At 43.3% G+C, this 112,396-nt stretch overlaps 4 protein-coding genes across 5 annotated transcripts; 3 read left to right on the top strand and 1 right to left on the bottom strand.

Annotated features, from left to right (window-relative positions):
• The first annotated feature begins 2,176 nt into the window (after positions 1-2,176).
• LOC124042732 lies at positions 2,177-8,097 on the top strand. 2 transcript variants are annotated; one of them, XR_006840194.1, is made up of 8 exons: positions 2,177-2,346; positions 2,427-2,555; positions 2,855-2,995; positions 3,108-3,275; positions 6,143-6,250; positions 6,386-6,535; positions 6,647-7,096; positions 7,305-8,097. XR_006840194.1 is itself a non-coding variant. In XM_046360836.1 (7 exons), exons 1-7 carry the CDS (start codon positions 2,328-2,330, stop codon positions 6,853-6,855), a joined length of 924 nt encoding a protein of 307 aa, XP_046216792.1. In that variant the 5' UTR covers positions 2,177-2,327; the 3' UTR covers positions 6,856-8,097. The 2 variants fall into 2 exon arrangements, 1 of the variants encoding a protein (XP_046216792.1); XM_046360836.1 differs by having other exon boundaries at positions 6,647-8,097.
• A 4,414-nt stretch (positions 8,098-12,511) lies between these two features.
• On the bottom strand, positions 12,512-14,727 carry ccdc127b (coiled-coil domain containing 127b). Its single transcript, XM_046361731.1, has 3 exons — positions 14,461-14,727; positions 13,883-14,014; positions 12,512-13,528 (listed from the first exon to the last, which is right to left on the bottom strand). The coding sequence occupies exons 2-3, from the start codon at positions 14,007-14,009 to the stop codon at positions 12,843-12,845; spliced, it is 813 nt and encodes a 270-aa protein (XP_046217687.1). The 5' UTR covers positions 14,010-14,014; positions 14,461-14,727; the 3' UTR covers positions 12,512-12,842.
• Position 14,728: 1 nt separating this feature from the next.
• LOC124043290 (succinate dehydrogenase [ubiquinone] flavoprotein subunit, mitochondrial-like) lies at positions 14,729-27,636 on the top strand. Its single transcript, XM_046361730.1, is given in 16 exon segments — positions 14,729-14,833; positions 18,302-18,379; positions 18,564-18,725; positions 20,352-20,495; positions 21,589-21,753; positions 21,899-22,029; positions 22,031-22,045; positions 22,246-22,370; positions 22,727-22,895; positions 23,440-23,635; positions 23,830-24,004; positions 24,155-24,273; positions 26,095-26,206; positions 26,366-26,496; positions 26,778-26,891; positions 27,090-27,636. Coding segments are annotated over 16 exon segments (1,983 nt in total). The 5' UTR covers positions 14,729-14,773; the 3' UTR covers positions 27,177-27,636.
• Positions 27,637-30,109: 2,473 nt separating this feature from the next.
• LOC124043289 (proteasome subunit alpha type-2-like) lies at positions 30,110-42,051 on the top strand. Its single transcript, XM_046361729.1, has 8 exons — positions 30,110-30,284; positions 36,529-36,605; positions 36,888-37,020; positions 37,253-37,375; positions 41,205-41,286; positions 41,384-41,457; positions 41,575-41,632; positions 41,781-42,051. Exons 1-8 carry the CDS (start codon positions 30,184-30,186, stop codon positions 41,895-41,897), a joined length of 765 nt encoding a protein of 254 aa, XP_046217685.1. The 5' UTR covers positions 30,110-30,183; the 3' UTR covers positions 41,898-42,051.
• Positions 42,052-112,396: the final 70,345 nt, after the last annotated feature.

Here is a 112,396-nt window from a genome sequence, read left to right as displayed (position 1 = left end):
CCTTACATCCTTACTCCATTCGCACACATTGTATATAGATTTTTCTATTGTTGTCACAATCGTCGCAAGGAGCGGACCAAAATGCAGCATGGTATGTGTTAATGATGATATTTTAATTAAAGCTATCACTGAATACAGACTATGACGCTATAATGAGAACTATGCTGCCACAAGCAACTAACATAGACAATCACCCACAACCCACAATTACAAAACAGGCTACCTAAATATGGCTCCCAATCAGAGACAATGACTAACACCTGCCTCTGATTGAGAACCATATCAGGCCAAACACAGAAACAGACAAACTAGACATTCAACATAGAATGCCCACTCAGATCACACCCTGACCAAACAAAACATAGAAACATACAAAGCAAACTATGGTCAGGGTGTGACATTTGTGTAATTGACTGTACTTTTGTTTATCCCATGTGTAACTCTGTGTTGTTGTTTATTGTCACACTGCTTTGCTTTATCTTGGCCAGGTCGCAGTTGTAAATGAGAACTTGTTCTCAACAGGCCTACCTGGTTAAATAAAGGTGAAATAAAAAATAAATGTAATTTTTTTAAAAATAAGGATGGTCCATTTGGCTTTAATTATTGACTGGTTCTTGAAAAGAAAGTTGTGTATTGGTTGTACTTGCATTGTTTTAGCAAGTAACTTGGACTAATGTCTCTGTATGAAAGGGATATAATATCATTTTCATACACAGACCAGATTCCCACAAATTTACCATGGCTGCTTTTTTATGTCTGTTTTTTTGTGTATCTGATACCAGTACCCATTTCAGACAAAATAAGTGGTATATTACCTTTCAAACAGACCCTTATTTACCACTTTCTTGCAGGTATATCCCTTTTAGGGTTGTTAAACCATGGGGCTGTTTACATTTCAAAGTAGGGAGATGTTTTTTAGCAACAAAACCGAAAAGGTTCTCTCAGATTGTTGACAACATATAAAGTATATTTTGTATCCAATGTTTATTGAAAACATTCCTACATTTGCACAATGAGCACTTGTCTCTCAAATACATCGTTACAGTTGTTGGTTTGCTAGCTAGAGAATTTTTTTGCCATATTAGCAAAGACGTCAAAACAAGACATGGTATCAAGAACAAGATAAAACTAGCTGAAACGCGAGCCACCTACGATTCCCCACATTGCAGCTCTTTGTCACTAGATTGAGTTGTGCCGGTAACCCGAAAGGTTGGTGGAACGAATCCCTGAGTTGACTAGGTAAAATCTGCCGTTCTGTCCCTGAACAACACAGTTCCCTGGTAGGCCGTCATTGTAAATAAGAATTTGTTCAAAACTGACTTGCCTAGTAAAATATGAGAACGTTTACATGCACCGTAATAATTCGATATTAAACTGATTATGGAAGTAGGGAGATTATGCAATAGTAATGTAGACACTTTACGCTGCTGATCTTAATCGAAGTAAACATACACTTATTAAAACACCGGGTTTTCTGAGCAATCTTTCAAATTATTAGAACATGTAAATCTCTTAATTGGCAGTGTATTTGTATTTGATCTGTGCGAGTGAAGTGATTTGGGAACAACTGACTGTATGCGCTCTAGTAGTTCTATATGTCCGAACTCGGAATCAAATACGTTTAACAGTATAACTTCTGTCCCCTCGCCCCTACCCGGGCTCGAACCAGATACCCTCTGCACATACAGACAACTGAAACCCACGAATCATCGTTACCCATCGCTCCACAAAAGCTGCGGCCCTTGCAAAGCAAGGAAACGCTATTAGCTCACACCACCGCTAACTAGCTAGCCATTTCATAGACATATGTTTACATATGCTTCACAAAAATAACATGCTTGCTGTAGTATAACGTTTATTTTGATTGTCTGCATTTATTAGAGAAGCCAGATTTCAGATGTGTCCATGTAAACTGGATTATTAGCGACATAGTTTTTCCTAAAACGTGCAATACCTGTTAACATTTTAATCTAACTAGTCGTTGTGTACACGTCTCCTCGCCCCTACCTGGGCTCGAACCAGGGACCCTCTGCACACATAGCCACCCTCGAAGCATAGGTACCCATCGCTCCACAAAAGCCATCCCTCCCCGTTTCGTTCTGTTTGCTTCCGTTTAAGAAACGTTTTTGCAACAACATCGGCGTAATGAATACGTCCCACCAAACGCTGGACCATGACGTCATCAAAAAAGGACAGCGGGCTATCTCGCAATCGTAAACAAAAGGACATTTTAACCTTGCAGTTTTTCTACTCCTGGAAAGTCTCTCCGCACATAGACCTTTGCGTAAACAGCTGTCGACATTGTCATAATATTACAGGGCGAAAACATGGTGGATATACGCACAGGTGCATATGCCTTTTTGAATCTACCCAATGACCGATATTGGTTTTATTCTTTGTGTTCACATCTAACATGTTTTTTTTAGCTGTACCATCAGAGTCCTTAAATAAAAGCTCCTCCGATTATGAACCTGTGATTACATTAATAAACAAGAAGCACCAGCCCAATGAGACCCAGTGTAAAAATAGCCGGAATATCACTAGACACGATTCAGGTGAGAGAACATGTGAAATGAAAACCTTTATAAACACCTATTAAATAAAGTAACCCGTACAAAAAAAAGATCGCAGTTTTCAAACTGCAGTAAAAGTGCAGTAATTGCAGTTAACTGTGGTATTTTGGACGCAATAACTGTAGAATATACTGCAGTTATGCTGCAAAACTACTGCAGTAATTTTTGGGGGATGCAGTATTTGCAGCATACTGCAGTTATACTGCATTCTTTTTTCGTAAGGGAATTTACCTTATTTCGAGTAATATGTTGATATTTGCTGCTTGTGTGATTGGGGTTAGATGACACTTCAGATGATGAACCCTTGACAAAGTTGGAGAGACTTCCCAGACCTAAAAAAGCCACTGTACAAGCAAAGGGGCAAGGGACTACTTATATCAAAAGAGGTAATGGCATCCAAAAGACAAAGAAAAAGATCGCAGGTGAGAACCTTTCTCAAGCCTCTCTGTCCCGAATACTGTAAAATACACACACACTACTACTATTCTGAATGGAAGGCGGCATCAATTTGTTTGGTCTTTGTTGTAATTCTAGGTTCAACCCAGGATGAGGACTCTTATGACAGCTCAGACAATGAACCCTTGATAAAGATGGTTAAACAGACATCGTTGCCATTCAAAAAGAGACCCTTCAACACAGCCAGAGAGGTTAACGATGTGAAGGGCAGAAATAACGTCCAGAACACTCATAACATATGCACAGGTGAGACTAGTTCCTCAAATCTTGTATCAAGGCCATATAATAATAATAATAAATAATAATATATGCCATTTAGCAGACGCTTTTATCCAAAGCGACTTACAGTCATGTGTGCATACATTCTACGTATGGGTGGTCCCGGGGATCGAACCCACTACCCTGGCGTTACAAGCGCCATGCTCTACCAACTGAGCTACAGAAGGACCATATTGCTAAGCTACATGACAGTTTCGCTAGCACAGACTGGAATATGTTCTGAGATTCATTCGATGGTATTGAGGAGTTTACCACATCAGTCACCGGTTTCATTAATAAGTGCATCGACGACATTGTTGCCATAGTGACCTTACGTACATATCCCAACCACAAGCCATGGATTACAGGCAACTTCCGCCCTGAGCTAAAGGCTAGAGCTGCCGCTTTCAACGAGCAGGACACTAATCCAGACACTTATAAGAAATCTTGCTATGCCCTCTGACGAACAATCAAACAGAAAAGCGTCAATACAGGACTAAGCTTGAATCCTACTACACCGGCTCTGATGCTTGTCGGATGTGGCAGTGCTTGCAAACTGTCATAAATTACAAAAGGAAAACCCAGCTGAGACCTGCCCAGTGACGCAATCCTACCAGACGAGCTGCCGAGGAAGGACGGCTCATAATAATGGCTGGAACGGAGCGAATGGAATGGCATCAAACACATGTTTGATGTACGGTGCCTCCGGAAAGTATTCAGACCCCTTGTCTTTTTCCACATTTTGTTACAGCCTTAGTCTACAATTGATTAAATTGTTTTGTCTTCAATCTACACACAATACCCCATAATGACAAATAAAAACCGGGAATATGACATTTACATAATTATTCAGACCCTTTACTCAGTGCTTTGTTGAAGGGCCTTTGGCAGCGATTACAGCATCGAGTCTCTTGGGTGTGACGCTACAAGCTTGGCACACCTGTATTTGGGAAGTTTTGCCCATTCTCTGCAGATCCTCTGAGCTCTGTAAGGTTGGATGGGGAGGGTCGTGACACAGCTATTTTCAAGTCTGGCACTGACTGGGCCACTCAAGGACATTCAGCTACTTGTCCCAAAGCCACTCCAGCATTGTCTTGGCTGTGTGCTTCGAGTCGTTGTCCTGTTGGAAGGTGAACTTTCGCCCCCAGTCTGAGGTCCTGAGCACTCTGGAGCAGGTTTTTATCAAGAATAACTGTGTACTTTGCTCCCTTCATCTTTGCCTTGATCCTGACTAGTCTCCCTGCCCCTGCCACTGAAAAACATCCCCACAACATGATGCTGCCACCAGCATGCTTCACTGTAGGGATGGTGCCAGGTTTCCTCCAGATGTGACATTTGGCATTCAGGCCAAATAGTTAAATCTTAATTTCATCAGACCAGATTTAACATTTAAGATTTCTCATGATCTGAGAATCTTTAGATGTCTTTTGGCACGTACTCCAAGCGGCGTGCCATGTGTGTTTTACTGAGGAGTGGCTTCCGTCTGGCCACTCTCAACCATAAAAGCATGATTGGGGAAGTGAGGCAGAGATGGTTGTCCTTCTGGAAGGTTCTCCCATCTTCACAGAGGAACTCTGGAGCTCTGTCAGAGTGACCATCGGGTTCTTGGTCACCTCCCTGACCAAAGCCCTTCTCCCCCGATTGCTCGGTTGGGCCGGGCAGTCCAGCTCTAGAAAGTCTTGGTGGTTCCAAACTTATTCCATTTAAGAATGATGGAGGCCACTGTGTTCTTGGACCTTCAATGCTGTAGACGGTTTTTGGTACCCTTCACCAGATCTGTTTCTCGACAGAGTCCTGTCTCTGAGCTCTACGGACAATTCCTTCGACCTTATGGCTTGGTTTTTTGATCTGACATGCAGTCAACTGTGGGATCTTATATAGACAGGTGTGGGCCTTTCCAAATGATGTCCAATCAATTGAATTTACCACAGGTGGACTACAATAAAGTTGCAGAAACATCAAGGATGATCAATGGAATCAGGATGCACCTGAGCTCAATGTCGAGTCTGAAAAATAAATGGAAATAAGGTGTATATATATTTTAATACAATTGGAAACATTCTAAAAACCTGTTTCGCTGGGTATTGTGTGTAGATTGCTGAGGATTTTTTATTTATTTAATCCATAACAATCCATAACATAACAAATTGTGGAAAAAGTCAAAGGGTCTGAATACTTTCTGAAGGCACTGTATTTGATACCATTCCAATCATTCTGCTCCCTTGGTGTCCATATCACTAAGAACCATAGACGATCTTAAAGGATTTGTCATGGGCCTTCAATCCTCAAAAAGTTATACAGCTGCACCATTGAGAGCATTTTGACTGGCTGCATCACTGCTTGGTGTGGCAACTGCTTGGCATCCGACTGCAAGGCGCTATTGACAGTAGTGGGTATGGGCCAGTACATCACTGGGACTGAACTCCCTGCCTTCCAGGACTTCTATACCAGGGGGTGTCAGAGGAAGGCTCTAACTATTGTCAGACTCCAGCCATAGACTGTTCTCTCTGCTACCGCACAGCAATTAGTATTGAAGCGCCAAGTCTTGGACCAACAGGCACCTGAACAGCTTCTACCCCATGCCATAAGACTGTTAAAAGGTTAATAAAATGGCCAACCGGAGTATTCACATTGACACCCTTTATTTATTTATCTTTTATTTAGTAAATAATTGTCTTACATGTTTAACTCTGCATTGTTGGGAATGGGCTCGTAAGTAAGCATTGTACTGTGAAGTCAACACCTGTTGTTTGCAACGCATTATACCAATAAAATTGGATTTGATTCATGTACTAAATGGCTTTAGCGGGGAATAAAATTGCTTTTCCTGTTCTTCTTATTGTCTATTTAACCAGACTCATCAGGTGACAGCTCCGATAATGTGCCACTGATCAAGATGGTAGAAAAGCTGAAGACACAAACCCGAACAAAGTCACTCCCTACAACAGCCAGAGAAACACCCAGTAAAGTTCTTAAAAACCACAACAGGAGTATAGTTGAGAACACACAGCATCTCTTGTCTCTGTACTTTCATAATATGTCTGACAGTTGTATCATTGATTCTAATCCAATAGTCTTGTTTTTGATTACATGGCCAGAATCCTCCGATGACAGCACAGAGGATGAACCATTGATTAATCTAACCAGGTCTCCATCTAAAGACACTGTGAGGACAATACTGGAGAGCTGTGTTGCTAAAGGATCCAACAGCAACAACTGTAGTCAAAGAAAAGGCAAAACCAGCAGAGGTAATTTATCCTACAGAGCACATTTTTACAAATATTGCTGAGTATGTATGCTGACAGATCATTTTTTGATGGGTCTCTAATGTTTTTCCTTTATCCTGTTTGAATTGTCAGAGGAAGAGGTGAATTCTGATTCTGATGACGAGCCCTTAATAAGCCTAGTTAAAAAGCCTCTTAAAACTGTAAAGAAGACCACGGCACCAGCGAAGAAGAGTGTGCCAGGAAAGACAAACAAAGCAGTCAACAGATGGAGCACCAACATTGTTCAAAGCATAAGTGAAGGGGACAATAATTTTTCAGCACATGTCGAAGCATGGATTTAAAACCATCCAAAATACACCCTAGAAGATTAGGTTAGGTTGAGTCTTGTTATGCAACGGTTGATTTGTATTGCTTTATCAGGGTCTTTGGATAATAGATTAGATGATGAGCTGTTGATCAAGAAGATGGTGAGGAATCCATCAATGAAGACCCTGATGGTTATTCTGGAGAGGTGTGAAACTAAAGAAGCCTTGGAAGATTACTATAGAGCCAATGTGGGAAACGTTGGCGAAAGAAGTGCAGGTAAGAATTCCACTTATTGTATATTTCCCTTCCCATTTGGATTATCTTTGACATAGTCGAGAGCTGCACTGTGATAAATCACATTGGAATCTGTCAGTGTCTACCTATTATGCAGTACTCATAGGCTTTTAGTGTATTTATTTGGAAGAGGAGAACTCTGATGATTAACTCTTGTTGAAGATGGTCACAAATCCCCCTCATTCTTCAGCAGAAGCTATGGCAGAGAAGAGAAATCAGTCACAAGACTGCTCTGACGGTGAACCTTTGATAAAGATGGTTGGAAACCCAGAGTCATGATTATGGACTTGTATAGATACTGGAATAGTACTTCATTTTAGGATTTTTTTTATTTTTACCTTTATTTAACTAGGCAAGTCAAATTCTTATTTTCAATGACGGCCTAGGAACAGTAGGTTAACTGCCTGTTCAGGGGCAGAACGGCATATGTGTACCTTGTCATCTCAGGGGTTTGAACTTGCAACCTTCTGGTTACTAGTCCAACACTAACCACAATGCATTACAGCATTCAGTAACAAACTTGTCGGAGTTACTGACACAACCACTTTTTTTCTTGCTTGAGTTTTCTGTGTTATGGTGAAAATGAATGTGTGTTGTCGAACTATTAGGTGATTTAGGATAACTATTTTCATTTTTTAACCTGTGTTTTTCAAACGTATTTATTTTTGTATCATGTTTACCACATGGACGCTCGTGGTAGCATGTTTTATAGTATATTTATGGCCTGATTATTTTTAATTGTTGCCAATTATGGGTCTCCAGCTTAATGAATTAGAGTACATTTGTGATTAATAGGGAGGAGTCAGGTACTCAATTTCTTTTGACTGGAATGTACCATCAAATAGGGAGCAGTACTATTCATTTTCAAACACTGAAACTGTAATGTGCTTGTCACAGTCCACACGTAATTTTGTGAAATTGCGTTATAAAAAAATATTAATGAATTGTTTTCACAATTTTAATTAAAGAACAGAAGTTTCCCATTTGTCTTAGTCATCAACAAAAAACACACCTTCACTTCTATGGGAGATATTAAATTGGCAAAGGATTTCAGCTTCTAAACTGAGACATCTGTAAAATTAGGCTTTTTTTGCAACTCTACCTAGAAGGCCAGCATTCCAGGGGTCGCCTCTTCACTGTTGATGTTGAGACTGGTGTTTTGCGGGTACTATTTAATGAAGCTGTCAGTTGAGGACTTGTGAGGCGTCTGTTTCTCAAACGAGACACTAATGTACTTGTCCTCTTGCTCAGTTGTGCACCGGGGCCTCCCACTCCTCTTTCTATTCTGGTTGGAGACAGTTTGCGCTGTTCTGTGAACGGAGTAGTACACAGCGTTGAACGAGATCTTCAGTTTCTTGGCAATTTCTCACATGGAACAACCTTAATTTCTCAGAACAAGAATAGACTGACAAGTTTCATTTTGAGCCTGTAATCAAACCCACAAATGCTTATGCTCCAGATACTCAACTAGTTTAATGAAGGCCAGTTGCATAGCTTTAATCAGAACAACAGTTTTCAGCTGTGCTAACATAATTGCCAAAGGGTTCTCTAACATTAACTCCTGAACAGCTAATCAAATGGCTACCCAGACTATTTGCATTGCCCCCCCGCCCCCTTCCACGCTGCTTCTACTCTCTGTTATTATCTATGCATAGTCACTTTAATAACCCTACCTGCATGTACATAATTACCTCAACACCAGTGCCCACGCACACGTGCATTCGGAAGTATTCAGACCCCTTGACCATTTCCACATTTTGTTAGCCTTATTCTAAAATGGATTTTTAATAAAGTCCCTCAATCTACTCAGAATACCCCAAAATGCAAAGTGAAAAGTATTGTTTACATACACTTAGGTTGGAGTCATTCAAATCAGTTTTTCAAACACTCCACAAATTTCTTGTTAACTATAGTTTTGGCAAGTCAGTTATGACTTCTACTTTGAATGACAAGTAATTTTTCCAACAATTGTTTACAGATAGATAATTTAACTTGTAATTCACTGTTTCACAATTCCAGTGGGTCAGAAGTTTACATACATTAAGTTGACTTGACCTGTGCCATTAAACCCCTACAACTCATCCAGAACGCCGCAGCCCGTCTAGTGTTCAACCTTCCCAAGTTCTCTCACGTCACCCCGCTCCTCCGCTCTCTCCACTGGCTTCCAGTTGAAGCTCGCATCCGCTACAAGACCATGGTGCTTGCCTACGGAGCTGTGAGGGGAACGGCACCTCAGTACCTCCAGGCTCTGATCAGGCCCTACACCCAAATAAGGGCACTGCGTTCATCCACCTCTGGCCTGCTCGCCTCCCTACCACTGAGGAAGTACAGTTCCCGCTCAGCTCAGTCAAAACTGTTCGCTGCTCTGGCTCCCCAATGGTGGAACAAACTCCCTCACGACGCCAGGACAGCGGAGTCAATCACCACCTTCCGGAGACACCTGAAACCCCACCTCTTTAAGGAATACCTAGGATAGGATAAAGTAATCCTTCTCACCCCCCTCCCCCCTTAAAATATTTAGATGCACTATTGTAAAGTGGTTGTTCCACTGGATGTCATAAGGTGAATGCACCAATTTGTAAGTCGCTCTGGATAAGAGCGTCTGCTAAATGACTTAAATGTAAATGTAAATTGACTGTGCCTTTTAACAGCTTGGAAAATTCCAGAAAATAATGCCATGGTTTTAGAAGCTTCTGATAGGCTAATTGACATAATTTGAGTCAATTGGAGGTGTACCTGTGGATGTAATTCAAGGCCTACCTTCAAACTCAGCGCCTCTTTGCTTGACATCATGGGGAAATCTGCCAAGACCTCAGAAACAAAATTGTTGACCTCCACAAGTCTGGTTCATCCTTGGGAGCAATTTCCAAATGCCTGAAGGTACCATGTTCATCTGTACCAACAATAGTTTTTCTTAATAGCTTCTACCTCCAAGCCGTAAGACTGCTAAACAGCTAATCAAATGGCTACACTATTTTTTTTCATGCTGCTGCTACTTGCTGTTTATCTATTGTCCATGCATAATTACTTTACCCCCACCCCCACCTACATGTACATATTACCTCAGTTACCTTGACTAACCTGTGCCCCCGCACATCGACTCGGTATCGGTAGCCATGTATATAGCCTCGTTATTGTCTATTTAGTAAATATTTTTCATAACTGCATTGTTGATTAAAGGGCTTGTAAGTATTTCACGGTAAGGTCTACACTTGTTGTATTCTGCACATGTGACAAATAAAATTGGATTTGATGTCAAGGCTTAATTCTTGTGACATCAATAAAGGATCTTAGCTTTCACCTGGTCAGTTTTTCCATGGAAAGAGACCTAATATTTTGTACATTTAGCATAGGAGGTTGGTGGCACCTTAATTGGAGAGAATGGACTTGTGGTAATGGCTGGGCGGAATTGGTGGAATGGTATCAAATACAGCAAACACATGACAGTCCATCACTTCGTTTCATCCCTTATTATGAGCCATCCTCCCCTCAGCAGCCTCCACTGACACTGATTGTATGTCAGGTGTGGATGTGCCATGCCAGAATGGTTTTCCCCAGGTGAATGAACAATGAGGATATTTACTGCAATTTTTTTGTGAGAACCTATCTCCAAATAGTCCAGACAGGCTTGATGCAAACTAGTGCCTGCTAAATGTGGTTTCTTTCATTTAATTACATCGTGAAAGATGTCTTCAATGATCACACATGGGATAGAAATGTAATGCTAAGTCAATTTTAATGGGTTGTGCAAGTTTGTGAAATCAGTGTAATGTACTATAATTTACAGCACTGTAGCATACTATATTCAAAGGCAATTTTGAAACATGTATCTTACATTTTATATTGGAGTAACTGGTTGTTAAAATAACTAAATTGAGAATATAATTGTGTTTGTGATTAAACTCATTTCACAGACCAATTGTTCTGTGGTGAAAGATGTCTACAAACAAAATGAATGCCCAATGAAAGCTTTTGAATGTAAGACTGGCTGTGTTAAGTATTACCAGTTTAGAGTTTTGTACTAAGAGTTTTGCAAATTCATCAAACTTGTGAAAATAGGATCAAAACGATATAAAAACATGTAATGAAACATGTCCAAATAGTTTGTATTCTCCTCAACGTAGCTCCCCAGCAACTGTTCAATCCACACACTGTGTCGTGTCTCTGACTTCTTTAATGTGATGGCAAGCTATTTTGTTTGATTACGTGATTGAATTAAACCATGCAACAATTAACTCGTTAATAACCTGGAGCACCACGGAAGAGTTCGTTTATATAGAGCGGTTACTTAAAGACCCTAGATCTTATGTCAATAGCAGTCAGTCATGAATTATTCTTTACCTAATATCAGTCTCATCTGAACGTCGTAAAATGATTGGTTATCTGCACGAACCCAGCCTTTACTATGCATCATCCATACACAAGTTGGCTCAATTGTTTAACTAATTAAACAATTACAGAATATACAATACATTATAGAGTAAATACCGTCCCCAATGGACTAAACAAAACAATTTGGTTATAACACGACAGATTCAGAGAGGAAGGGGGGGGGGGTGTTCGAAGGAAGACTAAGAAATGGGTCTCTATCGGACATGGGAAGCTATTCTCATATAAATACATATGCCACTCGGAGCAAGGTAATGCACTGCATTTACGTGAAACTGGCTTCGATAGTTGAGCTGGTGGTGTGAGGCTCTGGTTTGCCCAGTCGAGGTCGCCATTGTCCTTTGTAGATTCTACCGGGTCGTCTTAGAGTGAGATGTGATTTTCTGCTTCGGTCAATGTTCTTACAAGATTTGCTACCTTTGCAGCTGCGACTGTAATCTTGGACACACTTGTTCTTGAGTGATCTATAGTTCAGAGTTCATACCATTTCACGTGTGGCGCAAGGTCTCACTTTTTCTGGCCTGTAGAGTTGAAATTAGAATTAGCCCTTTTTAAACAAGTGACTTTTCGTCACGGGGCCTATTATTCTAGAGTGGAATAGGGGTTGGTTCATTATTTCCAACCAATTTCTACTCACTTGGGCGGGGCCACTGACTGGGCACACATTACCATAAAACAAACACTTGCCATTTTATAAGACTAAATCACATTATCTTTTCAAACGTATTCTTCTACTTCGTCAAACATTTTATCCGTCATTCACATGCAAGCCTCATAACTGAGGAACCTGTATAAACAGAGTTAGGGTAACGTGCCTGTATTGTCTTTCATTAGGTCACAAACATGAAACAAAACGGACCTGGTCGTAGCTGGCTTCTCCACCAACCGTTTCCACGTTCTCTAAATTAGGAACAATGTTTAATTAGGAGTATTTGGCGGGAGAGTTAATTTGTTCACATCTCTGCTAACTGATTCATTGAAAGGGCTAGCGTCATTACAACTGATATACACGGTGCAAGTGCGGTACTTTATTTGCATACCCCACAAACACAGGTTTGAGATGAGATGTACTGTATGATGGAAACATTTAGTTTAATAAAAAATAAAACTATAGGATTCTATGATTAGGATATTGGTCTTGCAAATAACATTTTAGGTTCAATAAGTGCTTTACAGGGTTAACCATATTGTTTACAGTTTTTATTTTTACTTTCTCTTTCAGATACACATTTTTAGATTATCAACAATAATTTTCTGTACTCATTTTAAATGCTTGTCCTTCCTCATAGGACATATTACACATCAATAAATATCACTTTGGTTCATAATCCCAGCGACATCATAGATTGCTAGACTGTGTTCCCAACAACGTGGCCTCTGCTCTCCTGTGTTTCTGTAGTGTGACCTGCAGCTGCCAGTATCTGAGGTAGATCCACATCAGACTACCGTTCTTGCGCTTGTCAGTGTTCAGGTACTGTGCACAGTTGCGGTCATTTTTAAAGATGTCCTTGAGGCCGGCCTCCATATCCAGCTGGGCGAGAGCCCGTTCTCTGCCAGCTCTGACCAGCAAGTCCTTCTCCATTTCCAGCCTCTTCTCCCGGGGCACCAGGATGCTGCAGAAGGCCCCCTGCCTCTCCGCCAGACCCTCCTCCACCTCCCTCAGAGCAGCTATGGCTCCCCGGTGCCACTCACTCTCCCTCTCCAGAGCCGTGTGGAGGAGGACCCCAGCTCCGCCAGCCTGCAGCAGTCGGCTCTTCTCGTCAGTCAGGGCCTCCCGCTCCTGGCTAAGCCTCCTGCGTTCCTCCATCAGCTGTTGGCCCTGGGAGGCTATGGCCTGGCGGTAGCCCTGCACGCGGTTCTTCTCCTTCTCCAGTTCCAGCTCCAGGTGGACCGTCTCCCGTCGGTTCTCTCTCAGCGTGTCCTTGTACTTCAGCTCCATGTCATCACAGATGGCCTGCATGCTCTTGTCAAACTTTTCTTTCACCTCCAACACTTCCCTCTGTGACTCTCTGGACCATATCCACCCTGAAAGATGTTTGCATTTAGCTTGCTGTCTACCTGTGCCTTACAAGTTGTGGATGCACAATGTTGCCACTTACTTAGACCTTATCTTACCAAATGAAAGTAAGAAAAGTTTGTCATCAGACATGCCAATCTTGGATTTCAGGATGAGCATTGAGAGTTAATGCATATGGTAAGACATCAACAGTATAGTACATTTTCATTGGCTTAAAATGTATGTATGTAAACTGAGCATAGTGGCCCTCTGATTGCCCAGTAATGCAGTCAGTAACATTGTTATTATGTCTAGTCATAACAAGCAACATGCTCTGTGCTTCTGAAGTCTTGAGCAGGCAACTTGTGTAATACAGTACTTACGAAAGGCAGCGAGACCGATCATGGGCACCAGTAGGGCATAGTTCCACTTGTTCCCATCGCTGCCACCACCACCCCCCCTCTGCTCTGGCCTGATGTTCCATTCCTGGGGGTCATTCAGGTTGTTCATCTGGCCTGCAGAGGTAGCACAAATTGAATGAGTGACATCATATCTGCATATTAATAATGTGCATGAACTGCTCACAATCTGGGCTAAACTGCACTGGTGAAAACACAACCAATAAATTATTTATTGACGCAAAATCATTTAAATATGGGGTATTACAAATGACCATATTCGTCATGATTCTGAAGGGTGCGTTTCTACTGTTCCTACTTACTATCTACATTAACTACAAGTTGACAGAAAGGGCTCGATGGTTGACTGTCAAACTGGAGTTTTTTATAAGCTTGGATCAGAGCTAGTTTGTTAGCTAACTAGCTTTATTTACTGATCTTGGATCGATGCATTCTGAATTCAGTTCCGTTCAAACCAACTTAGTTAATAGGACCTGATACATAACCTGCAGAAAGTGTTCCTTAACAAAAGGAAAGCATGGTTTAAGTAATATTGCAGATACCTTCTGTTAAAGAATGATAACGTCTCTTCAATCGAACTGCATTCGTCTCTCTTCCGGGTTAAAAATAGCGTAATTTCCCAAACTAGACTTTGCAGAGGTGAGTTACATTTGAGTCAATTTAGATATTGTCAATATAATGACGTAAACCGAATTATGAGTTGTGAAATATCAAAACAGCAATAAAGAAAGTTATTTGATGATTTAATAAATATATAAATGAGGACTATTTATTTTCCATTTGAGATGGTTTGCTCCGGCACGTGTCAGAGCAGTTTGGTGACGTAGATTTCCCCAGACGAAGCGAGCACCCATCATGGCCGCGGTGTGTACTGCCTCCCGTGTCCTCACCAAAAAGATCCTGTCTGCTAAGGCGGTAAGTATTTGGAGATAAACTGTTGCTATAGAATATCACCATGAACTAATTGATCGTTTGGACTCATAAATGTCTTCATATGAGCTGGTATTCGCAGAGAATTTAACCCACCATGTTTTGTAACATCAGCTGGTTAATGACGTCTCACCATTGACGGAGTTTCGTAGCTAGTTACCTAACTATACTTTGCTATGCAATACTGGGAACTAGTTTAATTTGTCACAGTTGAAATAGTTTTCATAATAAATATCCATGGCAATTCGATTCTGACGAATAGCTTAATAAATATAATTTGTGTTGCTCGTGTATGACGAGTGAATTAAACCTTGCAGTAGCCATTACCATCAGTGTATTGAAGGTCAATCAAGGCATGTTAGCTAAGAAGCTGTTAACGATGTGGCTGACCAAGCAGTAGGCTAGTTCCCAGTGTTGGCTGAATCTGTGATGAGTTGGTTTGTGTTGTCTGTCAAACATTGATTTATGTTTGATGACAAATGTCTCTCGGCTACCTTTTTTGAATGCGTGCTGTGTTTTAAGTTGAGACTGGCAAATATTGGTAACTTAGAATGCTAACGTTAGCTAGCTAGAGTTGGCCAGCTCTTAATTGTAAGTGTGCAACTGCAGCCCGGAATTTGGGGCGTTTATTTCACATTTATTTAACCAAGTAGGCTAGTTGAGAACAAGTTCTCATTTGCAACTGCAACCTGGCCAAGATAAAGCGTAGCAATTCGACACATACAACAGAGTTACACATGGAATAAACAAAACACGGTCAATAATAATAATACAATAGTACAGTAGAACAAAAGAGAACAAAAAGTCTATATACAGTGAGTGCAAATGAGGTAAGTTAAGGACAATAAATATGCCATGGTGGCGAAGTATTTACATAGCAATTAAACACTGGAATGGTAGATTGGCAGAAGATGATTGTGCAGGTAGAGATACTGGGGTGCAAAGGAGCAAAATAAATAAATACCAGTATGGGGATGAGGTAGGTAGATAGCTGGGCCGTTTACATATAGGCTAAGTACAGGTGCAGTGATCTGTAAACTGCTCTGACAGCTGGTGCTTAAAGCTAGTGAGGGAGATATAATTCTCCAGATTCAGAGATTTTTGCAATTCGTTCCAGTCATGGGCAGCAGAGAACTGGAAGGAAAGACGACCAAAGGAGGAATTGGCTTTGGGGGTGACCAGTGAGATATTCCTGCTGGAGCGTGTGCTACGAGTGGGTGCTGCTATGGTGACCAGTGAGCTGAGATAAGGCGGGGCTTTACCTAGCAGAGACTTGTAGATAACCTGTAGCAGGTGGGATTGGCGACAAGTATGAAGCGAGAGCCAACCAACGAGAGAGTACAGGTCGCAATGGTGGGTAGTGTATGGGGCTTTGGTGACAAAACAGATGGCACTGTGATAGACTGCATCCAGTTAGTTGAGTAGAGTGTTGGAGGTTATTTCACCGAAGTCGAGGATCGGTAGGATGGACAGTTTTACGAGGGTCTGTTTGGCAGCATGAGTAAAGGATGCTTTGTTGCGATATAGGAAGCCAATTCTAGATTTAATTTTGGATTGGAGATGCTTAATGTGAGTCTGGAAGGAGAGTTTACAGTCTAACCAGACACCCAGATATTTGTAGTTGTCCACATATTCTAAGTCAGAGCCGTCCGGAGTAGTGATGCTGGACGGGCGAGCAGGTGCGGGCAGCGATCAATTGAAAAGCATGCATTTAGGTGCGTTTAAGAGCAGTTGGAGGCCACGGAAGGAGAGTTGTATGGCATTGAAGCTCATCTGGAGGTTAGTTAACACAGTGTCCAAGGAGGGGCCAGAAGTATACAGAATGGTGTCATCTGCGTAGAGGTGGGTCAGAGAATCACCAGCAGCAAGAGCAACATCATTGATGTATACAGAAAAAGAGTCGGCCTGAGAATTGAACCCTGTGGCACACCCATAGAGATGGTCAGAGGTCCAGACAACAGGCCCTCCGATTTGACACACTGAACTCTATCAGAGAAGTAGTTGGTAAACCAGGCGAGGCATTCATTTGAGAAACTAAGGCTGTCGAGTGCCAATAAGAATGTTGTGATTGACAGAGTCGAAAGCCTTGGCCAGGTCTATGAATACGGCTGCACAGTTATGATGTCGTTTAGAACCTTGAGCGTGGGGCAGCAGGGTAGCCTAGTAGTTAGAGCGTTGGACTAGTAACCGGAAGGTTGCATCCCTTTGAAGAGGGGGATGACCGCGGCAGCTTTCCAATCTTTGGGAATCTCAGATGGGTAGGGGTTGCAACAATTTCGGCAGATCATTTTTTAGAAAGAGAGGGTCCAGATTGTCTAGCCCGGCTTATTTGTAGGGGTCCAGATTTTGCAGCTCTTTCAGAACATTGGCTATCTGGATTTGGGTAAAGGAGAAATGGTGGGGGCTTTGGTGGGTTGCTGTAGAGTGTGCCGGGCAGTTGACCGGGGTAGGGGTAGCCATGTGGAAAGCATGGCCAGCCGTAGAGCAATGCTTATTGAAATTCTCAATTATAGTGAATTTATCAGTGGTGGCAATGTTTCCTAGCCTCAGAAGTGAGCAGCTGGGAGGAGGTGCTCTTATTCTCCATGGACTTTAGTGTCACAGAACTTTTGAGTTAGTTATAAAGAATAGCCAGGCATCATCTACTGACAGGATGAGGTCAATGTCATTCCAGGATACCCCGGCCAGGTTGATTAGAAAGGCCTGCTTGCAGAAGTGTTTCAGGGAGCGTTTGAAAGTGATGAGGGGTGGTTGTTTGGTCGCAGACTCATTACGGCTGCAGGCAATGAGGCAGTGATGGCTGAGATCTTGATTGAAAACAGCAGAGGTGTATTTGGAGGGTGAATTAGTTAGGATGACATCTATGAGGGTGCTCATGTTTACTGATTTGGGGTTGTACCTGGTAGGTTGGAAGGAGGAGAGATGACTAGAAACTAGTCGGTTGACCATTTTATGTGTGGATTAATTGTCGGAGTAAGAGGATCTTGTGCATTTCATGTAAAATAACGACCTATTGTTTATATCCCAGGACAAATTAGCTAGCAACAGCAAGCTAGCTAAATTGCCATACATGTATTAATGCTTTTCAACCTGTCCCCAAATTAATGTAATTGGTTCAGAGTTTGTTTTGATATTTTAACCTGTGTGTTGTGATTGCTTTTGGTGTAGGGGGACAAAATATATGTATGCACGATGGCGCACGCACGCAGCCGGTTTTGGTTCCGTGTTAGGGTACATGTTGCTGCAGCAGTCTCACCTTAATTAATTATGTAACCATCAGCTGGCTGTGTTTTCACTGCATTTTAAAACATTGAGCAAACTACACTAATGTTAGAGGCCTATAGACGAGTCATAAATTGACTTGACATTTTGTGGATAAGTCTAGTTCTTGCAATTGAATACATTCATCAATAGCCTTGCATAGCCTATGTTCTCTATTCTTTCTCCATTTAGCTTCCGACAGTATCCCAGAGCTCCAGGAAGCTCCACTTCTCCATCTACGGGAAGAATGAGGCTAAAGTGTCAGATGGCGTAAGTCTGCGTACTCCATGTTCATCTTTGACATTACTGTATGAATGGATTCAATATGTTTGCACAAAATATATTGTCTTTTAGATGTATTTCATTTGTGTCAGTGCTTGTAGAGACAATTTGTATTATACAACTCTAGCTAGAGAAAATACTAAAATGTTAATGTTTTTACTGGTTTCTACAGATCTCCACACAGTACCCTGTGGTAGGCCATGAGTTTGATGCCGTGGTTGTGGGTGCCGGTGGGGCAGGACTACGTGCTGCTTTTGGCCTGTCTGAGGCTGGCTTCAACACAGCTTGTGTCACAAAGCTGTTCCCCACCAGGTCACACACAGTGGCTGCACAGGTATATATCAAGTTATATATTCTACAAGATTCAATGGGAAATGACCTTGTAACAGTAGGAAATATCCCAGATTGTCCCCTTGAACTTCTTTGGGATAGCCCCCTTTTTAATTTTTCTTTGCCTAAAATGTCATGCCTAAAACGTACTGCCTGTAGCTCAGGCCCTTAAACAACAATATGCATATTCGTGGTACCATTTGAAAGGAAGCACTTTGAAGTTTGTAGAAATGTGAATTGAATGTAGGAGAATATAACACAGATATGGTTGAAGAAAATACAAATATATATATATTTTTCTACCACCGTCTTTGAAATGCAACAAAGGTCCCACATCTAGCCATCACTGTAATTCCGATGGTGTCCATAAGATGGCAGCAGTTTGTGCAAAGTTTCAGACGATTAACTTGAAGTATGAGCAAACTACATGACATTTAGTGTGAAGTCATCCAGGTACATTTGGGAAAATCGTGATGGAGACATTTACATTTTTCTGCAAGAATATTGTCAAATCTGTATACTTGGACTTTGATTTAGCTTTCCCAGTATTAGTAGCCATATTGTAAGTTCAACATTTGCAAAACACCCAGTTTTCATAACTTCATAACTCTCCATATTCTTATAATTCTTGTCCAAAAGGAAAAGGCTTACTGTCGCACAAGGTTAGCAGCTACATTTTGCGACATACGGTGTTTCCCGATACTCCTGTAAAGCCCAGCTCATTGGCTCTCTAGCTAGCTTTGTTTGACCCCGATTAATGCTTATTTGTCAAAGTTACAGTCGATCAAGTGAAGGCATTATAGGTGCGCCATGAAGGCGTCGCTCTCTGACCAAATTTGGTGTTCTATAGGATATACTACACCCCTAATGATATAGTGAAGTCTGGTTATGTTCTAGGATCTCTAAGGAATTAATATGAATGTGATTTGACTGGTTGAAACAAAGTTTAGGGTTAGATTTTCAGAATCCTTTCTTTGCAAATTGAATGAGTGGAAATACAAAATCGATCATGCATGCTATATGGACCTTTTTTAGGACATAAAATGATTTTTATCTAACAACGACACTTCATGTTATCTCTGGGACCCTTTGGATGATAAATCAGAGCAAGATTTCAGAATGTAATAACACATTTCACCTTCAGAGGTGAATTTATAGAACCTATTGCGGTGGGAAAATAGTGTTTTGTTAGGAGCTCTCCTCTCTCAGTAGCATGGCATTTTTCCCCCTGCAGTATTAGCTACTGTAAATTGGACAGTGCAGTTATATTAACAAGAATTTAAGCTTTCTGCCGATATAAGACACTTGTCTGTACCGACATTTATTGTTTCTCTAAAATGTGCGATTGTGACAAGGTACTGCATGATTTACAACTGTCCCGTTGGCGGGACGCCTATCCCCAAGAAGTTTTTAAATTCCTGTGTTGCATGATAACAAGTCTCATCAACTCTGTTTGCATTATACACAGAAGACAGCAATGCCATTTTAAATTCACAATGAATTAACCATATCCCACTGCAGTGGCTTTATCAGCCAACTTAATGTTTTACACTTGTATTAGGCATACCTCCATGCAATATCTACAAAAAAAAACATAGATCAAGTCCTGAACAGTTGTTTTTGCATTTAGGGTGGGATCAATGCAGCCCTTGGAAACATGGAGGGAGATGATTGGAGGTGGCATTTCTACGACACAGTGAAGGGATCTGATTGGCTGGGAGACCAGGACGCCATACACTACATGACAGAGCAGGCCCCACATGCCGTTGTGGAGGTGAAACACACACACACAGCTCTTTAGATATGGCAAAGAAAACAAAATGGTAAAGCAGGATATTCACTAATGTAAATGAAACTATGCTGCTGATGGTTCTTTGTGGAAAAACGAATTTATTGAAAGGTAACCAGCCTCTTGAAAGCGGAGTTGGTAGAAGGGTCCAGTAGGGGAATGTGGCAAGCGTGGGGCAGCAGGTAGCCTAGTGATATAAGAGCGTTGGGCCAGTAACCAAAATTATGCTGGTTTGAATCCCTGAGCCAACTAGGTGAAAAATGTGTGTGTCCTTGAGTAAGGTACATTACCCTAATTGCTCCTGTCAGTCGCTCTGGACAAGAGCGTCTGCTAAAATGTACTGTAAAAATACATGCTAGTGGTGGTGTAAGCAAAAGTCCCATGCTTAAAGATGCAAAAATTCTAATTCTAGTTGGCCTTTCAGTTTGGGAAAAAAATCATTGTACCATCAAAACCGCTGGGAAATGTATTTTCAATATCCAAAAATATTGTATTTTCAGCTATTCGAAGCTGGTATAGAGAACCGGATGTAAAAGATTCAAAATGAAAGTTAAGAATAGGAAGCATAGACTTAGAAATAGAGTACATAGAACAGATCTACTGCTTATTACGCTTGCATTCAATTAGTGACAGATCTATAACTCACATTTCTATTTGAATTTGGTTGGGTTGCCCTACATATTGCAGCTTTAAAAGCGCTGCAGCAGAATTCAACGGCCCTTCCTACTAATGAATTAATGCTGTGTCCTGTCCTTTCAGCCCTTCTGATGTACCAAAACGAGTGAAAATGCCCTTATTCTTCTCTGCAATGTTGTGTAGGTGCCTTTACATAGACTCAAACAATTTGATTTAATACATTCTGTGTATTTTAATAATTGGCTAAAGTGCAAGCGTATGAACCCCCCCCCCTCCCAATCAGAAAGGATTGGCACAACATCAAAACAAGCACTGATAAAATGGTAAAATGAAAACATTCATGTATTATTTATTGGCTACCTTACTATTTCTAACTTTCTGTTGTGAAAATAACTGAAAGCTGGTGTGCCAGTGATTTAATAGGTCTTCTTGATGTCCCCAGCTAGAGAACTTTGGCATGCCCTTCAGCCGAACCGAGGATGGCAAGATCTACCAGAGGGCTTTTGGTGGCCAGAGTCTGAAGTTTGGCAAGGGAGGCCAGGCCCACCGGTGCTGCTGCGTAGCTGATAGAACTGGCCACTCCCTTCTGCACACACTCTACGGACGGGTACGTCAATGTCTTGACTCAAAATTCCATAATCCACCACTTGCAGTCGTGCTAAATTCTGAATTTCATTTTACTGACGAACTCTGCTTTTAGAATCTCATGTTCTGTCCTGTTTTTGCTGGATTCACCCTTCTCACCTTTTTAGTCTCTGAGGTATGACACCAGCTACTTTGTGGAGTATTTTGCCCTGGACCTGCTGATGGAGGAAGGAGAGTGTAGAGGAGTGATTGCTCTGTGTATGGAGGATGGATCCATCCACCGCTTCAGGTCCAAGAACAGTCATTGCCACAGGGTATGTAGATGTTTCTGTAGTGAATAAGTTTAGTTAGAAGGCTTGTTTCTAGTTATCTGGGAGCTTTGTCTTACCTATTATACCAGTAATGTTAACTTTTTAACATCCTCACCCTGGGCAGAAGGTGCCTCCTTGATGACAATGTAAAGTTCTAATATTTTGCCCTGATTCTTACTCCTGCCACTCTGCTCAATCTGCAGTGGTTACGGCCGTACCTACTTCAGCTGCACATCAGCCCACACCAGTACAGGAGACGGTAATGCCATGGTGACCCGTGCAGGCCTGCCCTGCCAAGACCTGGAGTTCGTCCAGTTCCACCCCACAGGTCAGTGTCAGATTGGCAATAGAGGCCTGTCTGCTAGGGAGTGAAATTAAGAACATGAAATAAACATTTGTTTGAGAAGAGTTGATAAACACTCAGAATAGGCCTATCTGTTAGACATGTAATCTTGAAAGTGTTTCTGTCCTTAGTCTGAAGGTAACTGAATTATCATGTGTGTTTCATGACATCGTTGATGACAATGGCTAGCATCGTTGGTGACAATTAAATCATATGGCTGGCAGACATGTCTGTTTACATACTGTGGATATATACTCATACTATAAATATCATTGGGAGTTAAGTGGAGTCCATCGGTGCCCTCAGTGCTGGTTTCATATGACGTAACGTAATCCCTCTAGGTATCTATGGAGCCGGCTGTCTGATCACAGAGGGGTGCCGTGGTGAGGGAGGAATCCTCATCAACAGTGAGGGTGAGCGCTTCATGGAACGATACGCCCCCAACGCCAAGGACCTGGCCTCCAGAGACGTTGTGTCCCGCTCCATTACCATCGAGATCCGAGAGGGCAGGTAAGATCACCACCAAGGCTCTGTCTTCCCTGAGCACCCATAGAAGTATTGTGCTGATGCTGGATAACTGATGTGTGACTGCATGCTCTATTGATGTCAGATCATTGATTTAATATTGGCATGCAAATTTTTAAAACAAAGTGTCAAATAGATGGTCAATCTAGAATCCATCTATTCATGCTTTGGTAAACTAAAATCGACCTCAAGAATGTTACATTTTAGACCTCAAGAATGTTACATTTTTGTAATTTAGCAGATGTTCTTATCCAGAGCGACTTACAGGAGCAATTAGGGTTGAGTGCCTTTCTCAAGGGCACATTGATAGATTTGTCACCTAGTCTGCTCAATGATTCGAACCAGCAAACTTTTGGTTACTGGTCCAACACTCTTCCTCTTAACCGCTAGGCTACCTGCTGAATGACAGGAAATGGAATTCACATGGAATCTACCCACAAATTCCAATTGAGATGTTTCCACCTTGCCATGAGTTTCAGGTGTGAAAGACAACGGTCATGCTAACAGACTTTTATCTGTGTGTTCCTAGGGGATGTGGCCCAGAGAAGGACCATGCGTACCTGCAGCTGCACCATCTCCCACCACAGCAGCTGGCCACCCGTCTGCCAGGCATCTCTGAGACTGCCATGGTCTTCGCCGGTGTGGATGTCACCAAAGAGCCCATCCCCGTCCTGCCCACCGTCCACTACAACATGGGAGGAATCCCCACCAACTACAAGGGACAGGTAACTAGCAGCATCAGTTGAAAAGAAATGTCATATTTGTATATTTTCTTATTAAAAGTCCTATGAAATAAACCTAATATAGGTAAGCAAATCTAATGAGACAGATGTAGTGAGTCTACACTGGACCTCTCTTAGGTTTAATGTATTCAAACGATCTTAGATCATTTTATGATTTACTGTCCTGTTCTCCACAGGTCCTCACCTACACACCTGAGGAGGGGGACATGGTGGTGCCAGGGTTGTTTGCCTGTGGTGAGGCTGCCTGTGCCAGTGTCCATGGTGCCAACCGCCTGGGAGCCAACTCCCTGCTGGATCTGGTGGTGTTTGGACGTGCCTGCGCCCACACAATTGCTGACATCTGCAATCCAGGTACCAAGTCTCTTCTTTAACTCTTACCTGTATGTCAAGACAAAAGCACATGCAATAATGCATTGTCCCACAACTTCTTAATGTAATGGCCAGGCCAAGGCTCCCTTGGAAAAATAGTTAGACAATCCTGGCAATGTGGTGTTTCTGCAGGAGAGAAGCTCTCCCCCCTGAAGCCCAACGCAGGAGAGGGGTCTGTGGCCAACCTGGACAAGTTGAGGTTTGCTGACGGCAGCATGAGGACCTCCGAGATCAGACTGAACATGCAGAAGGTATGGATTAAAAACAATTTTATGGGGGGAATGGAACTGATATGCCTTGGATGGTCATCAAATCTACTGGTAACGAGTTAAATACACTGCTCAAAAGGAACACTAAAATAACACATCCTAGATCTGAATTAATGAAATATTCTTATTAAAATACTTTTTTCTTTACATAGTTGAATGTGCTGACAACAAAATCACGCAAATTATCAATGGAAATCAAATTTATCAACCCATGGAGGTCTGGATTTGGAGTCACACTCAAAATTAAAGTGGAAAACCACGCTACAGGCTGATCCAACTTTGATGTAATGTCTTTAAAACAAGTCAAAATGAGGCTCAGTAGTGTGTGTGTGGCCTCCACGTTGCCTGTATGACCTCCCTACAACGCCTGGACATGCTCCTGATGAGGTGGCGGATGGTCTCCTCCCAGACCTGGACTAAAGCATCCGCCAACTCCTGGACAGTCTGTGGTGCAACGTGGCGTTGGTGGATGGAGCAAGACATGATGTCCCAGATATGCTCAATTGGATTCAGGTCTGGGGAACAGACGGGCCAGTCCATAGCATCAATGCCTTCCTCTTGCAGGAACTGCTGACACACTCCAGCCACATCCGGAGACACCTGAAACCCCACCTCTTTGAATACCTAGGATAGGATAAAGTAATCCTTCTCACCCCCCTTAAAATATTTAGATGCACTATTGTAAAGTGGTTGTTCCACTGGATGTCATAAGGTGAATGCACACAATTGATAAGAGGTCTAGCATTGTCTTGCATTAGGAAGAACCCAGGGCCAACCGCACCAGCATATGGTCTCACAAGGGGTCTGAGGATTTCATCTCGGTACCTAATGGCAGTCAGGCTACCTCTGGCGAGCACATGGAGGGCTGTGCGGCCCCCCCAAAGAAATGCCACCCCACACCATGACTGACCCACCGCCAAACCGGTCATGCTGGAGGATGTTGCAGGCAGCAGAATGTCCTCCACGCAGTCTCCATACTCTGTCAATTGACAGACGTGTGCTCAGTGTGAACAGGGTGCCAGTGGCGAATTTGCCAATCTTGGGGTTCTCTGGCAAATGCCAAACGTCCTGCACGGTGTTGGGCTTGTAAGCACAATCCCCACCTGTGGATGTCGGGCCCTCATACCACCCTCGTGGAGTCTGTTTCTGACCGTTTGAGCAGACACATGCACATTTGTGGCCTGTTGGAGGTCATTTTGCAGGGCTCTGGCAGTGCTCCTCCTGCTCCTATGTGCACAAAGGCGGAGGTAGCAGTCCTGCTGCTGGGTTGTTGCCCTCCTACGGCCTCCTCCACTTCTCCTGATGTCCTGGCCTGTCTCCTGGTAGCGCCTCAATGCTCTGGACACTACGCTGACAGACACAGCAAACCTTCTTGCCACAGCTCTCATTGATGTCCCATCCTGGATGAGCTGCACTACCTGAGCCACTTGTGTGGGTTGTAGACTCTGTCTCATGCTACCACAAGAGTGAAAGCACCGCCAGCATTCAAAAGTGACCAAAACATCAGCCAGGAAGCATAGGAACTGAGAAGTGTTCTGTGTTCACCACCTGCAGAACCACTCCTTTATTGGGGGTGTCTTGCTAATTGCCTATAATTTCCACCTGTTTTCTATTGCATTTTGCACAACAGCATGTGAAATTTATTGTCAATCAGTGTTGCTTCCTAAGTGGACACTTTGATTTCACAGAAGTTTGATTGACTTTGAGTTACATTGTTGTTTAAGTGTTCCCTTTATTTTTTTGAGCAGTGTACTTGTACAGTACCATCACTTCTTTGCTAAACGTTTGTTCCTCTGTCATCAGACCATGCAGAACCACGCCGCTGTGTTCCGTACCGGCAAGGTCCTGAAGGAGGGATGTGACAAGATGGATGCTGTCTACCAGACCCTGGACGACATCAAGACCTTCGACAGAGGTCAGCATCTCATTCCCTCTGCTGATGTGATGTGAATTGTCTTTCAATTGCCCCATCTTGCAAGTTCAGAAGGTCTTTGTTGTCCCATTGTTGGGCTTGATTGCAACAGGGATTATGTTCTGAAGCAGTGTTAAAGTTCTCTCTGTCTCCTCCCCTTAGGTATTGTGTGGAACACTGACCTGGTGGAGACCCTGGAGCTGCAGAACCTCATGCTGAACGCTGTGCAGACCATCAACTCTGCCGAGCAGCGCCAGGAGAGCAGGGGAGCCCACTCCAGAGAGGACTTCAAGGTAAGAACTGAAGAGACAGAAACCACTGCTATACTAGCCTGGCCTGCACTGACAATTTGTTGTCTGGCAAAGTGATATTGCTCGTATGCATACGGTTCCATTTTGTTTCATGGTAGGGGCCTCGATGTGGACATGTTTTGTTTGGAGCTGAAAGTAATGCATATGAACAGACACTGCTATTGTCATCACACACTATAAGCTATAGGAGCTCTCTCCAGTAGTAGTTGGACCAGTCTGTAGACTGATGTTTCATTCTGAAAGATTCCTTTGTACCATTGCAGGACCGTATGGATGAGCTTGACTATGCCAAGCCTCTGGCGGGACAGGTGAGGAAGCCCATTGAAGAGCACTGGAGGAAACATACCATGTCCACTGTGGATCCGAAGACTGGAAAGGTAAATATGCTCACAAAACACACAAAGTCCAGTGCCTAATGATTGTGTTTAACCACAGATTTTTATTTTTATAAATATAAATGACAGGTTTAATTGTAACCTTTAATTCTTAACAACACAATAATAGCAGAGTCTGTGCTTGCCAATTTTAATTTGCTATCACTAACCCATCTCTCCCTTTTTGTGCTTCTGTTATAGGTAACTCTGAAATACAGACCGGTTATTGATAACTCGCTTGATGCAGAGGACTGTGCTGCTATCCCTCCCGCCATCCGTTCCTACTAAGCTCATAACTATCTGATGCTGACTCAACTCTTTTATATATGATCAAGACTTATGCTTTTGCAGTTATCCTTTATGAAGTTAACATGATTCTCATATTACTGCTAATAAATACTATAAGTGGAATATTTGATATTTTCGATAATAAACCTTACTTGTGCAAATGTGAGTTTTGTGTGTATTTTAAACTTCTAACACATTTTGCTATTGTTCTTTTTGGAAAATACATATATTTCATTTTTAAATATTGAATAATTGTAGAAATCTGTCAGTCGCGGTTTGATTTTTTTTTTAACCCCAATTCTTAAGATATCTACACAATGCCAATACAATACTCAATTTCTTCACTCAGTGTCTATGCTTGGTTAAGGAAAAACACATGTCTAATCTGTATGTCAAGTTCTGTTTATCTTGCGTGCTTCCTGTTTTGTAGGATTTATCTTGAATAAAGATGCTGAAATAACTCAATCCCTCCTGTCTTGTGTAGTGTGTCAGTTCTTCCAAATACCATGTCAATGTTCCATCTGAAATACAATAATCAAAGTCGCTGGAGGAAGCACCAGCAAGCACCCTGTAATTGGAAGATGTCTTTGATTACAGAAAATAATGATGGTTTAGAAACTCTGACTGTTGTGTGTTTTAAAATGTAGGCGTGATGAACTTTTTTTGGAAGGGGGAATGGTATGCAACCGGCTACATACTGGTGTGGACCGGTTCATAAAACATCCTCCATTGAGGCTGCTAAGGTGTCAATTTCGTCAACACAATTTAATGGCACGAAGGTGGGTAAAAAAAACTATGTACTTTATGAAATACCATTTTCCACTACCATGCTACAGTGGCTAGTCCTGGTCCACATTAGTGTTTTAAAACTATATGACCAGAAAAAAATGACTGCAACAAATACAGGGTCCTTGCTATCTGGGTTCCTTGGGACATTACAACTCTGACATTACCCTGTTGAAATTTTAAAAAGTTTAGGGTAGAAAGCTATAGGCAACATCCGGGACTAGCATTAGCCACTGTAGCACAGAGTTGTAAAAATCTATGACTGTAGCATGTTGGTGGAAAATAGTGTTTCATGAAGAAAGTAGCAATCCATTTTTCCCGCCATTTGCTTTTGACTGTAAGATTAAACAACTCTATATCGCCATCTGCAGGCCTTGGGCTTTGTTGGAAACATCCACAGACAGACAAAACCCCAGTACCACAAGACAATATAAAGGGTATTAATACTTGTAAACAAAAATAAAGTATATTTTATTAATTCAGAGGCTCATCTGAAAGTTATGTGCATGTTTCACAGAGAAATTAGTAGGTTGATAAAATGCTGTCTCTGGAGAGGGCAAGAACAATATGTATGTCAGAATAAGTGCAGTATTATAAGGAGACGTATACTTGGAAAACGGAGGAATGTAGAGAAAATGCGAGGCAGAGGAAGTTCGAGATAAGGAGGAAGAGGGTGAGCTTGAAACGGTTACAAATGGTGGGGAAAAGTGAGATGGTTTGTTAAAGAAGAATGGTATAAAGTGTAAGCAGGGTGAGCTGTACACCGGATCGAAGACAGGAGGCGAAATGTGAGTGAGGGCGAAGTATCGGAGGGGTTAGGTGTGGGTGGTGAAGTTCTCGGGAGCCCGAGGCTTGCACGGATGGTGAGGATAAAGATGAGTCTGGCAGTGGGAGTGACATTTTTGGAAAAAGTAAATCCTTGCCTTTTTGCTGATCCATTTGTGGTTTCATGTTGGGTGAAAAGAAAATTGGGGACTTTGGAACCGGTGAAGGTAACCAGAAATGGTCTTGTGATAATTGTTTGTGTTTCTGCTGGTCAGAGGAAGCAGGCGCTCCACGTTAAACGAATGGGGACAAGAGGTGTGAATGGTTTTGCTCTCAAGACAAGGGCGCCATTGAAAGGAGTGATTACTGGGGTAGCGGTAAATGTGAAAGTTGACCAACTGAAGGGAATGATTCCCGGTGTTTGGGATGCTTGTCGTTTGGTCCTACGCAGACAGTGGCGTGAGTGGTCGTTGCCTGTTCTTTTGAGTTTTAATATTGAGTCTTTGAGCGCAAAAGTGGTGTTAGGATATATAGAGCAAGAGTCAAAGGAATGTGTAGCTTTGGGGGAAGCAGTGGTATGTGTTAATTGTAGGGATGCCCATGGGGCTGAGGATCAGAAATCTCCGGTGCGAGAGAGGCAGGTTGAGGTTTCCAGGCGTAGAGTAGTGCAGAAGTTGTCGTATGCTGAGGCAGTGAAGAAAGTAGCGGAAGATGGGTCGAGGGCGAGGGACCCTGAGAGGAGTGGTGTGAGTAGTAGATCTGTACCAGTAGGCCAACAAGTGATATATGCTTCAGTAAGATTTAATTTGTAGCGTTTATTGCCGTGGTTATCAACTGTACTGCAGGGATGGAACGCAAGTCGCAGAAAATTGGGGTTGTGGTGGCAGCTGCAGAGGTATTTGAGTGTACGAGACTTGAAGTCAGAAGTGTCCGGTCCTTTCAGGCTGTTGGCTTGAGGGATGACTAGATATATTTAAATGGTGGAGTAGGGTGGTGTGTTTTTGGTGAATGTAGGGCATTTCCAGTGGTGGAAAAAGTACCCAATTGTCATACTTGTGTAAAAGTAAAGATACTGTAACGACCCTGGGTTTATAAGCGCGGATATCGATATTGAATTGGACCATTTTCCATTCAAAATGTAACGAGTACTATTGGGTGTCAGGGAAAATGTATGGAGTAAAACGTACATTATTTTCTTTAGGAATGTAGTTAAGTAAAAGTTGTAAAAAATATAAATAGTAATGTACAGATACCACAGAAAACTACATAAGTAGTACTTTAAAGTATTTATTTTACCTTACACCACTGGGTATTTGTTTATTTTATTTTTTATTTTCAAGGAAAGTTTAAGGGAGTTATACTTCAGTCTAGTAGGTGGCGGTAATACAATTATTTATTGGATGCCAATCGCGGTTAAACCTCATCGAAGAACAAACAGCGCAATGAGCGGAACTTCATGAAGCTCATTTCCGCCATCTGGTCCGTCCAGCAAAGCTTTCCCCAAGACAGATCAACAATGGCTGAACGAGGATACAGCTTCTCCCTCACTACTTTCAGGTAACTTAAAATAACAATATATTTCTGCGTAGCAACACAAGACGTAATCAATTAACACCTTACCATGAAGCCATTTTCCGCGATAGTTGTGATCTTTCTCTTACTATATGGCCATTTAAATGCACTTGAGGCAACACAAGAGATGCAGTGTCACGCCGATATAGCTAACGTTAATGCTTAGCTAACTAACGTTATCTTCCTACCGCTAACTGTTGTTGAAGCCACTGATGTATAGCTTGAAGCGTGTTAGTTAGCGTAAGCTAATTAATCTCAAAGATGGTTAACATGTCTAATGTAGGCTATCTAATGTCAGAATATGTGTACTGCAGTTCCTATTTCCGGTGTTAGCAAGTTAGATACAATCCCCATAGCTTCTGTGTAACTTTTAACTGGCTGACGTTAGCTTGCTAACGTAAACTCACCCCATTCCGTACAAATGTGCGCAACCGCAACATTCAAACGAGGCTACAAAGAATACTAATGGGACTGTAGCGACTGTGTTGACTTCAAAATCGGGGGTGTGAACTAGGTTTCTATTCCAGCGTTGATCGACATGGTAATGTCTCTATAGTATTGGAGAAAAGTTGAAAAAACGGACTCTCCGTTACACCGGGACGTGTTTTTTATTATTCATGTCGTAACGTACAGCAAGCATAAAGCAACTATTTCTGTTTTACAATCTCCCCACCTGGTGTGGCACTACTCTCTACTCCTTTAAAAACAAGAGATGGACAGTGACAGGGGTAAGGGGGGATACCTAGTCATTTTTTGCGTCATCATTTCATGCGATCATCATTCTCAAAGCCGCTGTTTATTCACGGCCCTAAAAACCCGATTCAAATTCGACACAAACCTTCAAATAGGTATGTAATGACACATTATATAAAATCTTTATAGTGTTTTATTTACATTTTAGAGGCGTTAAGTTGGACAGATCGAGTGGGGGGAAAAAAGCTTTTTCCCACATCTTGTAATAGTCATGTGTAAACATACTGAATTGTAATTGGATGCATTTTACCGCCATATCATAATGTGCTATGATTGGTTAAGACCACCCAAATGTTTAGGTCATCGGCAGGTTGATGCTGGTTGGCGATACGTGAACATGCCAGTTATAGCTAGCTAATAAAGAGCTACGTTAAGAAATATCCTGTAGTACTGCATTTTATTATTTTGTACAAAGTGTGCAAAACAAGACATGGTGTCAGAGTAAAATATGCATTTTTCTGGAGTTCCTTCACCTCGAATGGACTGGGAGTCTGCACATTTACTTTGCAAAAGTGTGCAGAGCTTACCGTGGAAAAACAGTACACACAGTGAGTGAAGATGAAATGTCAGTCAGTCAAATGCTGATGAACTCTATTGATTCAGTGACACAGAAAAGTAAAATATCAAAGACAGAGCAAGCCTTTGCTGACATTGAGATAGGAACACCAGGCACAAACCTAAAGTTCAAACTAGACACTGGTGCACAAGTAAACATTATTCCTCTGAATAAGTGCCACAGCTTGACATCTGAATGCAAGCTACAGCCCACCACGCGCAGACTGACTGGTTATGATGGTGAACAGCACCCAGTAAAAAGGCACATGCACTTTCAAATGCAAATACAAGGAAAGTGACATGATGTTGGACTTTTATGTTGTTGACACTAGAGCACCTGCAGTGCTAGGTCTTAAAACATGTTTTTAATCGACCTGGCCAGGGTATCCTGGAAGGATATTGATCTCGTCCCGTCAGTAGAGGATGCCTGGATATTATTTTTAAATGCCTTCCTAACCATCTTAAATAAACATGCCCCATTCAAGACATTTAGAACCAGGAAAATATATAGCCCTTGGTTCTCCCCAGACCTGACTGCCCTTAACCAACACAAAACATCCTATTGTGTTCTGCATTAGCATCGAACAGCCCCCGTGATATGCAGCTGTTCAGGGAAGCTAGAAACCATTATACACAGGCAGTTAGAAACGCCAAGGCTAGCTTTTTCAAGCAGAAATTTGCATCCTGCAACACTAACTCAAAAAAGTTCTGGGACACTGTAAAGTCCATGGAGAATAAGAACACCTCCTCCCAGCTGCCCACTGCACTGAAGATAGGAAACACTGTCACCACTGATAAATCCACCATAATTGAGAATTTCAATAAGCATTTTTCTACGGCTGGCCATGCTTTCCACCTGGCTACTCCTACCCCGGTCAACAGCACTGCACCCCCAACAGCAACTTGCCCAAGCCTTCCCCATTTCTCCTTCTCCCAAATCTGTTCACCTGATGTTCTGAAAGAGCTGCAAAATATGGACCCCTACAAATCAGCCGGGCTAGATAATCTGGACCCTTTCTTTCTAAAATGATCTGCCGAAATTGTTGCCACCCCTATTACTAGCCCGTTCAACCTCTCTTTCGTGTCGTCTGAGATTCCCAAAGATTGGAAAGCAGCTGCGGTCATCCCCCTCTTCAAAGGGGGGGACACTCTAGACCTAAACTGCTACAAACCTATATCTATCCTACCATGCCTTTCTAAGGTCTTCGAAAGCCAAGTCAACAAACAGATTACCGACCATTTCGAATCTCACCATACCTTATCTGCTATGCAATCTGGTTTCAGAGCTGGTCATGGGTGCACCTCAGCCACGCTCAAGGTCCTAAACGATATCTTAACCGCCATCGATAAGAAACATTACTGTGCAGCCGTATTCATTGATCTGGCCAAGGCTTTCGACTCTGTCAATCACATCCTCATCGGCAAACTCTACAGCCTTAGTTTCTCAAATGATTGCCTCGCCTGGTTCACCAACTACTTCTCTGATAGAGTTCAGTGTGTCAAATCGGAGGGTCTGCTGTCCGGACCTCTGGCAGTCTCTATGGGGGTGCCACAGGGTTCAATTCTTGGACAGACTCTCTTCTCTGTATACATCAATGAGGTCGCTCTTGCTGCTGGTGAGTCTGATCCACCTCTACGCAGACGACACCATTCTGTATACTTCTGGCCCTTCTTTGGACACTGTGTTAACAACCCTCCAGGCAAGCTTCAATGCCATACAACTCTCCTTCCGTGGCCTCCAATTGCTCTTAAATACAAGTAAAACTAAATGCATGCTCTTCAACCGATCGCTACCTGCACCTACCCGCCTGTCCAACATCACTACTCTGGACGGCTCTGACTTAGAATACGTGGACAACTACAAATACTTAGGTGTCTGGTTAGACTGTAAACTCTCCTTCCAGACCCATATCAAACATCTCCAATCCAAAGTTAAATCTAGAATTTGCTTCCTATTTCCCAACAAAGCATCCCTCACTCATGCTGCCAAACATACCCTTGTAAAACTGACCATCCTACCAATCCTCGACTTTGGCGATGTCATTTACAAAATAGCCTCCAATACCCTACTCAACAAATTGGATGCAGTCTATCACAGTGCAATCCGTTTTGTCACCAAAGCCCCATATACTACCCACCATTGCGACCTGTACGCTCTCGTTGGCTGGCCCTCGCTTCATACTCGTCGCCAAACCCACTGGCTCCATGTCATCTACAAGACCCTGCTAGGTAAAGTCCCCCCTTATCTCAGCTCGCTGGTCACCATAGCATCTCCCACCTGTAGCACACGCTCCAGCAGGTATATCTCTCTAGTCACCCCCAAAACCAATTCTTTCTTTGGCCGCCTCTCCTTCCAGTTCTCTGCTGCCAATGACTGGAACGAACTACAAAAATCGCTGAAACTGGAAACGCTTATCTCCCTTACCAGCTTTAAGCACCAACTGTCAGAACAGCTCACAGATTACTGCACCTGTACATAGCCCACCTATAATTTAGCCCAAACAACTACCTCTTTCCCAACTGTATTTAATTAATTAATTTATTTTGCTCCTTTGCACCTCATTATTTTTATTTCTACTTTGCACATTCTTCCATTGCAAAACTACCATTCCAGTGTTTTACTTGCTATATTGTATTTACTTTGCCACCATGGCCTTTTTTGCCTTTACCTCCCTTCTCACCTCATTTGCACACATTGTATATAGACTTGTTTATACTGTATTATTGACTGTATGTTTGTTTTACTCCATGTGTAACTCTGTCTGACTGGGTAAATGCGTTAGTGGAGGTAGAGAAACCACGCACAGGCAAGCTCAAGAGTATGTCTCGACCCAAGAGACTTGAACAAGGCTATCAAACCCCCATTACCCTTTACCGACGCGAGATGGCATCACACACAAGCTAGCGGGAGCACACTACTTCAGTGTCATGGACGCTAGATCAGGCTACTGGGCTATCAAGCTCACAGAAGAGTCATCTAAGCTCACAACTTCAACACACCGCTTGGACGCTACAGGTTCCGTTGCCTGCCTTTTGGGATTATCTTAGCCCAAGTCGAGTTTCAGCGAATGATTGACGAAGTGTACGAAGGCCTCGAAGGAGTTGTGGCCATTGTGGACGACATCCTTGTCTATAGTCGAACCAAAGAGGCGCACGACCAAAACCTCCACACGATGCTGCAAAGGTCCCGTGAGAGAGGAGTCCGGCTCAACCCCCACATGGGCATGGAAAAGTGCAAACCTAGAGCACGGGACATTTTGTTTCGGCCCGGAATGTGCAAACAAATATAAGACATTGTTGGTAAATGCGCCATATGTCTTGAACGACGCCCCTCAAACACCAAAGAGCCAATGTTACCTCACTGTATCCCAGACCGACCCTGGCAGGTCGTGGCAACCGATCTGTTCAGCTGGAACAACGAGGAGTACATCGTAACAGTGGACTACTACAGTAGATACTTTGAACTCGACAAGCTTCACAGCACCACATCTGTAGCTGTGATACACAAGCTGAAAGCAGCTTTTGCCAGGCATGGCATTGTAGAGACTTTAATATCTGACAATGGGCCCTGTTACAAATAAAATTACTTTGATTCCTTCACAAAAGCATGGGAGTTCACACGTGTCACCACAAGCCCACATTACCCTCAAAGTAATGGCCTTGCTGAAAAATCGGTGCAGATTGCTAAATCACTCATGGATAAAGCAAAAGCAGACTAGAGACCCCTACCTCAGTCTCCTTGAATACCGCAACACTCCAGTTGACAACTTCAAATCCCCAGCCCAGCTATTGATGAGCCGCAGACTTCACTCAATCCTTCCCAGCACCAACCAGCAGCTGGAACCTGAGGTCGCCAGCCACAAGGAAATGCATGCAAAACGTGCACAGAGACAACAACAAAAGTGATACTACGACAGGTCAGCTAGACCACTGCCACCACTGATCGACGGAGAGTCAGTTAGAATCCAGGAGCATGGCCTCTGGAAGCCAGCAGTCGTCATCCAGCCAGCTGACACTGAACGTTCATATCACATCTGCACCGCAGAAGGAGCGGTGTACTGCCGCAATCGTCGTCTCCTACTGAACACAAAAGAACACACTGATGAGATGAACTGTTCCCCTGAAAGAGAACGTGATGGACTAAACACACCCACAGCACAACATACACCATACTTACCTGCAACACCACAAGAACTGTTGACTGACACAGAAGCATGCTCAGCATCATATCGCACAAGGTCAGGAAGAGAGGTCAAGCCCAGAGCTCTCCTAGACCTGTGAAATGTCAAAGGGTGTAGGTGGATCGCTGCCCTAAGAGTTCCAGACTTTAAATGTTATTGAAAGTTCACTTGAAATGCTTTGGTATTGTATTTGTTTGAAATGTTAAGATGTTATTTCTACAGTGAAAGCTGAGTTGCTGAGAATTCCTTGTTTGAAAAGTAACAGTATGTTGGATTATTGTTTCAGTCTGTTGATTCAGTTGGTGTAGAATGCAATATAAATGGTTACTTACCTAGAGTTCAAACTACAGAGCATGTATTCAAAAGAATCCCGTAGAATTCCAAAACTAGACATCTCTGTCTCACTATCACGCATTAGTTTCGCTTCCCCACTCTACATTTTTAAAAAGACCTGACGGGACTCATTGTGTGCTTGAATAATGCAGAAACGGGCAGTGTTTAGGTCATGTAAATGATTGTTGGAAAGGGGAGAAATTGTGCTTTACAATGGTATTGACATTACAGTTGATCTGGAAGTATTACGTTTTGGGGGCGCTAAAATAAGGGCAATAGTACAGACGTTACATAGACACAACTATTCGAGTTTTGATTACACAGCTAACTAGTTAGTGAGATATTTAGCTAGTTAAGTTAGCTAAATGGTTGTAACTAAGATTGAATACCTTCCCTTTTTCCAACAGCCCCTCTGGGAAACTGGTTCAAATTGAATATGCCCTGGCAGCTGTAGCCGCAGGTGCTCCCGCTGTGGGAATCAAAGGTAAGTACCTAGCTAGTAAAAACAGCAGTTTGATGCAGGTAGTTTGCATCCACCCTGTCTATTAATTCGTGTAACACTTTTAAAGCCACTTTGATACCGAAGTGACTTTTTCGTAGCAGTTTAGTGAAAGTGTCCCCTGTTTTTCCGTTTTTCATTCATCACTACCCACCCAATTAAACACATCAACATGGTTGTACAAGTCACTACTCAACATCACCTTAAGTAGCCTAATGAGAGCTGATTCCAAGCATTGAATTTCATGTATTTTTGTTTCCCTTCCAGCCTCAAATGGAGTTGTCTTGGCAACAGAAAAGAAACAGAAATCCATCCTGTACGACGAGACTAGTGTTCACAAAGTGGAGCCCATAACCAAACACATCGGCATGGTGTACAGTGGCATGGGACCTGACTACAGGTAATGAGACCTCCTGCTTAATGGAATTTAACTTCAACACAGCATGTACTATTCATGACACTCCCTAGGCACTCGAGTATACTGGCCACTTAATAGGCACATTGTTGTTTTTCATAGAATAGGCCTATTTGTAAAATGTATGATCAAATAAGGTAAATAAACAAAGTGAACTAAAGCTACAGTCCTTGACTGTATTGAGTACTTGGAGAGATGCTTTTTGTTGTGTTGACAGGGTGCTGCTCCGGAGAGCCAGGAAGTTGGCCCAGCAGTACTTCCTGGTGTACCAGGAGCCCATCCCCACAGCTCAGCTTGTTCAGAGGGTGGCCTCTGTCATGCAGGAATACACACAATCAGGGTATGGAGTAGGTTGAAAGTCAACTGTTTATTCAATGTTTGTTTTCAGACTGTTGAATAAGAATTGTAGAAAAACTCTATTAAAACCCAATTATGATAAGCGTACCATATTAGATAGTTAAACTACAAAAAATGTACATGTACATTTGTAGTTTACCAATAAAATGGGCTGGTGGTGACAGACATACTTGGTATTCATATTCCTAAAGATATAAATGAACTTACCCCAACCAATTTCAATAGAAAGTTAGCAAAAATAGATAAGATTCTATAACCATTTATGAAAAAATCACCTTTATTTACTCTAGTGCTATCAGTTTACTTGTTTTTTAAATTCATATGAGCAAAGAATATTTACATTAATATACTTTATTTGGCACTTTAAGCTAGAAAATGTAAACGTACCTATTTATATAATGAATATGTGTATGGGGGGCTGAACGTTTTCAATTTTAAAGCATTAAACCTGTAACTAAAAGCTTCACTGATACGCTTAAACCTGAACTGGTTCTCCAGTAGATTACTAAGAAAGGCTCTTCCTTTGTTAAAAAATGATTTATTTTGCCTTTAGGTAACTTCTCTGTTTTTAAACAAGCCATACAAATTTAATTTCAATTTTATTCTCCAGAAAGACAGAACAAATATTATTGTTAAACTGAAATATACCGATAAGCTTCAAGCTATCAAAGACAAATTGGCTGAAAAAGATAGTCATACAGTGGCTTGTGAAAGTCTTCACCCCCCCCCCCTTGGCATTCTTACTATTTTGTTGCCTTACAACCTGGAATTAAAATAGATTTTTGGGGGGTTTATATCATTTGATTTACACAACATGCTAATTTTTTTAAATTGTGTAACAAACAAGAAATAAGACAAAAAACAACAACTTGAGTGTGCATAACTCTTCCCCCCCAAGTCGATACTTTGTAGAGCTAACTTTTGCAGCAATTACATCTGCAAGTCTCTTTTGGGTATGTCTCTATAAAAAACTGCCCCAGCTCCTTCAAGTTGGATGGGTTCTGCTGGTGTACAGCAATTTTTAAGTCATACCACAGATTCTCAATTGGATTGAGGTCTGGGCTTTGACTAGGCAATTCCAAGACATTTAAATGTTTCCCTTAAACCACTCGAGTGTTGCTTTAGCAGTATGCTTAGGATCATTGTCCTGCTGGAAGGTGAACCTCCGTCCCAGTCTCAAATCTCTGGAAGACTGAAACAGGTTTCCCTAAAGAATTTCACTGTATTTAGTGCCATCCATCATTCCTTCAATTCTGACCAGTTTCCCAGTCATTGCTGATGGAAAAACATTCCCACAGCATGATGCTGCCACCACCATGCTTCACTGTGGGGATGGTGTTCTCAAGGTGATGCGAGGTGTTGTGTTTGTGCCAGACATAGTGTTGTTCTTGATGGCCAAAAAGCTACATTTTAGTCTCATCTAACCAGAGTACCTCCTTCCATATGTTTGGGGAGTCTCCCACAAAGCAATTGCTTTTTCTGGCCACTCTTCCGTAAAGCCCAGCTCTGTGTACGGCTTAAAGTTGTCATATGGACAGATACTCCGATCTCTACTGTGGAGCTTTGCAGCTCCTTCAGGGTTATCTTTGGTCTCATTGTTGCCTCTCTGATTAATGTTCTCCTTGCCTGGTCTGTGAGTTTTGGTGGGTGGCCCTCTCTTGGCAGGTTTGTTGTACTGCCATATTCTTTACCTTTTTTAAATAATGGATGTAATAGGATGTTCAAAGTTTTGGATATTTTTTTAAATAAACCAACCCTAATCTGTATGTCTCAACAACTTTGTCCCTGACCTGTTTGGAGAGCTCCTTGCTCTTCATGATTCACCTTACTTAGTGGTTTTGCAGACTCTAGGGCCTTTCAGAACAGGTGTGTGTATACAGTTGAAGTCGGAAGTTTACATACACTTAGGTTGGAGTCATTAACACTCGTTTTTCAACCACTCCACAAATTTCTTGTTAAAAAAACTACAGTTTTGGAAAGTCGTCTTTGTGGATAACACAAGTAATTTTTCCAACAATTGTTTACAGACAGATGATTACACTTATAATTCACTGTATCACATTTAAACAGCTTGGGAAATTCCAGAAAATGATGTCATGGCTTAAGAAGCTTCTGATAGGCTAATTGACATAATTTGAGTCAATTGGAGGTGTACCTGTGGATGTATTTCAAGGCCCACCTTCAAACTCAGTGCCTCTTTGCTTGACACCATGGAAAAATCAGAAGAAATCAGCCAAGACCTCAGAAAATAAATAGTTGACCTCCACAAGTCTGGTTCGTCCTTGGGAACAATTTCCAAATGCCTGAAGGAACCACGTTCATCTGTACAAACAATAGTACGCAAGTATAAACACCATTGGACCACGCAGCCGTCATACCGCTCAGGAAGGTGACGCGTTCTGTCTCCTAGAGATGAGCTTACTTTGGTGCGAAAAGTACACATCAATCCCAGAGCAACAGCAAAGGACCTTAAGCTGCTGGAGGAAACAGGTACAGGTACAAAAATATCTATATCCACAGTAAAACGAGTCGTATATCGACATAACCTGAAAGGCTGCTCAGCAAGGAAGAAGCCACTGCTCCAACACCGCCATAAAAAAGCCAGACTACATTTTGCAACTGCACATGGGGACAAAGATTGTACTTTTTGGAGAAACATCCTCTGGTCTGATGGAACAAAAATAGAACTGTTTGGCCATAATGACCATTGTTGTGTTTGGAGGATAAAGGCAGAAGCTTGCAAGCCAAAGAACACCATCCCAACCGTGAAGCACGTTGTGGGGGTGCCCTACTGCAGGAGGGACTGGTGCACTTCGCAAAAAAGATGGCATCATGAGGTAGGAAAATTATGTGGATATATTGAAGCAACATCTCAAGACATCAGTCAGGAAGGAAGTTAAAGCTTGGTCGCAAATGGGTATTCCAAATGGACAATTTTCCCAAGCATACTTCCAAAGTTGTGGCAAAATGGCTTAAGGACAACAAAGTCAAGTTATTGGAGTGGCCATCACAAAGCCCTGACCTCAATCCTATAGAAATTTTGTGGGCAGAACTGAAAAAGTGTGTATGAGCAAGGAGGCCTACAAACCTGACTCAGTTACACCAGCTCTGTCAGGAGGAATGGCCCACAATTCACCCAACTTATTGTAGGAAGCTTGTGGAAGGCTACCCAAAACGTTTGACCCAAGTTAAATAATTTAGTGGCAATGTTACCAAATACTAATTGAGTGTATGTAAACTTCTGACCCACTGGGAATGTGATGAAAGAAATAAAAGCTGAAATACATAATTCTCTACTATTATTCTGACATTTCACATTCTTAAAATAAAGTAGTGATCCTGACCTAAGACTGAATTTTTACTCAGATTAAATATCAGAAATTGTGAAACTGAGTTGAAATGTATTTGGCTAAGGTGCATGTAAACTTCTGACTTCAACTACAGTACCATTCAAGTTTGGACACACCTACTCATTCCAGGGTTTTTCTTAAATTTTTTACTCATTTCTACATTGTAGAATAATAGTGAAGACATCAAAACTATGAAATAACATGTATGAATTCATGTTGTAACCAAAAAAAGTGTTAAACAAATCAAATATATTTTAGATTTTTCAAAGTAGCGCCCCTTGCCTTGACAGCTTTGCACACTCTTGGAATTCTCTCAACCAGTCTAATGATGAATGCTTTTCCAACAGCTATTCTAATCTGATATCGTTCAAATAATGTAAAATATATATATTCCCAATGAAGGCATTCGCGAGGGAGTCAATTTGTTTCATATAGGCTTAAATGTTTTGTCTATTGCTGCAGGGGTGTCCGTCCTTTCGGAGTATCCTTGCTGATCGCTGGTTGGGATGAGGACAGACCATACCTTTTCCAGTCTGATCCATCTGTAAGGGCTCGTTATCACATTTTGCTATCTGAACATGTTTACCTTCTGTATTTCTTGTGAGATTATGATGACATCATGGTTTGATTTCTCTACACAGGGAGCATATTTCGCCTGGAAAGCAACTGCTATGGGGAAGAACTACGTCAATGGTAAAACATTCCTTGAGAAAAGGTATTTCAATCTATTTCTCCCCCACTCCAATTGGCACCATACTCAACAGTTGGGGTTAAACTGCAGCTGTTAGTAACCCTTTGTATACATTTGAGGTAAATTGAATGTCTTGCTCAGATACAATGAAGACCTCGAACTGGAGGATGCCATTCACACAGCTATCTTGACTTTGAAGGTGAGTTACTCTCTTGAAAGCCTCTCCTGCTGGGCTTCTATGCATTGATGTCTGATGTCAGACACATGTTTATTAAGAGACCAGCCTCTTGTGATTTTCTTGCATTTGGGTCATGAGCAGAATCCTGAATGCTATATTTTATTCACAGGAAAGCTTTGAGGGTCAGATGACTGAAGACAATATTGAAGTGGGGATCTGCAATGAAGCCGGCTTCAGGCGACTGTCACCCGCAGAAGTGAAAGACTACTTGGCGGCTATCGCTTAAAACAAATGTGACTTGTGTTTGATTGTTTATCTTTGGTTATTGCAAAAATAAATTGACTCTTCTGTATTTTCAACATAACAACATTTATTTGTTTGTATTCCAGTCCCCCCCTTCTGACAAGCTCAGTAACTTTCAATAAATTCCAGAAAGTAAAGAAGCTATCATGTCTTTATTTTACATCTATAACTTGAGCTTCTCACAAAATAAAAATAAAAATGTCACACAATAGACAAAATACACTACATGGCCTTGTTAAAAATCTCATTACAAAATTATAGGCATTCATATTTTTGGTATTTTATTAGGATCCCCATTAGCGGTTGCAAAAGCCCTTCCTGGGGTCCACATGAAACATAATACAGAACATCATTAGACAAGAACAGTTCAATGACAACTTATCTCAGCAAAAAAAGAAATGTCCTCCCGCTGTCAACTGTTTATTTTCAGCAATTAACATGTGTAAATATTTGTATGAACATATCAAGATTCAACAACTGAGACACAAACTAAACAGTTCCACATACATGACTAACATAACTGGAATAATGTGTCCCTGAACAAAGGGGTCAAAAGTAACAGTATCTGGTGTGGCCACCAGCTGCATTAATTACTGCAGTGCATCTCCTCATGGACTGCACCAGATTTGCCAGTTCTTGCTGTGAGATGTTACCCCACTCTTACACCAAAGCACCTGCAAGTTCCCGGACATTTCTGGAGGTAATGGCCCTAGCCCTCACCCTCTGATCCAACAGGTCTTAGACGTGTTCAATGTGATTGAGATCCGGGATCTTCGCTGGCCATTGCAGAACACTGACATTCCTGTCTTGCAGGAAATCACGCACAGAACGAGCAGTATGGCTGGTGGCATTGTCATGCTGGAGGGTCATGTCAGGATGGGGGTGGAGGATGTCTTCCCTGTAATGCACAGCGTTGAGATTGCCTGCAATGACAAGCTCAGTCCGATGATGCTGTGAAACACCGCCCTAGACCATGACGGACCCTCCACCTCCAAATCGATCCCGCTCCAGAGTACAGGCCTCGGTGTAACGCTCATTCCTTCGACGAAAGCATTAAACATTTATGGCAATTTAGCTAGCTAGCTTGCACTTGCTAGTTAATTTGTCCTGGGATATAAACATTGAGTTGTTTTACCTGAAGTGCACAAGGTCCTCTACACTGACAATTAATCCACACACAAAACGGTCAACCGAATCATTTCTAGTCATCTCTCCTCCTTCCAGGCTTTTTCATCTTTTAATTTATATGGTGATTGGCATCTAAATGTTCATATTATTACCACGATGACCGGCAACACTGTTCGTCTTTCAATCACCCACGTGGGTATAACCAATTAGGAGATTGCACGTGGGTACCTGCTGCTATAAACTAATGAGGAGATGGGAGAGGCAGGACTTGCAGCGCGATCTGCATCAGAAATAGCAAGGACTTCTATTTTAGCCCTTGGCAACGAAGACGCTTGTTGACGCGCGCGAGCAGTGGGTGCAAAAATTGAATAACAGATTTCTAAATTTATTTTGCAAAGTGTAGTCAGGGTATAACACGGAACACAAACCGGCTGCGCGTGTGCACTATCGTGCATACATTTATTTTGTCCCCCCACACAAAACGTGATCACGACAAGCAGGTTAAAATATCAAAACAAAATCTGAACCAACTATATTAATTTGGGGACCGGTCGAAAAGCATTAAACATTTATGGCATTTAGCTAGTTAGCTTGCACTTGCTAGCTAATTTGTCCTGGGATATAAACAATGAGGTGTTTTACCTGAAATGCACAAGGTCCTCTACTCCGCCAATTAATCCACACATAAAACGGTCAACCGAATCGTCTCTAGTCATCTTTCTTCCAGGCTTTTTCTTCTCTTGACTTTATATTGCGATTGGCAACTTTCATAAATTAGGTGCATTACCGCCACTAACCTTGTTCGTCTTTCAGTCACCCACGTGGGTATAATCAATGAGGAGATGGGAGAGGCAGGAGTTGCAGCGCAATCTGCGTCAGAAATAGAACTGATTTATATTTTAGCCCTTGGCAATGCAGACGCTTGTTGGCACGCGTGAGCAGTGTGGGTGCAATTATTGAATAACAGATTTCTACATTTATTTTGCGATGCAAGCAGTGTACTCAGCCTGTAAGGCACGTTCATGCAGATGAGCAGGGACCCTGGGCAGCTTTCTTTTGGTGTTTTTCAGAGTCAGTAGAAAGGCCTCTTTAGTGTCCTAAGTTTTCATAACTGTGACCTTAATTGCCTACCTTCTGTAAGCTGTTAGTGTCTCAATGACCGTTCCACAGGTGCATGTTCATTAATTGTTTATGGTTCATTGAACAAGCATGGGAAACAGTGTTTAAAGCCTTTACAATGAAGATCTGTTAAGTTATTTTGATTTTTACGAATTATCTTTGAAAGACAGGGTCCTGAAAAAGGGACTTTTATTTTTTTGATGAGTTTACATACATCATGGAATTGGTCACCCATTTGCTGCTATAACATCCACTCTCTGGGATTGCATTCCACTAGATGTTGGAACATTGCTGCGGGGACTTGCTTCCATTAGTGAGTTTGGGCACTGATGTTGGGCGATTAGGCCTGGCTCGCAGTCTGGGATGAATTGGAATGCAAAGGCGTATCTTGGTTGAGGTCAGGGAACTGTGCAGGCCAGTCAAGTTCTTCCACACCGATCTCGACAAACCATTTCTGTATGGACCTCACTTTTGCACCCTAAACTGTTGCCACAAAGTTGAAAGCAGAATCGTCAACACTCCAGAAAACACATTTCCAGAGTAGAGTCTTTACACCACTCCAGCCGACGCTTGGCATTGTGCATGGTGATCTTCGGCTTGTGTGTGGCTGCTGGCCATGGAAAACAATTTCATGAAGGTTACGATGAACAGTTCTTGTGCTGACGTTGCTTCCAGGGGCAGTTTGGAAGTCGGGAGTGAGTCTTACAATTGAGGACACAATTGTTATGCCTTTTCAGCTCTCGGTGGGCTCGTTCCGTGAGCTTGTGTGGCCTACTACTTCACGGCTGAGCTGTTGTTGCTCCTAGACGTTTCCACTTCACAATAACAGCACTTAGTTGACCAGGGCAGAATTTTGACCAACTGACTTGTTGAAAACGTGGCATCCTAAGATGGTGCCATGTTGAAAGTCACTGAGCCCTTCAGTACAGGCCATTCTACTGCCGAGGTTTGTCTGTTGATTGCATGGCTGTGAGCTAACTTTTATACACCAGTAAGCAACTAAATGGCTGAATCCACTACTTTGAAGGCATGTCCACATACTTTTGACCATGTAGTGCATATTAATTGCTTGAAATGACATTAGGATGGATACATTGTAAAACTGTCGTCTCCGAACACAGTTTTTGTTGCTTCATTAAAATGGATTGTTTAAGACCCTGATCAGTCTGAAAGGCTTCTTTAGTGTAAACATGAAAATAACAGGACAAAGGTAGGACAATATCCAGGTCAAAAATAAAGCTTTATTCCTGCTGATTCTGATGTAGTAGAATAACGTGATTTTCCTGCAGAGAAGGATGAATCTTATATAGCGACCATTGTAATAGTTGACAGTTAACACACATTGCCATTTGGCCGTTTGATAAATCTAAAATGTCTATTTCACAATGCTAAAAGGGCAAAGGTGGCTTCATCCGGTTTTCTAATTCTGGACTTCTATATATATCTGTGTGATAATGAAAGCCAAGGGACTTGATGACAGTGCCTACCCAAACAACAGGTTAATCTCCATGACTGGACTTCTGTTTCCACATAGGGATCTGAGAGGAATGGAAATTCACAAGAGTGAATGGTTATAGATTCACATTTCACAATCACTAGGCAATTTGATAACCTAGCAACAACTCACCATTCTTTCATTTGATATAAAGACTTCATACACATCGTCCAAAGGTCTTTTGAGTCTTGATGTGTACACATAGTTTCCAAACATTTTCCTCACTGAAAAAGCAATATTTTTTAAATGTAATTAATGCACCCATTGTGTGTATTTTGCTTAATTTTGATCATGCATGCATTGCTGACATTTATTAGTAGCAGCTTGTGTAAACGCATTCAGCCCCGGATGGAGTTATGTTGGCATACTTTAATGAAACGTGTTCTGTATGCATATCTTCCCAGCAATTATAACAGACTGACGCTACAAAACAATTGCATTTAAAAACCTCAGACAACGAGCAGTCGATTTTGCGCCAGTCGAAATATTTTGGTGTTACATTAAGTGTCCTGCAGAGGACGACAGTCATCTGTACATTTCGCCCGAATTTGACGTCGCCACATCGTTCATGCTATACATGTTTTTTGTCGGTAGGGGGAGACATCGCATTGCAAAATGTGAATTTGTCACTTCCCCATTTCCAGAATTGGTTTAAATGGGCTTCTTGGCGTTCATAGCCATGGTTATCCACTGTACCGCGGAAGTGGAACGTAAATCACAGAAAAAAAACATGTTATTGTGGCAGCTGCAGATGTAAATGTTTTGAACAATAGTGTCTTAGCCCCTTAGGACAAGTAGTGGAATAGTGGTGATAAATCCTTTTTTTTTTTTTAGAAATTAAAGTAATTTCTATGATAAAATGAATGACCGTTTATGGTGATGTGTAGCAATATTGATGTTACTCATATTGATGTTACACAGGAAACGGAAACCAATTGTTACTTACAGTCTTCATGTACTTGATGTGGTGGTTAACAACATGCATAGTAAAGTTTGCTTAACTATATATCTTTCGTGACTACAACACAAAGCACATTGAAACATGGTGAGAGCGGCACTCAAACAAACCTGGATCTCATTTATGTAAAGGAAGAATACATTCCAGGCAGCAGCTTGGAAAAGTGTCACATTTACGAGCTAGTCATCGTGCCGAACATCAACGCTAGCTGGCTATCGCGAGTGACTGCTAAAAGCTAACTGGCTATAGGACACAAGCAGATTTGTGAGTAGCTAACATTCCATTTTACAACTAAATATCAATGGAAAATGCATTGGAATCTCTGGGAAAAATAGACTTTGATGATTGGAATTTAGCACTTACCTGGAAAGGAGGGAAAGAGGAATTCAATTTGTGCACAGCTCTTACAATGGGAGAAAAACCTGATGACCACAAAGTGAATCTAGTGTGTTATCTCATTGGAGAAAAAGGCAGAAATGTGTGAGACACTGTGTGGGCATTACAAAAGACAGTCTCTTTGTGGAGGGAAGTAAATTGCAGCAATGGATGCATTTTGTGTTTCCAAGAAAAATTAAACAGTTGAGAGACAATTTTTTCATGCACAGTCAGGGCCAAGATGAGCGTAGTGGCCACCTGCAACTTTGGAGTAATCACAGACTCTTATCAGGGACAGGATTGTGTCACACTTAAGAGAGAGCTTACTCAGAGACTGATCTCAGTTTGGAGAAATGCATACAGATTGGAAGAGCTGCAGAACTGTCCAGACAGAGCTAAAGTCATACATGTGCAGGGCCCTGTAGCATTGCATGCAGTAGCACAGACAGAGGGAGAGGAGACCCAGAGGGACAGGGCATTATACCATGCAGATACTGTGGATGGACACATGAGAGAGAAAAAATAAATCATGCCTATGGACAAAAATGTAAATCCCGTGGAAAAAAACTATCACTACTTGACAGTTTGCAAAAGTGTAGGGACCAGCAATGGATGCGTCAGCTTTCTCCGAGCGGTGAGGATGCATCACACGAGGGCCAAAGTCAGAGAGCATCAAAATAATAAAGGAGAAAGCCACAGACCCCAATGCAGCTATCTTTGCAACCATGCTGGTCAACAAAACAGTCAGATTTCAGCTGGATTGTGGTGCTAGTTGTAATGTTATCCCTGCAAACATTCCAAAAGACAGCCACCTAGAGCCCTGCAGTCAGGTATTGGTGATCTATAGCAAGAGTACTCTGACGCCACTGGGGAAGTGCACACTTAAAGTGATCAATCCACGCAATAAGCACCTACAGAGTTGAGTTCATCATTGTCAACAAAGTGCACAGGCCCATTCTAGGCATTAAGGCCATCCAGGCAATGAAGTTGATTACTGTGCAGCATCACAATATCTGGCCATTGCGAAAATAACAGGATCCTGGACTAAAGAGCAAATAAAGTACGCTGATGTATTCCAGGGAGACTGATGCTTACCCGGCAAACTAAAGTTGGAAGTGGATGAGCAAGTGGAGCCTGTCCAGCTGCCAAAGAGAAGAGTGCCAGAGTACTATATAAAAAAATCAAATAGGAGCTTGTGGAGAAAAGAAGGATGATAAAAGCAGTAGAAAAAAAGCACAGATTGGATTAGCAGCCTGATCGTAGTGCAGAAACCGTCCGGAAAACTAAGAGTGCGTATTGATCCAAAACCTCTCAAGGCGCTCAAGAGGAGCCATTACCCACTTCCCACTATTGAAGACGTGCTGCCAGACCTGAACAGAGCACGTGTGTTCTCAGTTTGTGATGTAAAAACGGATTTTGGCATGTGGACCTGGACGAGGAATCGAGCCACGTTCTCTGCTCCGATGGGATGCTAAAGGTGGCTGCGCATACCGATGGGAATCAGTCAAACCCAGAGATCTTTCAGAGGTTGAACCAGGCAATGGAAGGTCTTCCAGGAGTTAAAATCATTACATATGACATCCTGATTGTGGGAAAAGGATAAAACAATGAAGCAGCGACTCTGGACCATGACAAGAACCGTAATGTTCCTGGACAGATGAATGAAGGTCAATATCAAGCTGAATCTGGAGAAGCTGCAGCTCAGGCCGAAGGAAGCGCCCTACATTGGCCACCTGCTAACAGAGGGTTTGAAAGCAGACCCAGGAAAAGTGACAGCCATTAGACAGATGCATAGGCCTACAGATGTGCAGGGGGTGCAGCGCTTCCTGGGCAAGGTAAACTACCTAGCCAAGTTCTGCAGCCTACGCCACGGAGCTCTGCGAGCCACTACGACAGCTAACACAAAAGGACTCACTATGGAAGTGGTCAGAGAGACATAACCTGGCTTTCAAGAAAATAAGGGATACTATTGCACAGACCCCTGTGGTGAAATACAACCCAACAGAGCAGATTGTACTACAGTGTAATGCTTCAAAATGTGGGTGAGGGTGCAGCCATGATGCAGGGTGACAAATTATCACGGTTATCAGTATTATCGTGGTATTGTTAAAATGTGCGGGACATGTCTAAAAAGTACTGATAAACACACTGAAATCATTTAACCAAGTTTTGTATTGAAAAACAACAAGTAAAATTAGCAGCACTATGCACTTTTTGTGTGCATAAACATTAAAATAATAACATTAACATTAAAGATAGCACCATGTGGCCATGAGAGTTAAAAGTTCCCCTAATGCAGGTTTAAATGTGCATATATAAAAGCAACACAAGTAAAGCAATGTGCAATTAAGAACAATTATAACCATATGTAAACACATCCAATGTGCAGGTGTTGACATAAAAAATAACAACACAAAATATGTAAACAAATCAAATGAACAGCACTGATTGTATGTCCGTTCTCTCCTTCATAAGGAAATAAGGTGCTGCTGGCCTAACATCCTGTATGTATGCATCTTTGTTCACATGAGATTGAAATGTGAAAATGCATGGCCCCTCCACCACACCAGTGAATCCTCTTCTGCTGGAATGGGTGGCAGAGACAGGTAGACCTTGATCTCTTCTTTCACTCTGTCTTCTGGGGTGGTCGGAATCTGACCCTCTTCGCCTCTCTGCTGACTTGTTGAGGTAATGTTTCTCAGCAACCCAGCGAGGCCTTTCCCCTCCGATGCCGCTGTGGTGGTGGTGGAGGTGCTGCTGGTGCTTTGTGGTTCATCCCTGACTTGTGCAGCTGCCAGCTTCAAGGCTTCCTGGACACAGCTGTCAGTGTCAACTTTTGCAGCCTCAGGCTCATCTAAAAAGCTAATTTTGAAGCGGGGGTCAATGAAACAAGCCATGTACGTGACTCTCTTTGCCTTCTCTGTGTATCTGTTAAGGTCTTCTCTCATTACACGTTTGATCTCCTTGGTCAGGGATGGCTCTGTATCCTTTTCCACCAGTACATCACGGTGATGTGGTCCAGGACAGGCTTGATGGCTGCCCTCGTGTCTCTGAGGCAAGTGCATCTGTAAATTTTGCTCAGAGGTTCAAGGAGTTGGCACAGTTACTCCATGACACTTATGTCAGCGCCCTTGTGCATCAGATGCCATGTTCCTCTTTCTCCAGCCAGTGTCTCACAGACTGGCTGCTGTTGGCTGAGGAAACGCTCAAGCATCTTGTGTGTAGATCCCCATCGAGTCACCACATCATGGATCAGAGCCTTCTGTGGCATGTTGAGGGCAGCTTGCTTTTCTCTCAGTTTTCTCCTTCTCTTCCAGCTCCGTGAGAAGCCTTGGACCAGATGACAGCAGGCCTTGACTGCTGTGTCAACTCTGTGAATTTTCAGAGCCTTTGAGATGGCCAAGTTCAAATTATGGCCAAAGCACCCAAGCCACAGATCTGGGAACTCTTCAAAAGCCTTGATCGTGTCTGTTGCGTTGTCTGTGGTTATGCAGACCAGGTCTTTCGGGTTGATCCCCCACTCTTCCAGCATATTCTCAAAAACTCTGATGTTGTGAGCTGAGTGATCTTCTGGGAAGAACTGTGTTTCCAGGCAGTTTGATTCCAGTTGCCAGTCTGGGGTGAGGTAATGGATAGTGAAGCTGATGTAGGGTTGAACACCCCTGCTTTCACTGGTCCAGAGGTCAGTAGTTGCAGCAAACCATGTGCCTTTAAGCCAAACTTTTCCAACATCAGCTTTAACCTGGTTGTACAGGTTTGGGATTTCAGTCTTGTAAAATTATGTTGGTGATGGAACTTTGTAGTGAGGCACGGCAACCTTCATCAGCCTCAGAAAGTCTGGCCTCTCAACAATTTGAAATGGCATCATGTCCTTTGCAATGTATTATGAAAGGGCTGCAGTGAGGTCTTGAGCATGTTTTGATGTGGGCGCATAAGCAGCCTTTAAATGCTTGCTTGAGTGTCTGTGTCACAACTGTAGATGAGGAGGGACCAGTGGCATCACTGGGTTTGTCTGCTGCACGCCCACTCTGTAAACAAGAGAACAGGAAATGTATTATTATTATTAGTGTTACATCATAATTATTCACACACAAATACACACATGGTCTTCTGTGTTGCATGAGTATATGCAATGACCCCATGCACAATTTGCATGAATACAAATGAGTCTTAAGAAGACTGATAGTAATTGCAATACAGGAGCCTTGTATAGGACTCTAGTGTTTCTCCTGTTGCAACACTTTTACAACCACTTCGGCGACTGCTGGATTTTAAATGAACAAAATATGTTGATTGGGTGACTAAACTAGATAGAGTGTTATCGTGTGCAATGGGCGAATGGAGTCTGCAGACACACGACGCATACAGCAGTAGAACAAGTGTAGTGTTTTTACAAGAGTAGGTAACACTGAAAGCTTCAGTTTACATTATTGACAAGCTATTAGCAAGTTAGACAGACAAACCATGACATTTTCCCCCATTCCGAAGTCCCCACATCATGCATTAGGCTAAAAGTTAACTTACCTTGCATTCGCTATAAAGTTATGGGTGGTGGTCACGAAGATGACTCAAGAGATTTGAAGTGTTGCCCCCTTTGGTCCTCTTAGAAGGCTAAAAAATCTCCCGAGCGCTGTCGCTGCCTTCCCCTATGTTTTCACACAAAACACAACCCACATTGCATGCTGCGCCTGCGTCAGGCTATTGCTAACTTTGGTTGATGCTGGACAGTATTTACCATGAGTTTTTCAATCCGTGGTAATCAAACACGGTTTTAATGATAATAAACATTTGAAATGGTAATACTAACTGTTGGGAATTTTACAGCGGTTTATCATGAAACCGGTAACCGTTTCATCCCTACTCCAAAACTACGAGGTCAGTCTCCGACACGTTCCTGGAAAACATTTGGTGCTGGCCGACACCCTTAGCAGGGCGTACCTCACAGAACAAGAAAACAGAGGCCCTGTGGAGGTCGAAGTGGAATCAATCAACATGATACACTACCTGCCTGTGTCAAGCGAGAGACTAAAGGCCATCCAGAGAGCCAATGAGCTGAACCGGGAGCCCCAGACACTGAAAAATGTGATCCTGCAGTGGTGGCCTAAAGTGAAAGAACATGTACCCTTGGAAGTAGCCATGTATTTTCACAACAGAGATGAGCTGAGTGTGCAAAATAGAGTTATCATTGTGCCTGCTGTCCTCGGGTGAGAGATAATTGTAACGGCTGTTGGAAGGAGGGGAGGAGCAAGGTGCAGCGTGGTCCGTGTTCATCTTTATTATTTGAACTGAACACTGATTAACCTCTTCAGTCGACCCTCTACTTTTTTGAACATTCTGTTAAAAATCGCGCAACATTTCAGCGCCCTGCTACTCAGGCCAGGAATATAGTATATGCATATGATTAGTATGTGTGGATAGAAAACACTCAGCGTTTATAAAACTGGTTAAATCACGGCTGTGACTATAACAGAACGTGCGTTTCATCGAAAAGTGCAAGAAAATCTGATTACTGAAAATGGAAATAAATCTCCATGCGCCACTTCCAGGAATTGTTCAAAGTGAACCGAATTACATGAGGCTGAGGTTTCAGTGCCTACAGCTTCCACACGATGTCTAGAGTCTTGTCATTTGATTCAGCTTTGATTCTTGGTCAAACCGAATCAAGGGAACCGATTCCCTCCGGTCTCCGACCGGATGTTTTGGTCGAGCTCTCTCCAGACATCTTTTCGAGACGGAAAGCTATAGAATTTACATCGCCTCCTGATGAATTTTATCGCTTATTAACGTGTACTAATACCTAAAGTTGCATTACAAAAGTATTTCGAAGTAGTTTGTGAAAGTTTATTGTCGACTTTTTGAATTTAAAAAAATGACGTTACGTTATGAAACGCTATTTCTTTCCGTTTATCACACAGTCTTCATAGATCGATATCTAGGCTATATATGGACCGATTTAATCGAAAAAAAGACCCAATAGTGATTATGGGACATCTAGGAGTGCCAACAAAGAAGATGGTCAAAGGTAATGAATGTTTTATATTTTATTTGTGCGGTTTGTGTAGCGACGACTATGCTAATTATTTGGTTTACGTCCCCTGCGGGTCTTTTGGGGTGTTACATGCTATCAGATAATAGCTTCTCATGCTTTCGCCGAAAAGCATTTTAAAAATCTGACTTGTTGCCTGGATTCACAACGAGTGTAGCTTTAATTCAATACCCTGCATGTGTATTTTAATGAACGTTTGAGTTTTAACTAATACTATTAGCATTTAGCGTAGCGCATTTGCATTTCCAGAGCTCTAGATGGGACGCCTGCGTGCCAGGTAGGAGCAAGAGGTTAACAAAAAACCAACGAAGAGAACGAACGAAACAGTTCTGTCTGGTGCAGAAAGACACAAAACAGAAAACAACTACCCACAAAACCCATGTGGGAAAAAAGCTACCTAAGTATGGTTCCCAATCAGAGACAACGATAGACAGCTGCCTCTGATTGAGAACCACACCCGCCAAACAACAAAGAAATACAAAACATAGAAAATGAACATAGAATGCCCACCCTAGTCACACCCTGGCCTAACCAAAATAGAGAATAAAAGCCTTTCTATGGCCAGGGCATGACAATAATGCAAAGAATCCAATCCTCACACATAGGAATCGAGAAATGTCTGAGGAGAGTTTGTGAGTGTGTCTACTGGCCAGGCATGAATGCACAGCTGAGAACATACATGGAACAATGTAGCACCTGCACTGCATGTGGTGTGAAACAGCAGATAGAGATGCTGAGGCCACACGAAGCACCAAAGCGTCTCAGGGGGGGAAAAAAAGGGATTGACCTGTTTCAGTTCAACGACAGAGACTACATAGTCACAGTTGATTACATTTCAAACTTCTGGGAAGTGGAGAACACACCATTTGTAGAACACACAGTCGAAAATGTTCATTTGAAAACTAAAGACACACTTTGCACGCTATGGGATACCTGACATCCTGTACTCAGACAATGGTCCCCAGTACTCTTCAGATGAGTTCCGAAGTTTTAGCAAGGCTTTAAATGCAAAACATTGTCTCTAGGATACCCGTTTAGTAATGGGAAAGTAGAATCGGCAGGGAAAACAGCCAAAAGACTAATGGCAAAAGCAAAGATAGCAGGTCCTGACCCATACCTGGCCATGCTGAATTACAGAAATACCCTTCACAAGGAACATACAGCAGCCCTGCAATGGTGCTCATGTTAAGATGTACGAAGACACTACTGCTAATGAGTGAAAATCTACTGAGACTGGTGATGACAAACTGTCAGCAGGAGAAGTTCAACAAAAGACAGTAGAGACAGGCAAAGTAATATGATACCTCCGATATGGATCTCACAGAGCTGCAACGAGATGACAGGGTGAGAGTTCAGCCACTCACAGGACAGAAACAGAGGTGGCAGAGGGCCACAGTAGTCAGACCCATGTAGCAAAGGTCCTACGAGGTGAAGAGAGAACAGGGACAAGTCTTCAGGAGGTACAGGAGACACCTGAGGAAGAGCAGAGAAATAGACAAGGATTTCCCCACTGTTGAGGAGCCTGGCACAGAGCCAATAAAGAGAGCACAAGCTGATGCCCAGCAGGGTGCGGATCACAAGCTAGAGGTGGACGCTGCACATCAACAGGAAGATCCAAACATCTCAGGTCAAGCACCTCCTGATGTAATCAACACTCCCCACACAAGGCCTGGTAGGGCCATCCAAAGACCTATACACCTGAAAGACACTGTGTGAATGTACACTTAAAATAACAATGTAATGCACAATCAGAGACAATAAACAGAAATTCAGTTCACATTTAAGTTTATTGCAGACATGGACTACAAGCCGAAGTTGGGTGGAGTTTGCCCTTGTAGTAAAAAAAAGAACATGTAGAAATATTAATGTTACACAGGAAACGGATACCAATTGTTACTTAATGTCTTCATGTACATGATGTGCTGGTTAACAACATGCATAGTAAAGTTTGCTTAACTATATATCTGTCTCTCGTGACCACAACACAAGCATATTGAAACAACATTAACACAACCAGTCATGATATTTTCATCAAATAAATCACTTCAAATAGTAGGCTACTTGTACATGTTTGTCCACTCCAAAATAATTCCAGCATCCAAACTGCATGTATTTTGGCGCCGTTTGATGAATGGAAATAGACATCTGTTACAAAACACCATAAAGTGTTCCTATTAGCATTCAGTGATTGCCATTGATTAGGCCTACATTAATTGATGCGTCTTGCTGACAAATGTACCTTTTTGTAGCTTGAAAAGTAAGGACACAGCTGAAACGGGGCTGAAAATGTCCTGGGGAAACGGGATGGTCACCCTAACACACATGATAAATGTACTAAATTAGGCTGCAATGTGTATTACCAATAATGTAGGCCTATGCCATTGCAAAATCGAATGCTTCGAACCCAACGTTAAAACTACCTCTAACAAAAAGATTCACCTTATAGGCCTACTGTCATTAACTATGTTGGCTGGATTGGATGCGTATTGGTGTCTAGTATGTCGGCTAGTTGTCTAGTGATATTGTCAACCATAATCAGGTGATCCAGGAAAGACCAAATATTGATAGAAAATAAAAAAGCTAAATAAATGTTCTACTACCCTCAAACTCAACTCTGGACCTCGAAGTCAGTTTCACTGCATTTTGTCATTGTTCCACTCTAATTTAGACCTTTGACAAATTGTAGGGACACTTGTTTTCCAGGGCCCAGCAGAGAATTACACTAAGCTTGCAATTTGATTTCGTAAAGTGATCTTGTCTAAGAAAATGTTGGTGACCAGTGTTTAAGCCTATATAGGCTATGGCTGCCTATTGTGAATATTACTGTTCTTTTTTATTTTTGTTTTATTTCACCTTGATTTAACCAGGTATGCCAGTTGAATACAAGTTCTCATTTACAACTGCAACCTGGCCAAGATAAAGCAAAGCAGTGCGACACAAACAACAACACAGAGTTACACACAGAATAAACAAACATACAGTCAATAACACAATCGAAAAGTGAATATACAGTGTGTGCAAATGAAGTAAGATTAGAGAAGTAAGGCAATAAATAGGCCATACTGGCGAAATAATTACAATTGAGCAATTAAACACTGGAGTGATAGATGTGCAGAAGATGAATGTGCAAGTAGAGATACTGGGGTGCAAAGGATCAAAAAAAGATATTTAACAATATGGGCATGAGGTAGTTGAGTTAGCTATTCACAGATGGGCTGTGTACAGTTGCAATGATCTGTAAGCTGCTTTGACAGCTGATGCTTAAAGTTAGTGAGGGAGATATAAGTCTCCAGTTTCAGTGATTTTTGCAATTTGTTCAAGTCATTGGTAGCAGAGAACTGAAAGGATAGGCGGCCAAAGGAGGAGTTGGCTTTGGCAGTGACCAGTGAAATATACCTGCTGGAGCGCGTGCTACGGTTCGGTGCTGCTATGGTGACCAGTGAGCGGAGATAAGGCGGGGCTTTACCTAAAAAAGACTTATAGATGACCTGGAGCCAGTGGGTTTGGCGCCGAATATGAAGCGAGGGCCAGCCAACGAGAGCATACAGGTTGCAGTGGTGGGTAGTATATGGGTCTTTGGTGACAAAACAGATGGCACTGTGATAGACTGCATCCAATTTGCTGAGTAGAGTGTTGGAGGCTATTTTGTTAATGACATCGCCGAAGTCAAGGATCGGTAGTATAGTCAGTTTTACGAGGATATGTTTGGCAGCATCAGTGAAGGATGCTTTATTGCAAAATAGGAAGCCGATTCTAGATTTAATTTTGGATTGGAAATGCTTACTGTGAGTCTGGAAGGAGAGTTTACAGTCTAACCAGACACCTAGGTATTTGGAGTTGTCCACATATTCTAAGTCGGAACCGTCCAGAATAATGATGCTAGATGGGCGGGCAGGTGCGGGCAGCGATCAGTTGAAGAGCATGCATTCAGTTTCACTTGCATTTAAGAGCATTTGGAGGCCACGGATGGAGAGTTGTATGGCATTGAAGCTCGTCTGGAGGTTAGTTAACACAGTGTCCAAAGAAGGGCCGGATGTATACAGAATGATGTCATCTGCGTAGAGGTGGATCACAAAATCACCAGCAGCAAGAGCGACATCATTGATGTATACAGAGAAGAGAGTCGGTCCCAGAATTGAACCCTGTGGTACCCCCATAGACACTGCCAGAGGTCCGGACAACATACCCTCCGATTTGACACACTGAACTGTGGCTGAGAAGTAGTTGGTGAACCAAGCAAGGCAGTCATTTGAAAAACCAAGGCGGTTGAGTCTGCCGATAAGAATGCGGTGATTGACAGTCGAAAGCCTTGGCCAGGTCGATGAATACAGCTGCACAGTATTGCCTTTTATCGGGGCATTATGTTTTAGTATCATAGTCTATTAATTATAGACCTATAGTCTACGAGAGTAGGTCTATGAGAGTTGCATGTTGAATGCAAGAGTCATGGATTTACGTAGGCCTATAAGACTATTTGGTCTGTAATGCGAAATCACATGTAAGATGGTTTGTTGTGTGTGTGATTGATTTCAGTAGGGTATAGGGTCGGCTATGATCATTGAAAAATGATTTGAGTGCACATTTTGGCCCACCTACATTTTTGCAGATGTCCTACAGATGTCTGCCTACACCACTGACACATGCAGCCTGTCTGTCAGTCCATTGTAGCTTAAACAATGTTGAAACCGCAAAAATACTCTTAAAGGTCACGTTGTAATCTTTCATATTCTAATGTAGCCTATATGATGCAAAACCAGGATGTCCTGGGAAATGGAGGTTGAGTAAATAATGCAATGGGTTAATGATGATTGCCAATGTAGGTCTGCATGTTCACCCCATACAGAGATCTTTAATCACAGTACAGAGAATGAAATGTAGGCTGAGTGAGAGAGAGACAATAGAGAAAGCCCTTTGAAATGAAATTGAATTGAATTGAGAGTGAGAGAGGGGGGAGGTTGAGAAAGAGAAAGAGAGATCAAAAAACAAGACAGAGTGAACGAGAGAGAGAGAGAGAGACCTCTCTGCATTATTTCGTTGTTGGGGGTCTGGAGGGGAGTGGAGAAAACAGCTGCAGGCAAAAGGAGCCCCACATGACTGTGATGAGCATGGTACCAAGTCAAGCAAGTCTGAAGCCTGCCAGGGTCTTACAATAAAATTGTATTCATCCCAGGCTTATAGTTGGAGCAGGGATGCGATTCTGTCAACAAAGCACTATCGATTTCTATGCCCAGAAAAGTGTTCATTTCATAAACAATAACTAAGATGAAAAATATTAAAAATCTATTTTTCCAGACCAAAACAAATGATGATAACGAGACGCCATGAAAAACTGTAACAAATTACTGTAACAAATTAGTTTTAATTTTAGTTGAAGAAAATGTGACGAGACGAGAATTCCAAGTGAGACTAATGGACATTTAATTTGACATGAAGCTCCTTTTCATCTGCTATGTCCAATCATAAGCAAGCATGCTTTTTCAGAATATGTAATGCAATCCTCTAATTGGAAGAATTAATGTCTTTCAGTTGTGCAGTCTGATTGAGCTGATCTGCCTGGCTCTCCCACACACCTCCTGGGCAGTCACTTCAGTCACTCTTCAGTCTTTTAAACAGATGCGCAGCCAGCAAGCCAAGACATTTAAATTGTAACTAACCTCAACTAGAAACAATAATGTTTACTCTCTCTTACTTCATGTAGGCAATTTTTTCTTTGATCAAATGAGAGTCCAGTAGTTTTTTGTTGAATATTAGGAGTACAGTATTAATTCTGGAATTGTTGTAAAGCTCAGATTCTCCCCTTTTCAAGGGAAGCCCTGTCATAGGCGCGGGAAGTATGGGTGCTCAGGGTGCTGCAGCACCCACTGAAAAATAAATATATTTTTTCTCTCACCAATGTAGTGTGCTAGACTTTTACTTATCCTGTATTAGCGGAACCATATAGCCGTCTGTAGCGTGAGCATTAGTATGACACATTTTCACCCCTTTTACATTTTTCTTCCGTTTTCATAGTAGCCTCACACTCCAGTATTGTAGGTGGCGCTCTATGCACCTCTTAGTTGGATGCGAACCGCTAAAACAATTTAAAGAAGTCCAGGAGAAAAATTAGGTGTTTTAGGGTATTGGAATGGTCCAAAGAATTGGTTGCATTTCCATGACAATATTTAACAACTTCCCACTGAAGCCACGGAAATAAGATTCATCCAAAAAACAACAACACATGGCTCTAGAGGTAGCCCTCTCTGAGCTCTGTTACAAGTCTGTGGATGTCATCATTCCAATATATGTGACAGAGAGCCAATTTTTACTTTGCAGGTTTGCGATACAGTGTGAACTCACTACCATGTAGGCCTACATTCCCAGAGTCTCCCCGAGCATCAGGTAATTATCTCTCTCTCTCTCTCTCTTTCTCTCTCTCTCTCTCTCTCTCTCTCTCTCTCTCTCTCTCTCTCTCTCTCTCTCTCTCTCTCTCTCTCTCGCTCTCGCTCTCGCTCTCGCTCTCTCTCTCTCGCTCTCTCTCTCTCATACATAGACATCATTATCTCCCTCCTGTTCCCAGAGGGTACCCTATAAACTAAATCCCTCCTTATTTGCAGAATAAGCATCTTTGCCCTGCTATCATAAACTGAGTATGACTCAACAGCATCCATTCTTCAGATGCTTCCTTCTTCTGCTGCCCTGGATGCAAAGTATGCCGAGTTCATTGTTAGGGCCGACATAGACTTGTTTTGTTTTGTTCTCAGCTCACTCAAAAAGCCGGTAGGTACTTTGCTCAGTAAGCATTAAAAAGTGGGCTCCTCACTGTTCCTGCTCCAAGAAAAAGCTTCTATTGTTAGTCTCATAGATTTTTATTTGGTCTCTCACTGCTTGCAGCGCACCGTGTTTTCACTCTCATATAAGGACTTTTCTTTGTGTTTGTCTTTATCATTGTGGGTAAAGATTGTATTTCCCATAGTTTTATCAAAATGTTCATACCTCAAGTTTGACATACTGTAGGTGTTTGTTTATCACAGTTTGTAAGCCTTGTAGAATCAGCTCTTTCCATCAGGGGTGGTGTCACGACTTCCGCCGAAGTCGGTCCCTCTTTGTTCGGGCGGTGTCGACGTCACCGACTTTCGAGCCATCACTGATCCATTTTTCATTTTCCATTGGTTTTGTCTTGTCTTCCTTTACACCTGGTTCCAATCCCATCAATTACATGTTGTGTATTTAACCCTCTGTTTCCCCTTATGTCCTTGTCGGAGATTGTTTGATTGTATGTTTGATTGTATGTGCAAGTCATGTGTCGGTGTGCGACGGGTTTTGTACCCACATTTATTATTTTTTTGAATATTTTGGTTTTTGCAGTTTTATGAGCACTTAATAAACGACTCCGTTTATACCAAGTTCGTTCTCCTGCGCCTGACTTCCCTGCCACCAACACGCACCCATTGCAGGTGGTTAAAACAACATACCCAGGTGGGGTCCTTGCTCTGGAGAGTATCTATCAGTCTAGAAGGCCTTCAGAATTCCTGTGGGTTCTTAACCAAAGGCAACCTCCTCAAGGGTAAGAAATACCATTGTTTCACCTAAATTACTTACTTTGTCTTTGTTTGTGGGGTATGAAGGAGGGCACAGGAGAGCAGGGAGACCGTTTCTAATTTTTTCCTCCCCCTCCTCCTGACTGTCTTTTTCTCCTCTCGAATAGCTTCAGATTTTTAATCAATAATTTTGCTTCAGATTGCACAGTCAGAACAGGCTGTTAAGAGAACCACGGACAGGAATAAGAACATGCTGTTAAGAGAACCACGGACAGGATAAGAACATGCTGTTCAGAGAACCACGGACAGGATAAGAACATGCTGTTCAGAGAACCACGGACAGGATAAGAACATGCTGTTCAGAGAACCACGGACAGGATAAGAACATGCTGTTAAGAGAACCACAGACAGGATAACAACATGCTGTTAAGAGAACCACGGACAGGATAAGAACATGCTGTTAAGAGAACCACAGACAGAATAAGAACATGCTGTTAAGAGAACCACGGACAGAATAAGAACATGCTGTTCAGAGAACCACGGACAGGAATAAGAACATGCTGTTCAGAGAACCACGGAAAGGATAAGAACATGCTGTTCAGAGAACCACGGACAGGAATAAGAACATGCTGTTCAGAGAACCACGGACAGAATAAGAACATTCTGTTCAGAGAACCACGGACAGGAATAAGAACATGCTGTTAAGAGAACCACGGACAGGATAAGAACATGCTGTTCAGAGAACCACGGACAGGATAAGAACATGCTGTTCAGAGAACCACGGACAGGATAAGAACATGCTGTTAAGAGAACCACGGACAGGATAAGAACATGCTGTTAAGAGAACCACGGACAGGATAAGAACATGCTGTTAAGAGAACCACAGACAGAATAAGAACATGCTGTTAAGAGAACCACGGACAGAATAAGAACATGCTGTTCAGTGAACCACGGACAGGATAAGAACATGCTGTTCAGAGAACCACGGACAGAATAAGAACGGGCTGTTCAGAGAACCACGGACAGGATAAGAACATGCTGTTCAGAGAACCACGGAAAGGATAAGAACATGCTGTTCAGAGAACCACGGACAGGAATAAGAACATGCTGTTCAGAGAACCACGGACAGAATAAGAACATTCTGTTCAGAGAACCACGGACAGGAATAAGAACATGCTGTTAAGAGAACCACGGACAGGATAAGAACATGCTGTTCAGAGAACCACGGACAGGATAAGAACATGCTGTTCAGAGAACCACGGACAGGATAAGAACATGCTGTTAAGAGAACCACGGACAGGATAAGAACATGCTGTTAAGAGAACCACGGACAGGATAAGAACATGCTGTTAAGAGAACCACGGACAGAATAAGAACATGCTGTTCAGAGAACCACAGACAGGAATAAGAACATGCTGTTCAGAGAACCACGAACAGGATAAGAACATGCTGTTCAGAGAACCACGGACAGAATAAGAACTGGCTGTTCAGAGAACCACAAATAGGCACTGGATAACAATGGAGCTTCCACTCAGTGTAAATGATCTCCTCTCTCTCTCTCTCGTTGCTGAATGATCCTACTTCATACTACCACTACTAATCCTCTTCAGCACGTCTTCCTATTCTCTGCCACACTGGTTGTATGATATCGAGATTCATCTACAAGCCGGTGATGCCCAAGCCAGTAAACTTGAAGTGGTTGGCATATTCAGGACACCACTCAAGTCTTGATCACTGCAGCAGTGGCGATACATAGATTTTGGCGCATAGTCTCAAGTGGTTCAGCCAGGGCCGAACGCCACCACTCTGCCAGCTCCTTCAGGACTGTGTGTGGGTGCAGGACCAGCTCTCTAATCAGCTCTCTTCTTTGGGTTCCCGGACAAATATGAGTGAGAGGGAGAAGACAGGTCTTTGTCTTTGGATGGTCCTGTGCTGCGGTGCTGTGTGTCAGGGTCACCTAGGTTGCCTCCCTCAGTAGAGCTGCTTTTATCCCCCGTGTGCGCGTGTTCTTGTGTGTGATTTTTATCCCTGCTCTGTGGCCATCTATCCCCCCCGGCAGTCACTCCACTAATTGGTTGCTCCTCTGAAGTGCCAGTGCCGATATCTTTCAATATCACAGAACGGTTCATTAGAGTGAGGTAACATCTCGGCAAGGATGAACTTTCCCCATATTTCTTAGACTAGATTAAAACATATGACTGGACTGGTTCTGGCATGGTTTTATATTAGGGTGCTGGTATAGTACACTGAATATTGTTATAGTCGTAACATTACATAGAAGTAGTAATATGGTTACTTAGGGTTTTTCTATAGGCCTATTAGTGTATGGTTTGTACAGTGTGCAGGGCAGCGTTTCCCAAACTCAGTCCTCGGGACCCTAAAGGGTGCACATTTTGGTTTTTGCGATAACACTACATAGATGATTCAAATGATCAAAATTTGATGATAGTTGATTACTTGAACCGAAAAGAGCACCCCTTGGGGTCCCGAGGACCAAGTGGTGTAGTATATGGTATTGTGTTAGTGTTGTCTTATATTAGTGTCTGGTAAAGTGTAGACCGGTTCGCTCAAAGACATACATTATGTTGAGTCATTTTGTACTTACAGCATTCACAATATTTTCTTGTTGGATCAGAGATGAGTTCTTAGGCTCTGTTGCTTTGTGTGTGGAAAATAAAACCATGGGGAGACGAGACATTTATTGTTGGATTAGGATTTAGGATTTTATTAGGATCCTCATTAGCTGTTGTGAAAGGGGTTCACACAAAACATGAAACATGACATAATACAGAACAACAATAGACAATAACAGCTCAAGGACAGAGCTACATACATTTAAAAATATATATATATATGTTATTGTCTATTGTTGTTCTGTGTTATTTCATGTTTTGTGTGGACCACAGGAAGAGTAGCTGCTGCTTTCACAACAGGTTCTGTACTGACAAAACACTGAGAAGACAGAGATACCTATACATTCTTAGGGAAAAAAGGTGGATTCTAGAATCTAAAAGGGTTCTTCGGCTGTCCCCATAGGAGAACCATTTTGGTTCCAGGTAATACCCCTTTGGGTTCAATGTAGAACTTTTTCCACACCTTGTTTCATTTGAACAGACACCGACCCGCTGGTTTCATCTGAAGTTTCAGAGTTCAACTTCCTCATCCATTGTTGTTGCTCTTTAAGCCGACGAGGGCAGTCGCGGCGGCACAGCTAAACATTTGTGTCTGTTTAATGAATGCATGTTGTAAATAAACATACAAAACAGGTGGAGGGTGGATTAGGAGTGCCTGGCTGCTTTGGGTTGCTTAAGCTGCTTAAAAGAAGAGCTCTCTCTCTCTAGAAATCCTTGCATGGTAGGGTATAATATGTATCACAAGTAAATACTAACCCTCTCTTTTTGCCTCTTGGTACTTTTCCTCTCTGCTACTGCAATGTGAAGCGTTTACATTTTTCGACCTCTGTGGAAGAGACCCAATGCTTCCCATTGCATTTCACACATTATGTGGTGACGTTTTCTGTAGAGCTGGATGCTCTTTCTGAGGTTTTGTTACTCCGATGTTTGTTTACATGTCACATATGAGAAGCACTTATTTCACAGAAGATGTCATTTCTCTTAGAGAGATATTTAGTGAGGCCACAGACTAGGTTTGAATGCACGCACACTTGCTTCCCCACCCTTCAGACTTCAACTTTTCAGCAGCATCTTTCTTTCGAGGGTAAATTGAATGGAATCACAGCCAAGTAAATGAGCCATAGATCTGAACTCTGCTTGGTACAGCAAAAAAAGTGTGTACTAGTCAATTAAACTCCAATTACTCTTGCCAAATAGATTTTGGTTCAATTGACTGCACATTATGTGACCAATGTGCTGATCATTTGGGCATGGTTTGCCCTTTTCCCACTCAAAGTTACCAAGAATAAAAGGGAGACAAGTTGGTGTAGCACTGCAATAGCCAGTTCCATTAGAACTAGGTCCCTGTAGTCCTTTGTGTAGACCAAAAGGGGGCATAAGTGGTCCACTCAAAAGGGTATTTAACAGTACAAGTGTTTGTATGTAATGTATGAAGGGGTTCCAGTTAAACATAGCCATGCACTGCAAGTGGTTCAGGTCATAGCCTGGAGGGCTGTAGAAGAGAAGGAGAAACCCACACCTACAGAGAGGAGAGGTCCCTCTTTCATTCATCAGGTTTCAAGGGTTGGTTCAGGCAAAAAATGCAATTAAAGTCAGACAGACCCTAGAGTTCTCCTATCGACTTTTTCCCTCAATTGTTTTACATTGGAGGCTGATGGAGCTGCTGCTTGAGTATGTGCTATCCATCACCATATCTTTTTCTACCATTAAAGATCTGCCTAAACATACACTACTGCTTGAGTATGTTCTATCCATGTTTCCATGTGCTTTACTGTAGGCCAAAAGCTGAATGCATGATAGATTAGCCCCTATCAAGAGCTGATGGGCTGTGATTGGTAATGAACTTGGTGAGAGAGAGGAAACCTAACCCTCACTATTACTCCCGCCCAAGCACCATCCTGCGACCAAAGAGGTATGTGTCAGATGTTCAACATGCTCTGCTCACACCTACTGATGGTGCTGGCATAAATCACACAAAAACAACACTAGACACTATGAAACACAAAGCGTTTACTATCTCATCCTGGAATATACAAGGTTTGAGGTCATCTGCCTTCCTGCTAAAGAGCAGAAACCCAGACTGTCATGTTTTGTCATATATTGTCATGTCTTGTCCTTGTGCTTCCCCTTCTGTTTGTTTCTCCCTGCTGGTCTTATTAGGTTCTTTCCCTCTTTCTATCCCTCTCTCTCCCCCTCCCTCTCTCCCTCTCTCGCTCTCTCTCTCTATCGTTCCGTTCCTGCTCCCAGCTGTTCCTCATTCTCCTAACTACCTCATTTACTCTTTCACACCTGTCCCCTATTTTGCCCTCTGATTAGAGTCCCTATTTCTCCCTCTGTTTTCCGCTTCTGTCCTTGTCGGATCATTGTTTGATGTGTGCTGTGCAGTGTTCTTATTCCGTCGTGTTTTTGCCTTCTTCAGATGCTGCGTGTGAGCAGGTGTCTATGTCAGCTACGGCCTGTGCCTTCCCGAAGCGACCTGCAGTCTGTGGTCGCGTCTCCAGTCGTTCCTCTCTACTGACGAGAGGATTTCAGTTTTCCTGTTTGTATTTTCCTGAGATAATTTCCAGGATTATCGTTTTTGTTAAAGACTGGAATAAAGACTCTGTTTCTGTTAAGTCGCTTTTGGGTCCTCATTCACCAGCATAACAGAATGATCCGACCTCTAATGGACCCAGCGACTACGGATTCTCTCTACTCTACTGTCGAGTTCCAGGGAGCGATGCTCGGCAGACACGAGCAGGAATTGTCTGCTGCTCGGCATGCCGTTGAGACCCTGGCCGCTCAGGTCTCCGACCTCTCAGGACAGTATCAGAGTCTTCGTCTCGTGCCAACAGCTACTTCCTGGTCTTCCGAGTCTCCAGAACCTAGGGTTAATAACCCACCATGTTACTCTGGGCAGCCCACTGAGTGCCGCTCCTTTCTCACCCAGTGTGATATTGTGTTCTCTCTCCAGCCCAACACATACTCAAGAGAGAGAGCTCGGATCGCCTACGTCATATCACTCCTTACTGGTCGGGCTCGAGAGTGGGGCACAGCTATCTGGGAGGCAAGGGCTGAGTGTACTAACGATTATCAGAACTTTAAAGAGGAGATGATACGGGTTTTTGATCGTTCTGTTTTTGGGAAAGAAGCTTCCTGGTCCCTGTCTTCCCTATGTCAAGGTAATCGATCCATAACGGATTACTCTATAGAGTTTCGCACTCTTGCTGCCTCCAGTAACTGGAACGAGCAGGCGTTGCTCGCTCGTTTTCTGGAGGGACTCCACGCTAAGGTTAAGGATGAGATTCTCTCCCGGGAGGTTCCATCCAGCGTGGATTCTTTGATTGAACTCGCTATTCGCATTGAACGACGGGTAGATCTTCGTCACCGAGCTCATAGAAGAGAGCTCGCGTTAACTGTGTCCCCCCTCTCCCCGACACTACCATCTTTCCCCACTGACTCAGGTGTTGAGCCCATGCAGCTGGGGGGTATTCGCATCTCGACTAAGGAGAGGGAACGGAGAATCACCAACCGCCTCTGTCTCTATTGCGGTTCCGCTGGTCATTTTGTCATTTCATGTCCAGTTAAAGGCCAGAACTCATCAGTAAGTGGAGGGCGACTGATAAGCGCTACTACTCTGTCCTCTCCGTCAAGTACCTGTACTACCTTGCCGGTCCATCTACGCTGGACCGGATCGGCAGCTTCCTGCAGTGCATTAATAGACTCTGGGGCGGAGGGCTGTTTTATGGACGAAGCCTGGGCTCGGGAACATGACATTCCTCTCAGACAGTTAGGGGAGCCCACGGTCATGTTCGCCTTGGATGGTAGTCCTCTCCCCAGTATATTATGTGAAACACTACCTTTAACCCTCACTGTATCTGGTAACCATAGTGAGACCATTTCTTTTTTGATTTTTTGTTCACCTTTTACACCTGTTGTTTTGGGTCATCCCTGGCTAGTGTGTCATAATCCTTCTTTTGATTGGTCTAGTAATTCTATCCTTTCCTGGAACGTTTCTTGTCATGTGAAATGTTTAATGTCTGCTATTCCTCCTGTTTCTTCTGCTCCCTCTTCACAGGAGGAACCTGGTGATTTGACAGGAGTGCCGGAGGAATATCATGATCTGCGCACGGTCTTCAGTCGGTCCAGAGCCAACTCCCTTCCTCCTCACCGGTCGTATGATTGTTGTACTGATCTCCTCAAGAAGCGTTTTGCATCCGCTCCTATCCTTGTTGCACCTGACGTCACTAAACAGTTCATTGTCGAGGTAGACGCGTCGGGGGTGGGCGTGGGAGCCATTCTGTCCCAGCGCTCCCATACTGACGATGGGGTCCACCCTTGCGCATATTTTTCTCATCGCCTGTCGCCGTCGGAACGTAACTATGATGTGGCTAACCGCGAACTGCTCGCCATCCGTTTAGCCCTAGGCGAATGGCGACAGTGGTTGGAGGGGGCGACCGTTCCTTTTGTCGTTTGGACTGACCAAAAGAACCTTGAGTACATCCGTTCTGCCAAACGACTCAATGCGCGTCATGCTCGTTGGGCGTTGTTTTTCGCTCGTTTCGAGTTTGTGATTTCTTATCGCCCGGGTACTAAGAACACCAAGCCTCATGCTTTATCCCGTCTCTTCAGTTCTTCTGTAGCGTCTACCGATCCCGAGGGGATTCTCCCTGAGGGACGTGTTGTCGGGTTGAATGTCTGGGGAATTGAGAGACAGGTCAAGCAAGCACTCACTCACACTCCGTCGCCGCGCGCTTGTCCTAGTAACCTTCTTTTCGTTCCTGTCTCTACTCGTCTGGCTGTTCTTCAGTGGGCTCACTCTGCCAAGTTAGCTGGCCACCCCGGTGTTCGGGGTACGCTTGCTTCTATTCGCCAGCGGTTTTGGTGGCCTACTCAGGAGCGTGACACGCGCCGTTTCGTGGCTGCTTGTTCGGACTGCTCGCAGAATATGTCCGGTAACTTTTTTTCTGCTTCTGCTCCTGGTCTTGCTGGGTCTCAATCTGTCCCCAGCCACCGCATCTCTCCTGTTCCTGGTCTTAGCCTTGCTGTGTCTCAGTCTGTCCCTAGTTGTTACTCTCCTGGCCTGTTTGGTCCTGATTGCTCTAACGCTTACAGTTCTCTACCCGTGTCTCATTTTTATAAGATTAGTAGCCCTAGATTCCCTCTTCATCGTCTCCCGTTACGGTCCTGAGGAGAGGAGTTGGGTTCTTTCTCGGGACGTGCTGGACCGTTTGTTGATCTATGATTTCCTCCGTTGCCGCCAGGGTTCCTCCTCGAGTGCGCCAGGAGGCGCTCGGTGAGTGGGGGGGTACTGTCATGTTTTGTCATATATTGTCATGTCTTGTCCTTGTGCTTCCCCTTCTGTTCGTTTCCCCCTGCTGGTCTTATTAGGTTCTTTCCCTCTTTCTATCCCTCTCTCTCCCCCTCCCTCTCTCCCTCTCTCGCTCTCTCTCTCTATCGTTCCGTTCCTGCTCCCAGCTGTTCCTCATTCTCCTAACTACCTCATTTACTCTTTCACACCTGTCCCCTATTTTGCCCTCTGATTAGAGTCCCTATTTCTCCCTCTGTTTTCCGCTTCTGTCCTTGTCGGATCATTGTTTGATGTGTGCTGTGCAGTGTTCTTGTTCCGTCGTGTTTTTGCCTTCTTCAGATGCTGCGTGTGAGCAGGTGTCTATGTCAGCTACGGCCTGTGCCTTCCCGAAGCGACCTGCAGTCTGTGGTCACGTCTCCAGTCGTTCCTCTCTACTGACGAGAGGATTTCAGTTTTCCTTTTTGTATTTTCCTGAGATAATTTCCAGGATTATCGTTTTTGTTAAAGACTGGAATAAAGACTCTGTTTCTGTTAAGTCGCTTTTGGGTCCTCATTCACCAGCATAACACAGACTTTATCAAAGAAACATGGTTATAAAGGATATGGGCCCACTGGTTGCCCTCTAGGTTACAGAGAGTTGGTAGCACTTTGAGATAACAGCTGATGTACGAAGGGCTATATAAATACATTTGAATTGATTTGATTTAGCCCCATCCACCAAACTATCAGGTGTGAAACAGGGAAGAGACTCTGGGGCTATGCTAATTTGGTATAGAGCAGACCTAACCCACTCTATTAACTTAGTCAGAATATGAACATTTTACATCTGGCTAGAAATGAATTAGGAATTGATCTCAACAGAGAAAAATGTCATAATGTGTGCTACCTATATCCCCCCACTAGAATCCCCATACTTAAACAATGACAGCTTCTCCATCCTAGAGGGGGAGATCAACAATTTCCAGGCCCAGGGACATGTACTGGTCTGTGGCAACCTAAATGCCAGAACACACACCTACCTGGAGGTGACAGAATTCCCTCCCCCATTTGCCTCCCAAGACACAACTACGACTACATAACCAACAAAAATGGGTCAAAACTCCTGCAGCTCTGTCAGATGCTGGGTACGTACATAGTCAATGGTAGGCTTTGAGGGGACTTCTATGGTAGGTACACCTATACCTCATCTCTTGGCAGTAGTACTGCAGACTACCTTTTCACTGACCTCAACCCAGTGTCTCTAAGAGCGTTCACAGTCAGTCCACTGACACCTCTATCAGATGATAACAAAACTACACTCCACTTGAATAGAGCTAGGCTCAATCAAGCCAAAAGAACTGAATAATATTAAGAAATGCTATATATGGAAGGAAAGTAGTGTGGAAATCTACCAGAAAACAATTAGGCAACAACAAATTCAATCCCTTCTAGATCATTTCCTGGACAAAATATTTCACTGTAACAGTGAAGGTGTAAACTTGGTAGTAGAAAACCGAAACAGTATATTTAACCTCTCAACTTTCCTATCAAATTTCAAGCAGACAACGTAAGAAAATGAACAACAATGACAAATGGTTTGATAAAGAATGCAAAAACCTAAGAAGAAATTGAGAAACATCCAACCAAAAACATAGAGACCCAGAAAACCTGAACCTACGCTTTCAATATGGTGAATCACTAAAATTTTACAGAAATACCCTACGGAAAAAGAAGGAACAGCACGTCAGAAATCAGCTCAATGTAATTGAAGAATCTATAGAATCTAACAACTTCTGGGAAAATTGGAAGACAAACAACAACAACAAGAGTTATCTATCCAGTCTCGGATTTTAATGGATTAACTACTTCTCCAATCTTTTTGGCTCTATGACAAAGAACAAACAACAAAACATACACATGATCAAATACAAATCTTAGAATCAACTATTAAAGACTACCAGAACCCACTAGATTCTTCAATTACGTTGAGTGAACTATAGGACAAAATTTAAACCCTTCAACCCAAAAAGGCCTGTGGGGTTGATGGTATCCTAAATGATAAAATATACAGACCACAAATTCCAATGGGCTATACCTGAACTCTTTAACATCATCCTCAGCTCTGGCGTATTCCCCAATATTTAGAACCAAGGACTGATCACCCCAATCAACAAAAGTGGAGACAAATTGGACCTCGATAACTACCGTGGGATATGCGTCAACAGCAACCTTGGGAAAATCCTCTGCATTATCATTAACAGCAGAGATTTCCTCAGCGAAAACAATGTACTGAGCAAAAGTCAAATGGACTTTTTTACCAAATGACTGTACGACTGACCACGTATTCACCCTGCACACCCTAATTAACAAACAAACAAACAAACAAACCAAAACAAAGGCAATGTCTTCTCATGCTTTGTTGATTTCAAAAAAGCTTTCAACTCAATTTGGCATTAGGGTCTGCTATACAAATTGATGGAAATTGGTGTTGGGGAAAAAACATACGACATTATAAAATCCATGTACACAAACAACAAGTGTGCAGGTAAAATTGACAAAAAACACACACATTTATTTCCTTAGAGCCAGGGGGTGAGACAGGGATGCATCTTAAGCCCCACCCTCTTCAACATATATATCAATGAATTGGCGAGGGCACTAGAACAGTCTGCAGCACCCAGCCTCACCCTATTAGAATCTGAAGTCAAATATCTACTGTTTGCTGGTGCTTCTGTCACCAACCAAGGAGGGCCTACAGCAGCACCTAGATCTTATGCACAGATTCTGTCAGAACTGGGCCCTGACAGTAAGTCTCAATAAGACAAAAAATAATGGCGTTCCAGAAAGGTCCAGCTGCCAGGACCACAAATACAAATTCCATCTAGACACCGTTGCCCTAAAGCACACAAAAAACTATACATACCTTGGCCTAAACATCAGCGCCACAAGTAACTTCCACAAAGCTGGGAATGATTCGAGAAACAAGGCAAGAAGGGCCTTCTATGCCATCAAACGGCACGCACAATTTGATGTCCCAATTAGGATCTGGCAAAAAATACTTATAGAACCCATTGCCCTTAATGGTTTTGAGGTCTGGGTTTCGCCTACCAACCCAAAATATCCTCCGTGTACTATGTAAAACACCAATTAATGCATGCATAACAGAACTAAGCCATTACCTGCTAATTATCAAAATCCAGAAAAGAGACTTTCATTTCTACAACCACCTAAAAGGAAGCGATTCCCAAACCTTCCATAACAAAACCAACACCTACAGAGAAATTAACCTGGAGAAGAGACCCCTAAGCATGGTCCTTGGGCTCTGTTTACAAACACAAACAGACCCCACAGAGCCCCAGGACAGCAACACAATTAGACCCAACCAAATCATCAAATCAAATTTTAATTGGTCACATACACGTGATTAGTAGATGTTATTGTGGGGGTAGCGAAATGCTTGTACTTCTACCTCTGACAGTGCAGTAAAATCTAACAAATTACACAACATATACCCAATACACATGAATCTAAGTAGGAATGAATTAAGACTATACATATGGAAGAGCGATGTCAGAGCAGAATGGACTAAGATACAGTAGAATAGTTTAGAAAACAGTATATACATATGAGTTGAGTAATGCAAGATATGTAAACATTATTAAGTGAATGAGAATAGCATAGAATACAGCATATACACATGAGATGAGTAATGCCAGATATGTAAACATTAAAGTGACTAGTGTTCCATTGCTTAAAGTGGCCAGTGATTTCTAGTCTGTGCCTATAGGCAGCAGCCTCTAATGTGCTAGTGATGGCTGTTTAACAGTCTGATGGCCTTGAGATAGAAGCTGTTTTCAATCTCTCGGTCCCAGCTTTGATGCACCTGTACTGACCTCGCCTTGAGGATGATAGCGGGGTGAACAGGCAGTGGCTCTGGTGGTTGATGTCCTTGCTGATCTTTTTGACCTTCCTGTGACATTGGGTGCTGTAGGTGTCCTGACGGGTGGGTAGTTTGCCCCCGGTAATGCGTTGGGCAGACCGCACCGCCATCTGGGGAGCCTTGCGGTTGCGGGCGGTGCAGTTGCCGTACCAGGCGGTGATACAGCCTGACAGGATGCTTTCAATTGTGCATCTGTAAAAGTTTGTGAGGGTTTTAGGTGACAAGACAAATTTCTTCAGCCTCCTGAGGTTGAAGAGGCTCTGTTGCGCCTTCTTCACCACACTGTATGTGTGGGTGGTCCATTTCAGTTTGTCAGTGATGTGTACGCCAAGGAACTTGAAGCTTTTCACCTTCTCCACTGCGGTCCCGTCGATGTAGATAGGAGGGTGCACCCTCTGTTGTTTCCTGTCCATGATCATCTCCTTTGTTTTGTTGATGTTGAGTGAGAGATGGTTTTCCACGCACCACACAAATTCCTATATGTTCATTAACCAATTCAATTGTAACAAAGCAAAACACTTTGTCCGTTTATAAGAATTTGTAAGGTTCTTATTTGCAAAAAAATAGACAAAGATCAGTCTTAACATTAATCAGTAGCGTTTATTTCCCGAGAGCTCTGGTCATAATACCATGTACATTGGTTTATATACCTCACATTCCGTCCAATAACATTTTAGATGTCCCTCCTCTTCTCCGACAAAGGCAAAGAAGCTTCAAAAGTCCATTCCAACCCATTAACGCACACACTATATCTGGATTATCTTCTGAAGTCTCACCACAGTTTATAACCACTTAGCTGATAGTTCCAGTCCCCCCCAGATACGGAAAACCTGGAGGGGCTCTCGCTGTCCTATTTTATACCCACAGAGTTATAGCCGGGTCAGTTCAAACATAAGTTAAGAATTCTCTTTGCTTACTTTAGACACACACACACATACATTCCTTCTTCCACAATGGTTATAATTTCCAATTACCCCTTGTCCATGCTACTTAACCTCTTTCTTAGGAACTTCATGATGACAGAGGTGAGTGCTACGGGGCGATAGTCATTAAGTTCAGTTACCGTTGCCTTCTTGGGTACAGGAAAAATGGTGTTCATCTTGTAACATGTGGGGACAGCAGACTGGGATAGGGAGAGATTGAAAATGCTCGTAAACAAACCAGCCAGCTGATCTGCGCATGCTCAGAGGATGCGGCTAGGGATGCCATCTGGGCCGGCAGCACTGCAAGGGTTTAACACGTTTAAATGTTTTACTCACGTCAGCCACGGAGAAGTAGAGCCTACAGTCCTTGGTAGTGGGCCACGTCGGTGGCACTGTGTTATCCTCAAAGCGTGCGAAGAATGAGTTTAGCATGTCCAGAAGCAAGACATTGGTCTAGGCGACGTGGCTGGTTTTCCTTTTGTGGTCTGTGATTGTCTGTAGTCCCTGCCACATACGTCTCGTCTCTGAGCCGTTTTGCGACTCCACTTTATCTCTGTACTGACGTTTAGCTTGTTTGATTGCCTTGCAGAGTGAATAACTACACTGTTTCAATGGATAAATGCAGTGTTTTGCTTTCAATTTTGCACGAATGTTACCATCTGTCCACGGTTTCTGGTTAAGGTAGGTTTTAATAGTCACGGTGGGTACTACATCTCCTATACATGTCCGTATAAACTCAGTTATCGTATCCGTGTATGTGTCTAGATTATTTTTGCAAGCTACCCTGAACATAGCGTGAGTAGGACAATTATTATGTTGATAGAACTTCGGCAGCCTAGTCCTCTAGTCCTTTGTTAAAATCCCCAGCTTCAATAAATGCAGCCTCAGGATATGTGGTTTCCAGTTTGCATAAAGTCCAGTGAAGTTCATTGAGGGCCATCAAGGTTTTCAGCTTAAGGTGGGATGTAAAATGGCCGTGGCGATGACAGAGGAGAATTATCTTGAGAGATAATATGGTCGGCATTTAATTGTGAAGTATTCTAGGTCAGGTGAACAAAATGACTTGAGCTCCGGTGTGTTCCTAGAATTACACCATGAGTCGTTAATCATGAACCCCCCCCCCCGCCATTCTGCTTTCCAGAGAGATATTTATTCCTGTCTGCTCGATGTACTGAGAATCCTGCTGGCTTTACCGACTCCGACAGAGTATCCAGAGAGAACCACGTTTCTGTGAAACAAAGTATGTTACAGGCCCCAATGTCTCTCTGGAAAGAAATCCTTGCTCATCAACTTTGTTATCCAAAGACTGAACATTATCGTGTAATATATTCGGAAGCGGTGGATGGTGTGCGCCTCCAAAGTTGAACTAGCAGGCCGCCTCGAGTGCCTCTCCTCCACCGGTTGTGTTTTGGGTCGGCCTCTGGTATAAATTCAATTGCTCTGGGGAGAGTGAACAAAGGATCTGATCCAGGGAAGTCGTATTCCTGGTCGTAATTTTAAAATATTGTTCACCTTTATTTAACCAGGTAGGCTAGTTGAGAACAAGTTCTCATTTACAACTGCAACCTGGCTAAGATAAAGCAAAGCAGTGTGACACAGACAACAACACAGAGGTACACATGGAAGTGTGAGCAAAAGGCATGAGGAGGCAGGCAATAAATAGGCCATAGGAGTGAATAATTACAATTTAGAAGATTAACACTGGAGTGATAAATGAGCTGCTGATGATGTGCAAGTAGAGATACTGGTGTGCAAAAGAGCAGAAAAGTAAATAAAAACAGTATGGGGATGAGGTAGGAGGATTGGGTGGGCTATTTACAGATGGACTATGTACAGCTGCAGCGATCGGTAAGCTACTCAGATAGCTGATGTTTAAAGTTGGTGAGGGAAATATAAGTCTCCAACTTTAGCAATTTTTGCAATTCGTTCCAGTCACTGGCAGCAGAGAACTGGAAGGAAAGGCAGCCAAAATACCTGCTGGAACGTGTGCTACGGGTGGGTGTTGTTATCGTGACCAGTGAGCTGAGATAAGGCGGAGCTTTACCTAGCATAGACTTACAGATGACCTGCCCACAAAATGAAGTGGAAACTGAGCTGCAGTTCCTAACCTCTTGCCAAATGTATGACCATGTTGGAGACACATATTTCCCTCAGATTACACAGACAGACCCACAAACATTTTGAAAACAAATCCAATTTTGATCAACTCCCATATCTATTGGATGAAATACCACAGTGTGCAAGCACAGCAGCAAAATGTGTGACCTGTTGCCAAAAGAAAAGGGCAACCAGTGAAGAACAAACATTAAATACAACCTATATTCATGTTTATGTTGATTTATTTTCCCTTTTGTAATTGAACTATTTGCACATCATTACAACACTGTATATAGACATGACATTTGAAATGTCTTTATTCTCTTGGAACTTTTGTGAGTGTAATGTTTAGTGTTCATTTTTGTAATGTTTATTGAACTTTTGTTTGTCTATTATTTCACTTGCTTTGGAAATGTATAAATATGTTTCCCATGCTAATAAAACCATTAAATTGAAATGGAAATGGAATTGAATTGAGAGAAAGAGAAGAGAAGAGAGAGAGGAGACAGAGAGAGCAGAAACAAGCTGATAAATGACTATTTACCATACTGATTATCCATTCAACCAATGTCCGTGCCAAGCCGACGGAGGTCAGAGGCAGTCCCTCTCAACCCCATTAGCTGTTGGTGTTTATCTTCACCCATGAGACTGGAAGTTTACCACGATAGCCCTACTGAGGGGACAGAGTGACAGAGAGCCAACGAGCCAGCGAGCTAGGTGCAGGGGAGAGAGGGGTTGTCTCCTCAGTGTCAATTGGATTGTTTAAAAATAATTTTGTATTCTCAGATGGATTAGGCAATATCTAAGCTAGCTATACTCTGACAACTGATTAAGCGGTGAACATTTTTTCAGGGGCGATTGTTGTTGTTGTAATTGGCCTTCTCTATGGAGTCAGAGCACCATGCTGACCAAGTGGCCAATCGATCAGGTTTTTAAACAAGCATCTGCTCTGTTTTGAAATTGAAACTCTGTTAATTACTACTCTGATCAGCAGAAGCTGGTCTCTCTCTTTCTCTCTCGCTCCCAGAGCGACAATGCCCTGCCCTGGAGAGGAGCTAATTTAAGGAAGGTGGTTCAGAACCACGCTTGCATGACAATTAACGTTGTTTGAGACCTGAAGACTTGTTATAGCTCCCCGAGCTATGCATAGGCTTCAGCTCAGTGGGCTAACTCAGTCTTGTGGTACTCAGGAGATCTGGGTTTGAACTCTGGGAATTCACACTACCTACCCGGCATCCCCTGTGGGAGACGTAGCCTAACACACCACAATTAAAGATGGATGACATGGGAGCCCCTGTTCTTTATTCAAATGTCCCTGGTGTTATTTTAGCTTTCTCTTTGGACTACAGAAGGCTCAGAAAGTAAAGATGAGGTCCAGATCTGAGTGTGCACCATGCAGCCTGAGGGTCACTGTAAAAAGCTGGAGAGTTCAGGGACGATTCACCCGAGACCCAGATTAATAGTTGGGATGGAAGACTTGATTTGGCTGTAAAGCCCTGCACACATCTGAAGCCTGTGTAAAATAGATTTATGTCTGTAATGCTGAGCGAGGAGAGGAGTCTGAAGAGAGGAGAGGCTGCCTGGCAGAAGAGGAAATAGACAAAACCCACATTTCTCTGTGTCCTTGAACGGCTTCTGTAGCGTCTGTTTGGCTGCGTGCTTCTGAATGTGACTGCATGAACACGTACTGTTCTGTGTGTGTGTCTGCACAGTACATATATATATATACATGTATTTGTGTTTATCTATATATGGAAGAGTATTGCCATTGGCTAAACAACCCAGACCATCTTCCCTATAGTCATAGGTCATTGAGAGGAATTCATAACTAATCTCACTAACAGTCTAAGCAGGGAATGTCTTACAGCAGCAGCATTATAAACAGATACTGTTCCACTGCTCTCTTACTCTGTTAGTCCTGCTGTCTCTCAGTATTCACATTGTTTTCCTGTGTGGATGGAGCTGTGCAAGACAGCCTGGTTGACACACAGACCCAGGGGACCAGCACTCAGTGCTCTCTTGAACCCTGAAAACCTTGTAGAAGTGTGCGTGCGCATCGGTGTGCGTGTGAGAAAGACAGGTGACCTGCTTTTCCTCTTTCACCCGGCCACAGTGGCCCGATCCTCCCCTGATCTTGTCTCTCCTGTAAGGGAGAGTTATACTCTAGTTTGGCGTTTTCAGATATTGAAATCTCTCTTCACAAGTAGAAGACGGGCAATGTAATCTATCGTGTCGCGTAATCTGAATCTACCTTTCACTGTAGTCTAGCATCACTTCCTGTGAACTTTTGCCCATTATATCTCTTCATAGTGTCTTTGGAGAATGTGTTTGGTAATTTCTCAGTTATACATGGGGAATGACAAAGCCTTAACCTATATTTAAAACTATTTTAATTATTCAATGGATTCTTGACACTGTAGTGTAGGGGGAGAGGATCGGAAGAGAGGTGCTAACTGTCCTGAGTCACTTGTGTTCCTCTTGTTGCTGGTCCTGATCCAGACTTAGGTGTTTCTTACCCAGTTACAAACTGGGAATGCTACAAAACCATTTTTAAAACACCCTGAATTACTGACACTTTGTAGCATAGGGAGAGAGGTGTTAAATCTGGGTCACCTGTGTTCTACTCTCTGCTGGGCCTAATCCAGATTTATGCTGAGTCCCAGTTCTCCACCCTAGACTGCACACTTCCCGTCATGGATTTAACAATGGTATAAAATCTCTTCAGCCAATGCTTTCACCACAATGTTCACTCTGGGAGAAAGTGGAGAATCTGAACTCAGCCTTAGGGGTTTGTCTCTCTCCTGGTCCTGATCCAGACTCCGGTGTTTCTCTTTCTCCTGGGCATATTCCAGATGTAGGTGTTTGGTGTTTACTTGTACCCTGCAGGAGGCCTGTGTATGAATTAATGATTCAGAGGATGTCTGGTGTCTTTTACCAGTGTTACCTTCTCTCGCCTCATTAACCATGTATATATACCGACCTGTCCAAGGACTCTGACTCCGTTTCAGTTTACACACACACACACACACACACACACACACACACACACACACACACACACACACACACACACACACACACACACACACACACACACACACACACACACACACACACACACACACACACACACACACACACACACACACACACACACACACACACACACACACACACACACACACACACACACACACACACACACACACACACACTCTCTCTCTCTCTCTCTCTCTCTCTCTGCCTTTCCCATTTTCACTCTTTCTGTCTCCCTCAGGAGATCGGCAAGCCACTGACTGTGGGAAGTTGTCCTTGTTTTCTGCTTCAGCAGCAGTCTCTTCCAGTGGTGTAAACAGGTCATGGCAGTCTAGCTGGGGGGAAAATGAGCAGGAACCCAAGCGGGTTAAATTTGATCTGAAAGAGGTTAAAAAGGAATAAAAATACAAATTTAAGCTCAATGGAATAAAATTGAGCAAAAATATAATATAATACTCACCACGATAGTGGTGTTTTTCCTCAGGTCAGCTGGATACAGTGTGTGTGTGTGTGTGTGTGTGTGTGTGTGTGTGTGTGTGTGTGTGTGTGTGTGTGTGTGTGTGTGTGTGTGTGTGTGTGTGTGTGTGTGTGTGTGTGTGTGTGTGTGTGTGTGTGTGTGTGTAACATGCATATACAGTGCCTAGTGAAAGTCTATACACCCCTTGTACAGTCTTCACATTTTGTACCCTTTTTTCCCATACAGATCTACACAACCTACTCCACATGTTGTAGCCTTTTTTCCCATACAGATCTACACAACCTACTCCACATTTTGTAGCCTTTTCTCCCATACAGATCTACACAACCTACTCCACATGTTGTAGCCTTTTTTCCCATACAGATCTACACAACCTACTCCACATTTTGTAGCCTTTTCTCCCATACAGATCTACACAACCTACTCCACATGTTGTAGCCTTTTTTCCCATACAGATCTACACAACCTACTCCAAATTTTGTAGCCTTTTTTCACATACAGATCTACACAACCTACTCCACATTTTGTTGCCTTTTTCCCCATACAGATCTACACAACCTACTCCAAATTGTGTTGCCTTTTTTCCCCATATAGATCTACACAACCTACTCCACATTTTGTAGCCTTTTTTCCCATACAGATCTACACAACCTACTCCACATTTTGTTACCTTTTTTCCCATACAGATCTACACAACCTACTCCACATTTTGTAGCCTTTTTTCCCATACAGATCTACACAACCTACTCCACATTTTGTTGCCTTTTTTCCCATACAGATCTACACAACCTACTCCACATTTTGTTGCCTTTTTTCCCATACAGATCTACACAACCTACTCCACATTTTGTTTCCTTTTTCCCCATACAGATCTACACAACCTACTCCAAATTGTGTTGCCTTTTTTCCCATATAGATCTACACAACCTACTCCACATTTTGTTTCCTTTTCCCCCATACAGATCTACACAACCTACTCCAAATTGTGTTGCCATTTTTCCCATATAGATCTACACAACCTACTCCACATTTTGTTTCCTTTTTCCCCATACAGATCTACACAACCTACTCCAAATTGTGTTGCCATTTTTCCCATATAGATCTACACAACCTACTCCACATTGTGTTGCCTTTCCCCCCATACAGATCTACACAACCTACTCCACATTGTGTTGCCTTTTTTGCCATACAGATCTACACAACCTACTCCACATTGTGTTGACTTTTTCCCCATACAGATCTACACAACCGACTCCAAATTGTGTTTCCTTTTTTCCCATATAGATCTACACAACCTACTCCACATTTTGTAGCCTTTTTTCCCATACAGATCTACACAACCTACTCCACATTTTGTAGCCTTTTTTCCCATACAGATCTACACAACCTACTCCACATTTTGTAGCCTTTTTTCCCATACAGATCTACACAACCTACTCCACATTTTGTTGCCCTTTTTCCCATACAGATCTACACAACCTACTCCACATTTTGTTGCCTTTTTTCCCATACAGATCTACACTCCACATTTTCAAAGTGAAAGAAAGTGATAGAACATTTTCCAAATGAAGTTAAATAAATAAAAACAAAGATGCCTTGATTGCATATGTCTTCACACCCCACATTTATTACCTGGTGGAAGCACCTTTTGCAGGCATTACAGCTGTGAATCCTTTTGAATAATATTCTACCAACTTTGCCCAACTCTTAGGGCAACATATATCCATTGTTTATATCAAAATTGCTCACGCTTAGTACATTTGGTTGATGGACAGCAATATTCAAACTTTGTCTCTGATTTTCAAGCAAATTTACGTTGGGACTGAGACTGAACCACACAGGAACACTCAACCCCTATTGGAAAGCCATTCTGGTGTGTCTTTGGCCTAAAAATGTGTGTAGATGTAACGCGAAAAATACAACTCTATCCCAGGGTTAGGTATTCAGACGACAGGGTTTATTTTTCACTGTTATCTGGGCTTTGCTCCTGTCATATTTATTTTGATCCTGACATACTCCCCAACGTGATGCTGCCACCACAATACTTGAAAATACAGAGCATCTACAACATTGTATTTAATCCACATTACTGGCCTGTAAGTCAAAATGAAAAGAAGGAAGCCTATGTTCAGAAATTCACTTCAAATCATCCATTCTGTTTGCAACAAGGATGTTAAGTAATACTGCAAGACAATACAGCAAATAATTTCACTTTTTGGCCTAAATTAAAAACGACAAGCTTGTGTCAAATCCAATACAACACAGAGTGTATTTTCAAGTATTGTGGTGGCAGCATCATGTTATGGGTATGCTTGTCACCGGCAGGGAATGGGGAGTTTGTCAGGATCAGAATAAATATAAAAAGAGCAAAGCCCAGCTAAAAAGTTAGAATAAAAATCCACGGTAGTCTTCTGAAAACCTAACCCTGGGTTCTAGTTTTATTTTTCAGCTAGACAGTCACACACATTTTTAAGCCAAAAACACTCCAAAATAGCTTTCCAAGAAATATGTGCTCCTGAATGGTCCAGTCTCAGCCCTGACTTAAATCTGAGAGGTTTGAATATTACTGTTCATGAATGATTCTCAACTAAATTTACTGAGCTTGAGCAATGTTGGCAAAACAATGGATATATGTTGCCCTAAGATAGGGGTGTCAAACTCATTTTGCCTCATTCTTCCGGGGGTCGCACTGAATGTGTAATATTTCCTTGCCATCAAAATGTGCAAAAAATAGTCCTCTATCCATTGTTTTTGGAATTTTCTATGGTCCCTGACTGTCTAGTGATTATTAGCAAGCTGGACAGTCATGAAACTGTATGAATTTAGGAACTGTATAATTTGAACTGTATTATTTCTACACTTTTGGTTTTAGTCATTTTAAAGTATAGTGAGTTAGTTTTTTTGTTTTGTTTTTACTCAAACCACCTGCAGACCGGATTGGACCCCCTTGCTGCGGCCCATATGTTTGACACCCCTGCCCTAAGAGGTGCTTCCACCAAGTATTAACTATGGGGTGTGAAAACATATGCAATCAATGTCTTCCATTTTTATTTTTTGTAATAATTGTAAAAAAAAATCTAGAATGTTTCTTTTACTTCGAAAATGTGAAAGATGTGTTGATCTGTAGGACGACATTCAAATGTAATCTGCTTTAGATGACATTTTAAGGCAGCTAAATGTGAAGACTGTGGAAAGGGTAGACTTTCACTAGATACTTCAAGGGGTGAATCAGGCCACAATAAAGGAAAGCCAAGTCTTATATATGAATACGTGTGTGTATGGTATATGTCTAAGTGAATATTGTATGTGTGTGTGTGTTGTGAAAATGTGCCCTTCTGAGGCTCCTGAAAGTCCGCCCCTCCGGCCCAGCGCCCACGGCAGCTGTCCAAAGCCCACTTAGCCCTACAGCCACATATAACTCTGTTTAGAGGGCAGCAAGTTGACTGATTAGCACCAATCCATATTTTGGACTCAACTCGCTCAACTGTTGGATCTGGAACTGTGATCATGCGTTATTCATTTATTACGCAACCAAACACCCACTTTCTTGCTAAGTGAACTGTATCATCCTCATAATAACGAATGTGGTGGGCTTTTTATAGGGTTATTGTTGGTTTCATAATTGTACTGTGGTAGAGTGGTAGCAATCTAATGGCTCGAGCTTGTGCTGTGGAAGAAATAACATTGTGCAAGGGATCATGTCTATCCAGTAGCCACACCCCTCCAGCCTACTCCTGGTCACCCCTCATATTGTGAAACATCCATCCCCAGCCAAGGAGCTTTTTTGGAAGGGAGGGTGTGGTAGAGGAATTACACCACATCTTCCCTCCCAAAGATCACAGGATACTGTGTTAAGGTTTCATCTTTAACAGCTGACGAAAGTAGAGACCAGACAAAACTAGGCAGTTTTGTAGACCGTTCAGATCAAGCAAACTTCATTTTGAAACAGCATAAAACCATATCTTCTCATCTTGGCTGTTAAAGATGTACCAGGCTTTTGGCTACTCAGCGGTTAACTACATGCTAGTGTAACTGATCTGAACCTCGGTCTCACACTCATGAAAACCAACATCACCAGAGGAAATTCCCTATTGGACCCAGGGTGAAACAGATTTTAAGTTGCACGCAGGGTTACCTCAAAACGACAGTGTGAGTCCAACTCACCTTCATTACACTAGTAGAGAAAACTTTTGATGTTTTCAGTCAGTTTTGACCATTGCACTATGAAAAACTTAGAAAGAGTATTCTTTACCAGGCCTATTAGAAACGTGTTACATGGTTCCATACCAGTCAAATACCAAGGATGTGTTCGCCATAATGGGGGTTATGTTTATTTTGATCAACGTCAATTTTCTGGGTTGGATTTCAAAGACCGTCTGTGCTCATGCAGAGATTAAATGGCTTCAAACCCCCATTGAAAGGTGTTAAAGGTGAAAATCTGTTGTGTCCTCTATTGTTTTTTCTCTGTTCCTCTAGTCCTGGTCAAGTTCTCAGAGTAGTTAACCAGAACAGATGTATGTGTGTGTGTCTGAAGTTGTTTGTGCGTGTGTGTATTGCGTGTGTGTATTGCGTGGAAGAGATGAAAGCTGGTATTGTGTAAACTCTATAGAAGGCAGCTCAGACAGGGCCTGTTATGCAGGTGAATGAGGACCCAAAAGCGACTTGGCGAAAACAGAGTCTTTAATCCAGTAAAGGAAATATACAAAACAATACCACTCGTAATGACGAGAACAGACTGGAGACTCGATCATAAACTGTAGGTTGCCTCGGGAAGGCACTTGACCGTAGCAGACTCAGACACCTCCTCACCACGCAGCATCTGAGGGAAACACGACACGACAGGGCGATACAAAGACACAGCACGGTGAACAATATACAAGGATCCGACAGGACAGAAACGGAAAACAAGGGGAGAAATAGGGACTCTAATCAGGGGAAAAGATAGGGAACAGGTGTGGGAAGACTAAATGATTGATTAGGGGAATAGGAACAGCTGGGAGCAGGAACGGAACGATAGAGAGAAGAGAGAGAGGGAGGGAGAGAGAAAAAAGGGAACGAACCTAAAAAGACCAGCAGGGGGAAAACGAACAGAAGGAAAAGCAAAATGACAAGACAATATAAGACAAAACATGACAGTACCCCCCACTCACCGAGCGCCTCCTGGCGCACTCGAGGAGGAATCCTGGCGGCAACGGAGGAAATCATCAATCAGTGAACGGTCCAGCACGTCCCGAGACGGAACCCAACTCCTCTCCTCAGGACCGTAACCCTCCCAATCCACTAAGTATTGGTGACCCCGTCCCCGAGAACGCATGTCCATGATCCTACGTACCTTGTAAATAGGTGCGCTCTCGACAAGGACGGGAGGGGGGAGGGAAGACGAACGGGGGTGCGAAGAAAGGGCTTGACACAGGAGACATGGAAGACAGGATGGACGCGACGAAGATGTCGCGGAAGAAGCAGTCGCACAGCGACAGGATTGACGACCTGGGAGACACGGAACGGACCAATGAACCGCGGAGTCAACTTACGAGAAGCTGTCGTAAGAGGAAGGTTGCGAGTGGAAAGCCACACTCTCTGGCCGCAACAATACCTTGGACTCTTAATCCTACGTTTATTGGCGGCTCTCACAGTCTGTGCCCTGTAACGGCAAAGTGCAGACCTCACCCTCCTCCAGGTGCGCTCACAACGTTGGACAAACGCTTGAGCGGAGGGAACGCTGGACTCGGCAAGCTGGGATGAGAACAGAGAGGAGGCTGGTAACCCAGACTACTCTGAAACGGAGATAACCCGGTAGCAGACGAAGGAAGCGAGTTGTGAGCGTATTCTGCCCAGGGGAGCTGTTCTGCCCAAGACGCAGGGTTTCTGAAAGAAAGGCTGCGACAGTATGCGACCAATCGTCTGATTGGCCCTCTCTGCTTGACCGTTAGACTGGGGATGAAACCCGGAAGAGAGACTGACGGACGCACCAATCAAACGACAGAACTCCCTCCAAAACTGTGACGTGAATTGCGGGCCTCTGTCTGAAACGGCATCTAACGGGAGGCCATGAATTCTGAACACATTCTCGATGATGATTTGTGCCGTCTCCTTAGCGGAAGGAAGTTTAGCGAGGGGAATGAAATGTGCCGCCTTAGAGAACCTATCGACAACCGTAAGAATCACAGTCTTCCCCGCAGACAAAGGCAGACCGGTAATGAAGTCTAGGGCGATGTGAGACCATGGTCGAGAAGGAATGGGAAGCTAGCCAGGGATGACCCAAACCTTGGAACAGGCTGAGGACCGGCAGGAGAGAGAGTTACCTGACTTAGTCTGCGCGCAGTCCGAACAAGCAGCCACGAAACGGCGCGTGTCACGCTCCTGAGTCGGCCACCAAAAGCGCTGGCGAATAGAAGCAAGAGTGCCTCGAACGCCGGGATGACCAACTAACTTGGCAGAGTGAGCCCACTGAAGAACAGCCAGACGAGTAGAAACAGGAACGAAAAGAAGGTTACTAGGACAAGCGCGCGGCGACGCAGTGTGCGTGAGTGCTTGCTTAACCTGTCTTTCAATTCCCCAGACTGTCAACCCGACAACACGCCCATAAGGAAGAATCCCCTCGGGATCAGTAGAAGCCACAGAAGAACTAAAAAGACGGGATAAGGCATCAGGCTTGGTGTTCTTGCTACCCGGACGGGTCCATTCTTTGGTCGGATCCTTCTGTTATGCAGGTGAATGAGGACCCAAAAGCGACTTGGCGAAAACAGAGTCTTTAATCCAGTAAAGGAAATATACAAAACAATACCACTCGTAATGACGAGAACAGACTGGAGACTCGATCATAAACTGTAGGTTGCCTCGGGAAGGCACTTGACCGTAGCAGACTCAGACACCTGCTCACCACGCAGCATCTGAGGGAAACACGACACGACAGGGCGATACAAAGACACAGCACGGTGAACAATATACAAGGATCCGACAGGACAGAAACGGAAAACAAGGGGAGAAATAGGGACTCTAATCAGGGGAAAAGATAGGGAACAGGTGTGGGAAGACTAAATGATTGATTAGGGGAATAGGAACAGCTGGGAGCAGGAACAGAACGATAGAGAGAAGAGAGAGAGGGAGGGAGAGAGAAAAAAGGGAACGAACCTAAAAAGACCAGCAGGGGGAAAACGAACAGAAGGAAAAGCAAAATGACAAGACAATATAAGACAAAACATGACAGGGCCAGTGAAACACACAGTAAAACCTGGTTCTAAGACCTCTGACACACACACACACACACACACACACACACACACACACACACACACACACACACACACACACACACACACACACACACACACACACACACACACACACACACACACACACACACACACACACACACACACACACACACACACACACACACACACACACTGCTCCTATCCACTCATATAGCTGGCACATTGCTATTGTAGCAGATGTGTAACCCATGATTTACCATATACAGATGTAGGATCTTAATTTTATCAATCTTTTGTTGCTGAGAATTTTCATTCACAGCAGGAAATGCAAACTTGTAGTGCATTGAAGGTTTACATATCCACTTGAAATTTCAGACTTGATTTGCCCTAATGAAAAATGTATCAACCCCCTCAAAAAATGTCCATTAATTATAATCCACATAATAATTCACATTTCCTGTTGCTGCAGGATTATTTTAAGATTCAAATTAAGATCCGACATCTGCAGTAGCAATGCATGGGTAAAATCATTGGGGAAGCCAAGCCAGGGAATAAAAGCCATATTACAACGTTTGTGTTGTGTTTGTGTTGTGTTGTTTGCTCAAAAGTTTGGACACACCTACTCATTCAAGGGTTTTTCTTAATTTTTACTATTTTCTACATTGTAGAATAGTAGTGAAGACATCAACACTATGAAATAACACACATGGAATCATGTAGTAACCAAAAAAGTGTTAAACAAATCAAAATCTAGTTTATGTTTGAGATTCTTCAAAGTAGCCACCGTTTGCCTTGATGACAGCTTTGCACACTCTTGGCATTCTCTCAACTAGCTTAATGGGGAATGCTTTTCCAACAACTTGAAGGAGTTCCCACATATGCTGAGCACTTGTTGGCTGCTTTTCCTTCACTCTGCGGTCCAACTCATCCCAAATCATCTCAATTGGGTTGAGGTCAGGTGATTGTGGAGGCCAGGCCATCACTCCTCTTCTTGGTCAAATAGCACTTACACAGCCTGGAGGTGTGTTAGGGTCATTGTTCTATTGAAATACAAATTATATTCCCACTAAGCGCAAACCAGATGGGATGGTGTATCGCTGCAGAATGCTGTTGTAGCCATGCTGGTTGTGTGCCTTGAATTCTAAATAAATCAAAGACAGTGTCACCAGCAATGCACCCCCACACCATCACTCCTCCACCTCCATGCTTTACGATGGGAACCACACATGCAGAGATCATCCATTCACCTATTCTGCGTCTCACAGAGACACAGCAGTTGGGACCAAAAATATCAAAATTTGGATTCATCAGACCAAAGGATAGATTTCGACCTGTCTAATGTCCATTGCTCGTGTTTCTTGGCCCGAGCAAGTCTCTTCTTCTTATTGGTGTCCAATAGTAGTGGTTTCTTTTCAGCAATTAGACCTTGAATGCCTGATTCACAAAGTATTCTCTGAACAGTTGATGTTGAGATGTCTCTTACTTGAACTCTGTACAACATTTATTTGGGCTGCATTCTGAGGTGCAGTTATCTCTAATGAACTTATCCTCTGCAGCAGAGGTAACTCTGGGTCTTCCTTTCCTGTGGCGGTCCTCATGGGAGCCAGTTTCATCATAGTGCTTGATGGTTTTTTCGACTGCACTTGAAGAAACGTCAAAGTTCTTAAAATGTTCTGTATTGACTGACCTTCATGTCTTAAAGTAGTGATCGACTGTCATTTCACTTTGCTTATTTGATCTGTTCTTGCCATTATATGGACTCAGCCTTTAAAAAAATAGGGCTATCTTCTGTATACCACCCCTACCTTGACACAACACAACTGATTGACTCAAACGCATAAAGAAGGAAAGCAGAATTGAAATGCATTCCAGGTGACTACCTCATGAAGCTGGTTGAGAGAATACCATCTGTCATCAAGGCAAAGTTTGGCTACTTTGAAGAATCTCAAATATAAAATTATATTTAGATTTGTTTAACACTTTTTTGGTTACTAAATGATTTCATATGTGTTATTTCATAGTTTTGGTGTATTCACTATTATTCTACAATGTCGAAAATAGTAAAAATGAAGAAAAACCCTTGAATGAGTAGATGTTCTAAAACTTTTGACCGGGAGTGTATTACAAATACTACAGTATTTATATATATTTTTTTATTGGTACATTTTTTGGGGGAAGCGTGGCTACCCTTGGCATCCATGAATACACACCACTGTTAAAATATGTAGGCTACAAAGCCTTGGCTACAGGTTAAACAATTTAGGCATACAGCTCTTTTCCCCCTATCATTACCCTGGGACGGGGATAAATAACAGCGCTTCACTTAAAAAGGGGACAATCTGAGCTTTACAACAATTCCAGAATTAATACTCTACTCCTAATATTCAACAAATAGCATTAATATTTCCAATTAGAAAAAACTACTGGACTCGCATTTGATCAAATAAGAAATAGCCTACATGTAACGAATCTCTTCTTCGTCTGAGGAAAAGTAAGAAGGATCGGACCAATATGTAGCGTGATAAGTGTTCGTCATAATTTATTGACTGAACGCACAAAACAAAATAACAAAGTGAAACAGAAGAAACAAAACAGTTCTGTAAGGTGACATACACTAAACAGAAAACAACCACCCACAACCAAAATGGGGAAAACAGGCTACCTAAGTATGATTCTCAATCAGAGACAACGAACGACAGCTGCTTCTGAATGAGAACCATACCGGGCCAAACACAGAAATACAACATAGAAAAAAGAACCTAGACTACCCACCCCAACTCACGCCCTGTCCAAACTAACACAAAGACATAAAAAAGGAACTAAGGTCAGAACGTGACAGTACCCCCCCCCCCCCTCCCCAAAGGTGCGGACTCCGGCCGCAGAACCTGAAACTATAGGGGAGGGTCTGGGTGGGCGTCTGTCTGCGGTGGCGGCTCTGGCGCGGGACATGGACCCCACTCCACCATAGACTACCCCCACCAACTCACGCCCTGGCCAAACTTACACAAAGACATAAAAAAGAACTAAGGTCAGAACGTGACACTACATGAAGTAAGAGAGAGTAAACATTATTGTTTCTAGGTGAGGTTAGTTACAATTTAAATGTCTTGGCTTGCTGGTTGCGCATCTGTTTAAAAGACTGAAGAGTGACTAAAGTGACTGCCCAGGAGGTGTGTGGGAGAGCCAGGCAGATCAGCTCAATCAGACTGCACAACTGAAATACATTAATTTGTCCAATTAGAGGATTGCATTACATATTCTAAAAAAGCATGCTTGCTTATGATTGGACAAAGCAGATGAAAAGGAGCTTCATGTCAAATTAAATGTCCATTAGTCTCACTTGGAATTCTTGTTTCGTCACAAATTAAAAACTAATTTGTTACAGTAATCGTTTTTTTGTCATGGCGTCTTGTTATTGTCATTCATTTTAATCTGGAAAAATAGGTTGTTGACTAATATTTTTCATCTTAGTTATTATTCATGAAATTAGTACTTCTCTGGAAATAGAAATCAATGGTGGTTTGTTGACAGAATCGCGTCGCTGCTCCAACTATAAACCTGGAATTAATCCGATTTTCCTGTAAGACTCTGGCCGGCTTGACTTGGTACTATGCTCATCACAGTCATGTGGGGCTCCTTTTGCCTGCAGCTGTTTTCTCCACTCCCCTTCAGACCCCCAACAACGGAATAATGCAGAGAGGTCTCTCTCTCTCTCTCTCTCTCTCTCTCTCTCTCTCTCTCTCTCTCTCTCTCTCTCTCTCTCTCTCTCTCTCTCTCTCTCTCTCTCTCTCTCTCTCTTTCACTCCCTCACTCTCTCAATTCAATTCAAAATACTTTATTGGCATGTGAAACATATGTTTCCATTGCCAAAGCATGTGAAATAGATAATAAACAAAAGCGAAATTAACAATCAGAAATGAACGATAAACATTACACTCACAAAAGTTTCACAGGCATAGAGTCATTTCAAATGTCATATAATGGAGCATGTTGAGCATTTCATACATACCCGTTAGGTCTCAAATGGGGCTTGGGTGGGTGTATTAGTGGGGGTTAGGCCTGTTGCTCTGCTCACGGCCTGGGCATATGTGCTCTGGATAAGAGCGTCTGCTAAATGACTTAAATGTAAATGTAATGTGCATCTTTCATGTTGTTCTAATGTGGCCTATAGGCCCATCCCCTTTAATTAATTCATTTTAATGCAAAACCAGGGTGTCCTGGGAAATGGAGGTTGAGTAAAGAATGCAATATGTTAATGATGATTGCCAATGTACGTCTGCATGTTCACCCCATACAGAGATCTTTGATCACACTACAGATGAACTCTCTCTCTCTTTTTCTCAACCCCCCCACCCTCCTCTCTCTAGCTCTCTCTCTCTTAATCTCCCCCTCTAGCTCTCTCTCACTTAACCCACCTTCTCTCGCTCGGTCTGCATTTCATTCCCTGTAGTGTGATTAAAGGTTATGAAATGGCAAAATCTTCACTACGCACCATGGCAAAATGTGTAGAATTGCAGGGAAATTAACGTTAAAACACATTTTTTCGCTTCTCTGTCACGAGGGGGGCAGCTAAAATGTTTGCCTTTCAAGGTCTATAGAATTCACAGACCATGAGATTAGAACGTAATGCCCTGATATAAGAGTAATAATCACAATAGGCAGCCATAGCCTATATAGGCTAGAACATTGGTCAACAACCTTTTCTTAGTCGAGATCACTTTAAAATGCAGGCCGAGTACAATTCTCTGCTGGGTGCTGGAGATCCAGTGCACCTACAATGTATTGTGTTATATCAATTAAATGATCCGTAGCCTCTAGGGCCTAACTATAGCGCATGGGTGGAGAAGCACAGGGCAAAGATTGGTTTCCAATTCAAATAAATTCACCCAAATTATAGGCTATTTACATTTACTGGAAATAAATATTGTTTCTTGCATTTGTCTCTTTTCATATATAATAAGAGAGATGTGTTTTTCTCCATGGAGGCCTACCCTTTATTATAAATAGCGTAGAGCCCCTTATATTTCAAAACTCAAGTCTCAAGCTAGGCTATATGATAACATTGGTCAGAGGCCAGTTGTTGTAGCCTATTAGCTTACCTACGCGGCACTTTGGAGCATAAATTGAAATAACAGTTTTTTATTTCACTGGACTGATTGTCATGTCTCAGCGGAGGGACGGAGAGAGTGCAAGTCGAAGTGGAGAAGCGTGTTTCGTGATTTCTAAAAGTGATTTCTAAATAAACTATTGCAGTGCTGAACAACTTTAGAATTGTCTCTGAATGTACTAAAACTGTCTTTAAGACCCTGGATTAGACCAATGTAACCAGCGATTGATATAGAGGTGGACGGACTGGAGGCAAATGTTCCAACATCATCTTCTAAACTCTTCAACAATGAGTTTTGTTTGGTCATTTGACTTGTTTTTGCTGTCCAAGTTGGCTGGTGAGTCTTTGCTAGCTAGCTAATGGTGAGTAGCCTACACAGTTTAGCATAGCCTACAAAGCGATAGCTACTGTTTACGGCACATTATTTTGAAATTGATACGGTGATTGTTATTTCTTTACAATTCGTTTTTAAAGTTTTTTTCCCCAGCAAATAGTGAAGCATAACTCAAATTCATCACATAGGCCTAAATGAAATAGATTTTTGAACAGCACTAGATTTTATGTACATGTACTTGAGTGTCCAGAAAGGAATCTGTCAAATATATTTGATTATTATTATGATTGTTAGTACACAATGAGTATACAAAACATAAGGAACACCTGCTCTTTCCACGACATGGACTGACCAGGTGAATCCAGTTGAAAGCTATGATCCCTAATTGATGTCATTTGTTAAATCCACTTCAATCAGTGCATATGAAAGGGAGGAGACAGGTTAACGAAGGATTTTTAAGCCTTGAGACAATTAAGACATGGATTATGTATGTTTGCCATTCAGAGTGTGACTGGGCAAAACAAAATATTTAAGCGCCTTTGAACGGGGTATGGTAGTAGGTGCTTTGTGTCAAGAACTGCAGCGCTTCTGGGTTTTTCACACTCAACAGTTTCCCGTGTGTATAAAAAGTGGTCGACCACCCAAAGGTGTTCCAGCCAACTTGACACAACTGTGGGAAGCATTTGAGTTAACATGGGCCAGCATCCCTGTGGAATGTTTTCGATGCCTTGTAGAGTCCATGCCCTGACGAATTGAGGATGTTCTGAGGGCAAAAGGCGGGGGTGGGGGTGAAACTCAATATTAGTAAGGTGTTCCTAATCTTTGGTATACTCAGCATTCGGAACGTATGCAGACTCCTTCCCTTTTTCCAAATGTTGTTACTTTAAAGCCTTATTCTATAATGTATTAAATTATTTTGTTTTACTCATCAAATCCCCATAACGACACTGCGAAAACATTTTTTTATAAATGTTAACACATTTATAAAATTTTCAAAACAGAAATGCATTATTTACATTAGTATTCAGACCTTCTGCTATGAGACTTGAAATTGAGCTTGGGTGCATCTTGTTTCCATTGATCATCCATGATTGGAGTCCACCTGTGGTAAATTCAATTGGTTGAAAATGATTTGGAAAGGCACACACTTTTCCAAAACCAAGCCTTGAGGTCGAAGGAATTGTCCATAGAGCTCCAAGACAGGATTGTGTCTTAGCACAGATCTGGGGAAGGGTACCAAAACATTTCTGCAGCATTGAAGGTCCCAAAGAACACAGTGGCCTCCATTGTTTTTTAAATTGAAGAAGTTTGGAACCACCAAGACTCTTCTTAGAGCTGGCCTCAAGGATGGTCAATGGAAACAGGATGCACCTGAGCTCAATTTTGAGTCTCATAGCAAAGGGTCTGAATACTTATGTCAATACGGTAGGTTCTTACAGCATTCTCCTTGTACACCAACTCAGAACTGTAGGATAAATAAAAGGGGCATTTAAACAGACAATGAAAGCTCTTACAATATTCATTGATTACATTTCTCTAAAACAAGTTATAGGCTACATGAGCACCACCAAGACAGAACAGTAGGCTAAAATATGAGGGGGAAAGGACCAAATTATTAGGGTAAGGTACATGGGCTACTAACAGGTTACTACACAACATACACTTCTTAGCTACTGTATACATATATCCATGGTATATTACATAATTTATGCAGCAGTATACAATACATTGTTGGACTCACCTTGTTGGAATCACCTTTTTGGACTCACCTTGGAGGTCCTTCGTGGGCAAATCCTGACATCAAACTTTGTCATTAAAGTCTGTCATTCTCTGTATTTATGTTGCTTTCAAGACAACTGATAACTCAGAAAAAAACAAGATCGAATCATGACGTCTGTGATCTTCAGGTTAGAGCTCTAGAAAGAGACCAGAGATCCCGATTTGCAATTCAGATGAATTCTGTTGAAAATGTATTTTCTCAGTCGGAGTTAGTTCCCAGTTCTCTTGAACTCACTGAAGACTGTAATCTCCCAGTTCTGAGTTTCCAGTTGTTTTGAACACAGAATAAGTCATGCTGGTTTGGCAGCATGGCCAATGTTGAATGTTTATCCTTTTAAGCTTGGAAAAGAGACCCTAAAACCCAGACTTGGACCACAAACCCACTCCACTGAATAGCAGGCTAGAGATTGCTTTGCAAAGCTTGCAGTTAGCCACTGATTCCTCCCAAACCACTCATTGTTGAATTAATTTGTGATTTCTACCTTGATGTGTAATGTTCATGTGCAATGGTCGATGAGCACCAATACTTTTATATATGTTTAAACCTTTTACTCCTAATTCATGATATCCAATTGGTAGTTACAGTCTTGTCCCATCACTGCAACTCATGTAAGGACTCGGGAGAGGTGAAGGTCGAGAGCCATACGTCCTCCGAAACACGACCCTGCCAAACCGCACTGCTCCTTGACACATTGCTCGCTTAACCCGGAAGCCAACCGCACTGATGTGTCGGAGGAAACACTGTACTTCTGGCGACTGTGTCAGTGTGCATGCGTCCGGCCCGCCACAGGAGTCACTAGAGCACGATAGGACAAGGACATCACGGCCAGTCAAACCCTCCTCTAACCCGGACGACTCTGGGCAAATTGTGCGCTGCCTCGTGTTTCCCTGTCATGGCCGGCTGCGACATAGTCCGGGATCGACCCCGGGTCTGTAGTGACACCTCAAGCACTGCGATGCAGTGCCATAGAATGCTGCACCACTCGGGAGGCCCCCGCACCGATATGTTTTATGTATAATTTCTCTTCATAATTTCTCTTCACATGACAAAGATGGAAAAGGATTTGCCAGTAGATTGTCGACTTCATTCATGATGATGACTGCTAGCTAGCTAAGATTTTGAGAGTATGATGTTTTCAGTTGTGCTAACATAATTGCAAAGGGTTTTCTAATGATCAATTAGCCTTTTAAAACGATAATCTTGGATTAACTCACACAATGTGCCACTGGAACACAGGAGGGATGGTTGCTGATAATGGGCCTCTGTACATGTAGATGTATGTCAATGTAGATATTCCATAAAAATTACATTTACATTTAAGTCATTTAGCAGACGCTCTTATCCAGAGCGACTTACAAATTGGTGCATCTGTTTCCAGCTAAAATAGTCATTTACAACATTAACAATGTCTACACTGCTTTTCTGATACATGTTATGTTATTTTAATGGACAAAAATGTTGCTTTTCTTAAAAAAAAGACATTTCTAAGTGACCCCAAACTTTTGAACGTAAGTGTATATACATTTTTTAGCTAAACTGCCCTGAATGATGGATCGTCAATGTGTGTAGATTGAAGAGGATTATATATATTTTTAAAATACATTTTAGAACAAGGCAGTATCGTAACAAAATGTGAAAAAAGTCAAGGGGTCTGAATACTTTCCGAATGCACTAAATATCTCTTTCGTTTTCCCACCCCCTGGCCTCCCTACTGCTTGCTATGAATTCTATCTGATGATGTATGCATGTTTAGGCCAGTGCTTGAATTGGACTGAAATAGGTGCTATCAATACTTTTGAGCAAGTCAAATACTGTGCTTAGGTAAAAAGACAAATGCTGTCCCATTTGGAACACAGACAAGTACAGCACAATATTTGTGTGTGTGTGTGTGCTCAATCTGATTGGGTACCTATTGGGTGTTCTCTCCGATGTTTGGGGTACCACAGAGACCATCAGAGCTTGCTGTAGTTCTCAAAACATCTCCCCAACTATAATACCAGGAGGCAGGGAGGGAATTTGTGAGGGCGGGAAGGAGAGAGAGTGGAGGGTCTTACTGTATGAGGACAGGACCAGAGGGATCAACCGGACTGACCGGGGTTGGCAGGCCTTGTGTGGGTTTGGATGCGTGTGTGATCTTCTGCTAGCAACACCAAGCTAATGAGATTATCTTCGGTCACTACTACAGTAACAGTACCACCTCAGGCGGTGCGGGACGTGTGTGTCTGTGTGTGTGTGTGTGTGTGTGTGTGTGTGTGTGTGTGTGTGTGTGTGTGTGTGTGTGTGTGTGTGTGTGTGTGTGTGTGTGTGTGTGTGTGTGTGTGTGTGTGGTCATTGGCCAACCACTACCACCTCAGGCGGTATATGGCAGGAAGTGCTGAAGCGATGAAATAATGCATGATGGGTAGCGGGTTTCTACCCAACCTCCGGTCATATTGAGTTAAGCTTAGGTGTCAGGGACCATTGGGTAAAGATTATTCTTTATGGACACTGTTTTTGCTGTTTGTTATTGTTTGGGAATCAATCTCAACTGATATATCTCTCCAACCCATCCTTTAATGTGATGGGGATGGTGTTGTCCTCCCCTTAATGTGCCTTAATGTGCCTATGTGTATAACCAGGCAATTGAGGTGGCAGAGGACCCTCCTCTGTGCTAGGTTCCATCCCTCAGCCTCAGCCCCAGCCTCTCAGTCCCTGTAAAATACCCAGCAGAATTATAGATCCTAATGGATATTTAAACAGACTTCATATGTAAGGCTAAAACTATATGGGCTGCAAAATATGTACATTCAACCCCTTTAACGAGCAGTCTGGTGGTTCACTGTTCTTTCCAACTGCCTTATTTATTAGTGCTCCCTCCCCTCTTTCTTTTTCCTTTTCCTTAGGGCTCTCGTTTCCCTCACAATAGTTGATCCGTCTCCTCATTCCTCTCCTACTCCACTCTACACTCCTCCTCCTTTCCTCTCTTTTTGAACCAGCCTCTGTGTTCAGCCTGGTCTGTGTGTTGGCCTCTCATAATTCTGGCTGGTGCTGGCTGTTTACTGGGCTGCTCTGTCTAATGATGCTCTGTTAGGTGAGCTCTGCTCTGGCTGGAGGAGGACAGCTAGTATGGGGCTGCCTCCAGCTGTCTGCCTCATTCTTTCTTCTCCTCTCGTTCCCGTCTGTCTGTCTGTCTGTCTGTCTGTCTGTCTGTCTGTCTGTCTGTCTGTCTGTCTGTCTGTCTGTCTGTCTGTCTGTCTGTCTGTCTGTCTGTCTGTCTGTCTCTCTGTCTGTCTGTCTGTCTGTCTCCTCTGTCTGTCTGTCTGTCTGTCTGTCTCTCTGTCTGTCTGTCTGTCTGTCTGTCTGTCTCTCCTCTGTCTGTCTCTCTATCCCTCTCTCTGTCTCTCCTCTGTCTGTCTCTCTCCTCTGTCTGTCTCTCTATCCCTCTCTCTGTCTCTCCTCTGTCTGTCTCTCTCCTCTGTCTGTCTCTATCCCTCTCTCTGTCTCTCCTCTGTCTCCTCTGTCTGTCTCTCTATCCCTCTCTCTGTCTCTCCTCTGTCTGTCCCTCTCTCTGTCTGTCTGTCTGTCTGTCTGTCTCTGTCTGTCTGTCTGTCTGTCTGTCTGTCTGTCTCTGTCTGTCTGTCTGTCTGTCTGTCTCTATCTGTCCTGTCTCTGTCTGTCTGTCTCTGTCTGTCTGTCTGTCTGTCTCTCCTCTGTCTGTCTCTCTATCCCTCTCTCTGTCTCTCTGTCTGTCTCTCTATCCCTCTCTCTGTCTTTCCTCTGTCTGTCTCTCTATCCCTCTCTCTGTCTCTCTCTCTCTCCCTCCTCACAGAGGTTTGCTCCTGTCACATGCCAGCCAGAGTCAGGCTTTTACAGGATGTGATAGCTGTCATTTGCTACCCCCCCCCATTGCTACTCCCCACAACCCCCGCCACATTTGACGGCTGTGGCTACAAGCCCTGTTGCAGGTTTGATTCACGATGGGCTGGCTTAACACAATGCTGGATTTGGCTGTCACTCTGGCACCGGCATCAGGTCCTCCATCTTCCTAGCATGCAACAGCAGGGGACCACACAGAGCTGCTGAAGAGGGCTTATGCCGGGGTGTGTGTGCATGTTTCTCTGTGTGTTTCTCTGCGTGTGTGAGTATGACTGAGATGAAGAGGCACAAAGAGAGACTGTGCTTTTGTGTGTTGCTATGTCTGCTGTCTGATGTTGCCATGCCGATGATGTATCACTTGATACACCACTGATTAGTAGACGTTTTGACCCACATCAGCGCCTTGGTACACAGTGGAACACAGACATCAGACAAATGCATAGCACCCCATTCCTCTCTCTGCTCCCTCCCTCCCTCCCTCCCTCCACCAAGCCAGATAGATGCTGTTCTGCTCTGTGTTACATTGTGCTAGCTAGCTAGCTCTCCCCTGAGTCTCCCTCTGTCTTTTTTATTAGCAGGATTTATCGGCAGTAGTAATTACAGAATGCTCTCAAGCCCCACACGCTCCCAGCCAGCCAGCAAGTCCCTGATGAAAAAGATTTTGCATTAGCAGTGGTGCTACACTTGTGAGAACTTAATTAGCTCCTTTTGTTGTGGATCCCCTTTTACAAAGGCAGCAGAGACAGGCTGTAATGAATGAGGTTTGCTTTGAATGATATGTAGGGTGGCTGTACAGTAACATGGAAGGGAGCTGCACATCAACACATGGACAAGAAGATGGACAAGTACGTATGTAACCGGTGTAAAATGGCTAGCTAGTAAGCAGTGCGTGCTAGTAGCGTTTCAATCGGTGACGTCACTTGCTCTGAGTCCTTAAAGTAGTTGTTCCCTTGCTCTGCAAGGGCCGCTGCTTTTGTGGAACGATAGGTAATGATGCTTCTCGGGAAAGGGAAAAGAGGGTTACCTAGTCAGTTGGAAGGTGACTGTTGTCAATGTGTTCAAAGGGTCCCTGGTATGAGCCCAGGTTGGGCGAGGAGAGGGACAGAAGCAACACCGTTAAAGTGATGCTGTTGACCCAGATCAATGGTTGCTGCTTATAAGGAGGAGGTCAAAGGGGGGTAAGTGTTACCGGTGTGAAATGGCTAGCTAGGTAGTTGTGCGCGCTAGTAGTATTTCAATCCGTGACGTCACTCAGTCTGAGACCTTGAAGTAGTTGTTTCCCTTTCTCTGCAAGGGCAGCGGCTTTTGTGGAGCAATAGGTAACGATGCTTCGTGGGAGACAGTTGTTACATTTACATTTACATTTAAGTCATTTAGCAGACGCTCTTATCCAGAGCGACTTGTTGATGTGTTCAGGGGGTCCCTGGTTCAAGCCCAGGTTGGGGCAAGAAGAGGGACGGAAGCCAGACTGTTACATGTTCACGCATGCACGTACGCACTAATGAATGCATGCAGGTCCGTATGCACACACACACACAACATTCTCTTTCTACTCGAAGAAGCTCGCCTCTGGCTAAAAGTGAACATATTCTCCATATTTGCATCCTAGCGGTGTAGGCAAAGAGATGACACAGACAGAGAACTGTGACATGAATAACCAAGCTTCAAATGCTATAAGAGTCAGTCATTCAGTCAGTCAGTCAGTCACATATGTCATCTGCCCTGCATCAGAATGAAGTCACTTCCACCGCCTGCCGCACCGCACTACCTCTCCTGAACCCCCAGGTGGCACTGTGGCACTGCAGAGGAGTTGGATACGCTGCTGCGTTGAGACTGGAGACTGAGAGTGAGGGAACACACACTTACACAAACACACACATGCAAATACACACTCACACTGACAGAGAGGGCGGATAGAGTGGGGTTTGATAAACACATAAATAATAATGTAGATGGTTTAAAGATTGCCGCTTCATGCTGTCTGAGATGACCCCAAAGCCATATATCCTTTCAGAAAAATGGAGTATTCATTGTGGAAATGATGTGCTTCATTAACATCAGTCCTGGGAGAGCGCTGATGGGAATGGATCCGCAATTTGGGCTGTTTGTTAGTTTGTGTTGGCCTGACGGGTGGGCATTATGGCCGTAGTAATGATCTGGCAGGGAGGATGGGCGACTGGGTGGACTGCGGTTATACGTGATGGAGGGAAAGAACATTACACCAGTGTGTGAGTGCGTTAGGTGTGTGAAAATTATACTAGCTGCATTGGAACATTGATGATGATGATTTTTGAGTTCACACCTCCGCAGTGTTGAGTTGCCTTAATTATTTATTGTGTGTGTGTGTTTGTGTTTGTGTGTGTGCCCAACTGCCCATATGTGTATGCCCATGTGTGTACACTTTAAGATATATGTGTGTATGTTTTCTATGTACTTGCATGAGTGTGTTTAGGAAGAATATACAAGGTCTATCTGTAGGTTTGTGTTGCATCCATTCATCAACTCACCCTAGGCATGGAGGAGGAAGTGATTATCCCCTCTGCGGGCAAGCTGCCTCCATCACATCATATTGATTATTTAAATGCTTTGATTGATTAGAGCAGTGCTCTGGCTCCTAGCGCCAGCTAAGGCTACATGGCCTGCCTCTCTAAGTGTCATTTCACAGGTCTTCATCATCAACATCACACACAGGCTGGAAGGAGGTTTCGGAGGGATGCAGACCTCTGCAGACCTGTGCCCGTATTCATAAAGTGTCTCAGACTAGGAGTGTTGATCTAGGATCTTGTCCTCCCTGTCCATGTAATCTTATTCATTATGATTCAACCCTTGTCTGGTGTTCGGGTCTGTGGGACCCATTTTCAATATTTACTAAAAGAAAAATGCTACAATGAATTATTTTGTTCAACCTGAGACTCATTGGCCTTGGCTCATTTTCTGTGAAGAACATGTAAAAGAACACATTTTCATTGAGTGCACACTGCGCACCCCCCTAAACATTTATATTACATACAGTTGAAGTCGGAAGTTTACATTCAATTAGGTTGGAGTCATTAACCAGAAGGGGACTAGGGTTCCAATTTTGGAACCCCCCCACACGTTCAGCTGGAAGGTGGCGCATGGAACGCAAAAATATTCCTAAAAATATTTAACCTCCACACATTAACAAGTCCAATGGCTCAAATGAAAGATAAACACCTTGTTTATCTAACCAGCAAGTCAGATTTCTAAAATGTATTACGGCGAAAACATAGCACATATTTATGTCAAACCACCACCGAAGACACAACTAATTTGCATAGCCAAGTTGAAAAAAATATGCAATCAACAAACGCAGGATTAAAAGAAAAATAATGCACTAACCTTTTGAAATCTTCATCAGATGACAGTAATATAACATGTTACACAGTACATTTATGTTTTTTTCAATAATATGCTATAGATATCCATAAATCTCTGTTTACAATGATGCATCGTTCAAAAAATGCTACTCAAATGTCCTGAGAAATGACGATAGCTCCGGCAGATAACGTCAGCTAACAAGGAATACACATCATAAACTTTGACTAAATATGCATGTTCTATATATATATAGTTAGATACACTTTTTCTGAATGCAATCGCTGTGTTACATTTATTTTTAACGTTACAGGTTTCGTTCACTAGGCTATACTATGAGTCGGCGCTCAAAAAGTAGCATTATGGCTCCTCTATCTTGGAGTCCACATAAACCCAAATTTACCACATAAATATTCCCTTACCTTTGCTGTTCTTCCATCAGAAGACCTGGAAGGAATTATACTTACCAAAAACAGCGTTTAGTTTTGCAGTCTGTGTCTTTCGGTTCTCAAACATGACACATTTCGGTTGAAATGTAGCCAAAAGTCAAGTGGATGCGCACCAAAACGTCGAACTTACATATTATATGTCGACTAAACTTATCAAACTAAGTTCATAATCAAGTTTTAACATGTTATAAAGGTGTACAGCAATCGTGAGGACGAACAGAAACGCATGCATTGTATAATCGATCTTGGAGAAAAGACAGGACCGGAGCAGAGTGCGCATGAGAGTGACCTGTTTTTTCGCGTGACCGAAAGGTTTCGGCCCGCCAAAACTCTCGTGAGCACGCGATTCTCACAATGAGAATCCCCATTGAAAGCTGAGATCGCGCTGAAGACATAGAGACTGTTCCCAGACCTGTAGGTGCTTGGGAAGGGTGGGGGCGATGACGTCAATGTTGGGCCAACTTTTCTGATGACAAGAGAGAGTTTGGGAGAATGACTGCCCTGAGAGTTCTGCTTTACATACAGACATAATTTAAACGGTTTTAGAAGCTTTAGAGTGTTTTCTATTCAATAATATTTTTTATTTGCATATATTAGCAACTTTTGACAAAAAATAATTATGTTTACTATGGGCACGCAATTACTCCAGCGGGGGCAGTAAACAGCCCTATCCCCAAGAGGTTCTTGTTTTTCAACCAGCGTACAAATTTCTTGTTAACAAACTATAGTTTTGGCAAGTCTGTTAGGACATCTACTTTGTGCATGACACAAGTAATTGTTCCAACAATTGTTTACAGACAGATTATTTCACTTATATTTCACTGTATCACAATTCCAGTGGGTCAGAAGTTTACATTCACTAAGTTGACTGTTCCAGCTTGGAAAATTTCAGAAAATGATGTCATGGCTTAAGAAGCTTCTGTTAGGCTAATTGACATAATTTTGAGTCAATTGGAGATGTACCTGTGGAAGTATTTCAAGGTCTACCTTCAAACTCAGTGCCTCTTTGCTTGACATCATGGGAAAATCTAAAGAAATCAGCCAAGACCTCATAAAAAAATGTGTAGACCTCCACAAGTCTGGTTCATCATTGGGAGAAATCTTCAAACACCTGAAGGTACCACATTCATCTGTACAAACAATACTACGCAAGTATAAACACCATTGGACCACGCAGCCGCCATATCGCTCAGGAAGGAGACGCATTCTGTCTCCTAGAGATGAACATACTGTGGTGCGAAAAGTGCAAATCAATCCCAGAACAACAGCAAAGGAACTTGTGAAGATGCTTGAGGAAACAGGCACAAAAGTATCTATATCCACAGTAAAACAAGTCCTATATATATATATAAGTATAATCTGAGAACGGCGCTCAGAGCCCAAAACAGCCAGAGGAATATCCGCCATTTTGGAATCAACAAAGTTAGAAACAGACTTCAGAACAGCATTGGAACGAGAGGTAACTCTGTCGGGAGCGTGCGTCATGAGACCGATGCTCTCTGCCAGACCACTGACTCAAAGAGGTCTCATGAGCCCCACCTTTATAGTAGAATCTTCAAACCAGTTTCTAAAGATGGTTGACATCTAGTGGAAGCCCTAGGAAGTGCAACCTCATCCACATCTCAAGGTGTATTCGGTAGGCCAAGCTTTGAAAAACTACAAACCTCAGATGTCCCACTTCCTGGTTGGATTTTTCTCAGGTTTTCGCCTGCCATATGAGTTCTGTTATACTCACAGACATCATTCAAACAGTTGTATAAACCTCAGAGTGTTTTCTATCCAATACTAATAATAATATGCATATATTAGCATATGGGACAGAGTAGGAGGCAGTTCACTCTGGGCACGCTATTCATCGAAAAAGTGAAAATGCTGCCCCCTATCCCAAAAAGGTTTTAACCCATAATCCTCATCCCTAGCCTAGCTAATGTTAGCCACCTATCCACCTAGCTATAATTTGTAACCTAACAATTCATAACCTAACATATTGTACATTTTGGAACACACACACACACACACATCATGCTTTCCAACACATCATGTTGTGGCTTGTCTTCAGGGTCATGGAACTCACATTTCTCATGTTCCTCCTCCAGGCTATTTTCCCTCTATTGTGCTCCTCTCCATCACCTTCACCAACAGGGATGGTGCTGCTTGTGTAATGAGTGCTCAGGAGGGGGAAATGTTCACCTAGTCTCTCTGAATGTGTGTCTCCTTCGACCCTGGGGTGCCTGCTGACTGTGCTCACGCTAGGGCTGGAGGGCAACAGGAATGCACATGTTAATTCCTGGTGTTATTCATGAAAGGTGTGTGTATTTGAGAGTTTGGATTCCCATTAGCTTTTGCAGAAGCAGTAGTTACTTTTCCTGGGGTCCACACAAAACAAAAAACATGACAAGTAATACACCACTGATATACTGATAGACAAGGACAGTCACACAAATTTAAAATACTGTCACGACTTCCGCCGAAGTCGGATCCTCTCCTTCGTTCGCCCCTAGTTTAGGGATCCCCATTGTTCCCGTGGCTGCGCCCTTCCCCATTCACGCCTTAGACAGTTGACCATTAGGGTCATGGTTGATTAGGGAGGCTACCGCTCCTCTGGGTATGGTGAAGCAGGGGTGTCACAAGGAGAGAACCAGTCTCTTCCTCATTGACTCTCCTGCGTTTCCCATGGTGCTAGGCATACCCTGGGTAGCTTGTCATGACCCCACTGTTTCTTGGCAACGGAGGGCTCTCACCGGGTGGTCGCGAGAGTGCTCAGGGAGGTGTTTAGGGGTTTCCGTTGGTGGTACTATGGTGGAAAGTCCAGACCGATTTGGCTCTCGCCTTCTCCAAAAATAAGGCGACTCAATTACCACCCCAACGATGGGGCGATTGTGCGATAAATCTCCTGGTAGACGCTGCACTTCCCAGGAGTCACGTGTGTCCCCTCTCACAGGCGGAGACGGCGGCTATGGAAACATATGTCTCCGAATCCCCGCGTCAGGGGTACATTCGGTCCTCGACAATCACCCGCGTCCTCAAGTTTATTTTTTGTGAAGAAGAAGGAGGGAGGTCTGCGCCCATGTATTGACTACCGAGGCCTAACTCAGATCACGGCGAGGTACAGTTACCCGCTACCTCTTATCGCCATGGCGATTGAGTCAATGCACGGGACGTACTTCTTCAACAAACTAGATCTCAGGAGTGCTTACAACCTGGTTCATATCCGGGAGGGGGACGAGTGGAAGATGGCATTCAGTACGACCTCAGGGCATTATTAGTATCTCGTCATGCCGTACGGGTTGATGAATGCTCCATCAGTCTTCCAAGCCTTTGTAGACAAGATGTTCAAGGACCTGCACGGGCAGGGTGTAGTGGTGTATATTGACTCCGCTACACGCGCTGAGCATGTGTCCCTTGTGCGCAGGATGCTTGGTTGACTGTTGGAGCATGACCTGTACGTCAAGGCTGATAAATGCCTGTTCTTCCAGCAGTTCGTCACCTTCCTACGGTTCCGCATTTTCACCTCGGGGGTGGAGATGGAGAGTGACCTCATTTCAGCTGTGCGTAATTGGCCGACTCCCACCATGGTAAAGGAAGTGCAGCGGTTCCAAGGGTTTGCCAACTACTACCGGAGGTTCATCCAGGGTTTTGGTCAGGTAGCAGCTCCCATTACCTCACTGCTGAAGGGGAACTCGGTACGTTTACAGTGGTCAGCTGAGGCGGATAGGGCTTTTGGTCACCTGAGTGCCCTGTTTACCTCGGCTCCCGTGCTGGCCCATCGGATCCCTCTTTGGCGTTCATAGTGGAGGTGGACGCATCCGAGGCTGGGATAGGAGCCGTGCTCTCCCAGTGCTCGGGTACGCCACCAAAGTTCCTCCCTTGTGCCTTCTTCTCGAAGAAGCTCAGCCCGGCGGAGCGAAATTAAGGCGTGGGGGACCGGGAGCTGTTGGCTGTCGTCAAGGCTCTGAAGGCATGGAGACATTGGCTTGAGGGGGCTAAACACCCTTTTCTCATCTGGACTGACCACCGCAATCTGGAGTACATCCGGGCAGCGAGGAGTCTGAACCCTCACCAGGCAAGGTGGGCCATGTTTTTCACTCGTTTTGTTTTTTTCCCTTTCCTACAGACTAGGTTCCCAAAACGTGAAGGCAGACGCACTATCCCGACTGTATGACACAGAGGAGCGGCCCATGGATCCCACTCCCATACTCCCAGCCTCCTGCCTGGTGGCGCCGGTAGTGTGAGAGCTGGACGTGGACATTGAGCAGGCGTTACATCCCCTCCAGTGTCCCGCTGGGTGTCTGTACGTTCCTTCTGCTGTCCATGACCGGTTGATCTATTGGGCCCACATGTCACCCTCCTCCGGTCATCCTAGGATCGGTCGAACGGTGCGCTGTTTGGTTGGGAAGTACTGGCGGCCTACCTTGGCCAAGGACGTGAGGGTTTATGTTTCCTCCTGCTTGGTTTGCACTCAGTGTAAGGCTCCTAGGCACCTGCCCAGAGGGAAGCTACACCCCTTACCTGTTCCATAGCGGCCTTGGTCGCACCCGTCGGTGGATTTTCTTACTGACCCCCCCCCCTCACAGGGAAACACCACGATCCTGCTCGTTGTGGATCTGTTCTCTAAGTCCTGCCGTCTCCTCCCTATGCCCGGTCTCCCTATGGCCCTAGAGACTGCGGAGGTCTTGTTAACGCACGTCTTCCGGCACTACGGGGTGCTTGAGGATATAGTGTCTGATTGAGGTTCCCAGTTCAATTTGAGGGTCTGGAAGGTGTTCATCGATCAGCCTTACCTCTAGGTTTCATCCTCAGAGTAATGGGCAGGTGGAGAGAGTGAACCAGGATGTTGGCAGGTTTCTGCGGTCATATTGCCAGGATCGCCCAGGGGAGTTAGCAGCGTTTGTGCCTTGGGCAGAGATGGCTCAGAACTCGCTACGCCACTCCTCCACTAACCTCTCTCCCTACCAGTGAGTACAGGGGTACCAACCGGTTCTGGCGCCTTGGTATCACAGTCAGACTGAGGCTCCTGCGGTGGATGACTGGTTCAGGCGTGCGGAGGAGACATGGGACACCGCCCATGTTCACATCCAGCGGGCCTTGATGCGCCAGAAAGCCAGCGAAGACCGTCACCGCAGTGAGGCCCCGGTGTTCGCACAGGGGGACCGGGTCTGGCTCTCGACCTGGAACCTGCCCCTCCGCCTGCCCTGCCAGAAGCTGGGCCCGCAGTTTGTGGGGCCATTTAAAGTCCTGAGTAGAGTGAACAAGGTTTGTTATAGGTTACAGCTTCCCCCTGATTACCGTATTAACCCCTCGTTCCATGTGTCTTTCCTCAGGCCGGTGGTGGTTGGCCCGCTCCAGGAGTCTGAGGTGCGGGAGGTTCCTCCGCCCTCTGTGGACATCGAGGGGGCCCCGGCTTACTGCGTTCGCTCTATACTGGATGCGAGGTGTCGGGCGAGGTGCCTTTAGTACCTTGTGGAGTGGGAGAGGTACGGTGCGGAGGAGAGGTGCTGGATTCCGGAGGAGGACGTGTTGGACCCGTCAATGCTGCGGGAGTTCCACCATCTCCGTCCGGATCGCCCTGCGCCTCGCCCTATGGGTCGTCCCAGAGGCCGGCGTCAAGTGGGGGTACTGTCACGACTTTCACCGAAGTCGGGTCCTCTCCTTGTTCAGGCGGCGGTCGGCGTCGCCGGTCTTCGATCCTTCGACGATCCACTTTTCATTTTCCATTTGTTTTGGCTTGTTTTTCCACGCAATTCCCTCATTTACTTGTTGTGTATTTAACCCTCCGTTCCCCCCATGTCTTTGTGTGGGATTTTTTATTGTAGTGCTTGTGCACGTTACCCATGAGTGACCGACGGGTTATTTTTGTGCCCATTTATCTTGTTGTTCTGGATGCCGTTGGTTTTGCTTCATAAATCTCCGGTTATTACCCAGTTCTGCTCTCCTGTGCCTGACTTCTCTGCCGCCAATTACGTACCCCGCTACAAATACAACGATATACAAACAATACAACAAAACAATTATGTGTGTTTTAGAGTGTGTCTGTGTGTGCATGTGTTTATGTTTGTCACCTCACAGTCCCGCGATTCTATGGGATATTTTTTAATCCGTTTTTTAAGGTAATTTTGCTGTTTGGTTGGAGATGGGAGTTCCATGTGATCATGGCTCTGTATAATACTCTGTGTTGTCTTGAATTTGTTTTGGACTTACTGTGGTGACATGTCTTGTGGGGTATGTCTGGGTGTCTGAGCTGAATGTTATTTGATTATGCAGACAATCTGGAATTTTCAGCACAGTAAAATTTCTTATGAAAACTAGAAGAGAAGCAGTTAATCTCTCGTCAACCCTCAACCAGGAAAGTCTGGCATGCAAGTTGTTGATATTAGTTCTGTATTTGCAGTAAAGGGCAAAGCGTGCTGCTCTTTTTTGAAACAGCCGCAGCTTTTCTAGGTCTTTCTTTGCTGCATTTGACCATTTTACCGGACAGTAATCAAGACCAGAGCCTGACTAACTACAGTTGTGTTTGTTACTAGTTCATAAGTGAGTCAGTAGTAGCTGATTAGGGAGTTATTCGTGCTTCCCTAGGATCAAACTCAAGTATTCCTAGTAGAAGGCAAGAAAAGTATCTGGCAGATATCATAGACTCACTGAATATGATACCATACCTGTCTCTAAATTATAGCCTCCCTCTATGGACCTATAAGTCCTCGGGTCCATAGACTGTGTGTTAGAGCAGATTCCATCCAGAGGTTATGAGTCAGTGGCCCAGGCTAGCATGGCTTTGGTGATCCATTCTGTGTCCTAAATGGTACGCTATTCTCTACATACTGCACTACTTTTGACAAGAGCCTTCAAGTAGTGCCCTATATAGGAAATAGGGTTCCATTTGGAATGCACATCATTAAGTGTCCTTACATGCTCCCCTAGATAATAGCTTCACTACAGCTTAATTTACACACCTCCTTAATTGTCGTCTCACCTCGCAACTCTGACAAGGTGCTGGTAGGGGAGTGGCAGTGCTCCTGTACGATTAGGACGGATGCATTCCTTTATATATGTGTGTGTGTGTGTGTGTGTGTGTGTATGTGTGTGTGTGTGTGTGTGTGTGTGTGTGTGTGTGTGTGTGTGTGTGTGTGTGTGTGTGTGTGTGTGTGTGTGTGTGTGTGTGTGTGTGTGTGTGTGTGTGTGTGTGTGTGTGTGTGCGCGTGTGTGCGCGTGTCTGTGTCAGCAGATAAACTTATCTGTGCTCGGCACGCTTTGCCCCTCAGCACTCGCCTTGCTTCCCTCCTCCTCACTTCCTCTCACCCTCCTCTGCTGGCAGGTCTTTAAGTGAAGCTGGAAGGCTCTGTGGAAGGATGGAGGGATGGCATGAAGGCAGGGGTGACGTGAAGGGGATCCTAAGAGGGTTTGTTTCGCACCGTAGCAACTAAGAGGATGAAAGGGCCTAATGCTGCTAATGACTTGCATTTTGATTTTTTTTTTAAAGAAATGCAACAGTTGGACAATAGATGAGGATACTCCAAACTCTCAAAAATCTATCCATCAGATAGTGACTGAATTAGAGCACATAAGATAATTTACTAGCACGGACAAATAATGAAGTTCAGGGATTTTGGTGGGAATTCATGTTTTCAATTTATTGTCAAATTTCACTTTTATGTTCTTAGAATGCAGTCATATATACTTGTTCTAATGGTATCAGGTATGTTTTTGTAAAAATATTTTGTGGTAAAATAAAAAAGATGAGATGTGCCTCATTTGCATAAATACATTGGATGTATTTGCACATTTGAAAAGATGACCTTAAAGGTGTGGAGAAGGGCTGCAGCCACCTTAAATCATGCTCTGTCTATGCTACCTGCACACACCTGCGCTGTCTAGCCTCATTCATCAAATCATATCAAATTGTATTTGTCACATGCGCCAAATACAACAGGTGTAAATCTTACCATGAAATGCCTACTTACAAGCCCTAATTACTGTTGTTGTCACGTTCTGTTGGATAATTCAACAAGTGTTTCAATGGCAGGATACCCTCAGATTAACAGGCTTGGCTCTAGATTACACCTATCTATACATACTTTACATTGTTTGTGAGATCAGACATAATATCACAATAATCTGAGTGTTCACTTTTGGAAGTTGCTCTAATTTCAATGCATCTAATTTGTAAACATTTCAACTGTATTAAATTATAACTTTTTTAAAGTCCACAAAAATGAACACCCATCAAAATAAAGTTATCTTACTTCTTTTTCTTGTGATGTAAGTGTCTAGATGATGCGTTAAATCCCATATGGAGTGTTCTTATAGATGCAACAGAAAGACAATGTATTCCATTGAGCCCATTTCATCCATTACCAGGCAGGGTGTGTTTGACAGATCTTTACAAACATTTCCGCTGATAAAGACAGATCCTCAGGTGGGCGGGGCACGCACATTGCCACTCATAGTCCTTCTGTAGCTCAGTTGGTAGAGCATGGCGCTTGTAACGCCAGGGTAGTGGGTTCGATTCCCGGGACCACCCATACGTAGAATGTATGCACACATGACTGTAAGTTGCTTTGGATAAAAGCGTCTGCTAAATGGCATATATTATTATATTATATTAGACAAGCAAACAGACTAGCCATGATCAACACACATACGCATGCGCACGAACACACACACACACTTCCTCAGCTGTCGGTTAAGCAGCGACAACACTGACTCATTGAGTGACTCGGTGCCACTGAGCATGGTGTAGGTGTGTGTGTGTGCATGCGTGTGCGTGTGTGTGTGTGTGTGTGTGTGTGTGTGTGTGTGTGTGTGTGTGTGTGTGTGTGTGTGTGTGTGTGTGTGTGTGTGTGTGTGTGTGTGTGTGTGTGTGTGTGTGTGTGTGTGTGTGTGTGTGTGTGTGTGTGTGTGTGTGTGTGTGTGTGTGTGTGTGTGTGTGTGTGTGTGTGTGTGTGTGTCTATTAGGGTTTGTTGATGAGGGAATCAAGTAAGTGAGAGAGGGACAGAGAATGAGACAAAGAGAACGAGATGGGGTGGTATCTGTGTTTAGCTAACTTAGCCAGTCTTTTAGTAGTGTTCTCAGAAGAGAGGAGAGGAGGAGATCACCCTCGAGCCAGACTCCACTCCACTCCTCCCCTTTCCGTGGAGAACAGAAAAAAGAGGGAGACAGTAGGAAATTAGTGAAATGCACTAGGAAAAGAGAGTTTACAAATGTGAGATTAGTTGAACCATATAATTACTAAAGTGATGTTAAACCAAAAGCTAGAGCTCTCTGGTCTGGAAGGCAAATTCCAAATCACAACGGCTCCTCTCATACACGTCTCCAAGGTCATGCTAGCTGGTGTGATTATAATTAACAGTATAAGAGCACATCAGAGACAAGAGCCAGAGTTCAATCAGAGGCAGCAGCTGCTATCCAGTATGTGTCCCCCCCTCCCTCACCCATCCTGATCACAGGGCAACTACAACAAACCCGGCCACCCAGCCTGCCCCGCAGTGACCTGCGTTCTCACCCCAGAGAGACCTCTCTGTTCTGGGCCAGCTGACTCAAACAAGAGGGTAGAACGTTCTGGTCATCCATCCACTGCTCTTTGACGGCCTGTGTCTGGTTCAGCCTGGAAGAATGCATTGGAGATGTTGGAGGAGCTAATTAGTGTCAACGGAGGCTGCAGCAGAGTTAGAACCTAATATCGCCACGGTAATATAGCTAATGCTATCACCAAGTTACTCTCTAATTAGTTGCTAATGACCCGTTAATGAACTAGTAACACACACACACACACACACACACACACACACACACACACACACACACACACACACACACACACACACACACACACACACACACACACACACACACACACACACACACACACACACACACACACACACACACACACACACACACACACACACACACACACACACACACACACACACACACACGTGCTTCCATCACGTGGACTGGGATATGTTTCGTAGTGCGTCAGATAAAAACATTGACGAATACGCTGATTCGGTGTGCGAGTTCATTAGAACGTGCGTTGAAGATGTCGTTCCCATAGCAATGATTAAAACATTCCCTAACCAGAAACCGTGGATTGATGGCAGCATTCGCGTGAAACTGAAAGCGCGAACCACTGCTTTTAATCAGGGCAAGGTGACTGGTAACATGACCGAATACAAACAGTGCAGCTATTCCCTCCACAAGGCTATTAAACAAGCTAAGCGTCAAAGTAGAATCTCAATTCAACGGCTCAGACACAAGAGGCATGTGGCAGGGTTTACAGTCAATCACAGACGACAAGAAGAAAACCAGCCCAGTCACGGACCAGGATGTCTTGCTCCCAGGCAGACTAAATAACTTTTTTGCCCGCTTTGAGGACAATACAGTGCCACTGACACGGCCTGCAACGAAAACATGCGGACTCTCCTTCACTGCAGCCGAGGTGAGTAAAACATTTAAACGTATTAACCCTCGCAAGGCTGCAGGCCCAGACGGCATCCCCAGCTGCGCCCTCAGAGCATGTGCAGACCAGCTGGCCGGTGTGTTTACGGACATATTCAATCAATCCCTATACCAGTCTGCTGTTCCCACATGCTTCAAGAGGGCCACCATTGTTCCTGTTCCCAAGAAAGATAAGGTAACTGAGCTAAACGACTACCGCCCCGTAGCACTCACTTCCGTCATCATGAAGTGCTTTGAGAGACTAGTCAAGGACCATATCACCTCCACCCTACCTGACACCCTAGACCCACTCCAATTTGCTTACCGCCCAAATAGGTCCACAGACGATGCAATCTCAACCACACTGAACACTGCCCTAACCCATCTGGACAAGAGGAATACCTATGTGAGAATGCTGTTTATCGACTACAGCTCGGCATTCAACACCATAGTACCCTCCAAGCTCGCCATCAAGTTCGAGACCCTGGGTCTCGACCCCGCCCTGTGCAACTGGGTACTGGACTTCCTGACGGGCCGCCCCCAGGTGGTAAGGGTAGGCAACAACATCTTCACCCGCTGATCCTCCACACTGGGCCCCACAAGGGTGCGTCATCAGGAGGCTGAAGAAATTCGGCTTGTCACCAAAAGCACTCACAAACTTCTACAGATGCACAATCGAGAGCATCCTGGCAGGCTGTATCAACGCCTGGTACGGCAACTGCTCCGCCCACAACCGTAAGGCTCTCCAGAGGGTAGTGAGGTCTGCACAACGCATCACCGGGGGCAAACTACCTGCCCTCCAGGACACCTACACCACCCGATGTTACAGGAAGGCCATAAAGATCATCAAGGACAATAACCACCCGAGCCACTGCCTGTTCACCCCGCTATCATCCAGAAGGCGAGGTCAGTACAGGTGCCTCAAAGCTGGGACTGAGAGACTGAAAAACAGCTTCTA

Source organism: Oncorhynchus gorbuscha, linkage group LG09 (assembly GCF_021184085.1).
Source record: "Oncorhynchus gorbuscha isolate QuinsamMale2020 ecotype Even-year linkage group LG09, OgorEven_v1.0, whole genome shotgun sequence".
NCBI lineage: Eukaryota > Metazoa > Chordata > Actinopteri > Salmoniformes > Salmonidae > Oncorhynchus > Oncorhynchus gorbuscha.
This window is presented reverse-complemented; position numbering and strand designations above follow the sequence as displayed.

What these genes read in the sequence shown, in the direction of transcription:
- LOC124043289 (XM_046361729.1), top strand. Translation starts at nt 30,184, where the DNA reads ATGAAGCTCATTTCCGCCATCTGGTCCGTCCAGCAAAGCTTTCCCCAA. An exon ending in TCCCGCTGTGGGAATCAAAG is followed by an intron (nt 36,606 to 36,887) that starts GTAAGTACCTAG and finishes TTTCCCTTCCAG; the next exon opens with CCTCAAATGGAGTTGTCTTG. An exon ending in CAGCTATCTTGACTTTGAAG is followed by an intron (nt 41,633 to 41,780) that starts GTGAGTTACTCT and finishes TTTTATTCACAG; the next exon opens with GAAAGCTTTGAGGGTCAGAT.
- LOC124042732 (XM_046360836.1), top strand. An exon ending in TATCACTAGACACGATTCAG is followed by an intron (nt 2,556 to 2,854) that starts GTGAGAGAACAT and finishes GATTGGGGTTAG; the next exon opens with ATGACACTTCAGATGATGAA. An exon ending in AAAAGGCAAAACCAGCAGAG is followed by an intron (nt 6,536 to 6,646) that starts GTAATTTATCCT and finishes TTGAATTGTCAG; the next exon opens with AGGAAGAGGTGAATTCTGAT.
- ccdc127b (XM_046361731.1), bottom strand. Translation starts at nt 14,009, where the DNA reads ATGAACAACCTGAATGACCCCCAGGAATGGAACATCAGGCCAGAGCAG. An exon ending in GATCGGTCTCGCTGCCTTTC is followed by an intron (nt 13,529 to 13,882) that starts GTAAGTACTGTA and finishes AACATCTTTCAG; the next exon opens with GGTGGATATGGTCCAGAGAG.